The 143127-nt window shown below is 46.3% G+C and overlaps 2 protein-coding genes and 1 non-coding gene across 11 annotated transcripts; 1 reads left to right on the plus strand and 2 right to left on the minus strand.

The window, feature by feature from the left end:
• Positions 1-2589: 2589 nt before the first annotated feature.
• SLC25A1 (solute carrier family 25 member 1) lies at positions 2590-6433 on the minus strand. 2 transcript variants are annotated; one of them, XM_010356351.2, is made up of 9 exons: positions 5632-6433; positions 5188-5295; positions 4997-5096; positions 4781-4919; positions 4159-4243; positions 3890-3994; positions 3623-3738; positions 3468-3541; positions 2590-3284 (listed from the first exon to the last, which is right to left on the minus strand). In XM_010356351.2, exons 1-9 carry the CDS (start codon positions 6161-6163, stop codon positions 3170-3172), a joined length of 1374 nt encoding a protein of 457 aa, XP_010354653.2. In that variant the 5' UTR covers positions 6164-6433; the 3' UTR covers positions 2590-3169. The 2 variants fall into 2 exon arrangements, with proteins under 2 accessions (XP_010354653.2, XP_010354652.2); XM_010356350.2 differs by having other exon boundaries at positions 3468-3738.
• A 91-nt stretch (positions 6434-6524) lies between these two features.
• CLTCL1 (clathrin heavy chain like 1) lies at positions 6525-112660 on the minus strand. Of its 8 annotated transcripts, XM_010356352.2 has the most exons (33): positions 112518-112660; positions 97119-97326; positions 75747-76015; positions 67608-67769; positions 63780-63893; positions 60153-60326; positions 58340-58537; positions 57254-57454; positions 57008-57160; positions 56335-56457; positions 53614-53751; positions 49663-49827; positions 48898-49078; positions 47472-47635; positions 46241-46366; positions 45505-45647; positions 44932-45166; positions 43441-43563; positions 39836-39981; positions 33804-33987; positions 32415-32607; positions 31647-31804; positions 25841-26005; positions 23499-23606; positions 20264-20431; positions 20041-20190; positions 15361-15492; positions 13615-13725; positions 13190-13360; positions 10421-10642; positions 7789-7864; positions 7257-7296; positions 6937-7028 (listed from the first exon to the last, which is right to left on the minus strand). In XM_010356352.2, exons 1-32 carry the CDS (start codon positions 112557-112559, stop codon positions 7277-7279), a joined length of 4923 nt encoding a protein of 1640 aa, XP_010354654.2. In that variant the 5' UTR covers positions 112560-112660; the 3' UTR covers positions 6937-7028; positions 7257-7276. The 8 variants fall into 8 exon arrangements, with proteins under 8 accessions (XP_030771003.1, XP_030771004.1, XP_030771006.1 ...); XM_030915143.1 differs by lacking the exon at positions 7257-7296 and having other exon boundaries at positions 6525-7028; XM_030915144.1 differs by lacking the exons at positions 7257-7296; positions 25841-26005 and having other exon boundaries at positions 6525-7028.
• On the plus strand, positions 72288-72419 carry LOC115893051. The gene has a single exon (XR_004053007.1). It is a non-coding gene; the product is annotated as a small nucleolar RNA SNORA15 (small nucleolar RNA).
• Positions 112661-143127: the final 30467 nt, after the last annotated feature.

Genomic DNA, 143127 nt, shown 5'->3' on the forward strand with positions numbered 1-143127 from the left:
CACTGTGGCTCTGGCTGGAGCAGGACATGTGACCTGGAGTCTCCACCCAGTCCTCCGATGTGCACTTAGCCACCTCCTGGGGCTCTCCCCAGCACTAGCCGAGTGTCCTAGTTAGTGGGGAGACGTGGAGCACCACGCTAGAAATCAAGACCCTTCTGCCTGCAGGCTAGCTTGGAGACCCATCCACATGTCTCTGCCCCTAAGGGCCCCAGTGTTCTTAGTCTATGCTACTCCCTGCTGCAAGCCTCCTCTCTGCAGTCTGGTTAAATGCAACTTGGCAGGCCGGGTGCGGTGGCTCACGAGGTCAGGAGATCGAGACCATCCTGCCTAACACAGTGAAACCGCTTCTCTACTAAAAATACAAAAAAAAAAAAAAAAAAAAAATTATCTGGGCGTGGTGGTGGGCACCTGTAGTCCCAGCTACTCAGGAGGCTGAGGCAGGAGAATGGCGTGAACCCGGGAGGTGGAGCTTCCAGTGAGCTGAGATCACGTCACTGCACTCCAGCCTGGACAACAGAGCGAGACTCTGTCTCAAAAAAAAAAAAAAAAAAAAAAAATGCAACTTGGCTCCCTCCAGGCCCCTGCCTGCCTCTCCAGCCTCCAGCTCTTTCCTGCACAGACACCTTTCCCCTTGGGTCTCAGCCCCAAGACTGGAGGCTGCTTACTTCTTGAGGGAATGTGTGAAGCAGCCTACAGTGTGGGTTCTATCTACCAGAGTAGGTAGCTCCTCCATGCTCGTGGCCCCAAGGGACTCAGACCCAGCTCGATCAACATTTCTGGCTGTGCTACCTGATGTCTGTCCTGTGATTCAAAGCATAAACAAGGTGACCCTGAGAATGGCAGGGGTCCAAGGAGGAGGGAGACCCATGACATCCTACACCCTGCTCTCAGCTAGTGCAGCCTCAGCCCCTTCCTTTGGAGAGGGACAGGGACAGGACTCGGTGCAGGTGTGCAGTGAGTGGCTGGCATCTCTGGAGGTCAGGATGTGGGGGCTGGGGTCCCCTTCAGGCAGCTGCGAGGCTTTGGCTGCTCCCAGAACTGCCTGGAACCTGGGGAGACTGTAAACAGCCTCCTGCAACCCCAAGAAAAAAAGCTGCCATGTGTGAGGGCTTGCTCTGCGCTAAGCATGATTCTCAGCACCTGTGGGGAGTACAGCACGTGGATGCTGAGGCCTGGAGGGCAGGCCCCAGAGAGTTGAGTGCCCCTCCAGGTTTCAGGGCTGGCACTGTGGACCAGTGCGGCCCACTGCCGGCTTGCCAGCCCACAACAAAGCTTCTGAGGTGCAGAACCAGTGGCCTGAGCTCCAGGGACAGGAAGCATCTTGGTGTGGGGTTCTTGTGGTAGCACTTGCATGCCCTAGTGCACAGGGGCAGGAGGGGAGGCTCTGTTGCCTGGGCCTTTTCTCTTCTGTGGCAACAGATTGGGAAGTCTGCCATGAGCATGGAGAGTGCATGGCCATCCCGTCACAGCACAGGTTGAGTGCTGAGCCACCCCCAGCCCTCCTCAGCCCGGCGGCTCTCCCCAAGGAGGCTTCAAAACCCTTTGCTCCCTTTTTACCCCCAAACCCATGCTTGGCTCTCACCTCTGGCCCTTTGCACCCCAGACTCCTCCCCAGCTGCACATTCCCGGGATTCCAGGGATCCGGTGCTGTGTGAGGTCACTAGGACAGGGCAGTCTCCCCAGGGACGGGACCTGTTCACACGGAGTTTCTGGCTGGCAAAAGCTTATTCTCCAGTCTGAGCCAAATGCTTGCATGACTTTTCCCCCACGGAGGCACTTGGACAGGAAGCTGACTTCTCTGCACAGCCAGGGGCACTGACTGATCCCATCCTGCCTGAGTGTCCTCTATGTGGCTCATAGACTGTGGAAAGAGGAGCTGGGCCCCATGGGGACATGCCAGTTCAGAGCTCTGGCCTCCAGCCAGAGGGACACCTTCCTCTGAGGCTCATGGCTGTGGCATGAGGTGCCCAGAGAGCCCTGGCCAGGCAGCCCCACTTCCTGCTGCCCCAGGACAGCTGCCTCCCAGCCTGGGTGAAGGAACAAGGAAGGGCCCCTGCCCAGAGCCTTTGGGCAGCAGAGGCCAGACACCCCCACCAGGAGTTCAGAGGCCCCAGCATGCCCCCATCTCCTCCTCCCCACAAGCAGCGCATTTTACTCACTCAGGAGCTGGGCATGCCCCGGAAGGGCCCTGGGCAACCCAACCCTTCCCTAAGCTTCCCCATGGGTGAGGGGCAGGCAGTCGTCCTAGGGACTCCATCTCCTGGGCCCAGCCCCCTGCTCTGAACACTCTGCTCTCTGCCAGGCCACCCTGAGGCCTTGTGAACACACACTTTTACCCATGTCATGGGATCTTGCCCACAGGCCACAGAGAAGGCCAGGGTGCAGCCCAGATCCTTCTTGGCCTGGCACTGGGCTTCTCAGGGAGCCAACACTGTGGCCACAGCTGCCCTGCCCTGGGTGGACACTAGGCTTTCCCTGTACCCCTACTGCAGTGTCCTCAGATGAAGGTGGCCTAGTCCCCTGCAGAGGCACAGCCACCAATTGCATGCACAGATGGGCCCATACAGGGACGAACACAGGACAGGAGACTGCAACAGGATCCGGTTTATTCTGCCTTGGCAGGGTGGTCCTGAGAGTGGTGGGTGCCACCCTGTCCCGGGCGGAGGGAGGGCCCGAGGGCCGGTTAAGGCCAATGGCGGGAGAAGCGAGGGGCTGCAGCCCCTGGAATGCGGTGAAGCCAGGCCGAGGCCCGGAGGCAGCTGTGGTAGGCCGGGGCAGGGTGGAAGGCACCGGACTGGGACCGGGCCAGGGCTACAGGGCCGAGGACCCAGGCCACACGGGCACCCCGGGAGGCGGGGCACAGGTCACATGACACAGAACATGAAACACAGGCACAGGGCTCACAGTAAGCACATGGACAAGTGGGCACGGGGTCACAGGCCAGATGCACACCCAGCCATGGCTGGGCCAGACACCAGGACACAGTGGTGGTGTCACACAGACCACAGGGGGGACACATGGACTTGACAGCCACAATGCACAGACCAGGCTACAGAGCTCAAGGGACGTGGGAAGGGCCTTTTGGCACTACTGCACTGGAATCATGTGAGACAAAGGTGGCGGGCACTCTGGAGGTGCCTGGGGCGGTCCCCTTGCAGCCTCTCTAGGCTTAGTCTGTCTTCCACACTTTGTTGAGCAGCTTCACCACTTCATCATAGATGATAAACACTATGGCCACATCCAGGCAGACCCGGCCCAGGCGGGGGACAGTGCCCTTGTAGAATCTGGGTGGGAGGAGGGGTGGGGAGAGGAAGGCAGGTCAGTGCAGTGTCCCTGCACAGGGCAATCGCCAGATGCTGAAAGGGGAGGCACAGAGGCCTGAAGGGGACGGCATAGGGCGTGGGAAGGCCAGGTAGGCCCGGAAAGGTCTGAGGTGGGGACAGTAGCCCTGCCCCTCCCCCACTCACGCCTTGAGCCCCTCCTTCCTCAGGATCTGCAAGCCGCAGTCCCACGTGTTCCGGTATTTGTGTGCCTCCAGGCCCTGCGGGACATCAGCAGGCAGGGGCTCAGCAGCTAGCTCTGGCCCAGTGCCCCCTTCCCATCGCCTTCCCGGTCCCTGCACCTGCATCCGGGTCTTAATCACATCCAGAGGAGTGTTTCCAAAGACACTGGCTGCGCCCGCAATAGCTCCGAAGACCCCAGTGATCAGAGGGTTCATGGGCTTGTTGGGGTTGTCCCCTGGATATGAGGGGTAAGGTGTGGTCAGAAGGTTCCGGGAGGAGCCTGGATCAGCACCTCAAAAGGTGGGTGCCCGCCGCCCAGGGGTGGTCTCAAGGAGAGGAGAGCAGTTGGCCCTGTGCAGAGACAGGGCCCTGTGGTGCAGACACACCTCGGTACCAGTTGCGCAGGGAGGTCATGACAAAGAAGCGGATGGCCTGGTTCGAGCCCTGCTTCAGGACGGTGGCCGTGAGGCCCTGGTACGTCCCCTTCAGCCCTGGGGGAAGGCAGGCACGGTTTGCCCTGCAGCCTCTCAGGCCCTGGGAATTGGTGTGTGTGGAGGGTGGGTGCTGCACAGAGCCCAAGGCAGGATGGGAGGTGCAGGCCCTTCCCACCCTGGCCCAGGTCCCTGAGCCCTAGCTGGAAGGTCCAGTGGCGCACCTTGTTCCCGCACAATCTCCCTAACCCCGTGGAAGAAGCCTCTGTACTTGGGGTTTGGAGAGGTCTGGTCGTGGATGAACTTCACCTGAGAGAGAGAAGCAAGAGCGCAGGTTCTCGGCTGCCACCTGAGTGGGTCCTGGTTAGCAGGCAGGCCCAGGGCCCATCCAGGGTGGAGGAAACTGGGGCTGCAGCTCTTCCCCGAGAAGCAGTGTACCATGGGCCGCCCACACGTACCATGCCCCGGGACACAGGGCAGCCCGCACAGACCATGCCCCGGGACACAGGGCAGCCCACACAGACCATCCTCCCGGACACAGGGCAGCCCTGGTGAGCGGCCTCTACCTTTATGTTTGCCACTCTTTTCCAGTTTTCGCAGTGAATGTGTCATTTTGTTTTCTGCTTTATAAAAGCATTTTGTAAATACTTTAAGGCTGCCTTTAGCATAGATTCAGCCTCCACAGATGGCCTTTGGTGGCAGGCGTCCTGCTCCAAGGCCCCGCGGTCACCTCGCGTCCAGGAGACCCTCCCCAGCTTGCCGGTTGCCTCTGGAGCACCGGGTCAGCGCGGCTGCCAGTCTCTGTACTCCCTGAGTGTCCAGGGTCCTCGCCAGGACCTTCCCCACCTTGATGGTCTCCATGGGGCACACGACCACCACGGCCTCGGCCACGCCGGCGCCTAGGCCGCACAGCAGCCCGCGCGTGCTGTCCAGCCGTCCCTGGGCATCCCGCATGTGGTTGCTGAGGAACTCGAACATTCCGAACCTGGAGGCGGGAGGCGGGTGAGAGGGGCTGCCGCGGCCAAGACCCTCCTCCCGCAGCAGCCCCAGGCCGGGCCTCACCTGACGGCCGCCTTGGGGATGGAGCCGTAGAGCAGGGAGCTGAGGCCGCGGTACAGACCCAGGACGCCATGGCTGCGAACCGTCTGCCGCACGCAGTCCCCTGGGGGAGGGGGCCGTCAGGACCCCACTGCCCTCGGTGCCGCCGCCCTGGGTACCCGCCCCCGGTGGCGCCGCGGCCTCCCCCTCCTCACCGATGCCCCGGTACCGCGGCGGGTGCGAGCGCTCGTCCAGCTGCAGCTGCGTCTTCACGTACTCAGTGGGGAAGGTGATGCAGATCTCGATGCCACCCGCCAGGCCGCCTGCGGGGACCGGGCACCGGCTCCTGAGACCTCCGCCCGGCCGCTGGCGCTCGGGCCCCTCCCCCGTCCCGGACTTTGCCCGGCGCAGCCGCCGCGCCAGTGTCGCGGGAACCTGGGCTGGGGCCCCACGACCGCATGCCCCCACCCCGTTGTCCCGGCGAGGCGCGGGGGTGACAGGCGGCAGGCGGGCGAGCCCCAGCGCGCGGGGTGGGGACCAGGACCGCGCCCCCACGACTCCCAACCCAGGGCCCAACCCGGAAGTGGGGCGGGGCCTCAGTGTCCCGGGCCCACCCGGAAGCGCGGCGGGAGTGGGGTCCGCGTCCCGGAGGGGCCCACCTGCCAGGATCGCCTTCCCCGGGTGCGTCAGCTTGGCCTTCCCGGACGCAGGCGCGGCTGCCGCCAGAGCGCGCGGGGCGCGGGGCGCGGCCATGGCGGGCGGGAGGCCGGGCGCCCAGTAGCGGCTTCGGGTCCGAGCCTCCTGAACTCCGCGCTCGGTCCGCGGTGGCGGCAGCGGCCGGTTATGGTCCCGGGGGCAGGGCGGCCGCGTCAGCTCCAGGTCCCGCCCCGCGTGGTCCGAGTCGGGCCCCGCCCCCAGCCCGCCCCGAGCGGGCCGGGAAACTGAGGCCGGGGCGGGGCGCGCCGAGGCAGGCGTAGGGGCGGGGCCAAAGCGCAGCCAATGGCCGAGGCCGAGTCTCTGGGCGACCGCGAGCGGCGGGGCGGGGGCGGGGCTGCGGGAGGCGGAGCCGTGGCCCAGCCCCGAGCTATGGGTCAAGGTGCACAGTATGCCGCTCCGCAGGGAAGCGGGCCTCGGGTCTGCGCGACTGCCGAGAGCGGCGGGATCCCCGGGGATCCCGGAGGCCAGGGGCATACCCTCCCCGAAAACACGTGGGGCTAGCCCAGTCCCTGAGGAACTCTAACGTTTCGAAGCTGGAGGAGGAAGGCGGGTGGCGGGTGAGAAGGGGCTACGCCGCCGGGTCCCCCTCCCGTAGCGGCCACGGGCTGGGACTCACCTGCCAGTTTCCACCCACACCTTTCCCGGATTTAGAGTTCCTGCGTTCAGCGAACACGGTCCGGAAAGACCCCAAATGCAAGCGGCTGTATTCTCCTAGGCAGCTTCTCTGGGCGCAGGTCCCACACCCCCAGAGGACCCAGCAAATCTTTAACGGACTGCGGGGCCTAGGAAACTGGCCCCTGTCCCTCCTACCCACACCAGCACCAAGCAGAGCACCTTTGCCTGGATAAACCGACTTTAATATTTAAGATTGCCAGGAGGCTCAGAGTCGTGTTATGAGGTCCGGTACCTCCAAACAAGACGTGTTCATGTAGTCTTCAAACTGGCCTGGAGGGGTCAGCTCCAGCCAGTCGGGGGCGCCCAGGAGGAAAGCCTGGCTCCAGCAGGAGGGCCCAGAGTCCAGACCCCGCTGGCAGCTGAAGATGGTCTTGCGCTGTCAGCCTCTACCCTGGCCTCCCCAGGCTCTAGGATGGCTCAGAGGTTGCCATCATTGGGTTTCACCAAAAATAAATATTGTCCAGGTGTTCCTGCTTCCCACTGCGGTCCCCTGTGCTGCTGGAGTGACACACTCCTTGGAGAAGTTAGTAACTCTGCAGGTAGAGTGGGTGGAGACAGCACCCACTACACGCAGAAGTTGTACATTGGAAGCTGGTGAAGTTGGGAGCAGAGGCATATCCATAGGGGAAGCTGGCAGGGCCTGCTGTCAACCTCAGCTGCTGGCCTGCAGAGGGAGAAAGCCCACAATGAGCAGAGCTCTTCCTGCCCATGGGGGTCCTCTCCTGTCGGCCCTGAGTAGCCGGGGCCCAGGGAGCAGAGTCTATAGGACCAGCCCTTACCACCCAGAAGCTGAGGCACCAAGAGAGTAGGCACCCAGAGGCAAGGAGTGTGTGGTCAGCCAGAGAAGCTGGCCTGGCTAGAGGATAAGCTAGTCCCCAAATGGGACACTTACTTAGTGCAATCAGCTGGGTCTCATTCATGCCCATCAAAATCTAAAAAAACCAGAATGGCATTAATGGTGGAGGGACACACTCGGCAGGAGGCTCGAGACCCACAGGAGTGCTGCACACTCACACCACACCCTCAGGCCTGTGTTGGCCCGGCAGTGTCCCAGCACCCCACAGTCTCTCCAGTCGGCTCGACAGCCAGGCTGCCCTGGGCAGGTTCTCAGGTGCAAAGTTCCTCCCAGCACACACCAGCAACAGCCTTGCTGCCCAGAGGCCAGGCCCAGCAGGACACAGCAGCAGTTCATAGCTAGGCAGGCAGCCCCATCAGAAGGCAGGCACACTTACAGCAGGGAGGACAGTGGTCATGCCAACATTCCTGGACGTACACTTCTCCACACCCAGCAGCCAGTGGGATCCTTCCGGCTCCCACCCATCTATTCCCATCCCCATCCAAAGCCCAGCCAGGAAAGGGCAGTGGGACTTTGACACCCTCCCTGCTCCCTCCCCAGGGGGTTGGGGGCTACAGGTGCCACCTACCAAACATGAGAGGGGCTGGCTCGGTCACATGCTCCTCTTGCTTGTGCAGACTCTCCAAGGCATCCAGTCTGTCCACCTGCAAGGAGGTGAGAGCATGTGAGCACTCGCTTGACAGAGTGCAGTCCCGGCCTCTACGTGAAAGTGGAGTGGAAGGGACTCCAGGAGAATGACAGTGGAGGAGGTGCACATGGGCAGAAGTGGAGTGGCTCAGTCCATACCCCATGCACTTTTAGAATGCAGCAAGGCATGGAGAGGTGAAGCCTCAGTAGCTGGGCTGAGACGGAGCACCAGGTGGGGCCCCCAGAGCTTCCCAGTGGGCACTGGGACAGTCAGTTGTTACAGGCTGTGAGTGTGGCCTGCTCATGGGGGGCCAAGTCCTCCTCTGGATACAGGAACACTGCCATTTACTGACTTGCAGGGCTGGGGCCATGTGCAGGGAACACTGCCTGCTTCTGAATCCAGTCAGTCTAGTCTGCCTGCCCCTCCAAACCAGCAGAGAGATCATGTGGCTCTCAGAGACAAGTCACCTGGCACCTAGACACTTCACCTGAGAAGTACTGAGGACAAATTCACTCTTCCCTGAGGCTTCACCAGACCCCACCCATGGCCAGAGAGTGCGGCGGCAGCACTGCACTAGAGAGGCGGCAGCAACTGTGCAGCTAGGATCCCCTCACAAACGCACTAAGAAAGAGAAACAAGAACGTGCCCCCATGAGCTGGAGTCTGGGGGGCTGAGAAGTGAGGAGGGAGCAGGGGGCACACTCGCTGACACCTAGGGTGAGGGGTGAGCTAGGCCTGTACCCTCCCTAAACTGGGAGAGTGCTGGGGGCATCTCAGAGGGATGGCCCTTGAGCTTCCCAGATGAGCCACAAGGCCCTGGGCCCAGCTGTCCACCAGGAAGGGACTGTGCTTCTTGTCTGTGCCCTCATTCTCCCAGCACTGCCGTGTGGAGTCAGCTGGGCCCCAGCTCAAGCTGACAATCAGCTCACAACCCCATGCCACTGACTGGGAAACCCCTTGCCAGCCCCCTCCTCTCCTTGAACTCTCCCCATGACAGGCATCTCATCTGCCCCGGCAGAAATAGGTGGGCAGCAGCAGGGCAGGTGCTGCAGCAGCCACCACTTCCCAGGGCCAGTGGAGTCTGGGAACCCTGGGCCAAGGCAGGGCAGCCACAGTGCTGACCAAGGTGATAGTGGCTGCTAACTCTATCATCCACAACAGAAAGGGAATGTGCTCCTCAAAGTCCTGGGGGATCCCCACAGCAGTACTTTGACCCCCACAGCAATGACATCCCTGAGGCCTGGTGAGCCTGAGTTCCTCTGACACTAACCCACGGACTTCTACCGCCAGGAAGAGATTCAAGCACATTCTTCTTTCCTTGTGCTGGTTCTCAGAACACAGACTACTGTCAGGAAAGACACCCGAGGGATGGGAAAACCCGCTCATCATGGTGAGAACAGCTTCCACAGGCACACACCAGACACTGCACAACGCACACCACACACTGCATACCACAAACCACATACTACACATGCTGCCTGTAGGGAGCTGCCATCCACTGTGGTGGGGGAACCAGGGCCCTTGTCAATCCAACCAGTCCATGTCCCCTGGCAGCCCACACATCTCAGGCCATGTGGCCAGGGCTGTCCCTTCCTCTCCACCCCTTGAGAGTCATCAGGGAGTCTCTCACTCAGGCGTGCTATGCAGATGGAATGGGGTCACACTGTCCTACAGAAGGGCGATGGCCTCGAATGGCCTCTGGGATGGCCTTCACTAGGGGTTGGGCAGCCGCCTAGAGGCTCTGCAGGTGGCAGGCAGCCCTCCAGGCACTTCCAGGCTAAAGCTGGCAGCATGAGCCCGCCTTCCTGTTTCCCTCCTACCTCCCACTCACCTGGGAGCCCCCCTCCCTTCCCTTGCTCCACTGAGTGATGCTTCAGCATGAGTGCCTTCCAAGGGTCTCCATCTGGCTTGAAGGAGGTTAGATGGGCAAGTAGATGCTACTGAAGGTGATTTTTCCAGTGTTAGAAACAACAAACTGTACCAGATGACACTGCTGACACAGGTCTCTGGACAGTGGCTAAAGCTAGGTCCCAGCAGGGACTCCTAGGACTTCAACACCCAGGGAGAGTTTTACAATCAGGTACTGTCACTTCAGTGAGGCAGAGAGTCATCTTCCCTATGGCTGTTAGAAAGATTCAGTGCGTCTGTGAATACTCCTACTATGTGTTCAGCAAAACGCAGCTACCACTAACAGGTATGCTAACAGCTGCACCCCCAGATGCCACTGGGAGCTCCATGGGGAGCTGGGATTGTCAGCCACCTTACTGTCACCCTGATGAAGTCCAGGGCTGGGGACGAGCATGCCTGTTGTGCTCCCAGCAGTGTGCCCACTAGGACAGCTGGAGTCTGCAGGAGGGCTGCTGCCAGGATGATTTTCTGGAGGGGCTTAATGTGGGGCAGAAAACCACTTGAGCATCAAGGAAAGCAGCCACTCCTGAAGGCAGGCCAGGGCTACCTGGGGAATCTGGGTTGGCCTCAAAGGGGCCCACCCTTAAGACTTGGGGCCAGAGTCACTGCTAGGGGTGGGCTGTGCCACACAGGGGCCAGGGAGCTGCAGCCGGCCCAACACCTACCTTGCTCAGGTACTCCCTCATCACCTGGATGAAGTAGGGCATGGCCAAGTCCACGAGGTTGTGCCTCCAAGCCAGCTCGAGCACCATGTCTGGGCGAAGCAGGTCATAGCAGGTGAAGAGAGAGGCTGCGAAGCACTCCCTCTTGCCTTCCTCCAGGAACCACTGCAGCAACTTCTGGGTTAGCTCAGCATCTCGCGACTCTGCGGCATGCTGCATGGCATCCTGCAGCCAAGGCAAATGCTTGCTTGGGCGTCCTGCAGGCACAGGCCTTGTGCCTGTAGCAGGTGGGCCGGAGGGCAGTGAGTGGCATCAGGCTATGATTTCTCTTGCATTAAAATATATTATTATTTCTTTGTTTCGACCCTTTGTTTATGAACAGCTTGCAAGGCCTTGAGCCCTTGCCACCTTCCTAACCTGAAAACCATGCCCAGGGAGCTTAGCTGGGGACTCAGGCCCCAGGTTCCTGTGTAGGGTGCCTGGACAAACCCCCAGGGTCCCAGGACAGGCCTAATTTATCCCTGGGCTTAGGGCTTTGTCCTCTGGACTCTCTTCTGGGCCCACGTGGCTCAGAGTGGGTGGCTGGCAAGGCCAGTAGGCCTCTGGCAGCACTGACAGTCCTGCTCACTCATCACTGCCAGAGTGTTGAGAAGGCTGTGTGTTTAAGCCCCTGGCAGGGACCACATGGGTAGGACAGAGTGGCTGTGATCAGCCAGCCAAAGGCAGCCTTTCCTCAGGTGTGTCTGAACCCAGCTGTCTCCTCCCAGCAGCCAGGTCCAGAGACCTCCAGGTGCTGTCTCAGAGCCTCAGCAGCTTTTCCTCTCCATTCCCTCTGCAGGGGCTCTTTGGGCACCTCAGGAAGGACCACAAGCACTGTCACCAAGGGCTAGATGTCACAGAACAGTCCAAAACACTGGAGGTGACAACTTAGGGTGAAACTCAATGCAACACTGATTTCAGGGAACACAGGCCTCCATGGAGTCCCAGCCAACAGGCACAGCCCAGGAGCCATGAGAATGAGGCTCCTGTGCTAGACAAGAGGTGGCAGGTGTCCATGTGTCCTGGGAAGATACTCAGGAATGCCCAAGGCCAACTCCACAGGTAACACCCTCAGGTCAAGTCCAGAGTCTCTGGGCACAAGGGGCCCTTGGGAATTGGCTCAGCTGCATAACACAGCACAGACAGGGCCCTCTTGTACAACTCCACCTCACCCCCAGGGAGATGTTCAGGCCAAGCAGAGGATGTTAATGCCTTTGGGGTCTTGGTGGTTCTTCCAGGCAGCCCAACCTGTCAAGCAGATGCCCAGATCCTGGTCTGAGAACCGGTCTGAGAATGATACTAAGAAACCTCTCACCAGCAGAAAAACACACTGTTTGTTTTTCCTCTCAAGTGGTCCTCCCACCTCAGCCTCTAAAGCAGCTGGGACTACAGGTGCACATGACTATACCCAGCTTTGAAACAAATGTTTTGAATGTGATTTTACTTATTTATTTTTTTCCTTTTTTTTTTTCAGGGACAGTTTCACTCTGTCACCCAGGATGGAGTGGAGTGGCGCGATCTCTGCTCACTGCAACCTCTGCCTCCTGGGTTCAAGCGACTCTCCTGCTTCAGCCTCCCAAGTAGCTGGGATTACAGGAGTGCACCACTACACCTGGCTAGCTTTTGTATTTTCAGTAGAGATGGGGTTTCACCACATTGGCCAGGCTGGTCTTGAACTCCTGACCTCAAATGATCTGCCCACCTTGGCCTCCCAAAGTGCTGGGATTGCAGGCATGAGCCACCACGCTCGGCCTTTAAATGTGATTTTATTTATTTATTTATTTATTTTTGAGACGGAGTCTCGCTCTGTTGCCCAGGCTGGAGTGCAGTGGCCGGATCTCAGCTCACTGCAAGCTCCGCCTCCCGGGTTTACGCCATTCTCCTGCCTCAGCCTCCCGAGTAGCTGGAACTACAGGTGCCTGCCACCTCGCCCAGCTAGGTTTTTGTATTTTTTAGTAGAGACGGGGTTTCACTGTGTTAGCCAGGATGGTCTCAATCTCCTGACCTCGTGATCCGCCCGTCTCGGCCTCCCAAAGTGCTGGGATTACAGGCTTGAGCCACCGCGCCCGGCAAATGTGATTTTAATTTAGGCTTTAAATTCCTCAAATCTTTTTTTTTTTTTTTTTTTGGAGACACGGTCTCACTCTGTTGCCTGCGGAGCAGTGGTGTGATCATAGCTCACTGCAGCCTCTGACTCCAGAGCTCCAGTGATCCTCCCTTCTTAGCCTCCCGAGTGGCTGGTACCACAGATGTTCATCATTACACCTGGCTAATTTTTTGTAAAGACGGGGTCTTGCCATGTCACCTAGGCTGGTCTCAAACTCCTGGGTTCAAGCACTCCGCCCACCTCAACCTCCCAAAGTGCTGAGATTACAGGTAAGTTTCCAAATCTTTATAGGAAGTAAAGTAGGTGCCAAGAAGTGAATCTTGCCACACTGTGTTTTGGTAGAGTGAAACTCACACATAACTGTCGTGAAAAGAATCAACTGCATAAGACTCTGTAAGTCTTTCAATGCAAACAGTTTTTGAGGGGTTCTAACTCACTCCCAATTCTTACCCTATGTTCTAAATATGGTCTCCCCTTAATGCCAATCCCCCCACCCACCATGAGGATCCCCTGGTGAAGCTCAGAGCCAGGTCTCAGGAACAAGAGGGAAGGGGTGTGACCCCCAAAACATCAGGAAGTATACTAAGGCAGGAAGGTGGGAGGAAACAGGGGCCCGGGCCACCAACCTTGTAGAGATGATCCTTCTTGCAGAGCTCCACACTCTGGGCCCACCAGTTATTGCCCTTGTACAGATAGGCTGCAATGCGCCTGAACTCCATCAGCTGATGCTTCTCCAGACGCTGAGCCAGGCTGATGTTGTCAAAGTTGTCATAGGCATCGATAGATGCCCTTAAGCCCTAGGAAGATAGCCTTTCTGTGAGGGATGGGACACTGTGACATGGGCTGCCTACACATGGAGCAGGCACCTTGTGTTACTTGATGGCTACTGCTATCACCATGGCCTTAGAAAGGTCCCTACCCATATATCCACTGGTGTCCTGTGGGGCCTGCACACTCTCCTGTGCAAAGGCAGCCTGCTTTGAGAACAGAATGGCAGTTGCAGGGGAGGAGCCCAGCCCACCCAGGACAGGGCTCCCTCCTGCACACCCACCTGATAGTCCTCCTCCTCTGTCAGCAGGTGGTTGAGTGCCTCATTCACACTCTTGTTGTTGTGGCTCTGGACTGACCGCAGGTAAGGCTTCACCAGGGGCAGCTGACCTGCCTAACAAGTTGGGGCAACTGTCAAGGCACTTGGCCAAGCTTGTTATGGGGACACTAGGCAGGGGTACAGGTGGGCATGTGCGTGCCATCCACTTGAATGGTCCAGCTCTGGAGCCAAGGGCACCTTCTGGACACCTAGAACCAAAAGACCTATACTCACACAAAGAGAACTGTCTGAGTGATTCAGTGGACGCCAATGTCACCAGAGACATTCACACCTCACAGACACTAGGGTTTGGTTCCAGACCACCACAATAAAGTGAATGTTGCAATAAACAGAGTCATATTAATGTGTTTTTGTTTTTGTTTTGAGACGGAGTCTCGATCTGTCGCCCAAGCTGGAGTGCAGTGGTGCAATCTCGGCTCCCTGCAAACTCCGCCTCCTGGGTTCAAGCGATTCTCCTGCCTCAGCCTCCCAAGTAGCTGGGACTACAGGTGCCTGTCACCACGCCTGGCTAATTTTTGTATTTTTAGTAGAGACGGGGTTTCACCATGTTGGCCAGGCTACTCTTGAACTCCTGACCTCGGGTGATCCATCTGTCTTGGTCATCCACCCACCTCAGCCTCCCAAAGTGTTGGGATTACAGGCGTAAGCGACCATGCCCGGCCATTAATTAGCCTAATTTCAATGTTGTTTGTCTCAGGGAATAGGGAGGCCCAAGGAAAGGAAGAGGGACCAGGGCACGGCCAGTCAGTGGAGCAGTTAGAACACATACAACATTTATCCATTAAGTTCCCCTTCTTATAGGGGCATGGTTTGTGGCATCCCAAAACAATTACCATAGTAACATCAAAGATTGCTGGTTGTGTGCACTGGCTCAAGTCTATAATCCCAGCACTGCAGGAGGCCAAGGTGGGAAGACTGCTTGAGGCCAGGAGTTCAAGGTTGCAGTGAGTTATGATCATGCCACTGCACTCCCACCTGGGCAACAGTGCAAGACTGTCTCAAAAAAAAAAAGATCACTGATCATAGATCACCACAACATATATAATGAGAAAATTTGAGGTATTGTACGAAATCCTAAACTGTGACACAGAGACACGAAGTGAGCACATGCTGTTGGAAGAATGGCTGACAGACTTGATCAATGAGGGTTACAAACCTCCAATCTTTTTTTTTTTTTTTTGAGACAGAGTCTTGCTCTGTTGCCCAGGCTGAAGTGCAGTGGCACAATCTTGGCTCACTGCAAGCCCTGCCTCCCGGGTTCACACCATTCTCCTGCCTCAGCCTCCCGAGTAGCTGGGACTACGGGCGCCTGCCACCACACCCGGCTAATTTTTGTAGTTTTAGTAGAGACGGGGTTTCACAGTGTTAGCCAGGATGGTCTCGATCTCCTGACCTCGTGATCCGCCCACTTCGGCCTCCCAAAGTGCTGGGATTACAGGCATGAGCCACCACACCCGGCCACAAACCTCTAATCTTTTAAAAAAACACAGAATTTGAGAAGCACAATAAAGTGAAGCATGATACAGGAGGTATTCCTGTATCTGAAACCTAAAACAGTTTGATACACTGGTGAATCTTCAAGTTAGCTGCAGGTCATTTCAAAAGCTCTTTATCAAGGTGCTATCATTCAGATGACTTTGTTAGAGCTAGCCCAATACACTCTTCTACCTGGGGTTTTCGCTGACTCACCTTTGAAAAGAAACTGACTGTCCGGGTGTGGTCCAGCCGGGGTGACAGCACCAGTAGCAAGTCATTGATGAGCAGTGGTTTGTAATCCAAATAGAACTGCAGGGCTCTGTAACAGAGCTCGACATTGGCAACCTGCGCGGAGCAAAGCTGAGGGTCAGTTCCTGTCCCTGTCTCCAGATACCCCAGGGCTCCTTCCAGTTTTTGCTCAAATGGCACTTTACTACTGAAGCCTGCCACGACTACCCTCTATAAGACTCAATGGCCCATGAAGGTGCCTCCTCCCATCCCTGAGGTATTTTGTCCCCCAGCACTGACACATCGACCGTTTTTCTTAAGAGGCCAGTCTCAGGGTTTCCTGCCTCAACCCAGCACCCACACCAGTATCTGATGCAGGGTCCACGCTCAACCAGTATCTGCTGAATGAATGAATGAAGTGTAATCAGCCAGAATGAAGCCCAACAGCAAAACCGAACAACACAGTATGCTTCCACCCAAGCAAGATTACCCCAGCCTTCCTTTGAAGCCTCAGCCTGAGCCATAACCAATCGGACAGCACATCCTGTGACATCCCCAAAGCTTCTGAGCTGAAATACTGTGGTGCTCAGACCCTGGGTGAGACATGAAGGTCAGCCCATGCAGAGAGTGGACCACTCTGGGTGGACCCTGTGCCTGTGCTCCTGGGTCTCGAGATCTAGCCAGGCTGCTGTTCTCTCAGCACTTTCTCCACTGGTCTGCCACCATTCTCTTGCTGGGCGGTCATTTTTTTTTTTTTTTTTTGAGGCGGAGTCTTGCTCTGTCACCCAGGCTGGAGTGCAGTGGCGCGATCTTGGCTCACTGCAAGCTCCGCCTCCCGGGTTCACACCATTCTCCTGCCTCAGTCTCCCGAGTAGCTGGAACTACAGGCTCCTGCCACCATGCCTGGCTAATTTTTGTATTTTTAGTAGAGACGGGGTTTCACCATATTAGCCAGGATGGTCTCGATCTCCTGACCTCGTGATCCGCCCACCTCAGCCTCCCAAAGTGCTGGCATTACAGGCGTGAGCCACCACGCCCAGCCCCGGCAATGTCATTTGGTGGCCTGATGACTGTGGCATTGATGTCCAGGTCCTGGACACAGCTCTGTTCAGGGAGCATGTGAGTCAGATGGGCACGAACTAAGCCAGTGGTGATGAATGTGTCCGCATGAGTGTGGGGGGTCCTGGGGTGTGCACAGGGCACAGCTGGAGCTAAAGCTATGCTGGGAGCCCAGGGTGGTCACCATTGGAGCCTCCAGCACTGCTGGGTTTGGGTGACCTGGCAAAAATGTGGGGCCTGATGGGGTCTACTGACTAAAAGGGTTCTAATGACCCCTCTATGGCTTATCATTTCAGGGTATCTTCTTTCTCCTTCTCTTTCCCTTTTGTGCTAGAGCACTCACTGTCACCAGAGATTCTGACCCAGACAGGAAGCAAGGTCCCTAGTACCTGCCACCATGGATGCAGAGCAGAATGGTGACCTGGCCCCATCACAAAGCTCCACCTACGGCACTGGTGGGCCCCCAGACTCTGCCACAGGCCACTGTGGGTCCACTCGTATTGGAGCTGTAGGACCTGGCAGCCTTCCAGGTTGGCCCTTTACTCAGCAACAGCAGGGCTAGGTCGGGGGGATCTCAACTAGACACTGCAAAAGCAGAGGGTGGTCAGGATGTGATGTGGGGCTGAGGTGGAGGGTAGGGGCTCAAGTTCATCTTCTGTGGCAAATCACCTCCTCAAAGCCCCACCTGGTTCCCCGCCAGCCACAAGGCTCCTCGGGCCTCCCATGAAGGAGATGAACCATCTAAGGACAAGCCCATTTCACTGAGGTTCTTGCAGGGCACCATGCGAGTGGGCAAACTTGAAGTGGGGCACCAGCAGTCCTAGCTTCCCTTGCAGGACACCTGGTACCATGTGCGCTCTTGGCCCTTTCTGGCAGGCCCGTACCCACTAGCACGGTCAGCAAGGACAGCCAGAGCCCCAGAAGACATGGTAGTATCCCTGCTTCATAGAAGAGAAAACGGAAGGCTGGGCCTGGTGGCTTATGCCTGTAATCTCAGAACTTTGGGAGGCTGAGGCGGGCAGATTGTGCCGGAATTTATTCCTTCTGGTGGGTTCTTGGTCTCACTGACTTCAAAAATAAAGCCATGGACCCTCACGGTGAGGGTTACAGGTCTTAAAGATGGTGTGTCTGGAGTTTGTTCCTTCAGATGCTCAGATGTGTCCACAGTTTCTTCCTTCCAGTAGGTTTGTGGTCTCACTGACTTCAGAAGTGAAGTCCCAGACCTTCATGAGTGTTACAGCTCTTAAAGGTAGTGCAGACCAAAAGAGTGACCAGCAGCAATATTTATTGTGAAGAGCAAAAGACCAAAGCTTCCACACATGGGAAAAGCACCCGAGCGCGGTTGCCTGTGGCCTCGGGTGGCCAGCTTTTATTATTATTTGGCCCCGCCCACATCCTGCTGATTGGTCCACTTTACAGAGTGTGATTGGTCCATTTTACAGAGTGCTGATTGGTGCGTTTTTACAGAGTGCTGATTGGTGTGTTTACAATCCTTTAGCTAGACACAGAGTGCTGATTGGTGTACTTACAGTCATTTAGCTAGGCACAAAAGGTCTTCAAGTCCCCACCCGACCCAGGAAGTCCAGCTGGCTTCACTTCTCAGGATCACCCGAGGTCAGGAGTTTGAGACCAGCCTGGCCAACATGGCAAAACCCTGTCTCTGTTAAAAATACAAAAATTAGCCGGGAGTGGTGGCGGGCACCTATAATCCCAGCTACTTGGGAGGCTGAGGCAGAAGAATCACTTGAACCTGGGAGGTGGAGGTTGCAGTGAGCAGAGATGGCGCCACTGCACTCCAGCCTGAGTGACAGAGCGAGACTCTGTTTCAAAAAATAATAATAATAAAACAAAAGAAGAGAAAACTGAAGCTCAGATTCCATCACAAACTCCGGGGTAGCTGGCTGGCGTGCTGTGCTGCACGACCTGAAAGAAACGCCCACTGGATGCCAGGCACCTGCCATGGACCACCTGGTCAGGGGGAAACATGATGCCCATTGTATCAATGGGATAACCAGGTTCACAGCGGTGACACCCCTAACCCACATGGACAGAGACAGTGAACGGCTGAGCTGGGGTGCCCCCTGTCTGAGTTAGCAAGCACCCCTGCTCAGGCTGCTGCTGGCCCAGCCCTATGGCTAAGTGGATTCCTGCTATCGTATGCCCCAAATATAGATTGGATGTCATCCATCTGATTGGGCCCCTGCACTGGCGAGTATCCTCCTGCCCCTTCACACCTGAGCTGACAGTGTCTATCTCCTTCACAGCAGGTTGTAGTACATGAGTCACACAAGGAACTGGACTCGGCCATCAGCCCTGCAGGCACCAGATGAGAGATGCTGCTCTCCCACACAGCGAGTCTCAGCTGTCCTGCTATTATTTTATATGCCACTAAGAAACAAAAGCATGGCCACTTCCACCACGGCTCAGCAATTTTTAAAAACACCCTTATATCAGAGGAGTTAAAATGTGAATAAAGTACACACAGGAATGATCAAGTATGGATTTTCCAGCACACAGACAAATCTACAAGGCACCAGCCATGTGTGCCAGGCCACAGTAAGGTATGGCCTGGCCGCACTCCCTCCAGCAACTTGCAGACTCTGCTCAGGGTGGGACGCCCCATCAAAGGCCTCCACCTTCATGTACCACCATGCCCAGTAACATGGATGTCCTCCAACAAGAAGTTCAGGTGTGCGGCCTGGTGTTCAACACTGAGGTCCTTCAAATAGTTCCCAGGAAAGGCAGAGGCTGAAGGCCTCACCCAGCAGCCCATCTGCCGCTCATGCCCACCCTCAGTAGCTGCATGCAGAAAAGAAGGTGCATGAGCAAGGCCACAGCTCACTGCTGTGCCACTCCAGTCATAGCGGACTGTGACAGGTTACCCAAGGACTGTGGCACAAAGTGCAGACACCCAACGCAAAGGGATGGGGGCCGAGGATAAAGAATTCCAGCCCCTTCACCAAACTCACATACAGAGCTAGAGAGGGGTGAGTCCTGATGCTGAACTCTCTAAGAGACCAAGAAATAAAATAACAAGGGCTCATTTGACCATGGCACCCAAACCCGACACCACCCAACACTGTGGCTCCTGGCAGAGGAACTCGGGTCCCGGTTTAGCCCAGTGAGGCTACAGGATGGAGGCCCACTCCCAGACAGGTAAGGCTGCTGGTGCTGGGGAGAGACATGAATTAAAAAAAAAAAAAAATGGTCCGATGGTGAAAAACAACCACAGGAAGTGGGGGTGGGAGCCCTGAGCTGACAGGGCAGAAGGAAGAGCAAACTGAGGCCTGGCCACGAGGGCGTGATGTGGTGGGAGGGGCAGGCAGGGTCACAGGGCCATACGGACATGGCTGCATGCTGGCCTGACCCTGCCCACAGCTCAGCTGTGCATCGTTAGACAGGTCACCTGTCCTTCTTAAGTGTCAGTTCCCTTCAAAGATGGAATTACCACCACCTGCCCAGAGGGTGGTGGACTCAAACAAGTGAACGCACACACAGCATGGGGGCATGCTGGCACTCATTCCACTCCCACCTGCCCGTTCCCCCGCACCCAGAATAGGGCCTGGCAGAGGCTGGCAGGAGCTGGCGCTCTGTATCCCCTCTTACCTTGGTAATGATGTCCTTGAACTGACCCTCCTTCCAGGCTTCAGTGGGGTGGCTCATCATGGTGAGCACGGCATTGTCGTACTCCTCGTACTTGTCGTAGAGGAACACCAGCTCAGCCCACAAGTGTGCCTGCTCTGCAGCCCTCAGAACCTGGACAAGGAGGCCAGGGTCGGCTTGTGCCGCACGTGGCCACGGCTGCCAGACTGTAAGGAGCACACGGTACCTTTGGGATGTTGACACGGGACCAGAAAAGCTCCAGGTGCTCCAGCGTCTTCTGTGGCTTGAATTTGGAGTAGAGGATGGCCAGCTCTGTGAACATGCCCATGTGGGCCCGCTCCAGGCCCAGGGCCGCCTCCAACATTGAGATCAGCTCCTCAAAGTAGCCGCGATCCTAGCAGACCAACAGGCACACGTGGGGCAGCGCAATTGCATGCCTCCAGCAGCCACCCTCCAGCCCACGCCCATGCCGCAGGGGCCGTGCTGGTGACTGGGAATGATGCGGAGGAGGCGCGTGTGAAGAAAGCGTGTGTACATACTGTGCTACAGATCATGCCATTTACTTAGCAACTTATTGGATCATCTGACAATTACCAGTGGCACACTGCACTACAATTTTCAAGTTTAGTAAGTGCAAATTAGTATTGCCAATTTTATGAAAGAATTAGAAAAAAAGTAGGAAGTGGTTGGTAACAGGGTCTGGGAATGATTTATTTTAATCCCTTGCCACAGCTCATTACTGAGATCCTGGCTCCAACAAGCCTTCAACTCCACTCACGATGCCATGTGGCTATTGTTTCACTGTGTCCCTAATTATGATGGCCAGCCCCTTGCATTCAGCCCCACACCCCTCTGACATGCTCCCTGGACAAGACCAGATGTCTGGTTACAGCCTGCTCAGCATGCAGAAACACCCAGCCATGTGACCCTTTCCCTTTACTCTAACCACCACAGCCCTGGGAGGGCCCAACCTAGAGGATCACCTTACACCTCGTTTTCCTAAGGAGGACACCTTCTGTGCCCCCTCCACTCTCAGACTAACCTCATTTCCCAGTGGCACACTTGTCTGCCAGCAGCATCTACACCCCCCAATCAGCTGCAGACATGCCACCTGTGCTCCTGTCTGGAATCTGCCCAGCCTGTAGCTCCATCCCACCTGCTTGCCTACCAAGGCCACTGCTCTGGTGACTCCTCATTTCTCTCCTGCCTTATCTTCGCTCTCCACAGCTGGGTTCAGCAAGCATCCCACTTATCCTCCTGTCCTAAACACCTCCTCTCGACCCAATGTGCCTGCTAGTTACCATCCCATTTTTTTCTACTTTCCTTTGCAGCAAACACTCCTCACAACAATCATTCCCATTCCTCTCCCTATTCTCTCCAGCCACCATCAGGCTGAGTCTCCCCCAAGCTTCAGGTCACGAGCATCCCCCTGGCCCTGCCATCCTGCTGTCTGCTCAGCAGCAGGCCCTGGCCCTGCTGACCGCTCCCTCTTCCCCAATGCATCCAGGAGCCAGCACACTCTCTGGGTTTTCTTCCCATTGTCCTGGCTGCTCCTGCTCTCCTCCTCAGCCCATCCCTGTTGGGCAGTCTGGTCTTTTCACCTACACTCATCCCCAGGGGACTGCAGGCAAACATAGATGGACATGGATCACCTGTATGTCAGCAACTCTGGGTTCACTGCTCTAGCTAGGCTCCTCCTCTGTGGAGCTCCAGATCTGTCTCCAGCTGCCTACCTAATGCTCCCACCTGAACATGCAGCGGGCAGCTCAAGACTTAGCACCACGTGTCCAAAAAGTAATTCCTGTCCTTCCCTCCCACGCTGCCCCTTCAGTCTTCCCCTCATCCACTGGTGATAACTCCGTATTTCTACTTGTTCAAGCCAAAACCAAATGGAGTTCTCCCGGGCTTTTCTCTCTCACTCCACATCAGCGCATTAGCATATCAGGGTGGCTGCTCGTATAAAGCACATACCCAGTCCTGATGGCCTGATCACCTCTCACCCTGTCACCACCACCCTAGTCAGAGTCACTGTCCCTTCTCGCCTAGACCACTGCAACAGCCTCTAGCTGCTCTCCTGGCTCCTGTCCCTACTTCTCAAGTATGTGGTCTCAGCACATGAGCCACCATGATCCTTTTACCCCCTGTCAGCCCTGCACCCATCCCAAGTACAGTCCATGGCCTTCCTAACAGCCTGAGATCTGGCCCTCCATCAGCCTCCCTGCCCCATCTCTGGTTCCAGCCCCTTCCTTGAATACACAGCACACTCCTGCCCCAGGACTTTGCCTGGCCACTGACCCTTCCCTCAAATGTCCTCATGACCAAATCCTTCTATTTCTTCAGGTCTTTGCTCAAATGTCACCCCATCAATTGCTGCTACCTTGACCGCCCCTTCATGAAACTCCATCCAGGCACTCCCATGCCCTCAAACCGGCTCCACTTTCCTCTATAACTCATCACCTTCAAACACACTATAAAATTATTCACTAGGTTTGTTGCTTGCCTGCCAACCTTGCTGAATGCCAATTCAATTAAATAGAGGCTTTTCTGTTTTGTTCACTTATACAATTATTGAGAATAATGCCCAGCACATAGTAGGTACTCAAATATTTGCTGACTAAATTGTTCTTTTGTCAGCCCTGTACTGGTTGATTACCCTCCCTGTTGGCTTTCCAGTTCATTTCTCAGGCGCCTCTCTGGGGGTGGGAAAGCATTTCTCATTGAAAAGTCATCATACCCAGCCTGATATCTAGACACTCTGGCGCTGGTGCGAGCCCCTCCAGACGACGTCTCATGTAGTGAGGGGTTTGGGGCTCAAGTTCCATGGCTATGGTAACACTGCTGAGCAGAGTCACATCCCATCTTCATCTGCCTTGACTAACCATACCTGGAGTGTCATGCGGCTCTAGGAATCCCACAAGTGGAAGCCCAGGTCCCTAAACACAAAAATCACTGTCTACCAACCACTCGAGAGAGCCCACCTACAGCATGAACACAAAGGGCCCCGCCCTTCCAAAGGGTCCATGTGGGGTTCCCTCTCTTGCCCCTGCTTTGTCCCTATGGTAATTGATAAACAGACTCCTGGGGCTACACACTGGGGAACTAGGCTATGGACCAGAGCTCCATCAACACCAGCCCAGTATTCTCAGCAACCCTCCAAGGGTTGTTCCTGGCATGCAAGCCACTGACTGAGTTTCTGAAGGCCCAATAACACGAAAGGATGGAGAGAACTTTAAAAACACAAAATTCCAGCCAGCCACGAGGTCGAGGATCGCTAACAAGGCTCAAATTGAATTTAGTTTATAAATGACCATCTAACACATGAATCCTCCCCTCGGGGCCATGCTTCAAATCTGCAGATGCAGCACTGTGACGGTCACATGCTAAGGGGATGACCGTGCCTCTGTGTGGCGTATTTAGGCATCACTTGTCATCTGCATTACCAGCAGAGATCATCTGGTCACCTGGTAATAGCACATCAGCTCCTCCAGCTCATCTGCATGAATGACGATGTGAAGACCACACAGCTGTGCGAGGCGGAACTCCTGTCCAGCCACGCAGGCAAAGCACACCTAGGGGATGGAGGGCAAGCGTGAGGGTCCCCAAGACAGGACACAGCACCACAGCAGCTGACTTACAAGGGACACAGTTGCAAATGCAGAAATACCAGCCAGTGGGGTGTTTTAAGTTGGATTCTGAACAAGTAGCTAACTCTAGGATGAACTGTACAAGACTGGGAGGAAAAAATATGACATTTATAATCTGCAGGCCAAGGAGGTGCTTGAGACCACAGAAAGAAGAAAGTTCGTGCATTACTTCTTAGGCCCTGAGTTTTGTTCAGGTGGCGGGAAAGTCATACTGGAATTCCAGGTTTGGGGTTTGAAAAGGAAGGCTAAAAAATAATGACCATCGGAGTACATCTCATCTGAGTGTTGTTTTCACGGGGGAGTTTGCTTTAATAATTTTTTTTTTTTGAGACGGAGTCTCGCTCTGTCACCCAGGCTGGAGTGCAGTGGCACGATCTTGGCTCACTGCAACCTCTGCCTCCCGGGATCACACCAGTCTCCTGCCTCAGGCTCCCGAGTAGCTGGGTCTACAGGCGCCCACCACCACGCCCGGCTAATTTTTGTATTTTTAGTAGAGACGGGGTTTCACCATGTTAGTCAGGATGGTCTTGATCTCCTGACCTCGTGATCTGCCTGCCTCGGCCTCCCAAAGTGCTGGGATTATAGGCGTGAGCCACTGTGCCCGGGCTGCTTTAATAATTTTTTAGACTACTTTTGTTTTCTGCACTGTACAGTATGTATACTTAATGATAACAAGCCTTGAGAAGTACAGGATTCTCCTGTGCAGAGAGGCCCTTCAGCTGCGCTTTCTGAGAGAACTGACAGGACCAACCCTGCACCACAGAGCTGGGTGTGCCATGCAGTTTCCCTGCTTCTCCCACCTTCTATACACAGCACATGTTCCCAAGGTAGAGAAAGCAGAACATGAAGATAAACAAAAATAATCACATAAGCCAGTGTCATTAACTTGAGATACAATCTTTGGCCCACTGTTTCCTATGTGTGATACGTACACCAGCCCCCTGACAAATCTCTCACATATGTACAGTGGAATCACATCATACATTCTGCATGATGACATATTCCTCGCATAATACTGGCAACATCTTTTCCTGCAACTCTGCCTATTCATCTTAAACAACAGGGTAGAGTTGTAATGCATACATTAACAAAGGCCTTGGCCGGGCGCGGTGGCTCATGCCTGTAATACCAGCAATTTGAGAGGCCGAGGCGGGCGGACAACTTGAGGTCAGGAGTTCGAGACTAGCCTAGCCAACATGGTGAAACACTGTTTCTACTAAAAATAACAAAAATTAGCCGGGCTTGGTGGCATGCGCCTGTAATCCCAGCTACTCAGGAGGCTGAGGCAGGAGAATTGCTTGAACCCGGGAGGCAGAGGTTGCAGTAAGCTGAGATCACACCACTGCACTCCAGCCTAGGCAACAGAGCAAGACTCCATCTCAAAAAAAAAAAGAAAGCCAGGCACGGTGGCTCACACCCCTGAACGCCAGCACTTTGGGAGGCCAAGGCAGGCAGATCATGAGGTCAGGAGATCAAGAAACCTCGTCTCTACTAAAAAATACAAAAAAATTAGCCAGGCGTGGTGGCGGACGCCTGTAGTCCCAGCTACTCGGGAGGCTGAGGCAGGAGAATAGTGTGAAGCCGGGAGGTGTGGCTTGCAGTGAGCCGAGATGGCGCCACTGCACTCCAGCCTAGGCGACAGAGCTAGACTCCATCTCAAAAACAAAAACAAAACAAACAAAAAGGCCTTGACATTGGACCTTTAGGCTAATTTTAGTCTTTCATTAAACAATGCTGTTTTGGATATTTTTTCACAGATTTTTCTACTTAAAGATGATTCTGATATTATCAGAGAGCCTCGAGACAATTTACCAATTTGCCACAAAGGACCAATAATGTAAATTTACAATGATTATACAAATAAGGTGACATGATTAAAAAGGGTTATGAAAATACTTATAATATGGATAATTCCATGCTATTGAGGCTGCCTCTGGGGGCCAACTGGTCAGAGATCAGATTCTCTGGGGCCTCTGTTCCAACTACGAACACTAGCTTAGAGACTCTGAGAATCCCAAGGGTTCAGACCCCTGCCTGGGCAAAAGACCAGCACCCAGGCTCATCCCATATGGCAGAAGAGTACCAAGCAGAACACAAAGGACACGGAGAGCACTCCTGTCCAGAGCACACTCTGCTGTCTGCAGTTGCCCGCAGCTCACCTCCTTCCACGTCCGGGTGCTGCTGGCTTTGTGGCTGTTGTCCACTGCTGCCTGATACTCACCGAGGTGAACCAAGGTGGAAGCCAGGCAGGCAAAGTTAGAAACATTGCTATAGAGCAGCTTGGCAGCCTCGTACATTCCCTTCTCGTAACAGCGGTCTCCAACCTATGGATAATAGGGTAGCTCGACTGAGACACCCTTCAATGGGAAGATTTCTCCAGGGTTGCTTTCAAGTGCCTAGATGGCAGAGGTATTACTCTGTTTGCTAGGGTGGTAAGCATCTTTCTGATCGCACCAGTGACCAGATGAAGTTGGCCTTGGCTTTCCAGTCCCTGGACACCCTCCTCCACCTCAGGGGTCGCTTCTACTTGCCTGCTCCTACATAACCCTGCGTTCGGGCATCTCTCAGGCCCCAGCTGTCACCTACTACATTTGCACCCTACTGGGCCTGGGCTGAGGAGCTGTGCTCCTTGCTGCTTCCAAGCTGTTCCCCTTCCTCCTCAATAAAAACTGCTGACAACCAATCTTGTGTCAGGTATCACGCACCAGCTCTAGTTCCTGATGCCATTTACAAATCCTTCTCCTTCTCTGGCAATTTACTTGACTTCCTATGATCTGGGAACCTTGTTCTGCTCACAAGAACAAGTCACTGCTATAGCCATACCTTACACCTCAGAAGAGAGCTGCCAGCCCTGGGAACCTGCCACAAGTACCTCCTCTACCTAGCACCGCCTAGCTCACCATCCTGAGCACCTCAACTCCACCAGTCCAGTGACCGGACTGAATTCCTGCAGCCCTGTCCATGCCCAAATTGCACTGCACTTGCCCCAGCTGGTGGCCCCAGCTCATGCTGCCCAGCTCCTGGCACTCACCTTTGATTCTCCTGATAGTTCTCAGTCCTGCTCAGAACTAGTTCTCTGCCCATTCCCTACCTGTGGCTGCAGAGCTAAATGCAGACAGCAGAACCCTTGACTCTCCTGACTGTTCTCAGTCCTGCTCAGAACTAGTTCTCTGCCCATTCCATACCTGTGGCTGCAGAGCTAAACACTGACAGCAGAACCCCAAAGTGCTGATGGGTCTCTCTAAATTCATGAAGGCTAACATAAAATGCGCTGGCAACACTACCCATCCTACTTCTGTCATCCACGGCACCTCCCGCACCACCCCACCTTCCATTATCCATGGCATCTCTCATGTCAACTCTTTCATATCTCCTTCTCCTCTCAAAGCTCTAACGATTCCTCAAGCTGAGTATTTGGCTTCCCTTTTCCTGAGAAAACAACCAGGAGAGCCTTTCACAGCACAGTGTCCGTGGATGTCCTTCCCATGCCACCAAGGTCTGCTCCATGGATGCCCCGACCCCCTCTCCACATGCTCCATGTCAGGGTTTCAGCAAATCCCTGCATCAGCATCACCTTCTGCACTCATTCACTCTGACAAGCTTAAAGAACCACTGTTCTTTTCTCTAGTTTAAAATAAAACAAAACTGGCCAGGCACGGTGGCTCACACCTGTAATCTCAGCACTTTGAGAGGCTGAGGCAGGTGGATCACCTGAGGTCAGGAGTTCGAGACCAGCCTGGCCAATATGGTGAAACCTTGTCTCTACTACAAATAGAAAAATTAGCTGAGCATGATGGCGGGCACCTGTAATCCCAGCTACTCGGGGGGCTGAGGCAGGAGAATGGCTTGAACCTGGGAGGCAGAGGTTGCAGTGAGCTGAGATTATACCATTGCACTCTAGCTTGGGAGACAAGAGCAAAGCTCCACCTCAAAAAAATAAATAATAAAATAAAAAATAAAATAAAATAAATAAAAAATAAAATAAAATAAAATAAAATAAATAAAATAAAATAAACAAAACAAAACGAATCCAACTTGCTCTGCCCTCAACTTACCTGGGGGCTGTCAGCCTGTTTCCATGCTTCTCATCAGAGCACAGTTCTCAGGGAGTATCCGTGTGTCTATAACAGCTGTCCCCTGTCTTCCTATTCTCTCTGCAATCCACTCCAATCAGGCTTCTGTCAGCCCCTCTGCCAGGGTCACTGCTCCTCCACAGACGCAGACATGGTTTTCTGGACAACCCTGCCTGCTTTTTTCCCACCTCGCTGGCCACTCTCCATCTCCCCCTCTCCCTGCTGTGGGGCTTTGGGGTGCTCTGATTTCTTTGGCCCATCCCCTCCCCAGCGCCACATCCCCACTCCCATGCTCCCCTACACGGGTGGCGGCTGTGGGTGCTGCCTGTCCCTGGAGGCTGCCCATGCACATCTCTAGTCTGGGCTTCTCCTCTAAAACCTAACTCCTACTTCCAGCAGGACAGATTCACATGGCATCTACTAGAGGTCTGACTTGTCCAAATGAGTCCTGATGCCCCCAGGCAGTCCTCACACAGTGTCCCCACACTGGTGAGTGTGACCCCCACACCCCCAAACTTAACCCACCCTCACTGCTTCTCTTCTCACACCCCTCTTGGCAGCACACACTGTTAGCTCTGCCTTCAACACACATCCAGAAGCTGACTACGCTTTGCACTTGCCTTGCTCACTTTATCTGCTGTCGCTGCCCCTTGTGACATCACTGCACCATCCTCCTCTACGCACTCCCTGCTCTACCCTTGTCCTTTGCTCTGTTTGTAGCATAGCAGCCAGAGGGGTTCTGCTGACCCCTATACCAGATCACTTTCCTCCTCTGCTCAAAATGTCCAGTCTCACCCAGAGCAGAAGCCAGAGTCCTGATGATGGCCCCTGAAGTCCTGACCCGCAGAGATCAATAGCTGCCTCTCCTATCGCCCCCCAAGCCTCTCTTGCTGGATGGCTGTGTTCCAGCCATGGGCTCCTGCACCCCACAATGCTCCTCACAGGACCCTTGCACTTGCCCTGCTGTCTTGTTCTAAGAGCTCCTCCCCAGAGGTATACAGACTCAGCACCTACCCAGGGGCCCTTTCTAAAACCAGAATGTCCACTGTCACACCCACACCGTTTAAACACTTCCTATCCCTGCCCCGCTTCACTTAGCTCCTTATACTCACCATTTAAAAGACCACAGTATTTTTAAGAATCTTATGATCCATGGGGCAGAAATCTGATTACTATTTTCCCTGCTACATCCATAGCCCCTACCCTGGCACACAGCTGATATTTAATAAAAGGTGACGAATGTATAAATTAAGTATTCTATCAAAGGGATAACCATGTAAGACTTGTTACTGCCAATTTACAGGAAACACAGAGAAAATGAGTTAAATGACATTATGTAGGTGCAGTCAGCTGATGCCAGACTGTGGGAAACGTACACAAACCAGGCAATGGGCTGGATCTGGCCCCCAGGCTGAAGGTTACTGGCCCCTGTCTCAGGGGACAGCAGAAGGCAGAGAGCTTGCTAGGCCTGGGGCCACTATGAACATAGGTAAAGAGCCAGGTGCACCTCTGCCCCACCCAGCCAGCCCTATATGAGGGAGCTTCTGCTCTGGCCCGCAGCGCCTCTGACTCAGGAGAATCCTGTTACTAACCCAGAGGGGGATTGGGGCAAGGCTTTGTTTTCTATTATTTTAACTACTTTTTGGATTATAAGAGCAATTTCTAAAGTTGCACGATCACTGATTTAAAAAAAAAAAAAAACTTTGCAAACACAGGCAAGTAAAAGAAAAGTAATATGATATTGCCAATTCCAAATCCCAGAGTTGTTCACTGTTCTCATTTGTATTATACTTCATTGATGGATGTTGTTATTTAACTATTTTTTGGCCGGGTGCGGTGGCTCATGCCTATAATCCCAGCACTTTGGGAGGCTGAGGCAGGCAGACGGTTTGAGCACAGGAGTTCGAGACCAGCCTGGGCAACATGGTGAAACCCCATCTCTACCAAAAATACAAAAATTAGCTGGGAGTGGTAGCGTGCACCTGTGGTCCCAGCTGCTCGGGGAGGCTGAGGTGGGAGGATGGCTTGAGCTCAGGAAGTTCAGGATGCAGTCAGCTGAGATCGTGCCACTGCACTCCAGCCTGGGTAACAGAGGAGACCCTGTTTCAAAGCAAAACAAAAGTACTATTTCCTTTTGCCAGACATTGGCTTTTAATTTTTATTTGCATAATCATGCTGCAATGATTAAATATTTATAGGTAAAGCTATGTGGATTTTTTCTACTTTCTTGGGATAGATTTTTACATCTAGACTTACTAGGTCCATGTTTAGAAATAATAAAACTCTACAGGTATATTTCAAATATTCATGTATTAGCTGAACTGATATTTTCCTTTATGCTTTCTTCCACTGGTTACATGCTTAAAAATTCCTTTCTCATGCAAAAATTCAAATACATATTAAAAAAATTTTAAGTAAAGCTCAATTTTACCTTTTATCCTTTCATCTGGCATTTTACTTGGTTACAGAATTACATGATGAACTTTTAACACCTTTCAAAACTTTAACCTAATTTCCAACCCTTTTTTCTTTTTTTTTTGACACAGGGTTCTCACTGTGTCACCCAGGTTGGAGTGCAGTAGCATGATTACAGCTCATTGCAGCCTTGACTTCCCCAGGCTCCAGTGATTCTCCCATCTCAGCCTCCCAAATAGCTGGGACTACAGGATGTGCCACAATGCCTGGTTAATTTTTGAATTTTTGGTAGAGAGTGGGTTTCTCCATTTTGCCTGGGCTGGTCTTGAACTCCTGACCTCAAGTGATCCACCTGCCTTGGCCTCCCAAAGTGCTGGGATTACAGACTCTTCACCCCTTTGTTTTCTTCTTGTTGTTTGTTTGTATTTTAAAGACAGGGTCTCGCTCTGTTGCCTAGGCTGGAGTGCAGTGCCCCGATCACAGCTCACTGCAGCCTTGACCTCCTGGACTCAAGCGATCTTCCCACTTCAGCCTTCCAAGTAGCTGTGACTACAAACGCATGCCACACACTCGGCTAATATTTTTTAGTTTTTTGTAGAGATGGGGGTCTCACTACGTTGTCCAGGCTGGTCTTGAACTCCTGGGCTCAAGTGATCTTCCCACCTCTATCTCCCAGAGTTAGGATTACAGGTGTGACCCACCGGGCCCAGCCCCAACAACTACTTGGAACTAATTTTGAAATAGAAAGCTCAAAGTTCATTTTGTTGTTTTTTTTCTTTTTCCTTTTTAGAGATGGGGGTCTCATTATGTTGCCCAGTTGGTCTTGAACTCCCATGCCCAAGCGATCCTCCCAGCTCGGCCTCCCAAAGTGCTGGGATTACAGGCATGAGCCACTGTGCCCAGCCCACTTTGTTGTTATTCATTTCAATAAATTATGTGCATTCCTCCAAGAAGAGTGTACTTGTAATTAATATAGAGTTATAATACATTCCATTATCTCTTCATGTCTCTTTATCACATTTTCCAGGGGTAACATTTTATCTACATGGCAGGCTCCACAATTATTTAAAACTTTTATTTATGGTTAAGGTTTAAACGTTCTGGCCTTATTCCTATTAAAAAAGGAACGTTTTCTTCCCCATTATGTTATCTGATTATTGGTGACACAAGCTATTAATTTTCTTTTTCTTTCTCTTTTTTTTTTTTTTGAGATGGAGTCTCGCTCTGTCACTCAGGCTGGAGCGTAGTGGTGCTATCTTGGCTCACTGCAACCTCCACCTCCTGGGTTCAAGCGATTCTCCTGCCTCAGCCTTCAGAGTAGCTGGGACTATAGGCATGCGCCACCAGGCCTGGATAATTTTGGTATTTTTAGTAGAGACGGGGTTTTGCCATGTTGACCAGGTTGGCTGCAAATTCCTGACCTCAGGAGGGGGCTGTGCACTGCCAGTCAGATTTAGGCCCAGGGGGCATGGCCTACCTGCTGGATGTGGGCATTGTTGGGTCCATTAATAAAATCTTCTAGCTCAGAAAGACGGCTGGTTTTAGCCAAGGCAAATATAAGTTCAGTCTCTATATAGGACTCACGGCCCTTTTTCCTGGCCATCTGCAGAAATTTAACTAGATCCTCCCAGTTGTCTAAAGACAGAAAACAAAGATAGGTTAACCCAGAGCTGATAATTTTAAACAAGGGCTCAATTCCTCCATTCTGTCCTCAGCCAGACACATTTACCCTCTCGTTAGGTCTCCCTGGGAACTCAGACTCCAGATAATGTCTAGGAGGTCTTGATTATGCTCACTAAGCAGATCTGTAGCTCAGAAGGGAGGAAGGGAGGGGCAGAGCCACACTCAGGCCACCTCCCTGAGAAAAGACTTTGCCAGGAGACAGAACGCTTGTTCTGGACATCAGAGAGGTGGGTGCCACAATCAACTTGAAACACCAGAAGATCCCTGGGAATCTGTGGGCCTGTCACTGACTTTAAAATTACTACAGTGGCGATACTGAGATATCTAGTGTGCTTAAATGACCTCATCTTATAAAGGAGGGCAACAGTCAACTAAAGAGCTGGTGTCAATAACAGAATAACGTTTATCTCAGACCCTTGTGGGAAACTTTCACGTAGATGTGCCCTCTGGTATCTCTGGATACATTATACGTAGAGATTTGTGAGAATCTCTTCAACTTCTTGCTTCAGCCAGGTTTTGCATCAGTGAGACACAGAGCCCCAGGGAGAGGGGATTCACTTACTGCTCCTGCTGGCTGCCTGAACAACTTCCAGGTAAGAGGAAGGGTTGTCCCCTCTGATATAGGAGTTGATGGCTTCCTTCACCAAGTCTTTCTGGAGCTGGGCTTGGGCCAGCTGACTCCACACCGCAGGCTCACTGCATCTCTCCGCAAACTCATATGCCCGGTCCAGGTTTCCAATGTGCTCGATCAGGACCTAGGGGTTATGAGAGGACTTCCACTCTCTGCAACACCTAGTCAGCTCCAAAAGACAGACACATTTTTGCTTGGTTCCCTGTTCTGCCTAAAGCTTCATGACCACTTCAATTCTGTCGGAAGCAATCAGGTACTAAGCATTTCTCAGATGGACAGGTTGAGGGGAGAGACAAGAGCCATTATATGAGAAGGCGGATGCTGAACAAAGAAGAGACACTCCAACAAAGAGGCACAGAGATGGAGATATCCAGGTTAAGCTTTCTGGGCTGGGTGTAGGACATGGTACTTGCTCCTGACCTTGGGAAGAAAGACAGTGCAACAGAGCATAGAAACTGTAGAAGAGTTCACAAGAATTGCTGTGGGGAATAAGATTGCTCACCAGGCAGAAACAGGCTTGCTGAGCAGCCTGGCAGACTGCATGGCAGTGAGGACCACCACTATATAGTAGTGGAGGTGGTGGCAGCATCAGCCGCCCCCTAATATGATGAGCTGGTCTGTCTCAAAGCAAGGCCAGAGCCCATGAGGGGGCACAAAAGAAGGGCTCCTGGATTGGGGGTTTCACAGCAGGTATAGAAACAAGGTAAAGGAAGAGGCAATAACATAAAGATAATTGGTAGGAGAGCAGTTCAGAAGATGTCCTGTGGTTTACAACTGATTTGGAAATAAAACCAGAAAAGGTTCATAGACTGGGAAGAAAGGGCTGCAGTTTAAAGAAGAAGAGTTCTTGGGGAGGTGGAGGGGCAGGCAGGGAGGGCTGGAGGGCCTGCTCTGGGAACCTGACCTTGGATCCTGAAAAGCTCCTGCTGAGGAGATGGGGGAATGGGGAGTATGAGGGTGAGCAGCATAGTGCAGAGGGCTGGAATGGTTGTCATTGAGGGTAAGGTGTGAGTGCCTCTGAAAATCAAACGTTTGCGTCACCAGGGCTGACCGATGACACTGGGTCGGTACCCAAGTCCAGGGGAGTGATCGGGCAGGGGCAGACTAACAGCCAATGGAAGGAGCACCCGCAGAGAAGGTCAAGACAAGGGTCTAGCAGGCTGGGAAGATGGGTTGCTGGTGAGGAGCAGAGAAGAGCACAAAGAGATGCACTAGACAACCAGAGTGTCTGACACCCTTGGAGAGGACAAGGGCTTGCAGGGCACACTCATGGTGTGGCAGAGGGTGCTAGGTCCAACATGCTTGCACTCAGCAGCCCACCTGGATTGCTGAAGCATTCATATCAAACTTGTGGAAGATGGCGAAGGCCTCCTCATACAGAGCGCTGCTGACAGCGATGCTCGCAATGTCCAGTGCGTCATAGTTGTCCAGGCGGCTGATGTACTCCATGACCCGTGTGCGGTCTGCCTTGATGGCAGTCAGGATCAGCAGATTCTGCAGATTCCTGAGGGAAGAGGGTGGTCAGCATGGCATCCCAGGAAGGAAGGCTGCATAAACCATTTTTCGGAAGGTCATGCATCCCCAGACCCCCTTTTTTTTTTTTTTTAAACTCATTAATATACACATACATAACTGATAAGCAAATATAACAGAGTATTTGTGAAGTAGTTGAGATCTAAAAAGAAACAATATAGCAAAGTCTTGGGAAAGCACAGGTAAGAGAATCAGAATGTGCCAATCAAATCACTGGGAGGGTTGTTGTGTCTTTTCAGAGCCCAGCCTCTGGCTCCTGCTGTAGAAGTACCTATTTTCCTACCTGTGCTTTCTTTGTGATTCATTACAGCTTTATCACATCTACTGTATTTCTAAGCAATATAGGCAGCTTTGCATTTTTTTTAACTTTTAAAAAATTTTGAGATGGGTCTTGCTATGTTGCCCAGGCTGGTCTCAAACTCCTGGCCTCAAGTGATCCTCCCACCTTGCCCCCTCAAAGTGCTGGGATTACAGGTGTGAGCCACCACACTGGGTTGCTTTGCATTTCTTGAACTTTCCTTTGCTTTAATTATAGTAGATGAATTTTTGCAAAACTTTTATACAATTCAAAAATGTGGAAAAAAAATCAATGTAACACACCACATATCAAGAATCTAAAAAAGAAATACTACATCATTATCAAATGATTCAGAAAAAGCATCTGATAAAATCTAACACCTATTAATGAGAAAAACTATCAACTAGAAATAGAAGGAAACTTCCTCAATCTGAGAAAGTACATTTACAAAAAGCCCACTGCTAACATCATAAGTAACAGAGTCTGGACACTTTCCCTGAGGATCAGGAACAAGGCAGGGATGTCCACTCTCAACACTTCTATCTGTGATGGAGGTTCTGGTTAAGGCATTTAGGACACAAGAGAAACAAAAAGTTTCTTTTCTATAATGAATCGCAAAGAAAGCACAGGTAGCACTAGATTAGGAAGAAATAAAACTGTTCCCGGTGGCTCACACCTGTAATCCCAGCACTTTGGGAGGCTGAGATGGGCGGATCATGAGGTCAGGAGATCGAGACCATCCTGGCTAACGAGGTGAAATCCCGTCTCTACCAAAAACGTAAAAAATTAGCTGGGCGAGGTGGTGGGCGCCTGTAGTCCCATTTACTCGGGAGATTGAGGCAGGAGAATGGCATGAACCCGGGAGGCGGAGCTTGCAGTGAGCCGAGACTGCGCCACTGCACTCCAGCCTGGGCGACAGAGCAAGACTCTGTCTCAAACAAACAAAACAAAACAAAACAAAACAAAACAAAACAAAACAAAACAAAACAAAACTGTCCCAATTTGCAGCCAACATGATTGATTAAAAAAACTCAAGAAATCTACAAAAATAAAAAATAAAAATTCCTGTAATAAATGAGTTTAGCAAGGTTGTAGAATACAAGGTCAACATACAAAAATCAGTTGTATTTCTATATACTGACAATGTTTTTCAATGAACAACTGTAAACAAAAAAATCTATTTAAAATACTTCCAAAAACATGAAATAAGTATAAATCTAATAAAATCTACATATGACCTATATGCCAAAAAACTATAAATTGCTGATGAAAGAAATCAAAGATCTAAATAAATGGAGAGACATATCACTTTCATAGAATCAACATAGTAAAGATATCAATTCTCCCTAAATTGGTCCACAGATTTCATGCAATTCCAGTTCCAGTAGATTTTCTTGTACATATAGACAAGCTAATTCTGAAATTTATATAGATAGGCAGGGAAATTAGAATAGTTAAAACAATTTTGAAAAAGAATAAAGTGAGCCCAGGCATAGTGGCTGACACCTGTCATCCCAGCACTTTGGGAGGCCAAGGTGGGAGGACTGCTTGAGCCTAAGGGTTTGAGACTAGCCTGGGCAATATGGCAAGACCCTGTCTCTACCAAAAAAAAAAAAAAAAAAAAAAAAAAAAAAAATTAGCCAGGTCTGGTGGTGCACACCTGCAGCTGCTCAGGAGGCTGAGATGGGAGGATTGCTTGGGCCTAGGAGGTTGGGGCTGCAGTGAGCCATGTTCATGCCACTGCACTCCAGCCTAGGTGACAGAGGGAGACCCTATTTAAAAAAAAGAAAGAAAGAAAGAAAAAAGGAATAAAGGTGGAAGAATTACACTACCTGGTCAATTGATTTTTGACAGAGATGCAAAAGCAATTCCATGGAGAAACAGTATTTTTAACAAATAATGCTGGAATAAACTGGACATTCATATGCAAAAAGATGAATCTCACCCTAAACTTCACACTTTATTGGATAATGAATCTAAATATAAAATGAAAAAATATGAAACTTTCAGAAGGAATAACAGAAAATCTCTGTGACCTAGGAGTGTTCACAGAGTTCTTGATTTAACACTAAAGCACAATCTACAAAAGAAAAGTTTATGAATTGGACTTTATCAAAATTATAACTCTTGTTCTGTTAATGACACTATTAAGAAAATAAAAGAAAATCTACAGAATGAGAAAAAATATGGAAATCACATATCTAAAAAAGGACTTGTATCCAGAATATACAAAGAACTCTGAAAACCCAACAAAAAAACCAAACAACCCAATTGAAAAACAGGCAACAGATTTCAAGAGACGCTTCACCAAAGAAGATCTACGGATGGTAACTAAGCACATAAAAAGTTGTTCATCATCATTAGCCATTAGGGCAATGCAAATTGAAACCACAATGGCATATTGCTATACATTTATGAGACTGGCTAAGATAAAAAATACCAATATACCAAGTGCTGGTAAAGATGAAGAGTGACCGGAACTCTCACATATTGCTGGTGGGAATGCAAAATGACACAGCCATTTTGGAAAACAATAGTTAGGCAGTTTCTTAAACAGTACATATACCATGTGATTGGGTAGGTTTAAACACAAATCTGGACACAAATGTTCACAGCACATGTATTCATAATCACCTCAAACTGAAAACTACCCAAACGTACTTTGATGGGTGAAGAGATAAAACTGTGGTACATTCGTACAACAGAGTAAGATTCAGTGATAAAAAAGAATGTCAGGCTAATGCACTCACCAACTTGGATGAATCTCAAAGGCATCATCACGCTGGGTGAAAGAAGCCTGTCACGCCGGGCGCGGTGGCTCAAGCCTGTAATCCCAGCACTTTGGGAGGCCGAGACGGGTGGATCATGAGGTCAGGAGATCGAGACCATCCTGGCTAATACGGTGAAACCCCGTCTCTACTAAAAAATACAAAAAACTAGCCGGGCGACGAGGCGTGCGCCTGTAGTCCCAGCTACTCGGGAGGCTGAGACAGGAGAATGGCGTGAACCCAGGAGGCGGAGCTTGCAGTGAGCTGAGAGCCGGCCACTGCACTCCAGCCTGGGCGGCAGAGCAAAGACTCCGTCTCAAAAAAAAAAAAAAAAAAAAAAAAGAAAGAAGCCTGTCACAAAAGTCTATACCACATGATTCCATTTACAAGACCTTCTTGAAAATGCAAAACTAGTATGGCCGGTGGTAGCCAGGTTTGGGGGAATGTATACTATACTGGGTAGCTAGCACAAGGGAATGTTATAGGGTGATGGAATTGTTTGTACCCCGACTGTGGTGATTCTACAAATCTATACATGTGTTAAAATTCCTAGCATTGCATTCCCCATCCCCTTCCAGAAGGTCATTTTTACTGTATGGTGATTTTTATAAAAAAGAATTTTAAAGTTAGGTGCTAAGAGTCATCCATGCAGCTGTACAGTGTTCATTTCTAGGGCTATCTGGTATTCAACTGTACAACTGTACTACAACCTACTTATTGATGGTTATCTGGATCGCTCTTAGAGCTTTGCTATTGCAAACGGTGCTGCCTTGAGTATTCCTGCACACATTTCCTCATACAAATGAGCTGAGATCCTTTAGGGCTCATAAGGAAGAGAGGAAATTGCTGGCTGTGTGCATCTTTTTTCACCAAACTGTTTTCCAAATGTAATGCGCATTCCCACCAGGGGCACATAAGAGACCCAGCTGCTCAACATCCTCATCAGCTTTGATTAGGAGAATGGGGTTCCTGCTGCTCTGGCAGGAGTAACAAAGCATCAGATGGTGCACCATGGCCTCACTCTGTGCCTCCTTGGTGGCTGATGAGGCTGAATTCTTACCTTAGGTTCACAGGCTGTCCTTCCTCTCACCGGAGGGCCTGTTTAAGTACTCTGCTTGGTTTCTCATTGGGTTGCTTGTGTTTTTCTTTTATTACATCTTTTCTCTACTAATTTTTTGTTGGTTGTGTTGCAAATATCTTCTCCCCATTTGTAGCTTCTCATTTGTCCATCTTCTTTATGATAAAATGCTTAAGTTTAATACAGTCTTACTGGTTTTTCACTAAAGGTTTATGGTTTCTGTGACTGGTTTAAGAATTTATTAGGTCATAAATATATTCTTCCAAGCACATACTCTAAAAATAATATATTTTGCCTTTTTTTTTTTTTTTTTTTTCTGAGACGGAGTCTCGCTCTGTCGCCCCGGCTGGAGTGTAGTGGCAACATCTCAGCTCACTGCAACCTCCACCTCCCAGGCTCAAGCGATTCTCCTGCCTCAGCCTCCCGAGTAGCTGGGATTACAGGCACCTGCCATCATGCCTGGCTAAATTTTTGTTATTTTTAGTAGAGACAGGGTTTCACCCATGCTGGCCAGGCTGGTCTCGAACTCCTGACCTCAAGTGATCTACCAGCCTTGGCCTCCCAAAGTGCTGGGATTACAGGCATGAGCCACTAGGCCCAGCCAAGGCTATTTTTACCTACACATAAAACTGTCTGGTGAAATCATCACAGGAAGAGCACAAACTTGAGGTTACCTGCATGTTTGAGAAGCAAGTGTTTAAGAAGACAGCAGAGCCACAGCCACCTGTAAGTGCCTGGAAGTACCCACAAGCTAACAACTATCAAAGGAGGTTGATCAGACAGCAAAACAGAATATCCTACCCACCTCAGGCACCTTAATCCTGGCATCCTGTCATTAGTCAGGGTTTATGATTCCATTAAAATATAATTTCACATTCCATATACCATTATCATATAGCATCTCCAAGTTTAAAAACACACACACAAATTCCTCTCTATAATACTACAGCCCTTGATAGCCTTTCTGGCCTACAAAATAGATCTCATAATTAAACCTTTATAGCTGCACTTATGATGTGAGTAGATTAAAATCTGACACAGAATCTCTGATGGTGAATTTTGAAGTGGAGAGGAACCCAAGGTGGCTGGCCCATGCGGAAGCACACACTCTTACCTCTATGGTGCCTGCCCATGCAAAAGAAGCATGCACTCCCACCTCTATAGTGCCAGTCCATGTGGAAGCACGCACTCCCACCTCTATGATGCCGGCCTGTGCTGCTGTCCCTGCCACAGCTCCTGCTCATCTGGCTTCTACATTATACTTCTGGCAAGTCTTCCCTGATACATGCCCAGATCTGGTTCTCCCACCATCTTTCTCCAAGCTTTGTTCACTATGATTTGAAGAGTTCAACACATCCTTAGGCCACATGAGACCTTCATAAAATGCCAGCTTCCCTTCTCTGAGCATTGTGTTAAAGGACAGTGTGGGCCAGAGCCGTAAGAGGAGTGCAGCCTCCTGGAAAATGTGAAACTGAGGCTGGGCTCTGAGACAGGCAGGAGCTAATAAGGGAAGGGCTACATTGAAATAGAGGAAGTGGTAGGAAGATTGGCATGTCTGGGGAGCAACCAGTGGGCAGGCTGGATGGGTGAAGTGGTATGAGATTGTAACAGAAGATAAGTATCAAACAGATGTTTGAATCTGCCTGTGTCCACAGCTACCCCGGCATGGCCTCACCTGTGCTCACTGAAGACAGAGTTATCCAGAACTATCTTCTCCAGCAGTTCAATCAGTTCCTTAGGCAGGTCGGCTGTCATAAAGGCTTTGACAGTGACCGAAATCTCTTCAGGATCCCGTGTTTCTGACAATGCTGTCTGTACTACCTGGTTTTAAAAAGCATTTGAAAGAACTTGATTAGTCAATTCAAGACTGAATCTTTGAAGCTAAACAGAAGGGAAGGACTCCTCCAAGATGGTGTGGAACAGATAGAGAAAATGGGAGACTTCTTAAGGTAACAAAGGAAGGGTTTTCAAAGTCAATTTCAGGAAATTCTCAGTTTGCTCTATTTTGACAATTAGTTTTTCTCTCATATCAAATGAGCTACAGACTCTTACTCTGCTCCAATGACCAGTGCACTAGGCATTTTGAAATGAATGTCTCCTTTTAGATTTGTCTTTTAAAGCCACTAATAGCAAATATGGCTCCACTTCTCTATTGAAGACACTGCAGGGGCTTCCAGCAGCCTCTTACGAGCAAAGAGCATTGCCACTGCTGTGGCACAGTCCATAGCCAGAGCTGTGGAGTCAGGTGCCTTCACACTGGATGCCACTCAGAACCACAATCTGAAGGAAAGACCAACAGAAGACTGGCTGTGCCACCCTTCATTCAATTATAGGTGTCTCACATACAAAAACACCTACAAATAGGGTGGAAAGTCAGTTTTCCAAAGAGTACATTTTCCATGTGACAGCAGTTTGGAATGCCAGCACTGCTCTCTTTGCACTTTGGACCAGGCACCTTCAGTGACTTCGAGGATCTAATATTTTTGCCAAGTTTCTGGTTCTCCTCAGGGGTGGTCAACAGCCATGTATCAATGAGAGGGAAGAGACAGCTCTGGAAGGTCTTTCATGGCTAACACAGCCCTCTGACCATGAACTGTCACCTAGCAATCTTGAGGGGCCTTAAAGGAACCTAGGGTCAAGGTCAGTCCAGTCCACCTTTCTGGTGGCCTTTGTGAACTCAATGGTACCATAAGACGCAAAAGTACTACCTCTGTGGAGTTTGTAATATCCACAACAAGGAGGCTGAAGAGTTTGAGAACAGGAGCTCTCCCAGCAGCTGAGGAACCAAAAGGGTATGCCTGAGGGAAAGGGGCACCAGGACACAGCACAAGTCCATCCAAAGGAGAAGGTACACTTTCTAGAGTGACATCTGTCAGTTCTTAAAAAACTTGGAGGCCAGGTGTGGTGGCTCATGTCTATAATTCCAGCACTTTGGGAGACCGAGGCAGGCAGATCACCCGAGGTCAAGAGTCTGAGACCAGCCTGGACAACAGTTAAACCTCATCTCTACTAAAAATACAAAAATTAGCCGGGCATGGTGGCAGGTGCCTGTAATCCCAGCTACTCAGGAGGCCGAGGCAGGAGAATCACTTGAACCTGGGAGGCGGAGGTTGCAATAAGCCGAGATCATGCCATTGCACTCCAGCCTGGGTAACAAGAGCAAAACTCCATCTCATAAAAACAAAAACAAAAAAAAGAAAGAAAACCTTGGAGCAACTTAAGTAAATACAGACAGGTTGTTTTAAGGGCAAAAATAAATTTCTACCATCTGTTTGAGTCAATACCGGATGCCCCACCTAAGGTTGCCTCAGGACACTGCTCTCAGTAAACATTTCATAATGAGGTTCCACTCCAGACACTAAAAGCAGCCTCCCTCTGTTATTATGTGCTCTGGATTAGAGGAGCATTGCAGTTGAATTTCCCACCGGGAGGTGGCTACAGATATTCAATTACAGCAGAGATAACGAAAGACCAGCAGCTCCACCTAGAAACAGGAAGACAAGAGGCCCCCGCTGGCTCTGGTATGGTGCAATGTTAAAGTTGCCCTTCCCCAGTGCCAACATGAAGTCACCTTCAAGCTGTACCAGGTGGCTGGACTACACCTGGAGAAAAGTCTGATGTCTAGGAACTTGGATGTAAACCCCTAGTAGCATATTGTGTTGTTTAGTATTTTTATTAGATTTGGGTGGGTAAGTTCAAAGTTGAAACAGAGATTCAAAACAACATGACCTTCCATAAATCTCAAAGTATTTCAAAATGAAAAGTTTATTTAAAAAAGTAGAGGCACAGGCTTGAGAAACAGTGGACAGAAAATGAGAGGATAAAATTCAGTAGAGATAAAGATCAAATCCAGCCCTCAAGACTTTCGAAAGCGCCGGTCCAGCAGGTTGGCAATGTGTACGACAAAGGTGGGAGTTTTAACTGGTCTTATTCTCAGGGCTGAAGCCACTTGTTGGATGAGGGTTTTGTTCCAACATTGGTCTTGTCCCACCCCTAAACAGTATGCCCAGCACCTAGGGACAGTGCTGAGGGCAGCAGAGGCACTATCTGTGAGTGTCTGTGAGGCTGTGACTGGAGGGGAGGCTCTTCCACAGGGCTGGGGGAAGTCCTCCCAGAGGCCAAGGCAGACTCCCACCTGCCAGGCCACACCCAATAATGACCCCTGGCCCCAGCACTCTGCCCCGTCTCCAAGGAGGTGCTGGATAGTCACAGGGGCATAAAGAGTTCTTCACACAGGAAAGTCAGCTGAGACAACCTTGAAAGCTACTTCACCTCTGTCCACGGGGGCTGAGCTGGGCCCAGCATGCAGGCATGCCACCAGGTACTCTCTTCCTGGGCTGCATATCCCTGCTTTGGATCCAAGGGCCAACTCTATGTCCTCAGCCAGTAAACAATTCCAAGTCAGCTCACCTGGGGAATCAAGCTAATTTTAGGCAAGCTATTTCTGCAGGGGAGAAGGTTCATAAGGGCTAAGATGTTTTATTTATTTATTTATTTATTTATTTATTAGGCAAGCTATTTCTGCAGGGGAGAAGGTTCATAAGGGCTAAGATGTTTTATTTATTTATTTATTTATTTATTTATTTATTTATTTATTTATTGAGACGAAGTCTCACCCAGTTGCCCAGGCTGTAGTGCGGTGGCGTGCGATCTCGGCTTCCTGCAACCTCCACCTCCTGGGTTCAAGCGATTCTCCTGCCTCAGCCTCCTGAGTAACTGGGATTACAGGCATGCACCACACAGTGTGTTTTTGTATTTTTAGTAGAGATGGGGTTTCACTATGTTGACCAGGCTGGTGTTGAACTCCTGACCACAAGTGATCCACCTGCCTAGGCCTCCCAAAGTGCTAGGATTACAGGCGTAAGCCACCATGCCTGGCCTATTTATTTATTTTTTTGAGACGGAGTCTCTCTCTGTCGCCCAGGCTGGAGTGCAGTGGTATGATGTCGGCTCACTGCAACTTCCACCTCCTGGGTTCAAGCGATTCTCCTGCCTCAGCCTCCCCAGTAACTGGGATTACAGGCGTGTGCCACCACGCCTAGCTAATTTTTGTATTTTTAGTAGAGACAGGGTTTCACCTTGCTGGCCAGGCTGGTCTTGAACTCCTGAGACCTTAAGGAATCCACCTGCCTCGGCCTCCCAAAGTGCTGGGATTACAGGCGTGAGCGACTGCACTAGGTCAAGATGTTTTAAATGAAAAATGAAACCAGTCACTTGAGCCACAAAGATGATTAGACGGCAAAATGCAGGTGCATAGACATACCCATCTCTGTGCCTCACCTGGTCAATTAGCTGTCTCCTGGATGGGTTGGTCTCCTCAAGGACGTGAGCCCAAAGCTCTGGATCCTTTCTGCGTACCAGGTAGCGGGCCTCGCTTTTGAACAGAGAATTCTCATTGCACACCTGAAATGAGCATACTCATGTGTGTAACACAGCAGCCAATCAATGGAAGCTGCTTGGGAGGACACACCCCAATTCGTTCCCTGTGTGCCTGATACCAGTTTGGTGAACAGTCAGGGCCCAGGCAAGGCGCTGTGCTTTGACACGGGATGAGCAGCATCCTACAGGATTAGCAATGGACTCAAACTACCTCAAAATGCCCTTTCCAAGTTTACAACTCCTGGGGATGTGCCACATCTCTGGCCAATAGGACCTCTTGCATTCAGGGACACGCTCTGTCTCCCATTCTGTCTGATACAGCCACTAGCCACGGGAGGCTACTGAGCACTTGAAATGTGGTGCATGACAGGAACTAAACTGGTAATTTTTAATTTAGTTAAATTTAAGTACTCATATGTAGCTAGCTCTAAACCATCTGTAAAATGTTATCAGAACAGCCTAGAACTGGTATAAAACAGCACAAACACTGCAATGTTTCAAGACCTAAAAACTGCAAACTGTGCTTTCACTGGCAGATTTGGAGACCCTTTATGGAATGTTATAACAGATCTCCAAAACACCATCAGTCCACTGGAATGTGCCAGAGTTTGCAGCACTTGCTAAATCCTGGTGAGGATTGGATCTGTTGAGTGCCAGATGCCAGGCACAAAGGCTGAGTGGCATGCAAAGGTGTCTGCGGATGCAGCGCAAGCTGCCTGTGTATCATGGGAAAAGCCCGAGTAGGCTGGTGCGGTACCAACCTCATAGGTGCTCTGTTCATGTCTGGATTTTTAGATCAAATGGTTAGGTAGGAACAGTTCATACAATTCAACCTAAACATGTAATTATATGTGGATCCAAACCTGGGCAGATGTAGGCAAAAGAGCTGGGCAGATGTCTCAAGGAGGGGCCAGCAAGAGCTCACCGGTCAGGTGATGGGGAAAGGCTTGCGTAGAGGGTTATCCCAAAAAAGGGGCATGAAGTACAAGGGCAGTCGGGACATGAGGCACCCAGGAAACTGCAGGCCCCTCCAGGTGGGGTGGCAAGATGGGTGGCTGATCAAGTTGGGGAGTTGGGGGAAGGTGGCAGTCCACAGAGGAGCTCATGAGTCAGGCCAAGGAGTTCAATTCTGCCCTCAAATTACCAGGCAACGGTAAGGACCATAAGCAGAGGGATGATAAGTCAGGTTCATGGCCACTTGGTCTACAGGTACAATGCATACAAATCGCATGAGCAAGTTCCCAAAAGCTGCGAGAATCACAAGGAAATAATCTCATGACCTGCCATCTCCAGGTGCTCAGAAAGCCCTAATCAGCTCCCCACGGGCACACCTTTGAAAGCTTCCCTGGGAGGCCAGGGTTGCATGGGCAGCTCAGCACATCTGCTACCCACCTGGATGAGCTCAAGGTCACACTGCCCCCGCTCATAGGCGACACAGGCCAGATGGGGGTCTCGCTTTTCACAGTAGCGGCCCACCACGCTGCTGTCATAGTAGGCATTCTCTCTCAGGAAGCACTCGGGGCTGCTGTTACTGTCGATGTAGATTTTAGCCAGTGCATTGTGAGTGGCAGGCTCCTCGCAGCCTTCCTGAATCCGGGACTCCAGCCAGGGAAGCAGCAGCTTGAGCCTTTGAAAGAAGGAAGGCACCGTAAAGTCTCAAGGCTACCACTGGAAATCTTGAGGGCAACTCCAGGGCTCTGACAGATGTTTCCTGAAACAAAAAATCTTGGAGTACATTAACTTCAGGTTGCTCTAGGGACGAAGACGGACCTGATTCCAAACTGATTTCTACTGTTAGGTTTTCCCCCAAGGTATTCACAGTACCAATAGCAAGTAACTCACTGCTACATCTAAGATATGCACATGAATGATCAGCTACAGAGACAGTCCTGGAGAATTAGACAGAAACAACAACAGACACTAGAATCCAGGGGTAAGACAAAACACCAAGTAAGGACACCTTACCTATTTCTTTTTTCTACTTCAGCCACCAACTCGTCAGTAGAGAACTGTCCTCTCACTGCCATGATTAAATGTTTAATCACTTCCTCAGAACAATCCACATCAAGCAGCCCTCCAACCACAGCTGGGGTCCGGCTAGGGTTGACCTACGGTAGTCAAGGTGAAGTAACTTCAGTGTTGCAGACACAAGTTATTGTTAGAAGCCTCCTACAACTTGGACTGTCTGGGCAAAACCCTGAAAGGGCTCCTGTTTAGCACTGCGCTGTGTCCCACCAAAATTCACTTGCTGATGTCCTAACTCCTAGTGGGACTCTATTTGGAAAGAGGGTATTTAAGGAGGTAATCAATGCCAGGGGTGGGGCCCTAATGCAACGGGACTGGTGTCCTTCTAAGAAGAGGAAGAGACACCAGGAATGTATATGCACAGAGGAAAGGCCCTGTGGGGGCACAGCCAGGAGGCCGTCTGCAAGCCTGGAAGACGGCCTTCACCAGAAACCAGCCCTGCCAGCACATTGATCGTGGACTTCCAGCCTCCAAAACTGTGAGAAATAAATGTGTGTTGTTTTAGTCGCCTGGACTGTGTTCTTCTACTCTGGCAGTCTGAGCACACTAACCCACCACCCTTCAAAATGATAGTCTCTGAAATGCCAGATGTTAGAGGCAGCCTCTGAGGCGAAGACTACTGTCACTGACTGGGGTCCAGAGGCAGCCAGGTGTCACTCCAGGGAGCCAGCAGTACCTTCTGCACGTAGATCTCAATGTACCTCTGCAGGTTGTTGTGGTATAAATACAGGACAAGGTCATGGACAAAGCCAAAACGATCGCACACGACGATGAGGGGAAGCTGGTCTGTGAGCTTGGCCTCCTGAGGATTAGAATGCACATAACAAGTCAGGGAGTGGAGAAACCAGACAGCCAGACCTCGGACTCATTGCCCATATGGGACAGCACTGTCTCTGCAGCAGAGTGACATGTAGGAGACTCAGAATGAGACTGCTCTAGATAGGCTGTCGTTTTGTGGTATGGTGTTTGCTTTGGAAATAAGTGAAAAAGATAATAGTATTTGGTTAAAGACCATTAAATGTGGCATTAACATTCCAAATCTGGACAAAAATATCTTTTAAGACAAGCAGCAAACCCAACAGAAACCAGGCCATTCTCAAGAACAGCACACCTGCAGTAAAGGCTGCCTTTTCAGACATGCAGCCACAGGCCATGGAAACACACCTGGGCACCATTCCCAGATGATGATGGCACTTGGGTAGGACAGCCACAGGTCACCACAATCATGCCTCCCCCTTGTGTGGTCCCATGCCTAGATCACATTTCCTGGTTTCCCTTGAAGTTTTAAGTGTGGCCACATGACCTCATTTCCTCCAAGGGGACATGAATCCAAGTCTCATCTGCCACTTGCAGGCCTCGCCCATAAAAACCACCCATGCTGGTTCCTCTGTGCTCTTCCCATCTTCTAGCTGACTGGGAAGACGACATCCACGTGAGGTGCTGAACACCGCAAAGCAGCCATGAGCCTGGTCCTTGAAGGACAGTGGGAAGGAAAGCCACCCCACTGACCTCCAGCCCACCCAGGACTGCCACATAAGGAAGTAGGCTTCCTGTTCTTTATGACACTAGTGCTGAGTGGTCTACTTGTTTCTGCAGCTTTGCCTGCCTAATTGACAATGGCACTAATGGGATGTTGATGAATTACAATGCAGCAATAAACTAACTCCCTCCACTCACGTGCCAGATACTTAGAGCACAGCCTCAAGCTGCGTTCCATGTTCTTAAAACGATAGAAGGGTTCCTCTAGAACTTTAAGCCATAAGGCGGAGCTCTGTCCCTGGGACTAAGGGGTCCCTGGCAAGACAGATCCAGCTTCCTGCCTCCTGGGACATCCTGCGGATGGTCTGCCCCGCCTGCCATCAGCAAGGTCAGCTGCTGGAACACAAGGAGGCAGTGCTGGAACACACCTTCAGGAAGTTCTTCACATGCTCTGGGTTGTAGCAGCTGCTCTCTCGGCATATCCTCTCCACCTCCTTGATCTGCCCTGTCTTACAGGCAGCCTGAATGTATTTCAGCTGCACGTCTGGGTCTTGGCTGAAGTTCACGATTGAGCCCAGGAAGTAGAAGAGGCCTATGAAGACAGACCGTTTCATTTTCGTCCTTGCAACACCCACCTGTCTCCTCCGTAGCTGCTGCCCACCTTCCCTTGATGACCCTGCTCCACTCTCCAGGGACCCACAGCCCACTCAGAACTCATAATCAATATGCCATCTGTCTGTTTTGGCAGCTCCCAAAAATAGCTAGTCAGATTTCCATCAAATTTGGCAGGCATACCTGGCATGTTTTGATGTAAAATACTAGATATTTGGTACATGTGAAATTCCTTTTGGGGGCCCAGGTATACCTAGATAGTCGTCGTCAAGAGTAATTCCCACTGAGGTAATCTGAGAGGGCTGTGGGACTGATGCCAAGGGAGAGAGAAATAAGCCACGGCCTCCAGGAGGAGGCCTGCAACTCTGGACAGTAACAACAAGATAGGATACATCCGAGAAGGCCCCTCCCGGTCAAGGTCTTTCACTGTAACTGTGAGACTCTGATGCTAGGAAAGGAATGGGCAGCCCCTAGGCCGATGGTTCCCCGCCAACCTACTCTACTCTCTCTCCCAGCCCAGCTCCACTCAATCGTCTGCCATGGTCTTTCCTACAGTGGTGTCTTCTGAAGAGAAGGCCAGTTCCCTGAGGGCAGGGTCCTGTCCCACCCTCCACCGATGCCCCAACATCACCGGACACGTGGCAGTGGCTTGATGCCTAGACAAATGCTTAGTCTCTATCCTGGGTGGGCCAGACAGCCCCTACCTGTCCCTAACGAAGCTACTTCCACCCCCATTGCCCTAGAACACTCTTTTGGGGTGATGTCCAAAAAGGGGAAAGGAAGACAACCAAGTTGCCTCGTCAGCCACTGCAATCAACTGGGTTAGCAGACACCACAAAGCAATGTACCCTCTATCGTGGGCTCTCACTTAGGAGAGGCCCAAAGAGCCTCCCTCCTGGGGCTGTGAAGACCAGACATCAGGCCCTTTCACGGTACCCACGACACAGGCTTTTAGATGAATTCTTGCCAGACTGTGCTGCACAGACACACCGGGCTCCATAAGTTTCTCCACTCCATCACCAACCAACCTGATTTCTTCCTTTGGAAATACCAAAAAGGACACTGAAGCTGAGGGTGCACATGAGATGGCAGCTGCATTCTGCCACCGACTGAGCACCCAAGGCAGCGAGTGCTGCATCCTGCCTGGCTTTGCAGGAAGGCCGTTTTAAGTCGGGCAGGTAGACCGCAACACCTGAGAAAGGAAACAACGTGGCGGGGTCGGCGAAAGGCTGCACGGTTTACCTTCATAACTCTTGAAGGATTCAAAGAGCTCCACCAGGGCCTGCGTGCCCAGCTGCTCATGGTACTTAGAGGCCACCTGAACACACAGCTGAAGGTTCTGTCTGATGTTAGCAGACAGCATCGCATGCAGACATTCCACAGAATCCTCCACCGACAAGGAGCCGAAGAAATTGACAAGCCACTGGGAACAAGGAAGAGTCTGTCCACAACGATGCACCACTATAAAGATTGCTAACACTTGGAAAATAACTAGGTCATTCTCCTGTTCCCCTGAGTGTCAAAAATAGAGAGAATTTCCATATAAAGGGATTGAAAAGCAACTATCCATCATGGGAAAAAGTAGGAGCAAGGAGTAAAGCTGGGAAAAGACACTGATGTAAACTGTTCACCTGCAATATTCCACAGACGATGCTAAAACTTATTCCATAAGTTGGAACACAATAGCTAGTTCAGCTTTGCTAATGGTTTCAGACAGCCCTGTTAGGTTGTCAGTGTTAAAAGGTGACCAGTATTCCTGCTATTAGACTAAGTCAAAGGTGGACATCAGAAAGAAAGGTACTACAGGGCCCAGACATGCTGCTGAGCAGATAAACGTTGTGCGTATGCTGAACCAGAACTGCTTTTGGTAGTAAAGTATGGTAGATTAGGGTAGTGACAGGCTCAGGCCATGGTTCCACAATCATCAACAGGTGAACATTGGGGAGCATGTGACATTAATGGCATAGACAACAGCCATAATAGGAGTGCCCCAGGGGTACACAATACCTCGGGATTGAGGAGGTGAGTGTGGACCACAGCCCTCTTGATGTCATAGAGGTCGGTGTAGTGCTCCAGTGCTTGCTGCAGGAGGCCTGCCTTCTCACAGAGCTGGGCGATGTGGGCCCGGTCGTAATGAGTAAACATCTTATTTCCAAGGATGGCATCTGCAACCTATGAAACAGGGAGTTTGGTGGGAAAGCCTGATCAATGGCAATAACTTTTTAAGACCAGCTGCTCAGCCTTGCCCCAGGGTAGGGTATAGCCTGGCAACCCGAACTCACAGGCCCCTGTCCACACCCACAACTCTGGTGGCAGCAGTGCTTGTGGGTCCCAAGATCCCCAGCTGTCCTTCAAGTCATCTTAGGCCCTTTGCACAAGGCTCCATCCTCCCATATTGTAGAGTTGGGCCTACCCCATGTGGCCACAGAGTTGGGCCTATGAGAAACGCTGAGGCTCCATAAAGCCCTATTACTGGGATGAGTCCAAGTCGCTGTTGCAGCTTTTAAGTAATCGCATTCTTTTTTTTTTTTTTCTTTTTTTTTTTGGAGACAGAGTCTCAATCCATCACTTAGGCTGGAGTACAGTGGCAGAATCTTGGCTCACTGCAACCTCCATCTCCCGGGTTCAAGCGATTCTCATGTCTCAGCCTCCCAAGTAGCTGGGATTATAGATGCGCACCATCATGCCTGGCTAATTTTTGTATTTTTAGTAGAGACGGAGCTTCAACACGTTGGCCAGGCTGGTCTTGAACTCTGGACCTCAAATGATCTGCCCACCTTGGCCTCCTAAAGTGCTGAGATTATAGCCGTGAGCCACAGCGCCCAGCCAGCAATCACATTCTTATAGGGTTTCTATGGCAAGATCAACGTGAGGGCTCTAGTCTACCGATTCTCCTTGAATGAGCTCAAGCCTTAGACTAGCAATGGCCAGAAGGAGACATGAACATAACAAATCCGATCTGTGCTTACTAGACTGCTCTACTAGGCTGAATACAGACTTAGGAATTGGGGATTGCATTTAAAAAACAATGAACACTTCTGAAAACAATTTTTATGAGGCATAAAATAAATAAATAAATAAATATATATATATATTTGAGACAGGGTCTCACTCTGTTGCCCAGGCTGAATGGAGTGTAGTGGTGCAATCTCGGCTCACTGCAGCCTTGACCTCCCAGGCTCAAGCAATCCTCCCACTTCAGCCTCCCAAGCAGCTGGGATTACAGGCGCATGCTGCCACAGCTGGCTACTTGTTTTTTTTTTTTTTTTTTTTTTGAGACGGAGTCTCATTCTGTTGCCAGGCTGGAGTGCAGTGGCACGATCCCACCCAGCTCACTGCAACCTCTACCTCCTGGGTTCACCCCATTCTCCTGCCTCAGCCTCCTGAGTAGCTGTGACTGCAGGCACGTGCCACCATGCCCAGCTAATTTTTGTATTTTTAGTAAAGACAGGGTTTCACCACGCTGGCCTCCATCTCTTGACCACGTGATCCTCCCGCCTTGGCCTCCCAAAGTGCTTGGATTACAGGTGTGAGCCACCATGCCTGGCCCACCTGACTAATTTTTGTATTTTTTTGTAGAGATGGGATTTGGCGATGTTGTCCATGCTGGTCTCAAACTCCTGGGCTCTGTTCACCTTGGCCTTCAAAAATGCTGGGGTTACAGGTGCGAGCCACTGCACCCAGCCACTAAATATTCTCTTTAAGTAAGTACTTTTTGGGCTAAGACTGGATAGGTCAACACAGAAGCCTTGCAGCATGGCTGAATGGGTGCTCCCTCAGTATCTAATGCTGGTCTTGACTAGCTACGCTCCTGGGTGCCTTCCCTGCCACCCAGCACACTCTTTCTTATTCCTTCAAGGATCTGCATCACCAACCAGGTATAGCCAAACTGAGTGACCACAGCCCCTGTCACACACCAGACCACTTCAGAGTGATGCGCACTTCTGGTTCCCCATAGAGTTGACGATCCAAACCAAGTACTAAGAGTAGGGCTTTAGAACACCTGGCACTTACCTGAGTCTCCTATCCTTTGTTTCCTTCAGGTTTATCTTTACTTCTTGTTTTTAAACATTTTCTCATCATAGCAACAGTGTATTTTAGAGAACTTAGAAACCATCATGCAGTCCCACTGCCCAGAGAAGACTGCCAGCATCCTGGGGCACTAAGCCAGAGCCTGCTGGCACCTCACCCAACTACTTGCTTGTCCTGCAGCCCTTAGGGTCTGGGCATTCCTTTGGGTGTCTGCCAAGTTTCTGAGTGGCGCTTGGTGTGTTTCAAATCTCATTCACCAAAAACTATTACATACACTCACAAAGTCATGAGAGTCCAATAGACCCCAAGCAGCAAATTAACAGCACTTTTATTTCCTATAGTTGGAATATGACCCACTTCTTAGCAGCTAACCTGTGGATTTGAATAAATTGAGGTAACAGAACAATATACTTAATATGTTGTTTCATAATTATAAAAACAATAAGTGATTATTAAAGAAAAAACAAATCAGAAGAGAGAAGTTTTTTTTTTTTTTAAAGACGGAGTCTTGCTCATCACCCAGGCTGGAGTGCAGTGGCGCGATCTCGGCTCACTGCAAGCTCCGCCTCCCGGGTACACGCCATTCTCCTGTCTCAGCCTCCCGAGTAGCTGGGACTACAGGCGCCTGCCACCGCGCCCGGCTAATTTTTTGCATTTTTAGCAGAGATGGGGTTTCACTGTGTTAGCCAAGATGGTCTCGATCTCCTGACCTTGTGATCCGCCCGCCTCAGCCTCCCAAAGTGCTGGGATTACAGGCGTGAGCTACCGCACCCGGCCAGAAGAGAGAAGTAAAGAACAAAGTGAACTTGTACAATCTTATCCACTTAGTACCGTGAACAGCTTGATATAAACTCCTCTAAATCTCTTTCTTGTATATATATCTAAATTTAACCCAAAATAGCACAGACATGTGATTTGATTATACCTGCCTCCCACAAGTTTCAGGCCAACAAATGATGCCTCACCACAATACCACTGCACACCCATTAAGATGATTGCTATTATTATTTTAGACAGGGAAAATGCGTTGGCAAGGATATACGGAAGTTGGAACTGCTGAGCACTACTGGGAAGAATATAAAATGGTGCAGCCTCCTGGAATACACTATGGTGGTTCCTCAAAAAGGTAAGCATAGAATTACTGTACAATATGATCCAGCAAATCCACTTCTAGGTATATGCTCCAAAGAATGAAAGCACGGTCTCAAAGAAATCTTTGTATACCCATGTGAACAGCAGCATTATTCACAATAGCCTAAAGGTAGAAGCAACCCAAATGTTCATCAATGGATGAATGGATAAACACATGTCATATATACACACGGTGGACAATTATTCAGTTTTTAAAATGAAGGTGTTTCTAACACATGCTACAACGTGGATGAACCTTAAAAATAATATGCCAAGTGAAAAAAGCCAGGTAAAAGGACAAATATTTTGTGGTTCCATGTATATGAAATATCTTGAAAAGGCAAATTAATAGAGACAGATTAGAATGGCAGTTGTCAGGGGCTGGGAAATGAGGAGTCATTGCTTGACAGTTACATAGTTACTCTGGGATAATAAAAAGTTCGGGAACCATATAGTGGTAATGGTTGCATAGTATTGTGAATGTTCTTAATGCCACTGTATCAGATACTTAAAAGTTGTTAAAATGGTAAATTTGGTTATGTATATTTTACCACAATGAAAAACAAGAAAGAAAGAAATGATGCCCCAATTATAACTGTTTCCATGAAAGTCCTGTACCATGATTTCTGGAAAATCCTTTTAAGGGGAGTCATGGAGAATGTTCACTGAGAAGTACAAGATAAACATCTGGCACAAGCCCAGCCCAGTCCAAAGCCACTGTGCTCAAGTCTGCAAACCCACAGAGGGGTGCCACAGGTGCTCTGCAGCTCGGTGTTAGCCTACAATGTCACTGACCTGGGGTGCATGAACAAGGTTCATCTCCAACAGCCATGTCTGGAGGAATCCCTCAGCAGGGCGATTATTCTTCAAGGCATCCAATAAGAAGGAAGTACACTGCTGAATTAAACTGTTTTCCATGAAAATGTCCACAATCTGAAACACATCCAAGCCACATTTTCACTCAGTGTGTTTTCATTCACAGTGTTTCATTTTCGTATTGAAATAGTTCCTGAAATATTATCTCATTATCTCATTTAGAAATTCAACAATTAGTTCCTTCGTTTTTTTGGGTTTTTTTTTTTTTTTTTTTGAGATGGAGTCTCACTCTGTCACCCAGGCTGGAGTGCAAAGGCACAATCTCAGCTCACTCCATCCTCCGTCCTCCACCTCCTGGGTTCAAGCAATTCTCCTGCCTCAGCCTCCCAAGTGGTTGAGATTACAGGGTTCAAGCGATTCTCCTGCCTCAGCCTCCCAAGTGGTTGAGATTTCAGGCACCCGTCACCACACCCAGCTAATTTTTGTATTTTTAGTAGAGACAGGGTTTCACCATGTTGGTCAGGCTGGTCTCGAACTCCTGACCTCAGGCGATCCGCCCGCCTCGGCCTCCCAAAGTGCTGAGACTACAGGCGTGAGCCACTGCTCCTGGCCCCTTTGCATTTTCTTATGTCATCACAATTCACATAGAGCCAGGTGTGGTGGCGTGTGCCTATAGTCCCAGCTACTCAGGAGGCTAAGGTGGATGCATGCATTCCTTGAGCCCAGGAGTTAAGACTATTCTGGGTAACACAGAGACCTCATCTCAACAACAACAACAACACAATACACGTAATTTATGACCATTAATTTATTGATAATCTTGTGAAATCATATCACCTACATCATACCTACCAGTGAGGTATTTTACCAAAGTATATGAAAGGGAGTGACTTTTATAACATATGAACCCCCAGAATCCTCTCAAGTGATCCAAGCAGTAATCATACATTACTTAATCACATCCTAGAGGCAGCTGTGATGCTTAGCTTTAGGTGTCAGCTTGACTGGATTAAGGAACACATAGAGACCAGGTAAAGCATTCCTTCTGGGTGTGTTTGTGAGGGCGTTCCCAGAGGAGACTGGCATGTGAGTTGGGGGACCACATGAGTAGGAAAGATCCACTCTCAATGTCAGGGAGCACCATCCAATCAGCTGGGGGCACAAAAAAGTAAAGAATAGATTTCTTCTTTCTCCTGGAGCTGGGACTTTCTCCCCCTCCTACCTCTGGACATCAGAACTCCAGGCTCCCCAGCCTTTGGACTCCAGGACTTACCCCAAAGGCCCCCCAGGGTTCTCAGGCCATTGGCCTCAGACTGAGAGTTACGCCATCAGCTTCCCTGGTTCTGAGACTTTCAAACTTAGATTGAGCCATGCTACCGGAATCCAACGTCTCCTCTAGCTTGCAGACAGTCTATCACAGGACTTCTCAGTCTCCATAATCACGAGCCAATTCTCCCTCTCATATATCTGAGATGGGGTCTCACTCTATTGCCTAGGCTGAAGCAGTGACAAGGTCACCACTCACTGCAGCCTCAGCCTTCAGGGCTCAAGTGATCCTCCCATCTCGGCCTCCTGAGTAGCTGGGACCACAGGTGTGCACCACCACGCCTGGCTAATTTTTAAAAATTTTTTGGTAGAGATGGGGTCTCACTATGTTGCTCAGGCTCCCTCTCGTATAGCTAGAGCTACGCTATTGATTCTGTCTCTGCAGAATCTTGACTAACAAAGCAGCTGATACTTGATATCTAACCCATATATATCATTATATTATTGGGGCACAACTGGGAAAATGCAAACATTTACTTAGACAATTATTAAAGCTAAATTGATGTTAATTTAAATAATTAATATGCCTCACTAAGATGTGAAATATAGGAATAAATTTAGTAATTGTTTTTGAAGGACAGCTTTACAGGAAAATAAAAAAGAACTTACTAATTGTGGAACTTCTCATAAAGTATGAGAAGTTTATATTTTAAACAACTTTAAAATATGAACTATAAACAAGATGTGAACTGGAAATTTCTTTCCTATTGAAAGCTAAGTAAATTTGTCTCAAATCTCTTATTCTATGTTCTCCAAAATATCTGCAAATTCCCAGACATATAAACACATATAACTGCACTTATTATTTCTAAACAGTTGTTGGCTCTGATGCCTTGCTTCAAGCTTTGTTACACATCTGTATATCATCAGAGCTCCTTGTACCAATTGACTGAAAGTGACTTGTCATGTGTTTACATCTAAATTCTAAGTAGGTTTACACTAAAAAATAGGCTGATGCTCACGTAGATCCAGGTCAGTTAGACATCCACAGGATGAACATCTGGGGGATGCAACAGCACTAGCTCCTGGTGCTCAGGCCAATGGTCAGGGAGAGACAATGATGTGGTAACTGGGGTGGGGAGAGGGATGGAGGGCTGGACCCTAAATGACATACTCACACCCTACACCATCACCACCCAAAGACACAAACCCACGCAAACATTCTCTAAAGTACTTCAAAACAAAGGAAGCAATGAGTACTCACATAGTAAAGACTAGAAGACAAACTCCCCAAGTACACTAGATTTTTTAAAACTGGAAGATTAATAGCAGATGAAGAAAAGCACTAAGACAAGTTAACAGGAAATGAATAAAGGAATCTTCTAGATGGCTCTAAAAAGCCACAAAAAGTTGTCCAAAACTGCCTACGCTCACCTGGTTAATGTCAGCCAGTGGCTCCTCATCCTGCACTAGCATTTGAGAAAACTGCAGGCCCTGTTCCGGACTGATCTTCATTACACACCTCAGCAGAAAGATCCAGTCTGGGGTGTACCCAACCTAGAAGCAAGGGAGCACCAATCAGGAAAATCAATGAAAAACCCTGGGCATTAGAAAAGGAAGTTATCCATCCTTTGTTTTAAACTCATGTTAACAAAGAAATGAGCAGCAACACTGTCATTTGTAGGTACCACCTTCTGCCAAACACAATATCCAATTAAATAAATTGATTTCATGTCCATGGAAGGCATAATTAACTACAGCCCAGACCACAAATAAGTTCCCTGATCTGTGTGCAAACACAGCCTGCCTGTGAGCACACAGGGACAAGATCTGGAAGTCTGCCAAAATATCAAATTAACATACAGAAGGAAGAGAGGGAGAGAAAAAACAAGATAAAGCTCCCAAATAAAAAGAAGATGGAAGGACTGGAAAACTAAGGATAATAAAAAACTGAAGAGAATGCAATATGATCATTATGAATAAAGATCCTAATAGCAACACTGTCAACTCTCACACCAGAAGACTTATAAAGAAGGGTATTTTATGAACTTTAAAATCAGCAACCACTCAACCACATGTGAGATGCAGATGGTTCAACACACGTTACCTTTTTGGCATAGAGCACAATTTTTTGGAATTGGCCTGTTTCTGCAAAACACTGGATCACTTTGCTTGGCACGTTTGCCCGAAGGTACACACTCAGAGCGAGCATGGGGTCAGTGGTTTTGACCAAGTCTCCGAGCTCCTCTGAGCACTCCAGCTGTGGTATGCCAAGGGACAAGGCAAAGTTAGGAGGTGGGCAGGGAGCCTGGACCAAGCTGTGCGGGGGCTACCATCTCACAAGTGTTTCTACCTTATCTTCTTTCAGCCACTTCTCTAGGAGTTGCTTACGCCCCTGCTGAAGAACCAGATGGCAAAGTTCTAGGGATTCAAGTTTATTGAGCTGACCCTGGTCGAGCAGGATTCCAAAGTACTGCAGCAATGGAGAAGCCTGGCCAGGCTGAGTAGGTATACTCTGGAATTTCTGGACCGTCTCTCTGGTACGCAGGATTCCCTAGTAATAAATGGAAAAATAGGTCACTGTGTTGTAATCATGGGGGATCCCTTCACTCAACTTGCTTCTATGTAAAAACAAAAATCTGCCAGTGGAAATTCCACACTGCTCTGTCATGGACAAAATGTCCTCTACCAAGGCAACTGCTTCTATCTTCAATAAGAACCATAAGTATGGGGTAATCTAGGTCCTCCAGGTGGCTTCACACTTAGGGTCTTACTTCTCCCCCAGCATGCTGCAGTGAGAATTCAGCCTCTCAATCAGTCTTGTAGTAGTGAAGTTCTGCTATCGTTATATTCTAATTCAAAATACTCACATTCACAGATGACGGCTAGAAATGGTTTGTTCATAACCACCCCTTGAAAGACAAGAAAAATTCTTTCAAGGACCAGCAACTTGAAAGTCTTTATCTACTCAGGAGCAGATCCGGTCTCTGAACAATTTATCCAAATGAAATAAACTAAAGAAAAAGCCTTATGCAGAAATGCTATATTCTGAAAGAGTGGAGGAAGTCCAGAGCAGGACTACTGCTAAATAAAACAGGGAACAACCACTTGGTGTATTGTGCGTTGCATATTTGACAACCAGGCAGCAAGAGTGGAAAATTCTAAGTTGCGAAAATGTGAAACTGTATCTAAGCCATTGGGTGAGAGGTATGTATGCACACAAAGTGGGAGATAGGAAGAAGTGCTGGTGCAGCAAGAGCGTGCTTTTTGTTTACTTCCCTTACTGTTAAGCCATTGGTGCAAAAATTTTAAACTAAAAACTCCTAATATAACACTAATAGACTGCAATACCAGTAGTGAAATGCTTTTATGACTTATTTTCCTCTCAAGGTTGGTTCTTAACATCCAGAACACCTGAACAGTATTCAAGGTTTATCACCTTTGGTGCAGACGCTGCAACTTTGGCGGCTTCAGCATAGCTGCCCTGTGCAAAGAGGGTACTGAATTTTCTTGCAAACAACTTCTCTGCCCCAGCCAGGTTACTACGAATGGCCAAACGCAGACCAAGGTCTGGATTCTGAAGCACGTTGGTTGCATAATTCACAATATTATCTTCCTCAACACAAACTGACAGCACCTGTAAGGACCCAACAAGTGAGAGCAGCCCGGCCTAGAAGAGTGCTCTACCATTCCTCAGCCATGTTCCCTCTACCATCCCTCTGCCATGTTTCCTCTACCATCCCTCGGCCATGTTCCCTCTACCATCCCTCTGCCATGTTCCCTCTACCATCCCTCGGCCATGTTTCCTCTACCATCCCTCGGCCATGTTCCCTCTACCATCCCTCTGCCATGTTCCCTCTACCATCCCTCTGCCATGTTCCCCTCTACCATCCCTCGGCCATGTTCCCCTCTACCATCCCTCGGCCATGTTCCGCCCTCTACCATCCCTCCGCCATGTTTCCTCTACCATCCCTCTGCCATGTTCCCCTCTACCATCCCTCTGCCATGTTTCCTCTACCATCCCTCGGCCATGTTCCCCTCTACCATCCCTCGGCCATGTTCCCCTCTACCATCCATCGGTCATGTCCTCTCTACCATCCCTCTGCCATTTTCCCTCTACCATCCCTCAGCCATGTTCCCTCTACCATCCCTCGGCCATGTTCCCTCCCGATGCTGGAGGGTAGCCACATTCTCAGGCGACTGTTGAGCACACCTGTGATGGTGGCCCTCATAGTGAAAGGATGCAAAGCAGCCGAAAGCCGAATGGTAACAAAACAGAACAGCACAGGAGTCTATGTAGTTGCTAAAGTCACACAGATAAGCACCCCAGTGATGCGTTCTGCACTACAGCAAAATGGCCTATGTGGAAGGAACTGACAATTTTTCTTCTTAAAGTTTTTATTTTTAAAGTACAGAGTTTCTTTTCTTTCTTTTTTAAAAAATATTTTTCTGTAGTCACAGCTATTCGGGAGGCTGAGGCAGGAGAATGGCGTGAATCCGGGAGGCGGAGCTTGCAGTGAGCCAAGATCACTCCACTGCATTCCAGCCTGGGCGACAGAGCGAGACCCTATCTCTACAAATATGGGTGACAGAGCGAGACCCTATCTCTACAATTATAGGGTCTCGCTCTGTCACCCAGGCTGGATTCAAACTCCTAGCCTCAAGCAATCCTCCTGCCTCAGCCTTCCAAAGTGCTGGGATTATAGGCATCAGCCACTGTTCCTGATTTTTTTTTTTCCCCGAGACAGGCTCTCACTCTGTCACCCAGGCTGGAGTGCAATGGTGTGATCATAGCTCACTGCAGCCTCAAACTCCTGGGCTCAAGCCATCCTCCTGCCTCGATCTCCCATGCAGTTGAGATTACAGGCATAAACTACTGTGCCCAGCCAAGAGTTTCTTCTTTTAACTATCTTTTTCAACTATGGTTGGGAAAAGTAACTTAAATACCATAGTATCTGCTTTTTCAACCCTCCCCAATTAGGGTGTGCATGGTATGAAGATGATGTGCATGAGAACTGCTGTTCCATACACAGGAAGGAGCTGCTCTCCTCCTGGAATCAATCCTGTGTAAGGAATGGTGCTGTCTGAAGAGAGGAAGTGCCAATATGAAGGAGAAGGAGACACGGGTTTAAGTTTAATAACAGCAACTAATAATAGCTACACCCAGCCGCTTTCCTAGAGAAGGGGGAAAGTTTAAATGCCAGTCCCTAATGAATGGAAAAGGTGGAAAACGAAATGTCAGAGTTACACACCTGTCCCTTTTTGTTGACACCAATAATTCCAGAGGTCGGTTTGTGTGGAGCAGTGACAAATATTGTGTCAGCACTAATACGGTTCATGTAGATGCACACGCCAGACTCTAGGTCGTACAGATGAAGATAGCCATACTTTGTGATCAAGTAAATAACACCGTGTTTAGCTCCAATCTATAAGAAGACAGACAGCAAGAGGTTGCGAAGTAAGGAGGAGAAGCCATGTGGGTAAAAAGAGCTCACAAATGATAAAGAGGATTCTTTTTGTTTGTTTGTTTGTTTTTTGAGATAGGGTCTTGGCTGTGTCGCCAAGGCTGGAGTGTAGTGGTACTACCATAGCTCACTGCAATTTCCAACCTCTGGGCTCAGGTGATCCTCCCATCTTTGCCTCCAGTGTAGCTGGGACTACAAGTGTGAGCTGCCACACCCAGTTATTACAAGGATTCTTCAGTCTCTCAGGCCAAGAGATTACTGGTGGGAGCAATGCTTCCATGAGACATGGATTATAAGTTGTACTTGATTGAGAATTAGTTTTAAAGCCAGTACTTTGTCCAACCACTCTCAAATGCAGGTCCAATAAACTCAGGCTACTCCATTTATCTTTCAGGTAGGGCGATCCTTTCACAGTTTATCAAACCCATTTAAGCAAGCTGTGAGTTCATAAGGGGAAAGTTCTGGACAAAGACCTCAAACGCCAGGTTGATGTTCCAGAATGCCTTCCACCACCACTTACTAACCTTTGAGTTTTGCCAAATGCTATTAACTTTTACAGAAAAATATTTAACACACAAGAAAACCTGAAGGGGCTTGAGGGAAAAAAAACAGATGCATTTGCCCAACAGATTATTAAACATATATATTAAACATACAGTAATTTTTGTAGCATGATTTTACCATTGGAAGAGAGAGAGAGAGAAACGAACTTAATTGAGAGCCCGGAAAGAGAATGGATCATACATGAGAATTTATTAAGAATGAGTGTGTGGTGGCTAATGACTATAGTCACAGCTACTTGGGAAGCCAAGGCAGGAAGATCACTTGAGCTCAGGAGTTTTTGAGTCTAACCTGAGCAATGTAGCAAGACTCTAACTCCAAAATAATAAATAATTAGTAGGTAACATATTAGTGGAAAATAGGCACTTTAATCAATATATAACATATATTATTAATATAGTCAGCTAGCTCTCTGGAGATGGAGGTAAGAGTAAAGAACTGAATTTCCATCTTACTTTTTAGATCAAAGTAAATTCCAGATGGGTCAAAGATTTTAAATAAAAAACACAATTAGGACAGCAACGAAAGAAAATATAGGTAAATGTTGTGGCCATGTTGAGGTGCAGAATTAGTCTCAAAACATGATACCATTGCCACACAAAAATGCAACACTTCCATAAGGTGGCACGTATCACAAATTATGACTGGGAAAAACATTCAAAACACATCAGACATGTAGTATTCTATAAGTACAAAAAGCTCTTACGAATAAGGTAAAAATCCTGGAGTTGGGCATACTGGCACATGCCTGTAACCCCAGCTACTTGGGAGGCTGAGGCAGGAAGATCTCTAGAGGCCAGGAGTTCAAGACTGGCCTAGGCAACACAGCAAGACCCCATCTCTATTTTTTAAAAAAAGATCCTCACAGAAAAAAAAATGCAAAGATTAGGAAAAGGCAATTAGCCAGATACATATGAGTGGCTGATACATCAATTCTACCTTGATGGTAACCAACAGAAAGACATCACAACATGGGATGCTGTCCAGCTACCAAGGGCAGCATCAGTAGGAATGTGAATCGGTCAGCATGGTCAGGAGAGTCTGTGATGGGAATGTGCCTCTGACTCAACGGTTTAATTTCTAGGAATTTATCCTCGGACTTTTAGACTAACATACAAAGACGTACAGAGCACAATGTTCCTTAGAGTATTTCTTGTAAATGTAAATACCAATCAACAGGAGATGTTTAAATGAGTTGTGGCACATCCACAGAACAGATGATACAGACAACAAAATACATACATTATGTTATTGGCACAGGATGATCTACAACACAGCTAGAGGAGTTTATACAGCAGCAAGGCTAGTGGAGAGCCATTTTCATAAGAGTCCATCTGTATAAATCTGCATAAATGTATGGGTGTTAAGTTACTTCCAAAGGGGCAGCCAAATTATCAGCAGTGCTAGGATTTCAGGTGATATGTAATTCTGCTGTTACATTTATTGATACTATTAGAAATGTATCGATAACATATATTTTATGAGAACAAAAGAGTAAAAAGGAGAATAAATTATATAATCTTACATATATAATGTGATGCCAATTTTGTTCAGAAAAGGTATAGATCTAAATTTTTAATAAAACAAGTTGTAAGATTTTTTATTTTTATTTATTTATTTTTTTGGAGATGAAGTCTCGCTCCAGGCTGGAGTGCAGTGGCATGCAGTGGTGTGATCTTGCCTCACTGCAATCTCTGCCTCCCGGGTTCTAGAAATTCTCCTGCCTCAGCCTCCCAAGTAGCTGGGATTACAGGTGCACACTGCCACGCCCAGCTAATTTTTTGTATTTTAGTAGGGACAGAGTTTCACCATGTTGCCTAGGCTGGTGTCGAACTCCTGAGCTCAGGCAATCCACCCACCTCGGCCTCCCAAAGTGCTGAGAATACAGGTGTGAGCCACAGTGCCCGGCCAAGATTTTTTATGTATTTTACATCCAACTGGTTCACTTACAGAGGAATGTTTTCTTTTTAAAAAAATCTTTCAATTTTTATTACTCAAAAAAGCTTCATTTTTTATTTAGCTTTCTGACTGTGCCTTTGACACTTCCACAACAATATTCTGCTCCTCAATAAGGAAAGCACACTTGGTCCTGTCACGAGCACACTCAGCACACATGGAACCACCACAGGCCTTGCTAACACGGGTTTCAGTTTTAGAGAAACTTCACTTCAGGTCTCACAGCACCAAGTCTTCGAAGTCTGGCTGGACACAGGCCACATGCAGGTTCAGGTGTCTTCCCAATCTTCTTGATGTAAAGGTGAACAATTCTACTACCAGGGGCTCGGGACTGCCTAGTTTCATTAGAAGCTGCATGTCAAACACTGGGTCATTCTGAATGAAAGCTCAAAGGACTGTCCCCAGGAGCTCTAGGCCCCCTCAACGGCAGCCAGTTGTAAAGGAAATAAGTGTTTTATTCTTTTTTTTAATTATTATACTTTGAGTTCTGGGTTACATGTGCAGAATGTGCAGTTTTGTTACATAGGTATACACATGCCCTGGTGGTTTATTGCACCCATCAACCCGTCACCTACATTAGGTATTTTATTCTTTAAATATTCTCATACCACAGTGAACATCTAATGTCTTATAATAAGGGAAAGGGCTGAGGACTTCAGTGTGTGACTTGGCAAAGTCTTCCTGCTGCCCTAACTCACCCTCATGCAGGACATTCCTTTCTATGAACAGGGCTTTCCCAGCTCACACACCAAAGCCTTAGGCCTCTAAATGGGTTTGAAAGCATCACAGTGGGAGGAGACAGCAGAAGAGGACTAAAAATGGCAGCCTCTTGTATCTTGGGAGGTGCTAGAGTAGATTTTAGGACACGAAGATGTTTAGAGAGCAGCACATTCATACCTGCATAGCCACTGGAAAATCAGTCTGTGCCTCTGGAGGGAAAAACACATCTACTGCTTTCTTTACAAAAGGTTGGTTTCCCGCTGCAGGCTGTCCAACTTCAATGATGTGCAACTAGAAGAGAGATTTTAGGTCAATCGAGGGGACCGCGTGTGGTGGTGGACGAGTACTAGCCAAAGGCACAGAGGCAAGTGGAGCCTCAGCTCCACACACTGGATGATTAACACTAAAAGTCACATTCAACCAAAGCAGAACAACTCCCTTGTCGGAGTGCCTGTGATTATCCAATAACCTGCTGCCCACCACCAAGCACAGCACAAAGGGCCAATGCCAGGCAGCCTTGGAGCCTCAGTTCCAGCACGGTGGCAGTCACTTCCCATCCCTGGGCCTGGATGCTGATAAAACAAAAAGCTCCAGTCAGAACTTCCAGCTCTGCTCTCTGCTGCCCTCCTAGGTATGGCCCAGACTCACACAAGCCTGTTAGTGCAAGATCTCATCACTGGAGGCCAAACTCACGAGACACCCTCACCATGGCACAGGTCTGAGGTTTTCAAGGTTGTGCTGGGTGGGGGTAAGAATCTGATGAGGGAGCCCATCCCTGCCTTTAGGAGAACAGCTCCAAGTTCTGACCTACGCCAGTGCCTTCCCTATACCTTTCTTTCTTTCTTTCTTCTTTCTTTTCTTTCTTTCCCCTTCCTTCCTCCCTCCCTCCCTCCCTCCCTCCCTCCCTCCCTCCCTCCCTCCCTCCCTCCCTCCCTCCTTCCTTCCTTCCTTCCTTCCTTCGAGATGTGAGTCTCACTCTGTTGCTCAGGCTGGAGTACAGCGGCGCGATCTCAGCTCATTGAAACCTCTGCCTCCCAGGTTCAAGCGATTCTTGTGCCTCAGCCTCCCCAGTAGCTGAGATTACAGATGCATGCCACCATACCCGGCTAATTTTTGTATTTTTAGTAGAGATGGGGTTTCTTCTATGTTGGCCAGGCTGGTCTCAAACTCCCGACCTCAGGTAATCCACCCCCACTCGCCTCCCAAAATGCTGGGATTACAGGCATGAGCCACCACGCCCAGCCCCCATAACTTTCATCTAAAGAAAAAATACTATAACTAACACAAGTCCACAAAAAAATCCAAAATGGACAGTAAGAGACATGAAACAAGGACAGGAGGCTGGGCTTAGAGGACACAGACGACAGTGTCTATCCGGGGCAGTCTGGGTTGGCAGTCTGGGTTTGGCCAGGCAGAGAGAGGAGGGAAACACCAAAAGGGCTCAGATAAAGAGGGGAGCAGCACTGAGAGCAGGGCTAGTGGGGGAGCTGAGTGGCAAGCATGTGAGCACTCCTGTGGGTACAGACATGGGGGAATAGAAGTCTTGTACTGGGAGCTTTAAGGTAGACAAAAGGTAGTTTAGGAAAATTATCTGGCTAGGCCTATTGGTAAGAAAGCGTGAAGCAGGTCTGAGGACCTAATAAATGGCTATTCTGTAACCCAAATGTGAGGTGAGAAGGGCTTAGTGTACCACAAAAGGGTAAGTCAGATGTAAGACTTGTTAAAGGTCAGATAGTGACAAATGAATGGAATGGGGCTTGACAGCTATGGGTTCTTGCTTGGGAGCTGAGAAGGGTGACACTGCCAGCAGAAGCAGAGGTACAGAAAGGACACCAGGCTCTCAGGGCGGCAGCAGGAGGAGGTCGGCAGAAAAGAACTGTGTCCAGGCAAGTTCCGACCCACATGTGGAGACAGCTGGCCAGTCCCAAAAGGACAGGTGAGTCCTGAACGGAAGGTGCATGCCAGGGCACAGGCGGGGCGGGGGCCCTCCCAGGACTCCACACACACCCTGCAGCAGGGAGGCCCAAGTCTGCCACAAGACACAGGGCCACTCCAGGACAGGTACTGTCAGGAAACCACATTTCCCAGGTTCTCTGGGTCACAGAAGACCTCCTGGTACAACTCCAGCTCAGCTGGAGGGGCATGCCCACCAGAGAGCGGGGTGTAGAGAGAACCCCCAGCCCTTTCTCTTCTCGGGGCTGCCATCTGTGGAAAGTGCTCTTCTCCACAGGGCACTCCGCGAGGCGGGCTCTGCTCCTGAGAGGGAGGCCTGTGGCTGCCCTGCTGCATCTGTGAAGGAGAGGTGTGCCTCACTCTGAGGGAATATAGGAGCGAGCTCTTTGAGCCACATAACTAAAGTCAGTGTCCTTCATCAGCAACAAGGCTAACATTCGACCCGACCCCTTTTTCTTCTGGCTGTCAAATGAGGAGGGCATGAAGTATGTTACTCAACAGGAGGCCAAAGTATTCAAAGTGTATTTCAGATGACAAAGTTTGTAAAGCCACATTCTAATTGAGATCTCCTCTGCCTTGGGGAATATTTCAGGGCTAACGAACAACCCAAAATTATGGTTTCAGGAAGTGTTTTTCACAAGACGACTGTCTTGAAGCAGCTCTCCAAGTGGCTGAGACCACGCTGGTGGAAACCAAGGTCTCCCTGACATCACAAGTTCTTCTGTCTCCTCACCTCTGCCCATGGCAGCCCTGCTGAGCAGCCGCTGGCCATGTCCCTGAGCCTGATAAAACCCAACTGGCTCCTGGGCACAGTCTCATCTCTCTGGAGCCCCTGAGATTCCCACCAACCACCTGGGCAGAACCATGCTGATGGCAAGGATGGACCCACACTGGGGATTTCACAGTCATCTCCCCAAGAGCAGAAACTGTGCCTAACTTACCATTTTTTTTTTTTTTGGATATGGAGTCTCTCTCTGTCACCCAGGCTAGAGGGCAGTGGCACGATCTCGGCTCAGTGCAACCTCCGCCTCCCAGGTTCAAGTAATTCTCCTCCCGAGTAGCTGGGACTACCGGTGCACATGGCCATGCTCGGCTAATTTTTGTATTTTTATTAGAGACGGGGTTTTGCCATGTTGCCCAGGCTGGTGTAGAACTCCTGAGCTCAGGCAATCCGCCCGCCTCGGCCTCCCAAACTGCTAGGATTACAGGTGTGAACTACTGCACCTGGCCGCCTCACTTACCTTTATAGTGCATTTCAGTCTAGTCTGTGTGGAAAGATTTTTTTTTTTTTTTGAGACGGAGTCTCACTGTGTAGCCCAGGCAGGAGTGCTGTGGTGTGATCTTGGCTCACTGCAACCTCTGCCTTGCAGGTCGCAGTTCAAGCAATTCTCCTGCCTCAGCCTCCCGAGTAGCTGGGTTTACGGGAATGCGCCACCGTGCCCGGGTAATTTTTTTTTTTTTTGAGACGGAGTCTGGCTCTGTCGCCCAGGCTGGAGTGCAGTGGCGCAATCTTGGCTCACTGCAAGCTCCTTCTCCCAGGTTCACACCATTCTCCTGCCTCAGCCTCCCGAGTAGCTGGGAATACAGGCACCCACCACCGCGCCTGGCTAATTTTTTGTATTTTTAGTAGAGACGGGGTTTCACTGTGGTCTCCATCTCCTGACCTTGTGATCCGCCCGCCTCGGCCTCCCAAAGTGCTGGGATTACAGGCGTGAGCCACGGCGCCCAGCAACCAGGTAATTTTTGTATTTTTAGTAGAGACGGGGTTTCACCATGTTGGCCAGGCTGATTTTGAATTCCTGACCTCGTGATCCACCCACCTTCGCCTCCCAAAGTGTTGGGATTACAGGCGTGAGTTATTGCGCCCAGCCTAAGAGCATTTTTTAGGGGAATGGAGCCACTTAATCATGTGCATCATGGTGCACAGTTCTCACCACCACGAACTTTTTCTCACACAGACATCTGCAGGCCATGCCCAGCCACACACACGCATACCCCTAACACCAGCTCATGACACTTTTCTCAGGGAGAAGACAATAGAGTGGATCTTACCTTGCCTCCTGTAGGATTACGTACAGCAAAGCAGAAAAGGGTGGCAGGCTTGGCATTTCCCTCCATCTTGAGCTCTGCAAAAGCAGCGGCATGGCCTTCTATGGGTTGTGAAACCTTCCTATCCACAGAGTAGAGCTGCATTGCCCCAACCACACGGTTTTGCTAAGAAAAGATATTATACAATGAAAGGGAGAGAAAAGGGAGGAATATAAAGAAAGAATTCTTAAAATATATTTCTAAAATGAAAGTCTCATACATTAGAGGTATACTTCCTCTAATAAAAATTAAATGCATTAGCTATTAAAAGCATGATATCACTCTGAATTTGATGTGGAAAGATGGCAAACACTATGGAAAAAAATAAGACCACAAAAAGTAAGATGGATGATCCTAATTTGTTAAATATAATAAGCATGAAAGCATTTTTTCATGGAAAGTAACTCGTGCACTTTGGAGGAAAAACTCCAGAGCATTAATAGTAGTTAAATCAGTGGGATGCAATCACAGGTAATTTTGAAAATAGTGTTTTCTGAAATTTCTACGTAGCAAAAATTGTATTTAATAAAAACTAATAAGGCCAACACAGTGGCTCACACCTGCAACCCTAGCACCTTGGTAGAATCACTTAAGGCCAAGAGTTCAAGACTAGTCTGGGCAACACAGCAAGACACCATCTCTACAAAAAAATAAGAAAATTAGCTGGTCACGGTGGCACACGCCTGTTGTCTTAGCTACTCAGGAGGCCAAGGCAGGGGGATTGCTTAAGCCAAGAAGTTCGAGGTTGCAGTGAGCTATGACTATAGCACTGCACTGCAGCCTGTGTGGCAGAGCAAGACGCTGTCTCTAAAAAAACCAAAACCCCCAACCAGTAACACTTACATCTTTTATAAAACTTAGAATTTATATTTTCTCTTTTTTTTTTTTTTTTTTGAGGCAGAGTTCTTGCTCTGTCACCCAGGCTGGAGTGCAGTGGCGTGATCTCGGCTCACTGCAAGCTCCGCCTTCCAGGTTCACGCCATTCTCCTGCCTCAGCCTCCCGAGTGCTGGGACTACAGGCGCCCGCCACCTCACCCGGCTAATTTTTTGTAGAGACAGGGTTTCACTGTGTTAGCTAGGATGGTCTCGATCTCCTGACCTCGTGATCCACCCGCCTTGGCCTCCTAAAGTGCTGGGATTACAGGCATGAGCCACTGCGCCCGGCCTTACGTTTAACTTTTTGAGGAACCGCCAAACTGCTTTCCACAGCATCTGAACAATTTTATATTCCTACCACTAATGTAGGAGGGTTCCAATTTCTCCACATCATTGCCAACACTTCTTTTCTTTTTTTGAGACGGAGTTTCGCCCTTGTTGCCCAGGCTGGAGTGCAATGGTGTGATCTTGGCTCACCGCAACCTCTGCCCCCTGGGTTCAAGCAATTCTGCCTCAGCTTCCCGAGTAGCTGGGATTACAGGCATGCACCACCACACCCAGCTAATTTTGTATTTTTAGCAGAGACGGGGTTTCTCCATGTTGGTCAGGCTGGTCTCGAACTCCTGACTTCAGGGCCAACACTTATTTTCTACTTTGTAAAAATTATAACCACCCGAGTAGGTGTAAAGTAGTACTTTATTGTGGTTTCGAGGGGGGATTGTTTTTCCTAATGGCTAATGATATCAAGCAAGTCCTTTGCCCATTTTTTAACTGGGTTGACTTTTTGTTGCTGAGTTGTAAGTGTTCTTTGTATATTCTGGATACTAGAACCTTATCAGATATATGATTTTCAAATATTATATCCCAGGTTGTCTTTTCACTTTATTGACAATATCCTTTTATGCAAAAAGTTTTAAATTCTGAAGTCCAAATTATCAGTTGTTTAATTTTGTTGTTCAGTCTTTTGGTGCTATGATATATCTAAGAATCCATGCCAAACCCAAAGTCACAAAGCTTTCTCCTTACGTTTTCTTCTAAGAGTTTTGTAGTTTTAGCTTCTACATTGAGGTTTCAGATCTATTTTGAGTTTATTTTTGTACACGGTGAGAGGCAGGTGACCAAATCCATTCTTTTGCATGTGGATATTTAGTTGTCCCAGCACCATTTCCTGAAGAGACTACTGTTTCCCCATTGAACAGTCTTGACACTTTCATCAAAAATCAATTGGCTACAGATGTAGGGGTGTACTCCTGGACTTTACATTTTTTCCCATTAGTCTACATGTCTATTCTCATGCCCATGAGGCGTTTTGTTGTTGGTAAATGCATGGGATTTTTTAATTTGTTGGTTTTTAGTTTGTCAGTAAAGCATATACAAGTAACTATGATTTATAATTTTTGTTTTATATTCCTCAAACATGATGGTTTCTTTGTAAAGAGGCATAATTCCCAAGAGTTTGTTGTTGTTGTTGTTGTTTGTTTTGTTTTGTTTTTGAGAGTTTCACTCTTGTCGCCCAGGCTGGAGTGCAATGGTGCGATCTTGGCTCACTGCAACCTCTGCATACCAGGTTCAGGCGATTGTCCTGCCTCAGCCTCCCAAGTAACTGGGATTACAGGTACATGCCACCACTGTCGGTTAATTTTTATATTTTTAGTAAAGATGGGGTTTCACCACTTTGGCCAGGCTGGTCTCAAATTCCTTCCTGACTTCAGGTGATCCGCCTGCCTCGGCCTCCCACAGTGCTAGGATTACAGGCGTGAACCACCATGCCTGGCCCCCAAGGGTATTTTTGAAAGCTTAATTGAGATATAATTCACATACCATAGAACTTATCTGTTTAAAGCAAGCTTGTCCAACATGTGGCCCATTACAGCCTTGTATGCGGCCCAAACACAAATTCATAAACTTTCTTAAAACATAATGAATTTTTGGCTAGGTGTGGTAGCTCATGCCTATAATCCCAGCACTTTGGGAGGCCGAGGCGGGCAGATCATTTGAGGTCAGGAATTCGAGACCAGCCTGACAAACATGGAAAAACCCCATCTCTACTAAAAATACAAAATTAGCCAGCTGTGGTGATGCATTCCTGTAATCCCAGCTACTCAGGAAGGCTGAGGCAGTAGAATCACTTGAACCCCGGAGGCAGAAGTTGCGGTGAGCCAAGATCACGCCATTGCACTCCAGCCTGGGCAACAAGAGCGAAACTCGGTCTCAAAATATATATATATATATATATATATATTATGATTTTTTTTGCAATTTTTGTTTTTAGCTCATCAGCTATTGCTAGTGTATTTTATGTGTGCCCCAAGACAATTCTTCTTCCAATGTGGCCCGGGTGAGCCAAAAGATTGGACACCCCTGGTTTAAAGTATACCATCCAATGTCTCTTCATATACTCAGAGGGTTGTGCAATCATCACTACAATGTAGTTTTAGAACACTTTCATCCTTTAAAAGAAACCCTATTAGCATTCAATCCTCATTCCCATCTCCCACACTCCACCTCCAGTCATAGGCAACTACTTATCTATTTTCTGTGTCTATAGATCAGACTATCCTGAACATTTCAAATAAATGGAATCATATAATATGTGGTCTTTTGTGAATGGCATCTTTCACTTAGTTTAATATTTCCAAGGTTCATTCATGATATATTTTTAGTAGAGATGGGGTTTCACTATGTTGGCCAGGCTGGTCTCGAAATTCTGACCTCAGGGTGATCTGCCTGCCTTAGCCTCCCAAAGTGCTGGGATTACAGACATGAGCCACTGTGCTTGGCCCTTCTAAGAGTTTTATAGGTTCAGTTCTTACATTAGGTCTGATCGATTTTGAGTTTTTAGTATTATGAGACAGAGGTCCCATTTAATGCTTCTGCATACAGATGTCCAGTGCCCAAAAACCTTGTATTGAACAACTACTCTTTCCTTCACTGAACTGTCTTGGCATCCTTGTCAAAAATCAATTGACTGTAAGGGATACAACATTTTGATTAGACTGGAGGCATAAGTTTCAAGTGATCACACCTATAATCCCAGCACTTTGGGAGGCCGAAGCGGGCGGATCACTTGAGGTCAGGAGTTTGAGACCAGCCTGACCAACATGGTGAAACCCCACCTCTACTAAAAATACAAAAATTAGCTGGTCGTGGTGGCGCATGCCTATAATCCCAGCTGCACGGGAAGCTAAGGCAGGAGGATTGCTTGAACCCGGGAGGTGGAGGTTGCAGTGAGCCGAGATTGTGCCACTGCACTCCAACCTGGGCGACAGAGCGAGACCCTGTCTCAAAAAATAAAAAAATTACAATTAAAATTAACGAATTTTTAAAAAATGTATTTGCACTCTACTGATACTATTTTAATTCAGAGAAATATGTTCATAACTTATTAGAAATAATCTTGAGTAGTTTGAGACCAGCCTGGCCAACATAGTGAAACCCTGTCTCTACTAAAAATACAAAAAAAAATTAGCCAGGCGTGGTGGTATACGTCTGTAATCCCACCTACTCGGGAGGCTGTGACAGAGGAATCGCTTGAACCCAGGAGGTGGAGGTTGCAGTGAGCTGAGATCGAGCCATTGCACTCCAGCCTAGGCAACAGAGCAAGGCTCCATCTCAAATAAAAAAAAAAAGAAAAAAAAAAAAAAAAGAAATAACCTTGAGTAAGTTTAAATTTATTTCTAAGTTGATGCTATGGCTAGGTTTTGATAATTTTTATTTGGTTTCCCTTCCCTTTAATCAGAAAATTAACTTTCATACCCTATTTACAAAACATTAAAGCTGATTTTGAATATTAAAAAAAAAAAATTACGAGATACCATGCAAAAGCAATCTTCCCTTCAGAATGACTGATGGTATGCTCAGGTTTTTCACAGCATATCATCATTAAAGGTGAATAAAATAAATGGGCCGGGCGTGGTAGCTTACACCTGTAATCCCAGAACTTTGGGAGACTGAGGTGGGCGGATCACTTGAGGACAGGAGTTCGAGACCAGCCTGGCCAACATGGTAAAACACTGTCTCTACTAAAAACGCAAAAATTAACTGGGCATGGTGGCACATGCCTGTAGTCCCAGCTACCCGGAGGCTGAGGCAGGAGAATCACTTGAACCTGGAAAGTGGAGGTTGTAGTGAGCCGAATTTGTGCCACTGCACTCCAGCCTGGGTGACAGAGCGAGACTCCGTCTCAGAAGAAAAAGAAAGGCAAGAAAACCTGGCTTTTGGGGACATCACTTTTCTGGGACTCATCTATTCCCTTTTTTTTTTTTTTTTTTTTTTTTTTAAATTCTAGAGACAGGGTCTTGTTTCTATGGCCCAGGCTGGAATGCAAAGATATCATCATGGCTCACTATAACCTTGAACTCCTGGGCTCAAGCAAATTCTCCTGCCTGAGCCTCCCAGGTAGCCAGGACTACAGGTGCATGTCACCACACCAAGCTAATTTGTTTGTCATCTATTCTTAAGTTAGTACCACATTTCTTTTTTAAACTTTATTTTTTTTGAGACAAGGTCTCACTCTGTCACTCAGGCTGGAGTGTAGTGGTGCAATCTCAGTTCACTGCAACCTCCGCCTCCCAGGCTCAAGCAATTCTCCCACCTCAGCCTCCAGAGTAGTTGGAACTACAGGTGCATGTCCTTATGCTTGGCTAGTCTTTGCATTTTTTGTAAAAAAACAGGTTTTACCGTGTTGCCTAGGCTGGTCTCAAACTCCTGGGCTCAAGATATCCACCTTCCTCAGCCTCCCAAAGTGCTGGGATTACACGCATGAGTCACTGAGGCCAGCCAGTATCACATTCTTGATCACTGTAGGTTTGTGGCAAGTTTTAAAATTGGGAAGTATAAGTACTCCAATTTTTTGTTTATTTGTTTTAGGGTTGTTTTGGCTATTCTGGGTTCCTTGCAATTCCACATAAAGTTTAGGATCATCTTGTCAATTTCTACAAAGAAGCTCACTGGTATTCCAATAGAGATTATGTTGAATTTGTAGACCAATTTGAGGAGTACTTCCATCCTAAAAGTATTAAATCTTCCAATCCATGAACATGGGACATTTTTTGATTTAGATCTTCTTTAATTACTTCCAAACATGTTTTGTAGTTTTCAGAATGTAACTTTTGCATTTTTTAAATTAAATTTACCTCTAAATATTTTATTCTTTTTCATGTTGTTATGAATGGGATTGCTTTCCTGATTTCATTTTTTGACTGTTCATTGCAAATATCTAGGAACACAACTGATGTTTGCATACTGATACTGTATTCTGTAACCTTGCTCAATTTGTTTATTAGTTCTAATAGTTTTCTACTAGATTCCTTAGGAATTCCATATACAAGTTTATGTCATCTGCAAATAGAGACAGCTTTAATTCTTCCATTTAAATCTAGGTGCCTTTTATGTTTTTCTCACCTAATTGCCCTGGCTAGAATCTCTAGTCCAAAGTTGAACAGAAGTAGCAAGAGAAGACATCCTTGTTCCTGATCCTTGGGAGAAAGCTTTCAGTTTTTCAACATGAAGTAAGATGTTAGTTGTATTTGTTGTAGATACCCTTTATCAGGATGACTGAGCCGAAGTCTTAGGTCTTGTTTCCCCTGTATATCCGCAATGCCACTGCCTTCATCTGGTCACACATGCCTCATTTCTTCTGGGGGTTGCAGAAATGGAAGACATCCTCAAGTGGAAAGAAGTACTCCTTGCCTCTTTGCATATTCTTAACCTTTCTCATACATGTCTCTACTCTAGAACAGACTACATAGTTTTGTTCCTGTATCTGCCTTTCAACTAGTCTCCTGGCCTCCAGTCTTCATGGCTGTCCATCTCCGACATCAAAGATAGCATTTTTTCCATTCCACTATGCTGCTAAGAAGGAAAATTAATTATATCACGCTCACTCAAAACCTGCTACATAATTCCCATTGCCTGCAGTCTGGCCCCCCACTCATCTCTCTAAGTCTTGCCCCTCTAGCTACCTAATATCCTTACCTATAGGTATCATCCACGGTGGACGACCCTAGACTCCCAGAAAGAGCCATTCCCCTCCATTGCATGCCTTTGCATACACTGTTTCCTTCCCAAGTGCACTTTAATAGCTAGCAAAATGCAGCTTAGATCCCCTGTGTTGTGGGCTCTCTTGACTTAAGCTGCTCTCTCATGGCTCCCATAGTATTCTCTTCAAAGATGTGACAGTTCCTTAATTACTAGAATTGTGCAGATACACCTTCCCCACTAGGCTATAGACAGATCATTCACTGGTCATCAGGATTGAATGATTAAAATCTGTGTCCCAAGTGCAACTATCCTATAGTCCTCAAGTATCTGGTGACTGAATTAGCCACCACGAATGAAAAAAGGGAGGACAGAAAGACACTGCTTTCATTATAAAAGAATATGAGTTAGTAACATTCCAGTAAGTTCTTGAAATACAGTCTAAGAACTACTATTTTTTCCCCATAAAATTAAACACTTCTTAGTGTTTAAAATAAGCAGCATTTACACAGAAGCAGCTCTATGTTAACCATCTAGATGCTGGGACTTTGATACAATATCTACAGTGCAGACACAGTGGGGCCAGAGATGCCAGGAAGGCCGTGCTGTGCGCAGGCTGCTGTGTGTGTGGGCAGTGTGTGCACTCACCAAGGACAGGCCAGTTGACTGCCCATTTCCCCAAGACCTCCCTCACTGCAGCAGCTGTGCACATCAGGGCCCCTTGACCCCATGGGCCACGGTCCCTCCTTGCCCCGGCTGTGACGCAGCGGGCAGGATGTCTCGTCCTCTCTCGTCTTCCTGAAGGACTTCTTATAAATCTATGTGTTCCAAATTACTCTACAAAATTCCTCAACAACCTCTCAAAACAGTGCTAGAAATAGTTTATACAATGAACATCAGTAACCTGATGGAATGCAGTAGTAGTTAATGGGCCAAAGGTAAAAAATTAAGATTATTTGATCCAAGTTCAGATTTCTTTGTAATCTCTATTTCTCTCAGTTCCAGGCCTACTTTTGCCTTATACCTATTGCCCAGGCCAGAGTGCAGTGGCACAGTCTCAGCTCACTGCAACCTCGAACCCCTGACCTCAAGAGATCCGCCCGCTTCGGCCTCCCAAAGTGCTGGGATTACAGGCATGAGCCACCGCACCTGGCCCTATAACCAACTTCTAATGACTTAACCATTCCATTCTAATATTGGGCTTTGAAGTTACATCAGACCAGCCCCTAAAGGCAGCTCAAGGTTTACCTGAGCCGAGATGCCTATGAGGAGCAGCCACTTCTGGTACTCATCAGTCCGGTAGTGAATCACCTGGCAGCCTGCCAGACTGGTATGTCTATCAAACATCTTCATGGGCTGGGAGTCACCTTCCATGCTCCAGTGGTAGACTGCGGTCTCAGTCACCAAGGCAACAGTGTTCACAGAAACCCATTTCCAGAAAATCACCTCTTCTGCCATAGAATGAGCCTTCATTTTACTCTTCATCTCAATATTAAAGATCTGAAGTGTCTTCCCAGCTAGTATTTGATATAACAGAGATTAGAGAAAGATAAATTAAAAATCTGAAAGACAAATTCGTATACTCTTAATTCTGAATTCTTTTAATATTACTTTAGGTTGTACTGCTAATCTGATTAACAGGGTCTGAAAGATGCTGCCAGAGTAGTAATTAACCATACCTTAATGTCTAAATATTGAGAAGAGCCTGTATGCATTAAATTCTTCAGAAGAAGAATATAAAAGCGTATAAATATTCATAGAAATATGTGAATAACAATGAGAAATTAGTTCTACTGAAGCAAACCTCTCTTTTAGATTGGTTTCTTTTTGTTTCAAAATACTTTTCTGGATAAGTCAGCAAAAACATAAGACACCCCTTCTCTGTGCGGTCTCCAATTTTCAAGAAAGACTACAACTATCCCTTCACATTAAACCAACTTCTCCAAATTTGTCTTAAATTCTAGACCAATGCTGACAAATGGAACTTTCTACAATGTTGGATATATTCTATATTTGCATCCATCACAGCAGATAATAGTTATATGTGGCTATTAAACACTTAAGATGTATCTAGCAAGATATTTCAGGAACTGAATTTATACTTTTATTTAACTTTAATTAATTTAAATGTTAAACAGTCCCATGCAGCTAATGTCCAATAGGACAGTACAGTTCTAGACAAAATATTTGGCATCCATTCTCTGCCAAGAGACCCATATTGTTTCTACCTGTAGCAATGAACTAAATTTTGATTTTGGAATCTATACAAAATTTAGAGCTAACATAAAATATTAAAATATTGCTTCCCACAAAGATTGGGAACAAGGAAAGGATTATTTCTCTGACCATTTGTTTTGACACTGAGAATAACATAGCTAGTGTGATAAGGCAAAAAAATAAAAGGCATAAAGATCAAAAAAGGAAGTAAACCTGTCTTAACTCACAGACAACATAATTCTTTACAACGAAAATCCTGCGGAATCTACAAATCTACAAAACAACTATTAGAATTAATAGGTGACTACAGGAGTGCAGCAAGATGTGAAGTCAACCTACAAAAATTTGAATTGGGCTGGCCACAGTGGCTTACACCTATAATCCCAGCACTTTGGGAGGCTGAGGCAGGTGAATCTCTCATGGTCAGGAGTTTGAGTCCAGCCTGGTCAACATGGTGAAACACCATCTCTACCAAAAATACAAAAATTAGGTGGGCATGGTGGCAGGTGCCTATAATTCCAGCTACTTGAGAGGCTGAGGCAGGAGAATTGCTTGAACCCAGGAGGCGGAGGTTGCAATGAGTCAAGATGATGCCACTGCACTCCAGCCTGGGTGACAAAGTAAAAACGGGTCTCAAAAAAAAAAAAAAAAAAATCAACTGAATTTTGAGATACTAGCAGCAAACAATTTGGAAATATAAAAAAGAATTCAGGCCAGGTACGGTGGCTCATGCCTGTAATCCCAGCACTTTGGGAGGCCGAGGTGGGTGGATTACCTGAGGTCAGGAGTTCAAGACCAGCCTGGCCAACATGGTGAAACCCCATCTCTGCTAAAAATACAAAAATTAGGTGGGTACAGTGGCATGTGCCCATAATCCCAGCTAGTCGGGAGGCTGAGACGGGAGAATTGCTTGAGCCTGGGAGGCGGAGGTTGCAGCGAGCTGAGATTGTGCCACTGCACTCCAGCCTGGCTGACAGAGTGAGACTCTGTCTCAAAAAAAAAAAAAAAAAAAAAAAAAAAAAAAAAAAAAAAAGTTTTTCATAACACCACCCAAAACATAGCATTTTGGAGTAAATTTAACAAAGGGTAAGCAAAGCCTCTACACTATAAAATATTCCTGAAAGAAAGTAAAGGCTTAAATCAAAGAAGGGGCATACCATGTTCATGGATCAAAACACTTAAAATTGCTAAGATGTCATTTCCCCCTAAATTATCTACAGGTTCAATGCAATCCCAATCAAAATACCAGCATACTTTTCCTTCTTTCTTTTTCATAGAGACAGGGTCTCACTTTGTTACCCAGGCTGGAGTACAGTGGAGCAATCATAGCTCATTGCAACCTCAAATTCCTGGGCCCAAGTGATCCTCCTGCCTCAGCCTCCCAAGTAGTTGGGACTATAGGCATGCACCATCACACTCAGCTAATTTTTCTGTTTTTTTTTTTTTTTTGAGACACAGTCTCTCTCTGTTGCCCAGGCAGGAGTGCAGTGGCATGATCTCAGCTCAATGAAGCCTCCACCTCTCAGGTTCAAGTGGTTCTCCTGCCTCAGCCCCCCGAGTAGCTGAGATTACAGGTACATGCCACCACACCCACCTAATATTTGTATTTTTTGTAGAGATGCGGTTTTGCCATGTTGGCCAAGCTGGTCTCAAACTCTTGACCTCAAGTGATTTGCCTGCCTCAGCCTCCCAAAGTGCCAGGATTATAGGTGTGAGCCACCATACCCAGTCTAATTTTTTTTTTTTAGAGACTAGGTCTTGCTATGCTGCCCAGGCTGGTCTCAAATTTCTGGCCTCCTGCAATCCTTCCATCTTAGCCTGCTGAAGTGCTGGGATAACAGGTGTGAGCCGCCACCCTGGCCCAGCATCTTTTGTTTGTTTGGTGGAAAATAAAATGATGCTATAATGAATATGGAAATGCAAAGGACAAAGAATAGACATAACAATTTTGGAAAAGAGCAAAGCTGTAAGATTTATGATACCTAATGCTAAGACATTCTATAAAGCTATTAATAAAATCTATGTTATTCTCATAAGACACACAGATCAATGAAACAGAAGAAAGTCTAGAAACAACTGCATGCACTGATTTGATAAAAGTGCCTCAAAAAACTCAACAGGCCCAAACACACTTTTTATAAAAATAGAAAAATCCATCCTAAAATGTATATGGAATCTCAAAGGACCTCAAATAGCCAAAATAATCTTGATAAAGATGAACAAGTTTGGATGATCTCACACTTCCTGAATTTAAATCTCATTACAAAGTTAAAGTAACCAAATGTATGGTAACAGCATAGAAACATAGACACCAATGCAATATAAGAGAGAACCCAAAAATGAACCTTCACATATATGATCAAATGATCTTTGACAAAGGTTACTAAGACCATTCAATAGGAAAAAAGAATACTCTTTCCAACAAATAATACTAGGGAAACTGGGTCCACAAAAGAATAAAATTGGACCCTTACCTTATACCATATACAAAAAGTAACTCAAAATGGATTAAAGACCTAAACATAAAAACTAAAATCATAGGCAGAACCTGAGTCCTATTCTCTCATTTTCCTCCCCAGACAGCATGAGTTTCACCACTCACTCTACCACCTTCTCTGCCAACTACCAGTCCCTGGGATCCGTCCAGCCGCCCAGCTACAGTACCTGGTCGATCAGAAACCTAGCCAGCACCTATGCAGATGTAAGGGGTTTGGGCTCTCAGATCTCTGTGTCCTACTCCACTAGTTTCCAGGGTGACCTGGGGTCCAGGGCCCCGGCCACTGGAATGGCCAGCGGTCTGGCGGGAATAGGAGGCATCTAGAATGAGAAGGAGACCATGCGAAGCCTGAACGACCACCTGGCCTCCTACCTGGACAGAGTGAGGAGCCTGGAGACTAAGAATCAGAGGCTGGAGAGCAAAAACCGGGAGAACCTGGAGAAGAAGGAACCCCAGGGCAGACACTGGGCCATTACTTCAAGACCATTGAGAAGCTGATGGCTCAGATCTTTGCAAATTCTGTGGACAATACTTTCATCGTTCTGCACACTGACAATGCCCATCTTGCTGCTGTTGACTTTAGAATCAAGTATGAGACAGAGCTGGCCATGCGTCAGTCTGTGGGGAGCAACATCGATGGGCTCTGCAAGGTCAATGATGACATCAATGTCATTGGGCTGCAGCTGGAGACAAAGATCGAGACTCTCAAGGAGAAGCTGCTCTTCATGAAGAACCATGAAGAGGGAGTAAAAGGCCTACAAGCCCAGATTGCTAGCTTTGGGTTGACTGTGGAGGCAGATGTCCAAATATCAGGACCTTGGCAAGATCATGGCAGATATCTGGGCCCAATATGACAAGCTGGCTCAGAAGAACCTAGAGAAGCTGGACAAGTACTAGTCCCAGCAGATTGAGGAGAGCACCACAGTGGTCACCACGCAATCCGCTGAGATCAGAGCTGCTGAGCTGACACTCATGGAGCTGAGATGTCCAGTCTAGTCCTTGGAGATTGGCCTGGACTTGATGAGAAATCTGAAGACCAGCTTGGAGAACAGCCTGAGGGAGGTGGAGGCCTGCTACACCATGCAGATGGAGCAGCTCAACAGGGTCCTACTGTACCTGGAGTCGGAGCTGGCATAGACCTGGGCAGAGGGACAGTGCCAGGCCCAGGAGTATGAGGCCTGGAACATCCAGGTCAATCTGGAGGCTGAGATCACCACCTATCGCAGCCTGCTGGAAGATGGGGAGGACTTCAGTCTTGGTGACGCCCTAGATAGCAGCAACTCCACGCAAACCATCCAAAAGACCACCACCTGCAGGATAGCGGACGGCAAAGTGGTGTTTGAGACCAATGACACCAAAGTTCTGAGGAACTGAGCCAGCAGAAGCAGGGTACCCTTTGGGGAGGGGAGCAGGAGGCCAATAAAAATTTCACAGATTAAAAAAAAATCCCAACAATTAAAATCATAAAACATTTAGAGAAAACATAGGGGAAAAGCTTGATGACGTTGGATCTTGCAATGATTTTTTTTGATATGACCATAAAAGAAAAAAATGAATTGGACAGCATCAGAGGTCACAAAAGAGAGAAAAGGCAACCCATAGAATGAGAGAAAATATAGGCATACCTCGTTTTATTATACTTTGCTTTACTGTATCTTGCAGATATTGCATTTGTGTTGTTGTTTTGTTTTGAGACAGTGTTTCACTCTTGTTGCCCAGGCTGGAGTGCAATGGCACGATCTCAGCTCACTGCCACCTCTGCTTCCCAGGTTCAAGAGATTCTCCTGCCTCAGCCTCCCAAGTAGTTGGGCTTACAGGCACCCACCACCATGCCCAACTAATTTTTGTATTTTTAGTAGAGATTGGGTTTCACCATGTTGGCCAGGCTGGTCTTGAACTCCTGACCTCAGGTGATCCGCCCGCCTCAGCCTCCCAAAGTGCTGAGATTACAGGCATTTCTTTTGTTTTGTGGAAAAAAAAATCAAAGGTTTGCGGCAATCTTCCATCAAGCAAGTCTATTGGTATCATTTGTCCAATAACATGTGCTCACTTCCTGTCTCTGTCACACTTTGGTAATTCTTGTGATATTTCAAACTTTTTCATTATTATATTTGCTATGCTGCTCTGTGATCAGTGATCTTTCATGCTTTTACAGTAATTGTTTTGTGGTACCATGAACCACACACATATAAGACAGTGGACTTAATAAATGTGTGTGTTCTAACTGCTGCACTTACTGGCCATGCCCTAGTCCCTCTTCCTCTCCTCAGGCCTCCTTATTCCCTGAGACACAACAATATTGAAATAAGGCCATTTAACAACCTTAACAATCTTCCTTGCTAAAGGAAAGTGAAAGTGAAAGGAAGAATCCCACGTCTCTCACTTTAAGTCAAAAGTTAGAAATGATTTGGCTTGGTGAGGAAGGCATGTCAAAACCCGAGACAGACTGAAGGTTAGGTCTCTTGCAACAGTTAGCCAAGTTGTGAACTCAAAGGAAAAGTTATTTAAGGAAATTAAGTGTTATTTCAGTGAACACATTAATGATAAGAAAACAAACAGCCTTATTGCTGATATGGAGAAAGTTGTAGTGGCCTGGATAGAAGATCAAAGCAGCCAGAACAATCCATTAAACCAGAGCCTAATCCACAGCAAGGTCCTAACTCTCTGCAATTCTATGAAGCCTAAGAGAGGTAAAGAAGTTGCAGAAGAAGTCTGAAGCTAGCAGAGGTTGATTCATGAGGTTTAATGAAAGAAGCCATCTCTATAGCATAAAACTGCAAAGTGAAGCAGCAAGTTCTGATACAGAAGCTGTGCCAAGTTCTCCAGAAAACCTAGCTAAGATCATTGATGAACACATTTTCAATGGAGAAGAAACAACCTCCCACTGGAAAAGGATGCCATTTAGGACTCAAGTGAGAGAGAAGTCAATGCCTGGCTTCAAAGCTTCAGAAGACAGGCTAACTCTCTTGTTAGGGGATAATGCAGCTGGTAACTTTAAGTGGAAACCAAAGCTCACTGACCATTCCAAAAATCCCAAGGCCCTTAAGAATTATGCTAAATCTCCTCTGCCTGTGCTCTATGAATGGAACAACAAGAGTCGTGATGATAGTACACCTGTTTACAGCATGGTTTACTGAATATTTAAAACTCACTGTTCAGATCTACTTCTCAGAAAAAAAAAAATATTTTAAAAAGATTACTGCTCATTGATAATGCACCTGGTCACCTCAGGGCTCTGATGGAGATATACAAGGAGATGAAAGCTGCTTTCACACCTGCTAACATACCAATTCTGCAATCCATGGATCAAAGAGTAGTTTCAACTTTCAAGTCTTACTACTTAAGAAATACATTTTTTTTTTTTTTTTTTTTTTTTTCTTTTTGAGACGGAGTCTCGCTCTGTCGCCCGGGCTGGAGTGCAGTGGCCGGATCTCAGCTCACTGCAAGCTCCACCTCCCAGGTTCACGCCATTCTCCTGCCTCAGCCTCCCGAGTAGCTGGGACTACAGGCGCCCGCCACCTCGCCCGGCTAGTTTTTTGTATTTTTTAGTAGAGACGGGGTTTCACCATGTTAGCCAGGATGGTCTCGATCTCCTGACCTCGTGATCCGCCCGTCTCGGCCTCCCAAAGTGCTGGGATTACAGGCTTGAGCCACCGCGCCCGGCCAAGAAATACATTTTTAAAGGCTACAGCTGCCATAAATAGTGTCTCCTTTGATGGATCTAGGCAAAGTACATTGATAAACTCCTGGAAAGGATTCACCATTCTAGATGCAACTAAGAACATTCATGATTCAAAGGAGGAGGTCAAAATATCAATATTAACAGGAATTTGGAAGAAGTGTTTTCCAAACCCCATGAATGACTTTGTGAGGTTCAGGACTTCAGTGGAGGAAGTCATTGCAGAGGTGGTAGGAACAGCAAGAGAATCAGAAGTGGAGCCTGAATATGGGACTGCACTGTTGCAATCTCAGGATCAAACTTGAACAGATGAGCAAAGAAAGTGGTTTCTTCCGATAGAATCTACTCCCAGTGAAGATGCTGTGAACATTGTTGAAATGACTACAGGAATTTAGAATAGTACATAAACTTAGCTGATAAAGCAGCACCAGAGTTTGACAGGACTGACTCCAATTCTGAAAGAAGTCTACTGTGGGTAAAATGTTAGCAAACAGCATTGCACACTACAGAGCAATTTTTCATTAAAGGAAGAGTCAATCCTGCAGAAACTTCATTAATTTTTTTTATTATTTTTTATTTATTTACTTATTTATTTTTTCAGATGGAGTCTCTCTCTGTTGCCAGGCTGGAGTGCAGTGGTGCGATCTTGGCTCACTACAACCTCCAACTCCTGGGTTCAAATGATTCTCCTGCCTCAGCCTCCCAAGTAGCTGGGACTACAGGCGCCCGCCACCACGCCCAGCTAATTTTTTTTTTATTTTTAGTAGAGACAGGGTTTCACCATACTGGCCAGAATAGTCTCGATCTCTTGACCTCATGATCTGCCTGCCTCAGCCTCCCACAGTGCTGAGATTATAGGTGTTAGCCACCGCACCCGGCCTGATGTCTTATTTTAAGAAATTGCCACAGCCACTCTGGTCTTCAGCAACCACCACTGTGATCAATCAGCAGCCACTGGCATCAAGGCAAGACCCTCCACCAGTAAAAAGATTACAACTCACGGCTGGGTGCAGTGGCTCACGCCTGTAATCCCAGCACTTTGGGAGGCCGAGGCCAGCAGATCACTTGAGGTGAGGAGTTCGAGACCAGCCTGGCCAACATGGTGAAACCCCATCTCTACTAAAAATACGAAAATTAGCTGGGAATGGTGGCACATGCCTGTAATCCCAGTTACTCGGAAGGCTGAGGCAGGAGGATCCCTTAAACCGGTGGACAGAAGTTGCAGAGAGCCAAGATCACGCCATTGCACTCCAGCCTAGGCGACAGAGAGAGACTCCGTCTTAAAAAATAAAAATAAAAAAAAAAGATTACAACTCAGTGAAGGCTAATAACGGTAAGCAATTTTTAGGAATAAATAGATTATTTATTTATTTATTTTGAGACAGAGTCTCTCTCTGTCACCCAGGCTGACGTGCAGTCCTCAGACTCCTGGGCTCAAGCTATCCTCCCATCTCAGCCTCCTTGAGTAGGTGAGACTACAGGCATGCACCACCACCCCCAGCATTTTTTTTTTTTTTTGAGATAAGGTCTCACTGTATTGTTTCCCATGCTGCTCTTGAACTCTTAGGCTCAAGCGTTCTTCCCACCTTGGCCTCTGAAAGTGCTGGGATTAGAGTTATGTGCCATCACACCTGGCCAGAAATTATTAATTTTTTATTTTTATTTTTATTTATTTATTTTTGAGATGGAGTCTCGCTCTGTCATCCAGGCTAGAGTTCAGTGGCGCAATATCAGCTCACTGCAACCTCCGCCTCCCGGGTTCTTGCCATTCTCCCACCTCAGCCTCCCAAGTAGCTGGGACTACAGGTGCCCACCACCACACCTGGCTAATTTTTCATTTTCATACTTTTAGTAGAGACGGGGTTTCACCGTGTTAGCCAGGATGGTCTTGATCTCCCGACCTCATGATCCACCTGCCTTACCCTCCCAAAGTGCTGGGATTACAGGCATAAGTCACCGTGCCTGGCCAAATTATTTCTTAATTAAGGTAATCCATTTTTTTAGACATAATGCTATTTTGCGCTTAATAGATTACAGCATAGTATAAATATAACTTTTATACACACTGGGAAACCAAAAAATTCATATGACTCACTACTGTAATATTCTTTTTATTGTCGTAGTTTGAAACTGAACTCAAAATATCTTCAAGGTATGCCTGTATATGGAAATCATATATCTGACAAGGGGTTAATATCCAGAGTATATAAAGAATGCCTACAACTCAACAACAAAAAATACAAATACTCCAATTAAAAGATGACCTGCGTGAGACGGTTCACACCTGTAATCCCAGCACTTTGGGAAGCTGAGATGGGATGATCACGTGAGACCAGCAGTTTAAGATCAGCCTGGGCAATATGGCAAGACCCTGTCTCTACAAAGAAAAAATGCTTTTAATTAGCTGGGTGTGGTGATGCATGCCTATAGTCCTAGCTACTTGGGAGGCTAAGGTGGGAGGATAGCTTGAGTCCAGGAGTTCAAAGTTACAGTCTCTTAAAAAAAAAAAAAAAAAAAAAAAAAAAAAAAAGACTATTATTAGAAAGGAAACAACACAAATAGCAAGTGTTAGCAAGAATGTGAAAAAATTAGAACCCTGTGCGCTACTGAGAATGTAAAATAGTGCAACCACTATAGAAAAGGGATGGCAGTTCCTCAAAAAATTAAAAATGAATAATGATATGACCCAGTCAATTACTTGTGGGTAGAGAATCAAAAGGATTAAAAACAGGTTCCCGGCCGGGCGCGGTGGCTCAAGCCTGTAATCCCAGCACTTTGGGAGGCTGAGACAGGCGGATCACGAGGTCAGGAGATCGAGACCATCCTGGCTAACACGGTGAAACCCCGTCTCTACTAAAAAAATACAAAAAATTAGCCGGGCGAGATGGCGGGCGCCTGTAGTCCCAGCTACTCGGGAGGCTGAGGCGAGAGAATGGCGTAAACCCGGGAGGCGGAGCTTGCAGTGAGCTGAGATCTGGCCACTGCACTCCAGCCTAGGCGACAGAGCGAGACTCCGTCTCAAAAAAAAAAAAAAAAAAAAAAAAAAAAAAAAAAAAAAAAAAAAAACAGGTTCCCAAAAAGACATCTGTACACTCGTGTTAATAGCGGAATTACTCACAGATTTAGCTTTTTACCTCAAAAAAAGCTAAATCTAGCTGAGCTACATAGCTAGAAAAAAAAGAGAATCTGACTACCCAGTTAGTTAGCCAAGCTACGCAACAACTCATATTATTACAATATTATCATCAATCAGCAAAACTGGTTTTTAACCACAATTTGAGAAATAAGGCTACTGTTGCTAAAAGAAAGTCTTTAATGATGTCATGTTACACCCAGGCAATAATTAAGATGACTTCTTGAATCCACGAAAAGGAACAACCAAATGTGATGCAATTTTATTTATTTATTTTTTGAGATGGAGTTTCGCTTTTGGGGCCCACGCTGGAGTGCAATGGGGCGATCTAGGCTCACTGCAACCTCTGCCTCCCGGGTTCAAGCGATTCTCCTCCTTCAGCATCCCAAGTAGCTGGGATTATACGCATACACCAACATGTCCAGCAAATTTTTGTATTTTTAGTAGAGACGGGGTTTCACCTCGTTGGCCAGGCTGGTCTCAAACTCCTGACCTCAGGTGATCCACCTGCCTTGTGCTACCAAAGTGCTGGGATTACAGGTGCGAGCCACTGCGCCTGGCCACAATTTGATGCAATTTATATCCAAAACACATGATCAGTAAGATAAAGGTTTGCTGCCTTAAAACAGTTCTAAAGTTAGCTATAACTATATTATAAACTTAAGTTTAAACTATATAAATTTATAAAACAACTGCTTTTGGACATAATTTAGGTGTGATATAGTTTTGCTGTCTAGTTAAAATGGTAAATGTTAGACCCTCACTGTCTTCAGGCACTAACAGCTTATGGTAAACGACTTCTAATGAGACTGAACTAAGATGGGAGCTCAAATCCACAAAAAGAAATAAAGAGCATTGGATATGATAAATGTTGGTTAGTATAAAGATTTATCTTAATTGCATTAAATAATATCATATAAAACCATAATAAAACTATAGGTTATTGGGTTTATAACATATAGAGATGCATCTTATTTTCTCTTTTTTCATATATTTTATATATTCATATATATGAAAGATAAAAATAGCGCAACAGAGGGACAACGAAATGAAGCTATGCTGGAGTGAAATTTCTGCATTTTAATAGAAGTTAATATCAATGATCTGAAATCATTTGTAGTAAGTTAGGATGCATTTTATAAACCCTACAGCAACCACTATACACACACACAGACACACACACAAAATAGCAAAAAGAAAAATTCAGAAGAATTAAAATGGTATGCTACATTTTAACAAAAAAGGCACATGGTAAGCAGCTGTGCACATGTTCCTGCAGCAGCCTATATACACCTTGCCAGAAGTAGGGTTTTTCAAAACAATCAAGAAAACTAACAAATCTTATTTATTTATTTTTAGAGACACGTCTCACTCTGTTACCTAGGCTGGAGTGCAACAGCACAATCCCAGCTCACTATAGCCTTGACCTCCTGGGCTCAGGGGATCCTCCAGCCTTAGACTTCTGAGTAGCTGGAACCACAGACGCATACTACCACACTGGCTAGTTTTTTGTTTTTTGTTTGTTTGTTTTTAATTTGTAGAGAGGGGGTCTCCCTATGTTGCCCAGGCTGGTCTTGAACTGCTGGTCTCAAGTAATCCTGTCGCCTCAGCCTCCCAAAGTGCTGGGATTACAGGCATGAGCCACCAGGCCCGACCCAAACCTTAGTTAATGATCAAGAAAAAAAGAGAAGACACAAATTATCAAAATTAAGAATGAAAGAGGACATCACTGCCAACCCCAAAGAAATTAAAAGGAGGGAATATTATGAACAATTTTATGTCAACATACTAGAAGACTTAGATAACCTGGATAAATTCCTAGAAAGACACAAATTACCAAAACTGACACAAGAAAACAGAAAATCTGAACAGATTCACAGCAAGTAAGGAAGGTGAATTTGAAATTTAAAATCTTCCCACAAAGAAAACCCCAGGACCAGAAGGCTTTCACTGTTGAATTCTATCAGATACTCAAAGAAGACAGAAATAAGTCCTTCACAGATTCTTTCAGAATATAGAGGAAGAAGGACCTCATTCTCTAAGGCCAACATTTGCCTAATTACAAAGTCACAAAAGGACATCACAAGAAAAGAAAACTACAGACCAATGATAAAAATAACAGAAAACCCTTAGAATATTAGTGAACAAAATCCAACATTAAAAAAACCACCACACACCATGACCAAAAGAGATTTACCACAGGAATGCAAGGTTGGCTTAATATCCAATAATTAATTTACATAATACACCACATGAATAAAGGACACAAACCATGTGATCATCTTATTAGACACAGAAAACAGAAGGGAACTTCTCCAACTTGATAAAGGATTTATCTACCCCAAATCCACAGGCAACATCATATTTAATTGTAAAAGGCTAAAAACTCCCCCCTAAGGTCAGAAATAATTCAGCAATGTCTGTTCTTGTCACTTCTGTTTAATACTGTACTGGGTATTCTAGCCAATGCAATATTGAAACCAACAGAATCTGGATTAGAAAGGAAGATATAAAACTGTCTATTCACAGATAACATGACACAGTATGTAGAAAATGCCAAGGAATCCACTAAAAACTACAAGAATAAGTTTAATAAGTATATGGGATACAGAAAAATATACAAAAATTATTTTATTTCTATATACTAGTAAGAAACAATCCAAAAATAAAACTAAGAAAACAAGTCTGTATAGAATAACATCAAAAAACAATAAAATACTTGGGAATAAATTTAACAAAGTAGTACAGGATTTGCTCACTGAATATGCAAAACATCACTGAAAGAAATTAAAGATCTAAATAAACAGAGACATTAAATGACTAGAAGACTTAATACCGTCAAGATAGTAGTTCTTACCAAATTGATAAATTCAATGTAATCTCTATCAAAGCCCCAGAAGGATTTTTGTAGGAATTCACAAACTAAACCCAAAATTGATGTGGCAATTCAAGGGATCTCGTTTCAAAGAGTTTAAAAAACTATTCTGAAAAATGCTAAATTGGAGTACCAACACTATCTGACTTCAAACTTACCATAAAGCTACAATTATCAAGTAATCAGTACAAGAATGGACATAGATCTGGGCTGGGCGCAGTGACTCATGCCTGTAATCCCAACACTTTGAGAGGCTGAGGTGGGTGGATCACCTGAGGTCAGGAGTTCTAGACCAGCCTGGCCAACATGGTGAAACCCCCATCTCTACTAAGCATATAAAAAATTAGCCAGGCATGGTGGCAGGCACCTGTAATCCCAGCTACTCGGGAGACTGAGGCAGGATAATCACTTGAACCCAGGAGGCAGAGGGTGCAGTGAGCTGAGATTGCGCCCCTGCACTCCAGGCTGGGCAAGAAGAGCAAGACTCTGTCTCAAAAAAAAAAAAAGAATTAAAACTACAAAACCATAGGCTAAGCACTCTTTGCTATGACTCCAAAAGCACGATCCATTAAAGAAAAAAAGAATAGGCAAGCTGGACTTCATCAAAATTAGTAAGTTTTGCCCTTCAAAACATATCCTATGGTTTGAATGTTTTTTGTTCTCTCCAAAATGCATGCTGAAACTTAATCCCCAAGTGTTGGGAGATGGATCCTTTTGGGAGGCAAGCCCCCAGGTTCTTATAAAAGAGCTTGATAGAGGGAGTTAGGTTTCTTTTTGCCCTTCTGTCACAGTGTTCCTCTCCTCCAGAGGATGGAGCAACAGGGGCCATCTTGGAAGTGGAGAGGGAGCCCTTAACAGACACACTATCTGGTAGCACCTTAATCTTGGATTTCCCAGCATCCGGAACTATGAGAAATAAATTTATCTTCTTTATAGATTTCCCAGCATCAGGCACTTCATTATAGCAGCACAAACAGACTAAGACAAGATGTCATTAGGAGAATGAAAAGACAAGGTACAGACTGGGAGAAAATATATGTAAATTACATAGCTGATAAATGTATATTCAGAATATATAAAGAACTCTTATAATTCAATAATAAGACAGATAACCCAATTAAGAACTGGGCAAAAGATTTAAATAGACACTTCTCAGAAAATACATATAAATGGTTAATAATCATATTTAAAAATAAAAGATATTTAATATAATTAGGCATTAGAGAAATAAAAATTAAAACTGCAAAATGCTAGTACACAACCACTGGAATTACTATAATAAAAAAGATAGTATCAAGTGTTGGCATGGATGTGTGAAGAAACTGGCATCCTCATACATTGCTGATGGGTATATAAAATGAGACAGTCACTTTGGAAAACAGTTGGGCAGTTTCTTAAAAAGCTAAACAGGGCTGGGTGCAGTGGCTCACGCCTGCAATTCCAGCACTTTGGGAGGCCAACACGGGCAGCTCACAAGGTCAGGAGATCAAGACCATCCTGGCCAACATGGTGAAACCCCATCTCTACTAAAAATACAAAAATTAGCTGGGCGTGGCAGCACACACCTGTAGTCCCAACTACTTAGGAGGCTGAGGCATTATTACTTGAACCTGGGAGGTGGAGGCTGCAGTGAGCCAAGATAGCGCCACTGCACTCCAGCCTGGGCAACAGAGCGAGACTCCTTCTCCAAAAAAAAAAAGAAGGAAAGAAAGAAAAAAGCTAAACAGGCCGGTAGTGGTGGCTCACGCCTGTAATCCCAGCACTTTGGGAGGTCAAGGGGGTGGATCACGAGGTCAGGAGTTCAAGACCAGCGTGGCCGAGATGGTGAAACCCCGTCTCTACTGAAAACACAAAAATTAGCCAGGTGCAATGGCAGGTGCCTGTAATCCCAGCTACTCGGGAGGCTGAGGCACTTGAGAATCACTTGAACCCAGGCAGCAGAGGTTACAGTGAGCCAAGATCACACCACTGCACTCCAGCCTGGGTGGGTGATAGAGTGAGACTCCATCTCAAAAAAAAAAAAAAAAAAAAGAAAGCTAAACAAATTTATCATATGATACAGCAATTCTACTCCACCCAAGAGAAATGAAAATATATGTCCACATGCACACATATGTTTATGGCAGCACTATTTATAATAGCAAAGACATGGAACCAACCCAAATGCCCATCAGTGATAGACTGGAAAATGTGGTACATATACACCATGGAATACTATGCAGCCACAAAAAGGAATGAAATCATGTCCTTTGCAGGGACATGGATGAAGCTGGAAGCCATCATCCTCAGCAAACTAACACAGGAACAGAAAACCAAACACCACATGTTCTCACTCATAAGTGGGAGCTGAACAAGAGAACATGGACACAGTGAGGGGAATAACACACACCAGGCCTGTCAGGGGAGTGGGGGGCGAGGAGAGGGAGAGCATCAGGACAAAGTTAATGTATGCAGGGCTTAAAACCTAGATGATGGGTTGATACGGGAGGCAAACCACCATGACACATGCATACCTATGTAATAAACCTGCACGTTCTACACATGTATCCTGGAACTTAAAGTAAAATTAAAAAAAAAAAAAAAGAAATTGCAGAACAATAACAACAAAGAAAATATGTTCTCACAAAGATTTGTCAGTGAATGTTCATAGCAGCAATATTCTTAATAGCTAAAAAATGGAAACAATCCAAATGTCCATCAACTAGTGAATGGGAAAACAAAATGTGGCGTATCCATATAATGAAACACTATTAGACAATAAAAAGGAACGCACTACTGATACATGTTACAACATGGATGGACCTCAAAAACACTATGCTAGGTAAAGGAAGCCAGATGTAAAAGACTACATATTGTATGATTCCATTTATTTGAATTATCTACAAAAAAATCTGGGGAGGAAGAAAGCAGATGAGTTGCTGCCTAGGGCCAGGAGTAGGAGTGGGAATGGTTCTAAACAGGCATGAGGAAACTTTCTGGGGTGGTAGACATGTTCCAAAACTATATTGTAGTGATGATTCCACAACTCTATGAATTTAAAAATCACTTCGAAGGAGTGAATGTTATGGTATGTAAATTATACTTGAAAAAAGCAAAGAAAGATTAAAAAAAAAAAATCTGGACCAAAAATTCTTGGAGGGACACTGCCAGGATGGGGGTACCTTTTAGTGTCAAGCAGCCTTAGATCACAGAGGAAATTTCCTCTAGCTTGAAAACTTGTCAAGCTGTCCTTAGCCTGGTTTAAATGAGCATGTGTTTAAGAGGCACAAAATATTCAGCATCACAAAAAGGACCAAAAAAGGACCAGTCTTCTTTGGGAACTACTTCAGGTCAGACTTAAGTACTCAAGGTGAGGAGGGGGCCTTCGGGGGGTGCCATTCCCCCTCCTCTATCTGCTCACTGAGCTCAGTGCCTACTCTCCACACAGGCACTAGATTAGCCTATACTCCATCTACCTCTAAAAATTAAAAGAAAAAAGGTAAAGTTTGTAAAAAGAAATACATATACATACTGAAAAGGTAATGTGATATGGTTTGGCTCTGTGTCCCCACTCAAATCGCATCTCCAGTTATAGTTCCCAGTGTTGGAGATGGACCTGGTAGGAAGTGATTAGATCATGGAGGCAGATGTCCCCCTTGCTATTCTGGTGATGGTGAGTGAGTTCTCAGATCTGATGGGTAAAAGTGTGTCTGTGGCTACTGTGGACACCCTGCCTATGGGTTAGCCCTGCTCTGCAAGGAGCAGTTTAAAAAAAAGTGTGTGGGTATGGCACTCCCCCTTTTGCTCTCTCTCTACTGCTCCACTAAGGTGAGACATGCTTGCTTCCCCTTCACCTTCTGCCATGATTGTAAGTTTCCTGAGGCCTCCTAGCCTAGCCATGCTTCCTATATAACCTGTGGAACTGTTAGTCAATTCAACTTCTTTTCTTCATAAATTAACCAGTCTCACGTAGTTCTTTATAGCAGTGTGAGAATGGACTACCACACAATGTTTCATAATAAAATTGAGAATATCACAACTGGATCAGTAATGCATGGTATCTGCCAACTTTCCCTATAAAAAGACATATAAGACCTCTGTCACGTATTTGTCTGTTTTGTTTTGTTTTTACAACTCCTCATAAAAACCATTCTTGGCCAAGTGAGGTGGCTCACATTAGTAGTCTCAGGACTTTGCAAGGCTGAGGTAAGAGGATCATTTTAGGCCAGGAGTTTGAGATCAGTCTGGGCAACATAGGCAGATACCATCTCTACAAAAAATGTTTAAACATTAGCCGGGCATGGTGGCATGTGCCTGTAGTCCTAGCTACCTGGGAGGCTGAGGCAGGAGGATCTTTTGAGCCCAGGAGTTCAAGGCTGCAGTGAGCCATGATCGCATCACTGCATTCCTACCTGGATGACAGAAAGAGACCTGGTCTTAAACAAATAAAAAACATTCCTAGTCCAGGAACAAAAAGCAACTGTTTTGTTTGCCAATCCCTCAGTTAAAGTGTTCCACTAAAATCATAAACAACATATGAAGAATTCTGCCACCACTTCACGCTCTTTAAGTCAAGGGCAAAATGTATCTGGTTTTAAGGAATTCACCACAAATCCATCAGCAAAGAAAGTATGAACAGATACTGGGTAAGTGAATCTGCTCCAGGCTTCTCCAGAAAGCCTGGCAATGATGTGGGCTGAGTATCTCTGAGCACCTTGAGAGTTCATGGCCAGGCATGAGGACAGGCTGCAATGCTGTCCCTTTTACTTTTTTTTTTGAGACAAAGTTTCCCTATTTTTTTTTGTTTGTTTGTTTGAGACAGAGTTTCGCTCTTGTTGCCCAGGCTAGAGTGCAATGGCACGATCTCAGCTCACTGCAACCTCTGCCTCCCGCGTTCAAGTGATTCTCCCACCTCAGCCTCCAGAGTAGCTGGGATTACAGGTGCACGCCACCACGCCCAGCTAATTTTTGTATTTTTAGTAGAGAGGAGGTTGCTACACATTGGTCAGGCTAGTCTCGAACTCCCAACCTCCAGGTGATCTGCCTGCCTCGGCCTCCCAAAGTGTTGGGATTACAGGCGTGAGCCACTGCACCCGGCCTTAATTTAATTTAATATTATTTTTAGGGACAGGGTCTTGCTCTGTCACCCAGGCTGGAATGCAGTGGCGCAATAATAGCTCACTACAGCTTTGAACTCCTGGGCTCAAGTAATTCTCCCGCCTTGGCCTCCCAAACCACTGGGATTACAGACATGAGCCACCTGGCCTAGCCCTTTTTGTAAAAGGAGGTCTGAGAGCTGCTTCATGAGCCCCTTTCCAATCACAAAACTTCACCAGCCAAAATGGGAAAAATCTGTGAGATACAAGGTGAGGCCCCCCCCCCACACCCTGTATTTCTGCATTGGATCCTAGGAGCTAGTCAAGGTGTGTGATACCGCAGAGGACTCTGAGGAGCTCACCTGCAAATCAATCATCTCCAGCAACCAATCACTACACAAACAACTCTTTCTTCAAAGACCGTTTGCTCATTTTGACATAGGGCCTTGAAAACACACTGTACATCCTCCACTTGTCTACGATTTGTACTACAATGATCCGAGATTTGACTGCTACAGAATTAGCAGTAAAAATAAGATAAAGCTGGTCAGGCGCAGTGGCTCACACCTGTAATCCCAGCACTTCGGGAGGACGAGGTGGGCGGATCACAAGGTCAGGAGATCGAGACCATCCTGGCTAACACGGTGAAATCCCATTTCTACTAAAAATAAAAAAATTAGCCAGGCGTGATGGCAGGCACCTGTAGTCCCAGCTACTTGGGAGGCTGAGGCAGGAGAATGGCGTGAACCCGGGAGGCAGAGCTTGCAGTGAGCCGAGATCACGCCACTGCACTCCAGCCAGGGTGACAGAGCCAGACTCCATCTCAAAAAATAAATAAATAAATAAATAAGACAAACCTTAAAATTATGTCTCTTTTTGGTTCTACAGCCTTACACTTCCCTACACAAAAGAAAACAGGACTCAACATGTTATAGCTGAAGTGATTTATATGACCATTAAGAATAAAAATAAAAAGGAGCAGCCCCTGCCACCTGGAAGCTGGCCTGGCAATCACGGCAAGGCCACGCTGCTCTCCTGATGGACATAAACCACCTCGGAGAACAGCAGCCTCAGGCAAGAGCCCTCTGAGACCATGATCAAGTGAGACAGAGCAAGCACAGAAACAACAAGGTTACTGCGCAACTCACAAAATACCAACACCCCTCTCTTTCAGCTAAAATAAGTGACTGCTATTTCTTTACCCATTAGAGCGTTAATCTCACTCTAGTCTTCCCTGCCTAATAGATAAGATTTATTGAGATACACAATCATAAAAATTACCCCCACTTGCTACCAGCATCCAATCCACAGCAAACCCCTGCTTCCTTAGATTACTCCCCACATCATCCAACCAAAGCCCAAATCCTATAAAAGGCTCTAACACCTTCTTACCGAGACACTCCCCAGTTCCCCATGGCGTGTGTTCTCTCCCACTGCAACAATAAACCCATCTTGTTCAACTGCAAGTGTGTTCCTGGTGGTCTTTGGCTGGAAGGGATTGACAATATCTAACCACTGCGTTCTCTCTACTCCCCAACTCCACACCAGAACACACACACACACCCTAGGAGCTCCGCACTGCACATTGTTAAAAAGAACTGTACCAGAAAACCAGGAAGACTAAAATGCAGACCATTTTCGAGACCTACTGAGACCACTAAACAGCAAACAACATGCTAAATAAGGTCTCTCAAAAGTACTACAACAAGGCTGGGCACAGTGGCTCATGCCTATAATCCAAGCACTCTGAGAGGCCAAGGCAAGAGGATCACTTGAGGCCAGGAGCTCAAGACTAGCCTGAACAACACGGTGAGACCCCCTTCTCTACAAATATTTTTTTTAAGTACTACAACAACATAAAATGCAGAAAAGGGCAACACTACAAGGCAAATATTCCATCAAAAACAGCCAAGGGATAAGTGACAAACTAAGATAAAGATAAAAGAAACATTAATATTCCAGAATAGCAATAATTTCTAACTAAAATAGTTTATACTGCTTATACTATATGTTCAAATAATTACTTTGACAAGATGACAAGGGAAAAGGTAGGGTTGGTAATAGACCAAAGATCCTTTCAAATAAAAGAATTTCAGTTATTTCTTTTTAAATAGAAAGGTCTTAACTTCCAGATGTCCTTCTATCTACTGAAATGACCAAGTAGACAGTACTTCTGTAACAAAACAGAAGCCTAGGTAAAGCTAATATTTGGCATTCACAAATTTTAGGTCCAGAAACAGTTTTTGCTTATCTTTTTTTTTTTTTGAAATTGAGTTTGGCTCTTGTTGCCCAGGCTGGAGTGCAATGGCGCGATCTCAGCTCACTGCAACCTCCGCCTCCCGGGTTCAAGCTATTCCCCTGCCTCAGCCTTCCTGAGTAGCTGGGATTACAGACATGCACCACCACGCCCGGCTAATTTTTTGTATTTTTAGTAGAGATGGGGTTTCTCCATGTTGGTCAGGCTAGTCTTTGAACTCCCGACCTCAGGTGATCCACCCGCCTCGGCCTCCCCAAGTGCGGCAATTATAGGCGTGAGCCACCGCGGCTGGCCCAGTTTTTGCTTTTTAAAGTAAGTGATAATGCATTTCACATAAAACATTAAGTCTACTGCATACATAATCCTTTTATTTCCCAAATGAAGGCAATATAAGACAATTCTATATTTTTCGAGATAACTAGAAGGCTTTAAGCACCCAAGACGCCCTGATTTCAAGGTAGTGAAATTTTATTAATTATCAGCTCCTCTACCATTGATGTGTTTCACAGGAGGAAAACCCCCAAGCCTGTGTCGTCGGATTACTGGAAGCACCACTGCAGCAGGCCCTCGGGCAAGGGGGCCACAAAGCCTTCCTGGGAAACATGCACAGTGCTGTTGTGAGTTCTTAGTCGCATGAAGACAAAGGCCTGGGCATTTTCTTCCTCTCGGTGTATCTGGCACTGTGGGTGATGTTACCAAGAAGCTCTGGTGCTCAGGGGCCTCTTAGTAGGGCACACTAAACATAACTTTTGCTAAAACTTTTGGAATTAAGTTGAATACTACTGATGACACTTTGCCATGAGCTTAGTGACACTTGTTCAATATTTAAGGTAACACAGCAGTTAAAGTGAGATAAGATTCCTTTCTAACAATCCCATCGGGTTTACCTTTCAGAGCTATCACCTTAGAGGCTGGATTCATGATGGCACTCTCTGCAGAGATAGGCCGTCGGATCGGAGCCATTGGGTCACTCATGTCAATGATCGTGACCTGTGCCTGCCCACCAGCTTTCTCTCGGATACATATGAACTTGTCAGATTCCATGGTCAGTGTGCTGAACCCAATGTTAGCTGGATTAATTCCAAGGTTTTGGAGCTAAACAGAAAAAAAAGCATTTGATTAAATTTTTTTCCTCTGAAATGGATTGACCCTAGCCAAAAGCAAAGGAGGAGGAGAAGTTGAATAAAATTTAGAAAAAAGTTAACATTAGGTAAACACTTGAAGCAAACATTAGCTTGCTTTTCTACACCTGTGAGAGATCCACCCAAGCCTGTGAATCAACTCTCAAGGGGATTACCAACCCACAGTGGAGATAAGACATGTGTAGGATGACACTAGGCAGTGTCAAGGATGCCACAAGTGATACAGACAGGAAGGGATGAGTTGGGGGTGAACTCTCAAAGAACACCATCAGATAAGGTGTCACGGATAAGCCCACCACTGAGGAGAGCTTTGGAAGGAAGGAGGTCTTGGAGAGGTGAAGGCAAGGGAAGCAGAAGGGAAAAGGGGAGGAAACACAAAACCTGGTTTCTCCAAAAGGCAAGAAAAAAGAATTGGCCAAAGGTTTTTGCTTAAATATTTCCCTACATATCATCAAATCTGTCTAAATCTGATTTGAAGGAATTTCTAAGTCAGTGTGAATACTTCCTGGAGAGTCTGAGGTTAATAAGAAAGTCAGCAGGTTTGGCACATCTTCCAAGGCTGATGGACTGCTTCTACTGTGTAAATTGAAACCAGGCACCTTTCTCCAAAGGCCATCTTATACGCAGTGACTGGGCTAAATCAAGACCTGTTAATGGGATAAGCTTCAATGAAAAACTCTGGGAAAACACACACTCAAGAAATGTTTATCACTCCCATAAAGCACCAAGCTTATTTCTATAAATTTCCCTGCTCTGACCTACCTATAAGACACCTTTATTTTTAAACACTGTTCTGTTCAGCTCCAATTCTACTGCTACTGATTTGACCATTTAACATCTGTTACCTTGTGAAACCTTGAAGAGGCTCACACTAGCAACAAAGATCATGGACCACTGTGTTAAAATCACCACCACCCTTTGGAAGGAACACAAGTGAGACCGTTCATACTGCGAGTATAACTCAGGACGGTGCCTTGTTTGTCTTTTGTAGCAGAGTCTAGCACATACTGGATGTTCCAGCTGCTGAGTGGAGCAGGCTACAGGACAACAGGTCACCTCATCTCATCCTCCTGTTAATCCACTGAGACAAGCATCTCACACACACTTTACACTTGGGGAAAACAAAGTGTTGGGGTTCAGAAATCTTTCAGAAGTTACAAAGCTGATTAATAATGGAGCCAGGTATAATAAAGCCCGTATTTGGACCACACTACTGAGTTGTTTGAAATTCGTATTCCATTTTAACACAGAAAAGATAAACTAAGTGGTGATTATGTTCCCAAATGAGTCCACCAAAACAAACAAAACACAGATATAACAGCAAAAAACAAAACATTACTTCATAGCTGCAGTGAAATAAATTTTTTAAAAATAGAACTTGCCAATTGATATTGCCATTATTACAAGAAAGTCCCTTCATGTTCCAACCTTGGGTTATAGCAAAGAAAATAATGCTAGCAGTGGTTTATTAAGGATAAGAAAAACCAAAGTATTTTTCCTGGTCTCACACATCCCTCAACACAAGATTTCTAACACCAGATGTATGGGGGTTTCTCCAGCAGACACCACCTGGATACCCTACAATTTAATTCAATTCTGACAATATATACCTGGAGATAGTATCAGATCCCATAGGCTGAGGGCTCAGTCCCATAAGACTGACTCCACTTCAGACACTAATCGCAAGCTCCACGCTGCAGCCTGTACTTCTGACCATCCAGCTATAAACCAGGGTTCCCATGACCTTCTTCCTGGGTTTGACTAATTTGTTGGAGTGGCTAACACAACTCAAGGGACACATTTCTCATTTATTACAAAGGATATTACAAAGGATACTGATGAACCGCCAGATGGAAGAGGCGCTTAGAGAAAGGCGCAAGGGGTGTCCTTGCCTTTTCCAGCACACGGCTCTTCAGGAACCTCCGTGTGTTCAGCTATCATGGAACTCCCGAAATCTATCTATACATCAGCACCACACTATTTTATTTATGGAGGTTTTGTAACATCTGGTAGGGCCTGCTGTCCTTTGCACTTGTTACTTTTGAAATTTTCTTAGGTATTATATTGCTTAACTTTTTTGTAAGTCTGAAAAAAAATTTCAAGCCCCCAAATAAGAATATGGGGGTCATCTGTGGCAGGCGGAAGTCATGAGACTGGATGGTAGCACCAAGAGAGACCGTGAAGAGTGAGAGAATGGCTTGGGAGCCCAGGGCACAGAGCCCCAGGACACACCAAGGCTTAGAAGGGAAGCAGAGGAGCAGCCCATGAAGATGGACATAATTTACTCACGTAAAGTTAACATACTTAAGTAAACCAAGAATAAAAAATAACAGAAGTCCCACAAGTGCAACCACTGATACTTAGTAAACCAGGAAACCACATTATCACAACCAAAGAAAACCTCCCAGTCTCACCAACTTTCTCACAAATCAGCCATGTTCAAATTCCATCATCCTCTCCTAGTGTAGTTCCCTGCTGGATTACACAACAACATCCAAGGTCATAAATTCCTGGAGGGCACAGATCAGATTAGTGGGGTTTTTGTTTTGTTTTGTTTTGTTTTTGAGATGGAGTCTAGCTCTGTCCCCCAGACTAGAATGCAGTGGCGTGATCTCAGCTCACTGCAACCTCCACCTCCCGGGTTCAAGCGATTCTCCAGCCTCAGTGTTCTGGGTAGCTGGGATTACAGGCAGTCACCACCACGCCCAGCTACTTTTTGTATTTTTAGTAGAGATCGGGTTTGGCCATGTTGGTCAGGCTGCTCTCGAACTCCTGACCTGTGGTGATCCGCCTGCCACAGCCTCCCAAAGTGCCAGGATTGCAGGCTTGAGCCACCACTGGCCAGATTAGTATTATTTACTCTGTCTGCAAGTAATAGAAAAATCCTGAAAAATAGAATAATACAAATGCCCTAGAAGTTACTTTGTTTGTTCGTTTATTTATTTATTTGATACAGTCTTGCTGCGACGCCTGTGCTGGAGTGCAATGGCACAATCTTGGCTCACTGCAACCTCCGCCCGAGTCCAAGCAATTATCCTGCCTCACCCTCCCGAGTAGCTGGGACTACAGGCATGCACCACCACACCCGGCTAATTTTTGTAATTTTTAGTAGAGATGGGGTTTCACCATATTGGCCAGACTGGTCTAGAACTCCTGACCTCAAGTAATTTGCCTGCCTCGGCCTCCCAAAGTGCTAGGATTTACAATATTTATTAAAAAAAACAGAGGACAGTGGGATTCCAGAAGATAAGACTGCTGCATTTGAGGTTCCCCCTCCAGATTCTACAACATTATCCATCAGATTTGTGAGCCCTTTGAAAAGAAAAACACGAATACCTGCAGCCAATGTGGGCTCACTAAGAAGTCACACCAAATCAATCTAATTTTCTTGAAGTCAAGTAAATGTGGTAGAATAAATCTTCATTTCAGCAAAGCATCTAGCTTACCTCTGCTGAGGTAGCCAAAGTAACTTTCATGGGTAATCAGTCCCCTACCCCAAGCCTTATCTGTGGCATGCTTATAGAATAGAGAGCTTTGCTTTGTATTTTCATATTTACTTAATCTCTTCTTTATTCTCAGGGTCAAATTCAGGTTCTCCTCATTTTGAGTCCATCAAAACACAGAGCACATAAAAGCCCAAACAATGTATGAAACAAAAGACTCTTGGAATGAGATGGAAAAGCATGAAGTGAGCTTGTGTCCACAGCTGAACCGCACCTCAGTGGTGCTGGCCACATGGATCTCCGTCTGCTGCTAGGGCCCAGAGCTCCCACCTTAATCATCTGCTGGTCAGTATTCTGAATAATGACTTTACCCAAAGTCATACACAGGGACTGTTTCATCTGCTAAGGGTGTGCTTTGAGACTGTCAATATACTAGAGTAACAACCAGAATCTTAACAGATTTGAAAGGACTATGAAATTAAAAAGATAAATGTACACAAATAAAATACTACATTTGTGTTAAGTATTTAAAAAAAAAAAGGTCAAAGCTTGCTTCAAAAAGCAGCTCTAATACACAAAATCTCAACCAAATGCAATGCACAGGCCTTCCTTGGATGCTGATTCAAATAAACCAAATGAGCCGGGCGCAGTGGCTCAAGCCTGTAATCCCAGCACTTTGGGAGGCCGAGACGGGCGGATCACGAGGTCAGGAGATCGAGACCATCCTGGCTAACACGGTGAAACCCCGTCTCTACTAAAAATACAAAAAACTAGCCAGGCGAGGTGGCGGGCGCCTGTAGTCCCAGCTACTCGGGAGGCTGAGGCAGGAGAATGGTGTGAACCCGGGAGGCGGAGCTTGCAGTGAGCTGAGATCCGGCCACTGCACTCCAGCCTGGGCGGCAGAGCGAGACTCCGCCTGAAAAAAAATAAAAAATAAAAATAAAAAATAAACCAAATGTACAAAGCATTCGAGACAAATAGAGAAACAACACTGACAAGATACTGGATGATAATGAGAAATTACTGATTTTTTTTTTTAGGTGTGATGTTATTAGAGTTAAAAAATAAAGAATTCTTGGCCGGGCGCGGTGGCTCATGCCTATAATCCCAGCACTTTGGGAGCCCAAGGCAGGCGGATCACGAGGTCAGGAGATCGAGACCATCCTGGCTAATACGGTGAAACCCTGTCTCTACTAAAAAATACAAAAAAGTTAGCCGGGCATGGTGGCGGGCGCCTGTAGTCCCAGCAACTCGGGAGGCTAAGGCAGGAGAATGGCGTGAACCCAAAAGTTGGAGCTTGCAGTGAGCCAAGATCAGGCCACCGCACTCCAGCCTGGGCGATAGAACAAGACTCCGTCTCAAAAAAAAAAAAAAAAAAAAAAAAAAAAAAAAAAAAAAAAAGATTTCTTAGTATATATCAACGGATGAATAGATAAAATACAAAAATTAGCCAGGCATAGTGGTGGGCGCCTATAATCCCAGCTACTTGAGAGGCAGAGATAGGAGAATCACCTGAACCCAGGAAGCAGAGCTTACAGTGAGCTGAGATTGTGCCACTGCACTCCAGCCTGGGCAACAGAGCGAGACTCCATCTCAAAAAAAAAAAAAAAAAGTCACACAAAAAGACAAATATTGTATGATTCCATTGATATCCAGTATGTAGAACAGTCAAATCTACAGAAACAGAAACAAAAAGTAGATGGTTTTAGGGGGAGAAGTGTGAATGGGGGAGTCATTTCTTAAGAAGTATGGAGCATCTGTTTTACAAGATGAAAAGAGTTTTGGAGATGGATGGTGGTGTTGGCTGCACAACAATTTGAATGTACTTAATATCGTTAAAGTGTACACCTAAAAATGGTTAAGATGATAAATTGCATGTTATATGTATTTTACCACAATTTTAAAACTTGGAAAAAAATAACAAAGAGTTCTCTCTTGGAGATACATCCTAAAGTGTTTAAGGATAAAACAAGATGTCAGGAATTAGCCTCGATATAATTTGGTAGTGATTGGAGACATTAAGTAAAACAAAGTTGGCCACGTATTGGTAAGCAACCCATTCTTGGTCTTGTCGACCCATCCGGATTTTCCAGCTTTAGCAGAATAGAACTGGATGCTCTCCAGACAGAGCAGTGCATGTAAGTGGGCCTGAGTTTTCTAAATTGTCATTTTGTTCTCAGTTTGGGGATCAATGTTGGGTTAATATGGTGACATTCTGATTTCAACTCCAAATATCAAGAATTTGTAACCCTGAATAATCTGTATTCAACCTCTTGAGCATAGTGGGTTTTTATATAATAGTAGTTGAGTCAAGTTCCTTATCTAAGAGCATATATACACATGTATGGCATTTGAAAAAGGTAAAAGGACCTCACAAATATAAGACAGTGTTTTAACATCTGAGAAGAGTGGATCCAAAAATAAGATAAATACTATTAGATGAAATTAAGACAGTAGTTCTCAACCAGGAGTGCTATCCTGCAGTCTTCAGAAATGGGAAAGGGGCAGCCAGGCACAGTGGCTCACACTTATAATCCTAGCACTTTGGGAGGCCAAGGTGGGCAGATCATAAGGTCAAGAGATGGAGACCATCCTGGCCAACATGGTGAAACCCTGTCTCTACTAAAAATACAAAAATTACCTGGGCATGGTGGCGTGCACCTGTAGTCTCAGCGACTTGGGAGGCTGAGGTAGGAGAATCGCTTGAACCCAGGAGGCAGAGGCTGCAGTGAGCCGAGATCGTACCACTGCACTCCAGCCTGGCGACAGAGCAAGACTGCGTCTCAAAAAAAAAAAAAAAAAAGAAGGAAAAAGAAAAGAAATAGGCAAGGGGATCGGGCGCAGTGGCTCACACCTGTAATCCCAGCACTTTAGGAGGCCAAGGCGGGTGGATCACTTGAGATCAGTTCAAGACCAGCCTGGCCAACATGGTAAAACCCCGTCTCCACTAAAAATACAAAAATTAGCCGGGCCTGGTGGCATATGCCTGTAATCCCAGCTACTCAGGAGGCTGAGGCAGGAGAACCCAGGAGGTGGAGGCTGCAGCAAGTCAGGATCACGCCACTCCACTCCAGCCTGGGCGACAGAGCAAGACTCTGTCTCAAACAAAGAAGAAAACAGAAATGGGCAAGGGTAGTTTTAATGGTATAACGAGTGGAGAACTCATTCTCTATTCATTTAGCCAGGAACGCTCAATACAATACAATCCCACAAAAATAACTTTTCCATTTAAGATGCCAGATACTACTGTGAGTTTTTCTCCATATGCAGAAACTAAGTCCCAGAAAAGTGATGTGCCAAAAAGCCAGGTTTTCTTTTTTTCTTTTCTTTTTTTTTTTTCTTTTTTCAGACAGAGTCTCACTCTGTCACCCAGGCTGGAGGGCAGTGGCACGATTTCGGCTCACTGCAACCTCCGCCTCCCGGGTTCAAGTGATTCTCCAGCCTCAGGCTCCTGAATAGCTGGGACTACAGGCGCCAGCTACCATGCCTGGCTAATTTTCATATTTTCAGTAGAGTTTTGCCACATTGGTCAGGCTGATCTCAAACTCCTGACCTCAGGTGATCCATCCGCCTCAGCCTCCCAAAGTGCTGGGATTATAGGTGTGAGCCACAGCACCCGGCCCAGGTTTTTTTTTTTCACTAGTTAACAGAAATAACCAAGGAATCCTGATCCCTAGTACATTATTCTGATAGGTGACCTAGCTACACATTTTTTTAAAAATTTTTTCTTTCTTTCTTTTGAGACAGAGTCTCGCTCTGTTGCCAAGGCTGGAGTGTAGTGGTGCAATCTTGGCTCACTGCAAAGTCTGCCTCCCACATTCAAGCTATTCTCATGACTCAGCCTCCCAAGCAGCTGGGACTACAGGTGTCCACCACTGCACTGGCTAATCTCTAGTAGAGACAGGGTTTTGCCACGTTGGCCAGGCTGGTCTTGAACTCCTGGTCTCAAGTGATCCACCTTCCTCGGCCTCCCAAAGTGCTGGGATTACAGGCATGCACCACTGCACTGGACCTTTGCTACACATTTTAAATGGCATATATAAGAGTTAACTAAAGAAAGGTAAAGAAGATGCTGTTTAATGATCCTTTTCAGTTCTCAAAGCCTGCAATTAAATCAATCAAAATTCAAATCTGACACTGGGGGCCAGGCATGGTGGTTCATGCCTGTAATCCCAGCACTTTGGGAGGCCAAGGTGGGTAGATCACTGGAGGTCAGGAATTCGAGACCAGCCTGGCCAACATGGTGAAGCCAGGTCTCTACTAAAAATACAAAACTTAGCTGAGCATGGTGACACACACCTGTGGTCCCAGCTACTCAGGAGGCTGAGGCACAAGAATCGCTTGAACTCAGGAGGCAGAGGCTGCAGTGAGCCAAGATTGTACCACTGCACTCCAGCCTGGGTGACAGACAGAGACCCTATCTAAAATTAAAAAAAAAAAAATCTGATTCTGGGGAATATGCGAAAAGAAATTACTCATCTGATAGTCCTGTGGTTTCTATGTATAAGGGGCTTAAGGAAGAGGTGCAACTGGGAGGACTACAACTGTGTTTATACAAGAGTATTAGTGAGAACATCAACTGCCTACATCAGTGAAGCCGGAATGCTTAAGTTGAACCAAACATTCCCATGTTTTCACACCTCTGCAGACAGCAATATTTTTTCCTTCTGTATCTGTCTCCTTCCCAGTCTCACTCACTGCTTTATCCTTGTGCCTAGCACATGGATGGTAGACAAGTAGTAAAACAAATTACTTTTTTCAGGGCAGTACAATTTAGTTCATCTACAGTTTTTAAAACATATTTTGAGGGCTGGGCGCGGTGGGTCATACCTGTAATCCCAGCACTTTGGGAGACCAAGGCGGGTGGATCACCTGAGGTCAGGAGTTCGAGACCAGCCTGGCCAACATAATGAAACCCCATCTCTACAAAAACACAAAAATCAGCCGGGCGTGGTGGCGGGCACCTATAATCCCAGCTACTTGGGAGGCTGAAACAGGAGAACTGCTTGAACACGGGAGGCAGAGGCTGCAGTGAGCCATGCAAGACCATGCCATTGCATTCCAGCCTGGGCAACAAGAGCGAAACTCTGTTTCAAAAAAATAAATGGGCCGGGTGCGGAGGCTCACACCTGTAATCCCAGCACTTTGGGAGGCTGAGGTGGGCAGATTACGAAGTCAGGAGATCAAGACCATCCTGGCCAACATGGTGAAACCCCATCTCTACTAAAAATACAAAAATTAGCCACACATAGTGGCATGCACCTGTAGTCCCAGCTACTCAGGAGGCTGAAGCCAGGAGAATCGCTCGAAGCTGGGAGGTGGAGGCTGCAGTGAGCTGAGATCGCGCCACTGCACTCCAGCATGGTGGACAGAGCGAGACTCTGTCTCGAGAAAATAAAACAAAAATTTCATATTTGAAACTTATCAACAAGCCTTTCCTAGCCTAAAGAGGGAGCTTTGTAAATGAGGGCCTATGAAGAATGTTGACACTAAGGTCTTTTCCAGAACTTACATTCTAGGAGTAGGTTAGTTCAGGGATAGTTAACTACATTTATATAATGCTTTACAGAACTTCTCTCAAGTTATACCATTACAGGTTTTCTGTATTTTAACACCAGTGCACAAGACTCTATATTTATCCCAGTTAAATGTCAACTAGTTGGATTCTGGCCTGTCAAGATCCATCCGACTCTAATTTTGTTGCTGAACTTTGCTATCCCAGCTTTGTGGCATCCTCCTTCAGCCTGCCAAGAGTGATGGTCATCTCCCTGGCATGGAGGCCAGCAGCAGGCCTCAAGAGAAGCGGAAGAAATGCGGGAGAAGAGCCTACAAACTCAGTAAAGTCTCAGTGAAGAAGCAAAGGAAGGAAAAATCAGAAAGATTCCCCCTTAGAGAAGGGAGTGACAGGGTGCCAGCAGCTACTACCCTAGGGAATACTGATAAACAACATGTCAGATAGATACAGTGATCTGTCTGTGATCTTCAGTGTGTTACGTTACAAAAGCAAAGGGCAGAAGCATATTTAAAGCAGGATTCTTTTCATCATTTTTGGAAAGATATAGTGGCTTCATTAACAGTGGTTTCCCCTGAGGAGAGACAGTCAGAGGTTGAACTGAAAGATTTTAATTCCCATCAGACTTGCCCCTGCAACAGAAATATCTGAGTGGAGAGGAACCTGAACTCAGACCCTCCTAGGACTTAATTCTTTCAACCCAATCAACTAAAAAAGCACTGGTTTATGCAGCTTAGGCTTCTGAACATTTAAATGTTCTATGGTGAAGATTTGTTTTTCCAAAGAGTCTCCATTCAAATTCATTTACCATCTGGTCACTCACAATGTCACAGTGGTAGGCACTCCCACTAGGCTCACCCTCCCAGACACCCTGGCTGAGGCAGGTTACCCTCCTTGCTTTGTAAATAAACAAGTCAGAAGGCAACTAACTGGCCAGTATGTATTTCCAATACCAGGAGCAGTGGTAGGCCAATAGGCAAAATTTAACAGCTTACATGGTATCTTAAAAAGACATTTTACACTGGAATGCAATCATTTTAGCCGTCTTAGTACATTTGTCTTAGTACTATGGTCTTCACAAACCACTTCACAAAATGACATAGCTATGTAATGGCAACATAAACCAAATATGAACTGGACTACTATGGGTACATGTCCCCTTTTGGAGCATGAGCCCCAGGAGCCTCTCCAGACACACACGGGTGTGTGTGGATGGGAACTGTTTTCAGTTCAAGCTCAATCTACACCTTCACAGTTTTACTTTCCTCCCTCTTTCCTGAATGATTAATACTGACTAACATGCAGAAGACGGGTTCACCCGGGCTGGGTGTGAGACTCACCTGGGAAGGGATACCAAAGCTCCATCTCCACCACTCAGAGCTTTGGATTTAACATCCAGCAGAGATATGTTTAAAGCTGCAGGCCATTCTCACATGCAGCCTAGGTAGAGAAGCTCTGGTTAAGATCTTGACCATTTTTCTCCTACAATTCTAACGCTCAAGGTCTCTACACCTGTTTCGAACATCGCCTCAGAGACACTTTGAGGGAACATGTTTATGTCTTCTGTATATTGAGCTATGACACATTTCACAGCTTACAAACTTGCAGCTGCTTTTTTGATATAGCTGGGGGGAATTACTTAGGGCTCAAGAAAATTTTTATATCACCAAACTATTCAACCATTCCCCTTCTGAACCAAGATGTCCTAAATTCTCAGCCCATCCTCAGATAGTACAAACAGCAATACCCTTCCAACTCTGATATTTGAATAGTTCTAAAAAGTTCAAATAGTAGCTCCTGAGCTCACAATCCAGTAGAGAAAATGAACAGCTACAGTACCCTGGGAAGAGGGTCATTATAAGAGGAACCCCAAAGAGGCACAGAGGAAGAACTCCTAACTGACAAATCAGGGAGAGCTTCCAGAGACAGCGTCATTTCCACAGATACCAGAAGGCACAGTAGGAGTCAGTGAGTAAAGAGGGGTGAGGGGAGAATGTGTTCTGGCAAGAACACAAAGGGAGTGGCAGCAGAGCTGAGCAGGTGTCAGGCTAGGAAGAACAGGAAAGAGCACGTGGGGATCAGCCTTTTCATGCCAGAGGAAACACAAAACCACTCCCTGAAGGACTTTATGCAGATGCTCATCCTTGGAGAAGATCACGTTGCCTGTGTGCTGGAGAATGGCCCGCAGGAGGGCCAAACTGGAAGCAGAAGGACAAAGCTAGCATGACCATCAAGGTGGGGAAGGATGGCATAGTTTAGGGAAATGGTAGTCATGATGACAGTGGCAGAACAATGCCAAAAGTAAACAGGAGAAAGGGACAACAGGATGGGGAAAACACATCCTAGGCTCCTTGCTAGACACTGGACAAGATACACATCTGGGGAGAAAGGGAACCCCATTTCTGAATACTGTGTTTGAGGAACCTGCTGACCATTCCCTGGCCTTCTTCTGTGGGCAGCTGTCACAATGGCAGCTACAGCTCATAAGGACACAGTGCTTTACAGTAGTCCCCTCTTATCCATGGTTTTTTCACACTTTGTTACCTGCAGTCTGAAAACATTAAATGTAAGACCCCAGAAATAAACAATTCTTAAGTTTTAAATTGCATGCCATTCTGCAAAGAGTGATGAAATCTTGCACCGGCCCACCCGGGACGTGAATTATCCCTCTGCCCAGCATATCCACGCAGTATACACTTGGCAGCCCATTAGTCACTTAGTAGCGGTCTGTTACCAGGTTGACTGTTGCAGCATTACAGAGCTTGTGTTCAAGTAACCCTTAATTTACTTAATAATAGCCCCAAAGGCCAACAGTAGTGATGCTGGCATATTGTTATTATTGTTCTGTTTTATTATTAGTTATCATTGTTAATCTCTTACTGTGCTTCATATAAATTCACCTTTATCATACACATGTATGCATAGGAAAAAAAAAGTGTATAAAGGGTTCAGAACAATCTGCAGTTTCAAGCATCCTCTGGGGGGTCTTAGAACATATTCCCCATGGGTAAAGGGGACTACTGTATTATGTCATTGTTTAATGCTTTACATTTATTACCTCAAAACCTCACAACTACCTTGTGAGATAAGAAGTATGCCTTTTATTCTTATTTTATAGATGAAGATATAGAAGCACAAAAAAGCTACAAACATTGCCCTAAATCACACAGCCAGTAAGTGTCTAAGTCCAGATTCAATGCCTTCAGTTTGGCCTCAGTTTGGGCTCTTAACCAGGACCTGCTACTGCCTCTCAGGCACACAGCAGTGAAACTCCGAAAACACTCAGATGGCTTGGGAACACCAAGTTTATGGGAACACATAAAATCACCAGCAGCATGTCCTGAATGAAAAAATTAGAGGGGCTCAAGACAGATTCCAAGCTCATGCACAAGAGGCACCCACAGGGCAGTGGGTGTGGGCAGAGAGGAAGGAGACATCCTGGGAAACCGTGGGACCAAAAACAGTAGAGAAAGGACCTTCAGGAGACAGTAAAGTGCAGCATCAGATGCGGCTGGACATCACAGAAGACACGTGTGCTGTGATGGGCTTTATCTCATCTGTCTCATCTCATCTTATTTTTTGAGACGGAGTCTCGGTCTGCTACCCAGGATAGAGAGCAGTGACATGATTTCGGCTCACTGCAACCTTCACCTCCTGGGTTCAAGAGATTCTCCCGCTTCAGCCTCCTGAGTAGCTAGGACTACAGGCGCGTACCAACACGCCTGGCCAATATTGTCTTTTTAGTAGAGACGGGTTTCACCATGTTGGCCAGGCTGGTCTCGAACTCCTGACCTCAGGTGATCCACCTGCCTCGGCCTCCCAAAGTGCTGGGATTACCGGTGTGAGCCACCACGCTCGGCCTGATTTTATTTTTTATAGCAAAGATTCGCCAACTGCAGCCTGCTTTTGTATGGCTAAACTAAAAATCATTTTCATATTTTTAGAAGGTTAAAAAATGTAAGAATATGGGACAAAGACAGAATGTGACCCTTATAAAAAAGCCTGCAGGATGACTTGTAACCTTGGCAAAAACAGATTCAGGGGAAAAAATGGAGACAAAAACCAGACTGCAGGTTACTGGGGAACATAAAAATAATGAAGCGCTAAAGCAGCTCTTTCATGACATCCGGCTATAAGAGTTTCATGGGGACAAGAGCGGGGGAAGAAGTTTGAGGGTTGTACAGATGGAAGAGTGGTGAGCATTGCCCAACACAAACAGGAAGAAACCATGAGAGGGAAAGGATGAAAATACAGCAAAGAGAGGCTATGACTGAACAAGGCTCCCTTTTAGGGAGGAAGGATACCAGATCCAGAGCATAGACAAGAAAGGACACCTACTTTTGAGGCAACAGGAAAGCAGGAAAGGGTGGCTGCAGACAAGCGTCTAAGTCTGCAGCCATAAAGGTGAGAAACATCCCAGTTATGGCTTTAGTTTTCTCCAAGTCATCTGCTGGTTGCAAGGTAGGAGTGGCAGGATCAGGGATTTAAGGAACAGGCTGAAGTTTTGAAACGTCTGTAGTGAAGGCAGTGTGTGCTGACTCAGTGTGTGCTCTACAGAATGCAGAGCAGCCTTGAAGACCCAGTCAGTGCTGGAGACCACAAACCACAGACTTTCATTCACGTGGCTGCCCACAAGCCACAAGCATTTTCCAGATAATGGAACGTATCAACTCTGACGGACATTACAAATCCTGATGGACATTAGAAACGCTGATGGACACCTAAAATGCCTTATTGCTTTCTTGCTCTTTGAAAAGAACATATTTAGACAGTGGTTAAGCACAGGCATTGGAGTCAGAGACCTGGGTTAGAACTCAAGCTTTGTCACTTACTAGCCGTGTAACTTTAGCTGAATGAATTATAATATTAACCTCAGTGACTCATGGTAGAAAACAGGATATCACTACCTGCCTCAGTTATCATGAGAATTAAATTAAACGAGATTTATAAAATACAATAGTCTAGTGAGTGGCAAGAGAAATGGCTCAATAAATGATAACTACATCATCTCATTATTATGAGCAGCAGCAGTATTTTGCTACCTCAACATGACTGACGCTGGCTCAGCTTAGTGGCAGAATGAAGTCCAGGGGGACGGATGTCGGGGCACTTCCACCTCCACACAACTTCCACTGTGTCACTAACCAAGTGACCCTGGCAGGATCCTCTGGATATCAAGTTTCCAGTCTGCAGAATGAGGGGACTGGACTGGTCACTACACAGCTCCCAAGGCCTTTCCCGTCTGCATCTAGGGCTAACAGTGCTCTGCACTGTGAAAACAGGAACTTTCAATCAAGCACGTTCCTCGATGTACTACTTTGTGGTCAAAAAGACTGGAGTCTGAATCCTGTTCTTATTGAATGAAGATGAGTTCAACACTTTTGAGACTCGTTTTCCTCATCTAGAAAAAAGTAAGCGAATCGCAAAGAATGGGAGTGTGATGATTTAACACGGAGCATTCAGGGAGGAGCCGCTGGAGACCCCTCCTCTGCCGCACCTCCCCAGGTAAACGAGGGGACCAGCACCGTTCCCAGGCAGACCCGTGAGCGACCCGCAAGGCGCCCGACCCGAGCCTTTGCTCAAAGCAGGCGACCAGTCCTTACGTTCCTGAGCACAAACAAACGGAGAACAAACTGGGACCTTATTAAAAAGGCAGGCTTTGGAGGTGTTACTGCCTTGAAAAGCCCTACTTAGGCTTAGCCCTGATAAATTTTTCTCTTGGGTCACGCATGTTCACGGTCCTCCCAGGCGAAGCCGCCCTGGGAACGAAAACACAGCACAGAGGCAAACTCAGGGGCGAATAAGGACCGGAGAACACCAAGGGGGGCTTGGAGCTGTGGGATCTGCGCGGCCCTCGGGTTGCCCCGCCTGAAGCGGGAATCTGTGTGCGTCCTCGCGGGCACTGAGCGGGGCGTCCCAGGGGGCGTTCGCTTCCACCACCAGCGTTCCCAGCTGGCGCCCGCCAGTAACGGGCTTCGGCGACTGCACCCAAGCGGGTCCTCACGAGCGGCCGCCGCGCCCGGGACCCCGCAGCTCCAACCCAGGTGGGAGGTTGGAAGTCGGCGCGGCCAGCTTGGCAGCGGCTCAGCGGGGCTAGGGGCGCGGGGTCAAGCCTGAGAGGCCGGCCGGCGGAGGCGCGGCTGACAGGACGGAGCGCGGGGCGCAGCTCCCGGGCCCTCCGGGCCTCACCTGGAAGTGCTCCTGAAAGCGAATAGGGAGGATCTGCGCCATGGCTGGTGCGGGACCTAGGCGGCTGCGACGGCGGCGGCGGTGGAAGCGGCAGGGATGACCGCCGACCCCTCGCGCGGGCTGACCGGTGGCGATGGCGCAGGCGCAGTTGTTCCGACTCCCGGTCCCGGCCCCCGCCCTCCTCCCTGACCGCGCCCTGGCCCCCACCCCCTCCGCTGCCCCTCCCCCGTCCCTCTTCTCTCCCCTGCCCCTCCCCCGCGCCCCTTCCTCCCGACTCCGCCCCGCACCCTCCCGCCCCCACCTGCGCGGATCCCTCCGCTCGCTCCGAGGGTCCGCGGAAAGTAGTCCCGCGCGCCGTCTGCCCTGACGCGGTGTGCGCGTGCTCCCCGAGTGAAAGGTTTTCAGGAGATAACCCTGACGGAGTCTGCGGCGGCCCTTGCCCAGCGCCTTCCACATGTGGAGCGGGGCAGTGGTGCTAGTTCTGCCTCCAACTCTGGACGGTTGAGTTCAGGGCCACTTTTTACTCAGGCACGGATGTGACAGAAACATGGAAAAGGGTCTTGGAAGAACCACATGTGCCGTATAACGAACGACCTTTTGGTCTGAGGAGGACCGTGTGTATGACGGTGGTCCCATAAGATGATAACGGAGCTGGAAACTTCCTGTCCTCTGGTGAGGGCTTAGCCAAGGACATTTCCTTCCCTGTATTTGGAGATACGCGGTACAGGTGTGTCATTACGGGTGCCGGCGGAGTTCTGCACCTCACACGCGGTGCGGGTTTACAGCCTAGCAGCAGCGGACCGCATCAGCTGCCTAGTTGTGTAGTGGCTGTGCCATCTGAGTTTGTATAAGTTCCCTTGTGATGATCCCACAGCCCAGACGCATGTCTCAGAACGCATGGATGCATGGGACGCGTGACTGTACCTGTTACAGACGTGTTTCGGCATGAGGCTCGGCCCCTGCTCCTTTAAGAAACATCTTTCCTGGATCATGCGGTTTCTAGAGGACACTGTGTTGGAATATCAATGCTGAGAGTCAGCGAAGCTCATCTAGCAGCAGATGACCAGCCCTAGGCCAGTGAGGATCACCCAGAGTGCCCGTGGCTGCACGACAGTAGTAGCAGGTGGAAGCTGGAGCCCACACTTGGTTTGCCCAGCAGCCAGTTGTTTTTCCGAAGCACCGTTGGCTGAGGTGTTTTGCATACAGACGATTCAGCTGCATAAAAGATGTCTGTCAGGAAAGGGAAGCCCTTGGCATTCAGCACAGGCACTCCTACGGTGTCATTGATAGTCGTCTCTGCTGCTTTCCTTGTTGCTCACTGGTAATTTTAAGATATGAACAGCCCACCTTGAATAAGACAAGGATGGTGCAATTATTTGCGCAACGGCTTGACCATCTAGAAGCCAAAAATATATTAAGGAATAGAACAGACTGTTCACTTTCAAGTTAAATCTCTTTTCCACTATTAGCCAAGACCTCTGCAGCCTGCCATTTCTAAAATCCGTGTGGCCTCATCAGCTAAATATAGAGCTGGATTTTGCTGTGGTTAGTACTACATTTCCCAAATCTCTTTATTTTGGCGGTGATGCCTGTGACTCCAAGTACCCTTTGCCCCAAACATTATATAAATCTTTTAGTAATTAATACCATCACTCCCTAAATCACCTTCCCCAGGGCTTTTAGAGGACTAAAACTAAAAATTTATACCCAAAAGAAAGAATGTAAGAAAACTGTAGTTAAGCAAAGTGACAGGATTGTTAATAAGTCGGGACCTCAAGTGAGGATTAAGTTTCAACATTAATTTTAGAGGAGACACAAATCTTTCTGTCTCTTCAAACCATAGAAGAGACAGAAAGCACATCAGTTATTTGACTAGACAGAAGTGAATATAAGTGATAGTTATAGTTAACAGGAAATAAAGTTGTTAATATACTTGTAAAAAAACTAAATGTTCTGACTTGAAAGGGACTTTACTATTCTCACCACTTGTAGGTAACTTGCTAAGTAACCCTAAAAAAAACCTTTCAATTTTTTTTGGTTTTTTTTTTTTTTTTTTTTTTTTTTTGAGACAGAGTCTGGCTCTGTCTCTCAGGCTGGTGTGCAGTGGCACAATCTCTGCTTACTGCAATCTCTGCCTCTCAGGTTCAAGCCATTCTCCTGCCTCAGCCTCCCAAGTAGCTGGGACTACAGGTGCCCACCACCACGCCTGGCTAATTTTTGCATTTTTAGTAGAGACAGGGTCTCACCATGTTGACCAGGCTGGTCTCAAACTCCTGGCCTCAGGTGATCCATCCACCTCGGCCTCCCAAAGTGCTGGGATTACAGGCGTGTGCCACCGCGCCTGGCCCGCGATTAAGTTTCAACATTAATTTTGGAGGGGACACAAACCTTCAAACCACAGTAGAGAAAGTGCATCAGTTATTTAAACAGAGGGGACTGAATATAAACAATAGTTAACAGGAAGTAAAATTAACTCAATAAAAGGAAAATCCCAAGATATGGAGGTACAAACATAGGACACAGCTACCACCTCTAGAACTCAAAGATGAAAAAGAAGCTGGAATTATTATAGCTTAAAGGAAGGGCTTGCAAAGTTGGAATTCAGATCTCTGAGGAGGTGTGTTGACCAGCTGGGACTGGGCTTTTTGAGCCCAGAGGAGAGATCCCATGGGGATGGGACTTAGACACATACTGTGGATGAGGGGTGGCTGTGGAACTGGGAGTAAGCCCTCTAAAGAGGGCGCTGGGAGACTGTCACCCAGACCTCTAAGGAGAAGGCATATTGAGGCTGGTCCTGCAAGTCCTGGAAAAACTTCAAACTGGATTCAGCTTCTTCTGTGGGAAGAGTGTGCTGCTTCCTTGTTGAAGAAGTCTAGCTGGGGTGATGCTCACAGGAAGCAGCCCTGTGGTCTCCCTCTATCAACCTATCAGCTTAGTCTAATAGGGAATATTAGATCAGATCTTCTTTGTTTGCCAATGAGAAATACGTGTTTTAGAGTTTCAGCCCTGGCATCAGAAGCAGTTTCTAGAGGTGGGAAGGGAGAATAGAGCTTAAAGACATTATTTAATAACTGGTACAAGAAACAACATGGTAGAGCTAAATTCCGATTCCCATGGGACTTTCCTATAGGTGGAATTGAAAAGTCTGTGGAGGCCTATAATCCCAGTGCTTTGGGAGGCTGAGGTAAGAGGATTGCTTGAGCCCAGGAGTTCAAGACCAGCCTGGTCAACATAGTGAGACCCCCCTCTCTTCAAAAAAAATTTAAAACTTAACAGGGCATGGTGATGCATGTCTATTGGCCTAGTTGGGAAGCTGCAACAGGAGGATCACTTGAGCCCATGAGCTCAAGGTTACCGTAAGCTATGATCGTACCACTATACTCCAGCCAGGGCAACAGAGAAAGACCCTGTCTTAAAAAAAGGAAAAGTCAATGGAGGACTTTAGTTTTCAGACAGCTTCAGAGAGCTAACAAGGCAGTGAATAATTATGAGACCAATATCAGAGAGAAAGGACATGAGAGAGGTGAGCTGGTTTGTGGCTGCTTTTTCTTGAAAGGCATCTGCCAATTCCAGATGAATATTTGAGACACTAGGACTCTGAGCAGCACTTTTAGCACTCTCATTGCCCTAGGACGACAAAATTTGGATTCTTGGTACCACCGAGGAGATATCCCACTGTACTGTTTTGGGACCACAAGTTGTTTGGGACTCCATTCAAATCATGTCAGTCCTTGCCAGCAGCAAATGTAAATTTTCTCTGGGAATGATAACCTCATCCATAGTCTCAAATTACTTCTACAATTGTTCACATGCAGTGTTCAACACTGAATCAAAACTAGCCGGGCGAGGTGGCGGGCGCCTGTAGTCCCAGCTACTCCGGAGGCTGAGGCAGGAGAATGGCGTGAACCCGGGAGGCAGAGCTTGCAGTGAGCTGAGATCCGGCCACTGCACTCCAGCCCGGGAGACAGAGCAAGACTCCGTCTCAAAAAAAAAAAAACAAAAAAACAAAAAAACACTGAATCAAAAATAAGTAGACATCCAAGGAGAAAAGGCAAAATGACTGCAAAAAACAAGAGCAAGCCTGGACAACATAGTGACACCCTGTTTCTAAAAAATTAATAATAATAATAATAATAGTAATTAGCTGAGCATGCACCTCGAGTCTGAGGCAGGAGGATGGCTTAAGCCCAGGAGGTCAAGGCTGCAGTGAGCCAAGATCACACCACTGCACTCTAGCCTCAGTGACAGAAAGAGACCCTGTCTCTAAAACAAAAACAAAAACAAGAGCAGTAACAGACAAGTGAGCTCTAGGGGATCAAAAAATGGAGTTTTCACAAAGACTTTTAAATAGTTACGCTTAACACGGTTAAGAGGATAAAAGACAAGATTAACAATTTTATCACAAGCCTGTAAATTATAAAGAACCAAATGGAAATTCTAGAACTGAAATATATAACTGAAATTGTGAAAATTCAACAGATAGTGTTAGCATATCATACACCCCTGTAAAGAGAAAGCTAGTGATGGTAGACTGAAGTCAGAAGAGTATATCTAAATTCAAGCCCAGAGATAAAAGGACAGAAAATACAGCATATGAATAAATTAGATATAGAGGACACAGTTAGAGGTCTAACATACAGGTAACTTGAGTCCTAGAAGTATAGAGAAAGAGACAGAAGCAATATCTGAAGAGATAATGGCTTAGGGTTTGAAAATTGATGAAGGATATCAATCTTCACTTTTCAGAAGCATTACAGATTTTAATTAGAATGTTTAAAAAGCAAAATACACTTGGACATATCATAATAAAATAGCTCAAAACCAGGGGGAAAAAACCTTAAAAGAAGCCAGAGGGAAAACAACGGATTACTTTATAGGGAGAGATAATTAAGCTTAACTACTGACTTCTCAAACAGTGAAGCAGAATACAGAATAATCGTATCTTCAAAGTCGTCAAAAAAAATAATGAGGTTGAAACTGAAAAAGTTGCCTTGTCTCCCTTGCAGGGCATGCGATGGGGATGCAGCTCGCTTCTTCAGTGCCCCACTGCTATAGAGCTCCAACCCCACAGCAGTGTCTAGGGGTGAATGTTTACAGCTCCTGAAGCCCCAGTGGGCATGTGTTAACAGGGTGCTCTTTTAGTTCTGCCTTCTATAGGCGGCTTGTGTCAGCCAGCTCAATCAGACCCTCTACTTGTCGCGTGGACAGAGGGCTTTCTGTATCCCGGGTTCTCGCCTTGGTGTACCAGAAGAATCAGATCACACCGGGGCTTGGAGAATGAGTGCAAGGTTTTATTGAGTGAAGTAGCTCTTAGCAGAAGCTGAAGGGGAAGTCAGAAGGGGATGGAGTGGGAAGGATTTTCCCTGGAGTTGGGCTGCTCACCAGCCCTGGGCTCTCCTCCAACTGCCCCAGCCAAACTCCACCACCTTATTCAGCTTCACCAGCGTGCTGGTGCCTGTCAGTGCCTTCCTCTGGATGTCCAGCTACCTGGGTATTGCTCCCTTCCCCTCTAAATCCAGCGACCTGTGTGTCTACCAGCTAGGGTCTCTGGGGGTTTTTATAGGCACAGGATGGGGGTGTGGCAGGCCAGGGTGGCCTTGGGAAATACATGTGGGCAGAAAATACCTGTCCTCACCTAGATCCGTGGGGGTGGAGCCCTAGCCAGGGACCACACCCTCCTCTACCCAGCATTTCCCTTTCCCTCTTCCATAGCATTTAAAGGGACCACATCCTTCTCTACCCAGCACTTCCACCTCGACATTAGGCTGGGCACGGTGACTCACGCCTATAAATCCCAGCGCTCTGGGAGGCCAAGGCGGGCAGATCGCTTGAGGTCAGGAGTTCGAGACCAGCCTAGCTAACATGGCGAAACTCCATCTCTGCTAAAACCCTGTCTCTACTAAAAATACAAAAATTAGCTGGGCATGGTGGCGCATGCCTGCAGCCCCAGCTACTCAGGAGGCTGAGGCAGGAGAATTGCTTGAACCCGGGAGGTGGAGGTTGCAGTGAGCTGAATGGCACTACTTCACTCCAGCCTGGTCAACACAGAGTGAGACTGTCTCAAAAAAGAAGGGAAGGGAAAGGAAGGGAGAAGGGAAGGGAGGAAGGAAAGGGAAGAAGGGAAAGGAAGGGAAGAAGAGAAGAAGGGAAGGGAAGGGAAAAGAAAGAGAAAATAATGACATTGGCAGACAAACAAGATCTGAGAAAATTTGTTGCCAAAAGATCTAAACTAAAGGAAATACTAATGGGTTTTTATCAGGTAAAAATAAAATGTTCTCAAGTGGAAGCTCAGAGATAGAGAATGGATGAAATTCAACAAAAAGGATATATTGGTAAATCTAAATGAAAGTTAACTATATGACACAAAAATAATAAAGCTTTCTGGGATTACAAATATGTCAGAATTTAAATATATAAAATCTATAGTAAGTCAGAAGTGGGGTAATCCAGGCATCATCTGAGAAAGGGGTATAAAAAAGGTTAGATTTGGAGTGGATTGAATAGTTGGTCTCGAGTCTTAAGGCCTTGTGAGAATTCTATTCCTCTACACTCTTGCTATGGCTTTGTGGTGGATTGCGGGTGCTTCTTCACCCTTTGGTTCCAGGTTTCACCCTGTGCCTTGCTTCAGCTCATTGGATGTTAGAAGTGCGATACGAGCAGAAATTTAACTGTCCTGCATTGTTTGGATTGCACTCTCGCACTTTTGTTGTATCTGTGAGGAGAATTTGTGCCCCCTAGCTATTGCCTTTTGAGCTTGGAGCTCAGGATGGCATGTGTAAAGTAGATCTCAGCCCAGTCTGCATCTTGGATGCAAGATAAGCTAAGATTGGCCAAACTCCAACTGAACCACTGACCTGTGAGTGAGAAAAAATAAGTGAATGAGATTATAAACCACAGAGATGTGGAGGTTGTTTGTTATGTGAAAATAAGAAATTAAAAATCAAAGTGGTTGGAACTTTAAATTATTTTGAGCCTTAAAAAAATGTGGTTATGAGACCTAAGTCACATGACAGGCAGCTGTAACCTTTGTTCCTCTAATTATGGATTAGCTTTTTCTTTACCTACATTGTTTTATAAAATGCTATAAAAGACTAAAGGATGCCGGAGAAGACCCTTTCCCTCTTAACTGTTGATCTTCATTATAGATTAGCTTCCTTCTTTCTTCTCTTACACAATGACCTCACAACTATCACACTGTCTAAAATAAAATGTTAAATATACTGTTATACTTGTTTGAATTGGGAAAGAAAACAAGTTATAACTAATAAAATTGCATTAACTCATAAGCGACCCTTGTATGAAAAATGTAATTCTGTTAAATTTGTTTGCTGCTTATATAAGTAAGACCATAACTTTTAGCTTTGGAGCACTGATCCCATTCCTTTGGGGTCTGTATTTCTGGATATTCATCCTCAACTTTGTGCTTGAATAAACTCTTAAACTGGATTCTGATGCTTTAAATCATTTCAGGCTGACATACTGGTGACCCAGATGTGACCTGAAGTTAGCTTCTGCCACTGACTCCTGCTGTTTTGCTAACAGATAGGCGGTACCAGTACAAACTGTTGCTGGAGTTTATGGGAGCCCTAAGCAAGACCCCTCTTGCATTTTGAATCTCCTTGGCTTAGGTGAGATTCATACAGTGTTCAAATGACCTGATTTCATACTCAATGGGGCTGGAATTGAAGTTCTACTTTAAAGCTTTAAGTAGGAGTTTCATTTCTTACCTCTCTAGAGTTTCTGTTGTTTGCAGGTTTATGGCTTCCCTCTTTTTTTAAGGTTAAGGTTTTGTTTGCCTTATTTGCTAAAGTTTGCTTTTCTCTCATGCAAAATCTGGTTAAAGGAAAAGCAGTTTCCCTTTAATAAGAAGATGTGAATTTCTGTGGCTTAAGCAAAATTGTGACCTTAAACTAGCCAGGTTTTGAAGCTCAGTTCAATTTGGCACAATTAAATTCTTTTTTGAGTGACCAAAATTTATAAAAGACCTTGCTTGGCAGGGCACAGTGGCTCACTCCTGTAATCTTAGCACTTTGGGAGACCAACGCTGGAGGATCACCTGAGACCAGGAGTTCAAGACCAGCATGGGCAACATAGTGAGACCCTGTCTCTGAAAAAAAAAAAAATTAATTAAAAAAAAATCTTTATGAGAATGTGATAAGTCCTGAAGCCCTGAAGGCAAGGGATACTATTCATCCTGGCCAAAAGGCACCTTAGGTGACTGAGGTCTTGTAGGAGTATCAGAGCTTATCATTTGTGATGAGAAATGGTCGCATAGGGGATCCCCAAAGAAGAACAAGCAGGGAAATTTGCTTAAATACAGTAAACACATATAAGGTACTGATGTCCCAGTGCCTTAAGCTCCCAAAATTTCTGGGTTTCACTGAGACATATAAGAGGAAAGAACTGATCCAACGGTAACACATTGGGGAGCTATTCCCATAAATAATACGTTTGATCAAAAATATCTTTCCCTTTCAGCTTTTGGTCACTTAAGAGGAGAATACAAATTATAGGTGATCAGCCATCTAAAACAGAGACCTCCTTGCAGAGAGGTCCATCTTTAGAGACTCCAGCTGGATTCATGTACAATATTATGGTTCTACTTCTTGTCACTATTTAGAAAAAACTGTCTCTTGAAGAACTCACAAAGAACCAAAATTGCAATGGCCAAAGTGGGGTACTTTGAAATGCCTAAACTAATTTATTTGTGTGCTCAATTAGAAAAATCCGGTTCCAGCCGGGCGCAGTGGCTCAGGCCTGTAATCCCAGCACTTTGGGAGGCCGAGGCGGGCGGATCACAAGGTCAGGAGATCCACACCATCCTGGCTAACATGGTGAAACCCCGTCTCTACTAAAAAGAAAATACAAAAAATTAGCCGGGCGTGGTGGCGGGCGCCTGTAGTCCCAGCTACTCAGGAGGCGGAGGTAGAAGAATGGCGTGAACCCAGCAGGCGGAGCTTGCAGTGAGATGAGATCGCACCACTGCACTCCAGCGTGGGCGACAGAGCAGGACTCCGTCTCAAAAAAAAGAAAAATCCGGTTCTAGGATAAAATAGGATAATCGGGAGATTTATTTTTAGAGGTATTTAGAAGCATCCAGAGAGGTTCTGATAAAGTTACTTCACTGCAGGAGGAAAATAAAAGATTGCCTAAAACAATTTCTGAATTAAAAAGGCTGCTGGCCGGGCGCGGTGGCTCAAGCCTGTAATCCCAGCACTTTGGGAGGCTGAGACGGGTGGATCACGAGGTCAGGAGATCGAGACCATCCTGGCGAACACGGTGAAACCCCGTCTCTACTAAAAAAAAAAAAAAATACAAAAAACTAGACGGGTGAGGTGGCGGGCGCCTTTAGTCCCAGCTACTCAGGAGGCTGAGGCAGGAGAATGGTGTGAACCTGGGAGGCGGAGCTTGCAGTGGGCTGAGATCGTGCCACTGCACTCCAGCCTGGGCGACAGAGCGAGACTCCGTCTCAAAGAAAAAAAAAAAAAAAAAAAAAAAAAAAAGGCTGCCAAGGCTTCTCTTTCTCCCTCAGCTCCTTTTTATTCTTACTGATCTGCCTTCTTTTCCTCCACTTCCCACCCCTGCTGTTCTGGCTCTGTTTCACAAACAGCCAGTGTCTGGTAGCGGGGGACCTGCCTTGGTTTATCAACCATAGTCAAAGGTAGAACTTATAGACGTAAGGATTGTCCTGACCCCCATCAGGACCCTATTTGCTTTGCCAGGGAATTTAAACTAAATATTCAAACTTATGACTCTGGCTTTTCTGATTTACATCAACTAGTTCACATGTTAGTATCAGAAAGTAAAGCTAAAGAAGGGTGGGTAAAGTCCAACGGGTAAGTCCCCTGGAAGATTTCCATAAATGTTCAGGAGAAGGCCACAGGAATGCCCATTAAACTACAAAGGCTCTGTTTACAGCCATTCCTTTAGTCTTCCAAAAGATAGTCAACTGGCATAAAATATAACCATATGTACAAAATCCAGATGCATCAGTTATGTTATACTTTGAAAGATGTGAAAAGACTTTTAGGCAATATTCAGGCTTATCTGAGATGAGTTATGCTAATAATAAAAATGATACTTTCTTGGGCTGGGCATGGTGGCTCACATCTGTAATCCCAGCACTTTGCAAGGCGGAGGCAGATGGATCACCTGAGGTCAGGAGTTCGAGACCAGCCTGACCAACACGGTAAAACCCTGTCTCTACTAAAAATACAAAAATTAGCCAGGCGTGGTGACATGCGCCTGTAATCCCAGCTCCTTGGGAGGCTGAGGCAGAAGAATCGCTTGAACCTGGGAGGTGGAGGTTGCAACGAGCCAAGTCACACCATTGCACTCCAGCCTGCGTGACAGAGGGAGACTCCATCTCAAAAACAAAAACAAAAAAAGATACTTTCCTCCACTCCAATTTTATAAATGTTCTAGATGAAGAATTCACTGTGATAGTAAAGAGACAGTCCTTAGTTGGGCCACTTCTTAAACCCATGATTTAGTTAATCTTGCTGACCAGTTGTTGTGTACTTTATTTTGTTTTTTTTGAGGCGGAGTCTCGCTCTGTCGCCCGGACTGGAGTGCAGTGGCCAGATCTCAGCTCACTGCAAGCTCCGCCTCCCGGGTTTACGCCATTCTCCTGCCTCAGCCTCCCGAGTAGCTGGGACTACAGGCGCCCGCCACCTCGCCCGGCTAGTTTTTGTATTTTTAGTAGAGATGGGGTTTCACCGTGTTAGCCAGGATGGTCTCCATCTCCTGACCTCATGATCCGCCCGTCTCGGCCTCCCAAAGTGCTGGGATTACAGGCTTGAGCCACCGCGCCTGGCCTGTTGTGTCCTTTAAAGAAGAAAAAGATAAAGAGGCCAGACAAAATAATAAAGCAAGTAAAGTTACGAATTTGCAACTAAAACAAGTATCCACCAAGTGTAGATGGTCAAAATACCCCAATAAACCTTTGAACAGGTCTAACCCTTCAATTTGTAATAACTGCAATAAAACTGGCCACTTTAAAAAAAAGATTACTGAAAACTAAAACAGAAGGAATGACAACAGATGAAGGAGGAAAATATGGAATAGAGGTGCTCCAAGAAATTTAAAGGGAACTTTCCTTTTCTGCTTACTAATATTCTGGGAGAAATAGAATTTATTTATTTATTTATTTGGGATGGAGTCTCGCTCTGTCTCCCAGGCTGGAGTGCAGTGGTGCAATCTCGGCGTCCTGCAACCCCCACCTCCCGGGTTCAAGTGATTCTCCTGACTCAGCCTCCTGAGTAGCTGGGATTATAGGCGTGTGCCACCATGTCCAGCTAATTTTTGTATTTTTAGTAGAGACGGGGTTTCACCATGTTGGTCAGGCTGATCTCAAACTCCTGGCCTTGTGATCTGTTTGCCTTAGCCTCTCAAAGTGCTGTGATTACAGGTGTGAGCCACCATGCCCGGCCTAAACAGAGATTATTTTAAGTAAAGAACAACCCCAAGTCCTTGTTGATACTGAGCAACATTATCTGTAATAAATCCCACCTTATCACAAAGTCCCATTCCTCAGGGTAAACACTCAGTCCAAATGCTAGGTGTCCTTCCATATCAGCACACAAGTCTCACCCTGCAACTGCTCAACTAGGTATCTCACAAGGAAATCATGTTTTCCTTTTGATTCCATCAGCCCCCATCCATCTGATAGGAAGAGACTTCTTAGAAGTATATAATACCTTTATTTTTTTCTCCCAGAAGCAGGAAATATATTCAGAATTAGATGGTATGTATGATACCACAGAATTAACAGACACAAGCAAAAAATTTTTCAAAATTTAATCCAGTTACTATCCATCTTGCCATTGAGGACACTGAATTATTAATCAATAAAGAATTAGAAAATCTAATAAAGGTGGTACTTGATTGATTGTGGTGTGGTCAAAGTCCTTCACTGATACAGAAACTATTGTTTCAGCTACTTCAATAATATCTCAAAAAATTTCACCGAAACCCCTTCCAAATATCAGGTATTATCCCACGATAATTGAAGCCTTAGAAGGGATAAAACCTATAATTTCAGATTATATAAAAAGAGGACTGATCAGGCTGTGCACGATGGCTCACACCTGCAATCCAAACACTTTGGGAGGCTGAGGCAGGCAGATTGTGTGAGGTCAGGAGTTTGAGACCAGCCTGGCCAATGTGGCAAAACCCCATCTCTACTAAAAATACACACACACACACACACACACACACACACACAAATTAGCCAGGTGTGGTGGTACACACCCGTAGTCCCAGCTACTCAGGAGGCTAAGGCAGGAGAATCACTTGAACCCGGGATGCAGAGGTTGCAGTGAGCCGAGATTGTGCCACTGTACTCCAGCCTAGTGACAGAGTGAGATTCCACCTCAAAAAAAAAAAAAAAAAAAAAAGGAAAAGAAAAGAAAGAAAGAAAGATAGATAGATCTCTGATCATTCTCTATACAAGCCCTTGTAATACACCAGCTCCCCTGGTAAGCAAACCAAATGGTAAAGGATGGGGGTTTGTACAGAATTTGATAGCAATAAACAAAATAATTCCACAGCATCCAGTAGTGCCTAATCCTCACACATTGCTCATATCTATTCCATTGAATGCAGCATTTATTTTATTATTTTTGTGTGTGTGTGATGGAGTCTCGCTCTGTTGCCAGGCTGGAGGGCAGTGGCGTGATCTCTGCTCACTGCAACCTCTGTTAAGAGGGTTCAAGCGATTCTCCTGACTCAGCCTCCCGAGTAGCTAGGACTACAGGCATGCGCCACCACGCCCCCCTACAATAAAATTATTGTATTTTTAGTAGAGATGGGGTTTCAGTATGTTGGCCAGGATGGTCTTGATCTCTTGACCTCGTGATCTGCCTGCCTTGGCCTCCTGAAGTACTGGGATTACAGGTGTGAGCCACCGTGAATGCAGAATTTTTTAGTCATAGATGTATGCAGTGCATTCTTTAGCATTCCTATAGATAAAACTAGCCAATTTCTCTTTGCCTTTACTTGGGAAGACAGACAATATACTTGGACATTCATGCTCCAGGATACACTGAAAGCCTCACTTACTTACTTTTCACAAACATTAATAAAAGACCTCTCAGATGATAACTTCATTGGGAAGCCTGTCTTTTTTTTTTTTCTTTTTTTTGAGATAGTTTTGCTCTGTTGCCCAGGCTGGATTGCAGTGCCACAATCATAGCTCACCATAGCCTTGAACTCCCAGGCTCAAGTGATCCTCCCACCTCAGAGTGCCTGGGACTACAATACAAGCCACCATGCCTGGCTAATTTCTGTTTGTTTGTTTTTTTTTTTTGTTGTTGTTGTTGTTGTTGTTTATAGAGACAGGGTTTGCCATGTTGCCCAGACTGGTCTCAAGTAAACTCACAGGCTCAAGTAATCTGCCTGCCTTGGCCTCCCAAAGTTCTGGGATTACAGGCATACCACAGCTTTTCCTCTTTCTTTTTTTTGAGACAGGGTCTCACTCTGTTGCCTAGACTGGAGTGCAGTGGCACTGTCACATATCACTGTAGCCTCAGCCTCCTGGGCTCAAGTGATCCTCCCACTCAGGCTCCCAAGTAGCTAGGGCCAGAGGCATGCACCCCCATACATGGCTGCTTTTTAAAACTTTTTGTAGAGATGGGCTCTCGCTATGTTGCCAAGGCTGGTCTTGAACTCCTGACTGATCCTGAGTGATCCTCCTGCCTTGGCCTCCCAAAGTCAAAGTGTTGGACTTACAGGTATGAGCCACCATGCCTGGCTGAGAAGCCTGTCTTAATACAATACATAGATGATTTACATCTTTGCTTAGATAACAAATAGGCTTCCTCAGTAGATGGAATACACCTGTTACAATTGGCCCTAATGGATCATAAGGTGTCTAAAGAAAAACTTCAATTTTGTAAAAACGAAACAAAACAAAAAACCCAAAACAACTACTTATGCCACCTAATATCCAAGGAAGGATTTTCTATTAATCCAGATAGATTGAATGCAATGGCAGCTGTTCTGACACTGAGAACCAAGAAACAGTTAAGGTTTTAGGGACTAGCAGAATTTTGTAGAAATTATATTCTAAACTTTTCCTTAAAAGCTCGGCCCTTATATGCTCTCTTTTTTTTTGTTTGTTTTTGAGACGGAGTCTTGCTCTGTCGCCCAGGCTGGAGTGCAGTGGCCGGATCTCAGCTCACTGCAAGCTCCGCCTCCCGGGTTCACGCCATTCTCCTGCCTCAGCCTCCTGAGTAGCTGGGAGTACAGGCGCCTGCCACCATGCCGGCTAATTTTTTGTATTTTTAGTAGAGACGGCGTTTCACCGTGTTAGCCAGGATGGTCTCGATCTCCTGACCTCGTGATCCACCCGTCTCGGCCTCCCAAAGTGCTGGGATTACAGGCTTTATGCTCTCTTAAAATAAGACACGCCAGACTCTCTAGATTGGACAGAAGAAATTCAACTAATATTAGAAATGGTCAAAAATAGGTTGGGCGTGGTGGTTCACTCCTGTAATCACAGCACTTTGGGAGGCCGACGTGGGTGAATCACTTGAGGTCAGGAGTTTGAGACCAGCCTGGCCAATGTGATGAAACCCCATCTCTACTAAAAAGTACAAAAATTAGCAGGGTGTGGTGGTGCACTCCTGAAGTCCCAACTACTCGGGAGGCTGAGGCATAAGAATCACTTGAACCTGGAAGGTGGAGGTTGCAGTGAGCCAAGATCATGCCACTGTACTCCAGCCTGGGCAACAGAGTGAGACTCTGTCTTAAGAAAGAAAGGAGAGAAAGTAAACGAAAAGAAAAGAAAAAGAAAGAAGAAAGAAAGGAGGGAAGGAAGGAAGGAAGGAAGGAAGGAAGGAAGGAAGGAAGGAAGGAAGATCAAAAATGATCTTGCGAACACTCCAGCTTTGGGACATCCAAATGATAACATTTCATTATTTGTGTATGAAAGTGGTGGAAACACTTTAGGGGTCCTAACTCAAAAACAGAGCTCAAAATAGACCTATAGGGTATTAGAGCCAACAATTATAGCAAAAGGGACTCCCACCTTGTATGAGAGCCATAACAGCCACCACTTTGTTCATTAGGGCAACTGAAGAAATTGTCATGGGAACATCCCTTACTATCTTCGTCCCTCATTCTGTGGAGGTATTGCCATACTCACACCATACTCAACATTATTCATTTAGTAGACTGACTTCATATGAGGTCTTGCTTATGTTAGCTTCTCCTATCATCTCTAGTGTAACGATGTGAGCCCTGCATTCTTTTGCCTTCATTTTTACATGAAATACCACACAACTGCATAGCTCTAAGTAATCAACATTTTTCTTCTAGATCAGACCTCCAAGAGACTCCCTTTACAAATATTGATGCTGTTTAGTTCACAGATGGATGTTATTGAAGGATGAATCTTGAATCTACCAAGCAGGTTGCACTATCGTGTCTTTAATTGAAGAAAATAGAAAGTGCCTATTTTCTGAAAGCCATCTCAGCTCAACAAACAGAATTAATAGCATTGATTAAGCCTGTCAATTGGCAAAAAGAATATCCGCTAATATTTATACAGACAGTAGACACACTTTTGGAGTAGCCCATGATTTGGAAATGTTATAGAGGCAAGGAGTGTTCTTAACCTCTTAAGGTCAATCCATAAAAAGCGAACTTCTTATTTCATAACTACTGCAAAAAAATCCCTGGCCATTATTAAAATTTTGGGTCATTCCAAATCAGATACTCCAGAAAGCAGAGAATATCACCTAGCTGATAAGTAGCAAGTAGAGCTGCTCTAAACACATCTAAACAAGAAAACCAACCTGCGTTAATTTTTAAGGAAGCACCTGAATTTGACATAAAATTAGCTTAATTCAGAGCCCTAAAATCAGAACAAAAAGATTGGGAAACAAAAGGGGGGATAGATTCCCCGAAAGATGAGGTATGGTATGGGCCAAACAAGTTGCCCATACTTTCTGCTGAATTTTAGTTGTCATTTTTTTTCTTTTTTTGAGACAGAGTTTCACTCTTTTTGCCCAGGCTGGAGTGCAATGGTACGATCTTGGCTCACTACAACCTCTCCCTCCTGATTCTTGTGCCTCAGCCTCCCAAGTAGCTGGGACTACAGGCACATGCCACCACATCTGGCCAGTTTTTTTGAATTTTTGTAGAGATGGGGTTTCACCATGTTGGCCGGGCTGGTCTTGAACTCCTGACCTCCTGCTGTGGCCTCCCAAAGTGCTGGGATTACAGGCGTGAGCCACCGCACATGGCCTACAGTTGTCATTCTTATGTGCATGATCTCACTCACTGGAGTCCTGACAAAATGGTTGCTTGGGGAAAAATATTACTTACTTATTTATTTTTTTCAAGACAGAGTTTTGCTCTGTCACCTAGTCTGGGGTGCAGTGGTGCAATCTTGGTTCACTGCAACCTCCACCTCTCAGGTTCAAGCGATTCTCCTGCGTCAGCCTCCTGAGTAGCTGGGATTACAGGCGCACACCACCATGCCTGGTTAATTTTTGTATTTTTAGTGAAGATGGGGCTTCACCATGTTGGCCAGGCTAGTCTCAAACTCCTGACCTCAGGTTATCCACCTCCCTCGACCTCCCAAAGTTCTAGGATTACAGGCATTTACAGGCATAAGCCACCGTGCCCAGACTTTTTGTTTTGTTTTGTTTTGTTTTATTTTGAGATGGAGTCTTGCTCTGTTGCCCAGGCTGGAGTGCACTGACACAATCTTTGCTCACTGCAACCTCCGCCTCCTAGGTTCAAGTGATTCTCCTGCCTCAACCTCCCGACTAGCTGGGATTACAGGCACCCACCACCATACCCAGCTAATTTTTGTATTTTGAGTACAGATGGGGTTTCACCATGTTGACCAGGCTGGTCTCGAACTCCTGACTTCAAGTAATCCACCCACCTCAGCCTCACAAAGTGTTGGGATTATAGGCGTGAGCCATGGCGGTCTGCCAAAAAATATTACTGGAAACCTTCTCCAACAATAGCTCATAAGATACATAACCACTGTCATATTTTCTGAAAGTGTAATCCAGGAAAACCATTACATGGTTCTCAAGGACACTTTCCTTTACTTGGGGCCCCCTTTGAAATATGGCAACTGGAGTTTATCCAGCCACCACTCTCGCAAGGCTACATACATGTTCTGGTAGTGATTTGCATATTTTCTCATTGTATAGAGGCATTTCCATGCAAAAGAGCAATGGCTTTAGCAGTCATTAAATTATTTTAGAGAAATTATTCCAACCTGGGAAGTTCCTCTGGAACTTTATAGTGACAGAGGCACCCACTTCACTGGACAAACAATTCAATCAGTATGTAGAATCTACCCTATTCTTTTTATTTATTTATTTATTTTTGAGAAGTAGTCTCACTCTGTCACCCAAGCTGGAGTGCAGTGGCACGATCCTGGCTCACTGCAACCTCCGCCTCAGCCTCAGCCTCGGGTTCAAGTGATTCTCCTCAGCCTCCCGAATAGCTGGGATTACAGGTGTGCACCACCACACCCAGCTAATTTTTTTTTTTTTTTGAGATGGAGTCTCGCTCTGTCGCCCAGGCTGGAGTGCCGTGGCACCATCTCAGCTCACTGCAAGCTCCGCCTCCCGGGTTCACGCCATTCTCCTGCTTCAGCCTCCCAAGTAGCTGGGACTACAGGCGCCTACCACCATGACCGGCTAATTTTTTGTATTTTTAGTAGAGACGGGGTTTCACCCTGTTAGCCAGGATGGTCTCAATCTCCTGACCTCGTGATCTACCTGCCTTGGCCTCCGAAAGTGCTGGGATTACAGGCGTGAGCCACTGCGCCTGGCCATTTTTGTATTTTTAGTAGAGAAGGGATTTCACCATATTGGTCAGGCTGGCCTTGAACTCCTGACCTCGTGATCCACCTGCCTTGGCCTCCCAAAGTGCTGGGATTACGGACATGAACCATTGCACCCGGCCTAGCCTATTCTTTAATATTTCCATTGTGCCTATCACCCCATCATCTGGATTAGTAGATTGCACAAACAGAATAATCAAAACCCAGTTGGGAAAATTAACAGAGGCTTTTCAAATTCCTTGGCCAGAAGCTCTTCCATTGGTCTTGCTGAACCTATGATTGACCCTTGTTGGTAAATACCAGTTATCTCCATTTGAAATTGTAACAGGCAGATGTATGAAATTATTTCCTGGAAATTGTGTCTCCTTAATAGTAAAAGGGAATCTAGTCACCTACTGTAATGGTCTTATGAAACAATTACAAAGTATGAATTGATAAAAGAATATTTTTACAGTGAGCTCCCAGGAGACAAAAATTTCAAGAAACATAGACTTCAACTTGGGCTTTTTTCTTTTTCTTTTTCTTTTTTTGAGAAGAGTCTCACTCTGTCACCCAGTCTGGCATGAAGTGATCTCGGCTCACTGCAACCTCTGCCTCCCAGGTTTAAGCAATTCTTGTGCCTCAGGCAGGCACCACCATGCTGAGATAATTTTTCTTTTTTCTTTACTTTTTTTTTTTTTTTTTTTTTTTTTTGAGACGGAGTCTCACTCTGTCACCCAGGCTGGAGTGCAGTGGCCGGATCTCAGCTCACTGCAAGCTCCACCTCCCAGGTTTATGCCATTCTCCTGCCTCAGCCTCCCGAGTAGCTGGGACTACAGGTGCCCGCCACCTCGCCTGGCTAGTTTTTTGTGTTTTTTAGTAGAGACGGGGTTTCACCATGTTAGCCAGGATGGTCTCGATCTCCTGACCTTGTGATCTGCCCGTCTCGGCCTCCCAAAGTGCTGGGATTACAGGCTTGAGCCACTGCGCCCGGCCTTTTTTTTTTTTTTCTTTTGAGATGGAGCCTTGCTTTGTTGCCCAGGCTGGAGTGCAGTGGTACAATTTTGGCTCACTGCAACCTCCACCTCCTGGGTTCTAATGATTCTCCCATCTCAGCCTTCCTAGTAGCTGTGATTACAGGCGGGTGCCACCATGCCCTGCTAATATTTTTGCATTTTTAGTAGAGTAGGTCATGAGACATGCCTGAGCAGGCATAATGAAACTGTCATAGTGTGATTAACTGCCTTTGTTCTGCTTCTGTACACTTGCTTTCACACCACTACACTTCACGCCACTGTAAGCTTGTTTCAAACTAGCCAATCCCTCTTCAGAAGTGTGTGTAAAAGTCAAGTTCTGTCTTTGTTCTAGACCCAGTCTTTGATGTTAATCCACTAGGCCTGAGTGCACTGGATAAAATCTTCCTGTTCCACCTATTGGTCTCTCTAGTCTCCTGATTCCCACAACAGTTCCACTGGATCTTTCATGGTCTTTGTAGTTTTACCTTTTATAGAATGTCACTTAGGTGGGGCATGGTGGCTCATGCCTGTAATCACAGCACTTTGGGAGGCTGAGGCGGGTGCATCATTTGAGGTCAGGAGTTCGAGACCATCCTGGCCAACATGGTGAAACCCTGTCTCTACTAAAAATACAAAAATTAGCCCGGCGTGGTGGTATGCACCTATAATCCCAGCTATTCAGAAGGCTGAGGCAGGAGAATCACTTGAGCCTGGGAGGCGGACGTTGCGATAAGCGGAGATCATGCCACTGTACTCTAGTCTGGGTGACAGAGTGAGATCCTGTCTCAAAAAAAAAAAAAAAAAAGTCGCTTAGTTGGAATCATAGTTTTCAAACTGGCTTCTTTCACTTAGTAATATCCATCTAAGGTCTTCCATGTCTTTTCATGGCTTGGTAGCTCATTTCTTTTCTTTTTTTTCTTTGAGATGGAGTCTTGGTCTGTCACCCAGGCTGGAGTATATAGTGGTGCGATCTCAGCTCACTGCAACCTCAACCTCCCGGGTTCAGGCAATTCTCTTACCTCAGCCTCACAAGTAGCTGGGATTACAGGTGCGCACCACCACACCCAGCTGATTTTTGTATTTTTAGTAGAGAAGGGATTTTGCCCTGTTGGCCAGGCTGGTCTTGAACTCCTGACCTCAGGTGATCCGCCTGTCTGGACCTCCCACAGTGCTGGGATTACAGGCATGAGCCACCATGCCCAGCCTGAGCCACCGCCCCCGGCCGGCTCATTTCTTATCATTGAATAATATTCTGATGTACGAATGTGTCAGTTTGTTCATTCACCTATTGAGGGGATATCTTGATTGCTTCCAGTTTTTGCAGTTTTAAATAAAGCTGCTATAAACATTCATGTGTAGGTTTTTGTGTGTATATAATTTTTCAACTAATTTTGGTATATACCTAGGAGTGAAATTGCTGGGCCATATGGTTAGGCTATGTTTAGCTTGGAAGGCACTACCAGATCATCTTCCAAAGTGGCTGTATTCTCAAGAGCAATGAATTAGAATTCCTGCTTTTCTATATCCACATCCTTGTCAGCATTTGATACTGTCAGGTTTTTGGATTTTAGCCTATCTAATAGGTGTATAGTGGTTTCTCATTGTTGTTTTTGTTATTTATTTATTTATTTATTTTAGAGATGGGGTCTTACTCTGTTGCCCAGGCTGGAGTACTGTGGTATGATCATGGCTCACTGCAGTCTCAAATTGCTGGGTTCAAGAGGTCCTCCTGCTTCTGCCTCCTAAGTAGCTGGACTACAGGCACATGCCACCATACCCAGCTAATTCTCATTGTGTTCTGAATTTGTAATTCCCTAATGACATATGATGTAGAGTGTCTTTTCATATGGTTATAGCCATATGTATATCTTCTTTGGTGAAGGCTCTGTTCAGATATTTTGTCCATTTTTAAACGGGGGTGTTTATTTTCTTATTTTTGCATTTTAAGAGTTATTCATATATATTGGATACAAGTCCTTTATCAGAAAAGTTATTTGCAAATATTTTTCTCCAAGTCTGTGGGCTTTCATTTTCTTAATAATGATGTTCTCAGAGCAGCAGTTAAAAATTTCTGTCTAGATTGTTTTTTTTTAATTTTTGCACGTGTAAAATGCAAAACTTCCTGAGTAGCAGGGACTACAGGTACATTTATTAAAGCAGTATTTATTGAAAAGACTACTATTTTTCTATTGAATTGCTTTTGCTCCTTCATCAAAGATCAGCTAATTTCATTTGTTTGGGTTTATTTATGGGTTCTCTACTCTGTTCGTTCACCAATGTCACACTGTCTTGATTACTGTAGCTTCATAATAAGTCTCAAAGTTGAGTAGTGTGAGTACTCTGGCCCTGCTTGTCTTCAATATTGAGTTGGCTATTCTGCATCTTGTGACTTTCCATAGAAACTTTAGAATTTGTTTGCCAATATCTGCAAAATAACTTGCTGGAATCATTATTGGGATTAAATTGAATCTATAGACTGGGAAGAGCTAACACATTAATGGTGAGTCTTCCTACCCACTAACATGGAATTTATCTCCATTTATTAATTTAGATTTTTGATTTATTTCATCAGAGTTTTGTAGTTTCCCTCACATAAAGCTTGTATATATTTTGTTAGATTTATACCTAAGTATTTTGATTATTTGGTGTTTATGTAAGAGGTATTAAATTTTCAATTTCAAATTCCAGTTGTTCAGTGTTGGTTTACATAAAAGCAATCAACTTTTGTATCTTAACTTTATATCCTGCAACATAACTATAATAACTTACCAGTTCTCAGAGTTTTTTGTTGATTCTTTTGGATTGTGTACATAGATAGTCATGTTATCTGCTTTTTTATATACTTTATTTCCTTCTTCCTAATTTTTATACTTTTATTTCCTTCTTTGTCTTATTGTATTAGCTAAGACTTCTAGTACAATATTGAACAGGAATGGTGACAAGAGACATCCTTGCCTTTTTCCTGATGTTAGGGGAAAAGCATCTACTTTTTCACCATTAAGTATTGTATGATGTTAGCTGTGGAATTATTGTAGATGTTCTTCATCAGTTGAGAAAGTTCCCTTCTATTCCTAGTTTTCTGAGAGTTTTCATCACAAATAGGTGTTAGATTTGTCAAATGCTTCTTCTAAATGTATTGATATAATCATGATTTTCTTTTTTAACTTAATTGATGTAATTGATTACACTAATTTATATTTAATCATTAAACAAGTATGCATATCTGGAATAAATCCCATTTGGTCATGTTTTTTTTCATACAATGTTGGATTTGATTTGCTAATATTTTTATCATGGATAAAATGGGGATTACATCACAGTGGAAAGTGAGATAGTAAAGGAATATTATGAACTACTGTATGCTCAAAGGGGGCATGATCCCTATGACAAAGAGATCCATTCTTCAAGAAGACATAAAAGGCTGGGCATGGTGGCTCATGCCTGTAATCCCAACATTTGGGTAGGCTGAGGCAGGAGGATCACTTGAGCTCAGGGGTTTGAGACCAGCCTAGGCAACGTAGTGAGATCCTGTCTACAAAAAAGTTTAAATTGGCCAGGCATGGTTGTACCTGCCTGTAGTCCCAGTACTTACGAGGCTGAGCTGGGAAGATCACTTGAGCTCGGAAAGTCAAGGCTGCAGTGAGCTGTGGTCACACCACTGCACTCCAGCCTGGGCGACAGAGTAAGACTGTCTCAAAAAAAAGGGGGAAAAGACGTGACAATTATTATGTTTCACTGAAGATTTATGGGTTGCAAATAAGCACATGAAAAGACATTGAACATTATTAGGTATTACGGAAATGCAAACTAAAATTACACCTGTCAACATGGCTAAAATTAATAGTGACAACAAATGCTGACGAGCGTGTGAAAAACATGATCACTCATCCATTGTTGGAATGTAAATGGTACAGCTTTGTGGAAAATACTTTGTCATCTTGAAAAAAACTGCACATGCAGCTACCATAAGACCCAGTAGTTGCCCTCTTGGGAATTTATTCCACAAAATCAAATGCTTATGTTCACACAAAAAATTAATTTCAGGGTTTAACTGTAATCACCAAAAACTGAAATTAGCCCTGATGTCCTGAGCAGATGAATGGTTAAATTAACAGCACAGCAAAACCATAAAATACTCATTAGCAATAAATAAAAAATAATGAAGTAATGCTATATACAACAACTTGAATTAACTCCAGATAATTATCCTGAGTGAAAAAGAAAATTCCAGTAGGTTAGGTAGGCATGACATTGACAATTGTTGAAATCAGGAAATTACAGAAGTGGAAAACAGATTGGTGGTTAGCATGGGTTAAGAAAGTGGAATGGTGAAAGGGAAGCGGCGTGGCCATACATGAGCAACATAACCCCACTTAGGTAGAATATACATCTTCTCAAGTGGACATGGAACATTCTCCAGGGTACAGCATATGCTAGGTTGTGAATCAAACGTCAGTAAATATAAAGGATAGAAATAATACAAAGTATTTTTAAAAACACAATGGAATACAATTAGATCAATAACAGAAAGTTGGGAAGTTGGGAAACTCACATAGGTGTGGAAATTTAGCAGCACACTCTAAATTACCAGTGGGTCAAAGAAGAAATCAAGAAGGAAATTAGAAAATACTTTGTGCTTCCAGGCCGGGTGCAGTGGCTCACACCTGTAATCCCAGCACTTTGGGAGGCTGAGGCGGGTGAATCACCTGAGGTCAGGAGTTCAAGACCAGTCTGGCCACATAGAGAAACCCCGTCTCTACCAAAAATACAAAAATTAGCCAGACACATGCCTGTAATTAGTGGCTCATGCCTGTAATCCCAGCTACTTGGGAGGCTGAGGCAGGAAAATCGCTTGAACCCAGGAGGTGGAGGTTGCAGTGAGCTGAGATCACTCCATTGCACTCCAGAAGCCTGGGCAACAAGACAGAAACTATGTCTTAAAGAAAAAAATAAGGAAAGAAAAAAGAAAAAGAAAAAGATAAGAAAAAAGAAAGAAAATACTTTGCATTTCCCATGGCCTGGGTAATATTTTAAAAAATAAAAAAAGAAAATACTTTCAGGGCTGGGGGTGGCTCATGCCTGTAATCCCAGCACTTTGGGAGGCCAAGTCAGGGGGATTGCTTGAGTCTAGGAGTTTGAGTCCAGCATGGGCAATATGGTGAAACCCCACTTCTACAAAACATACAAAAATTAACTGGGTATAGTGGTGTGCTCTATAGTTCCAGCTACTCAGGAGGCTGAGGTGGGAGGATTGCTCGAGCCTGGGAGGCGGAGCTTGCAGTGAGCCAAGATTGTGCCATTGCACTCCAGCCTGGGCAATACAGTGAGACCCTGTCTCAAAAAACAAATAAGGCTGGGAGCGGTAGCTCACGCCTGTAATCCCAACACTTTGGGAGGCCGAGGTGGGAAGATGATTTGAGGTCAGGAGCTCCAGACCAGCCTGGCCAACATGGTGAAACCCTGTCTCTACTAAATAGTAAATACAAAATTAGCTGGGTGTGGTGGTGTGTGCCTGTAATCCCAGTTACTCAGGAGGCTGAAGCAGGAGAACTGCTTGAACCTGGGAGGCAGAGGTTGCAGTGAGCCGAGATCATGCCATTGCACTCCAGCCTGGGCAACAGAGCAAGACTCTGTCTCGAAAAAAAAAAAAAATCAATAAAAATAAAAAATAAAACACATTCATGAAATAGAAAATAGGAAAACAATACAGAAAGGAAATAAAAAACTGGCTATTTGAAAAGATCAACAAAATTGACAAACCTTTAGCTATACTAACCAAGCAAACAAGAGAGAAAACTCAAACTACTAGATCAGGTGTGAAAGAGAGGACATTACTATTCACCTTACAGAAATAAAAAGGGTTATAGCTGGGTGTGGTGGAGCACGCCTGTAGTTCCAGCTACTTGGGAGGCTGAGGTGACAGGATTGCCTGAGCCCAGGAGTTAAAGGCCAGCCTGGGCAACAGATCTTTAAAAAAAAAAAAGAAAGGATTATAAAGAAATATTATGAAAAAAATTTTTAGTTAAAAAAATTGAAGAAATACTATTATATATAGACAAGAAGGGTTAAAATAAAAAAAGAAATACTATAAAAAATTGTAGCGGCCGGGCGCGGTGGCTCAAGCCTGTAATCCCAGCACTTTGGGAGGCCGAGACGGGCGGATCACGAGGTCAGGAGATCGAGACCATCCTGGCTAACACGGTGAAACCCCGTCTCTACTAAAAATACAAAAAAAAAAAAACTAGCCGGGCGAGGTGGTGGGCGCCTGTAGTCCCAGCTACTAGGGAGGCTGAGGCAGGAGAGTGGCGTAAACCCGGGAGGCGGAGCTTGCAGTGAGCTGAGATCCGGCCACTGCACTCCAGCCCGGGCGACAGAGCAAGACTCCGTCTCAAAAAAAAAAAAAAAAAAAAAAAAAAAATTGTAGCTTAGATGAAGTGAACAAGACCAGGTGTGGAGGCTCACACCTATAATCCCAACACTTTGGAAGGCTGAGGCGGGTGGATTACCTGAGGTTGGGAGTTCGAGACCAGCCTGGCCAACATGATGAAACCCCATCTCTACTAAAAAAAAAAAAACCCAAAAAATTAGCCGGGTGCGGTGGCAGGTGCCTGTAATTCTAGGTACTTGAGAGGCTGAGACAGGAGAATCACTTGAACCCAGGAGGCAGAGGTTGCAGTGAGCCGAGATTGCACCACTGCACTCCAGCCTGGGCAACAAGAGCAAAACTCTGTCAAAAAAAAAAAAAAAAAAAAAAAGAGAGAGAGAAATAAATGAATGAACAAATTTCTAGACAGACATAAGCTTCCATAAGTGACTAAGAAGAAACAGACAATCCAAATATGCCTATAATAACACATAATGAGATTGCTTTAGTAATCAAAAAACTACCCACAAAAAACTGTGGGCCCAAATGGCTTTACTATTGAATTCCACCAAATATATATATATATTTTTACATACCAATCCTTCACAAACTCCTCAAAGAAAAATAGAAAAGGAGGGAATACTTCCCAACTCATTCACGGACTACAAGACAATATCACCCTGACATCAAAACCAAAGACCTAACAAGAAAATAACTCTTTAGACAATATATTTTATAAATATGGACCCCCAAAAACCCTGAAAAATACAATGACATGTAAAAAGTATTGTATACCATAGCCAAGTGGAATTTATCTCAGGAATGAACAGATGGTTCAACATAAAAAGTCAATTAAGCTGGGTGCAGTGGTCACGCCTGTAATTCCAGCCCTTTGGGAGGCCATGGCAGGAGGATCACTTGAGCCCAGGAGTTCGAGACCAGCCTGGGCAACATGGTGAGACCTCACCTCTACAAAAAAAAAATCATATTAGCTTGATGTGGTGGCACAAGCCTGTAGTCCCAGCTGCTTGAGAGGTTGAGCGGGAGGATCATATGAGCCCAGGAGGTCGAGGCGGCAACTGAGCCATGGTTGCACCATTGCACTCCAGCCCAGGTGATACAGCAAGACCCTGTCTTAAAAAAAAAAAAAACAAAAAAATCAGCCAGCCACAGTGGCTCATACCTGTATTCCCAAAACTTTGGGAGACCGAGACAGGTGGATCACCTGAGGTTAGGAGTTTGAGACCAGCCTGGTCAACATGGTGAAACCCCGTTTCCACTAAAATAAATGCAAAATTCAGCCGGTCATGGTGATGTGTACCTGTAGTCCTGGTTGCTCGGGAGGCTGAGGCAGGAGAACTGCTTGAACCCAAGAGGCAGAGGATGCAGTGAGCCGAGATGGCATCACTGCACTCCAGCCTGAGTGACAGCAAGACTCCATCTCAAAAAAAAAAAAAAAAAAATCAAGTAGAATTAGAAGAGAACTTCCTCAGCCTGATAAAGGGCATCTGTGAAAAGCACACAATTAAATATAATACTTAATGGTGAAAGACTGGATGCTTTCCTCCTGAAATCAGTATTCAGACAAGGATGCCTAATCTTGGCACTCCTATTCAACATTGTACTAAAGGTGTTGGCCACAGCAATTAGGCAAGAAAAAAAAAGGCATCCAGGTAGGAGAAGAAGTAATACTGTCTCTATTCACAGATAACACGATCTTGTATAAAGAAAATTCTAAAGAGTCTAGGAAAAAACTATTAGAACTAATAAATGAGTTCAGCAAGATTGCAGGATACAAAATCAATATACAAAAATGAATATATTTTTATACACTTGTAATGAACAATCTGGAAGTGAAATTTTAAAAACACTTCCTTAGCCAGGCGTGATGTGTGGACCTGCAGTCCCAGCTACTTGGGAGGCTGAAGTAGGAGGATTGCTGGAGTTCAGGAGTTCAAGACCAACCTGGGCAACATAGCAAGATTCCATCTTTTGAAAAAACCAAACACCTCCACTTACAATAGCCTCAAAAAGAATAAAATACTTGGGAATGAATTTTACAAAAGAACTATAAAACTTGTATTCTGGAAACTTCAAAACATTGTTGAAAGAAATGAAAGAAAACCTAACTAAATGGATAGATGTTTATGTTCATCGATTGGAAGACCTGATATTGTTAAGATAGCAATCTCCCCAGATTAATCTATAGATCATCACAATCCCTAGAACTGCAGCTGATTTCTTTCTAGAAATTGACAAATTGATCCTAACATTTATAAGGAGACTCAGAGGCCCCAGAATAGCAAAAACAACCTTGAAAAGAACAATTAGATCAGAAGACTCACACTTCCTTACTTCAAAACTTTCTATAAAGCAACAGTAATCAAGACAGTGTGGCACAGACATATGTTTCAACAGAATATAACTGAGAGTCCAGAAACAACCCATTGTGTCTGTAGTTTTCTGATTTTCAACAAGGGTGCCAAGACCATTCAATGGGGTAAAAATAGTCTTTCAACAAATGATGCTGGGACATCTGGATTGCCACACGCAAAATAATGACGTTGAATTCTTCACATAACATACAAAACTTTACTCAAAATGGATCAGACTATTAAATGTAAAACCTAACATTATAAAACTGTTTTTTTTTTTTTGAGATGGAGTCTCGCTCTGTCGCCCAGGCTGGAGGGCAGTGGGGCAATCTCGGCTCACTGCAACCTCTACCTCCCGGGCTCACACCATTCTCCTGCCTCAGCCTCCCGAGTAGCTGGGACTACAGGCACCCTCCACCGTGCCTGGCTAATTTTTTGTATTTTTAGTAGAGATGGGGTTTCACCGTGTTAGCCAGGATGGTCTCTATCTCCTGACCTCGTGATCTGGCCGCCTCGGCCTCCCAAAGTGCTGGGATTACAGGCGTGAGCCACCGTGCCCGGCTACTGTTTTTTTTTTTTAAGTAAAATATGAGTCATCCTTTTTTTTTTTTTGAGAAAGAGTCTCGCTCTGTTGCCCAGGCTGGAATGCAATGGCATGGTCTCGGTGCACTGCAACCTCCGCCTCCCTGGTTCAAGTGATTCTCCTGCCTCAGCCCCACGCGCTACCATGCCTGGCTAATTTTTTGTATTTTTAGTATAGACAGGGTTTCACCATGTTGGCCAGGCTGGTCTCAACTCCTGATTTCAAGTAATCCGCCTGTCTTGGCCTCCCAAAGTGCTGAGATTACAGGCGTGAGCCACCGTGCCTAGCCATAATCTTTTTTTCTGAGATGGAATCTTGCTCTGTCACCCAGGCTGGAGTCCAGTGGTGCAATCTCAGCTCACTGCAACCTCCGCCTCCCAGGTTCAAGCGATTCTTCTGCCTCAGCCTCCTAAGTAGCTAGGACTATAGGCACCTGCCACCACGCTTGGCTTTTTTTTTTTTATTTTTTTGTATTTTTAGTACAGGCAAGGTTTCACCATGTTGGCCAGGCTGGTCTCGAACTCCTGGTCTCAAGTGATCTGTCCGCCTCAGCCTCCTAAAAGTGCTGGGATTACAGGCGTGAGCCATTGTGCCTGTCCTGAGCCATTCTTCACCTGAAGAAAACGTACTCTATCTTGAGAAAAACCAACAGACTTAGGAATAGAGTATCTGGGAAAAACCAACAGACCTAGGAATAGAGCAAGTATATGTTTAATTCTATGAGGAACAATCACGCTGTTTATCAAAGTAACTATTCTTCCTACCAGCAATGCGTGAGAGTTCTAGTTGCTCCACATCCTTACTAATACTCATTATTCTTTTTAAAAAATGTAAGCCATTCTGATAGATATGTGTTGTTACTGTTATTTCTTTTGCTGTACAGAAGCTTTTTAGCTTGTCTAATTTGTCTACTTTTTTGTTCTATTTGCTTTTGAGTTCTTAGTCATAATTTTTTTTTTTTTTTTTTGAGACAATCTCGCACTGTCACCCAGGCTGAAGTGCAGTGACACGATCTCGGCTCACTACAACCTGTCTCCTGGGTTCAAGCGATTCTCATGCCTCAGCCTCCTGAGTAGCTGGAATTACAGGTGTGTGCCACCATGACTGGCTAATTTTTTTTTTTTTTTTTTTTTTTGTGGCGGAGTTTCACTCTCATTGCCCAGGCTGGAGTGCAGTGGTGCAATCTCGGCTCACTGCAACCTCCACCTCCTGGGTTCAAGTGATTCTCCTACCTCAGCCTCCCAAGTATCTAGGATTACAGGCATGCACCACCATGCCTGGCTAATTTTGTATTTTAGTAGAGAGGGGGTTTTACTATGTTGGTCAGGCTGGTCTCGAACTTCGACCTCAAGTGATCCACCCGCCTTGGCCTTCCAAAGTGCTGGGAATACAAGTGTGAGCCACTGTGCCCAGCTGTAGTGATAAATTCTTTGCCTAGGTATTTTTGTATTCTTATACATCACGTCAAACTTCGCTTTGCAAAGTAATTAAGTCACTTGGAAACAGTGTGATCACTTTAGGTCTTGCTTTTATTTTTTGTTAGGTGGATCTGAAGCAGTGCTGCCTTAGTCTCCTTGGACTCTCAGCTCCATTTCCGCAGCTCAAGTAGTCCACTGGGCTCTACCTCAGTTCTGCCTCCTCTTGCTGTGGTCTAGAAATTCTCTCCAGATATCAGAAAACAAAGGACAGTAATCCCTGCCAAGATGGGATACAAACAAGGCGAGCCCCACGATTGCCCAAGCGTACTACCTGGAATGTCTTTTTTTTTTTTTCCTTTTTCTTTTTTTTCTTCAAGATGGGGGTCTTCCTGTGTTGCCCAGGCTGGAATGCAGTGGCGTGATCATAGCTAATTGCAGCCTTGAACTCCTGGCCTCAAGTGGTCCTCCCACCTCAGCCTCCCATGTAGCTGGGTCTCCAAGTGCATGCTACTGTGCCCAGCATGGTATTCAGTGTCTTGAAACCACCATTGCATGTATTTTGACTGGCTCCTTTGGTTGTTTCAGGTAGAAGGGTCAACCTGGTCCCTGTTACTCCATCTTGTCTGTAAGTTGAAGGCCTTGATGTTTTTCTGCTTATCTCTTCATCATCTCCAGTGGTGGTAAAGTCACTCACGACTGCCATTTCCTTCAAGGGAGGAAACGTGCCAAGACTTTGCCCACACAATCCCAATTTGTCCTCATAACGATGCAGATTTTTTTTTTTGAGACGGAGTCTTGCTCTGTTTCCCAGGCTGGAGTGCAGTGGCGTGATCTCGGCTCACTGCAACCTCTGCCTCCCGGGTTCAAGCAATTCTCCTGCCTCAGCCTCCCAAGCAGCTGGGATTACACAGGTGTGTGCCATCACGTCTGGCTAATTTTTGTATTTTTAGTAGAGACGGGGGTTTCACCATATTGGCCAGGCTGGCTCGAATTCCTGACCTTGTGAGATTAGAGGTGTGAGCCACCGTGCCCAACCCTAGTGCAGATTTTTTTAGTC

Source organism: Rhinopithecus roxellana, chromosome 13, assembly GCF_007565055.1.
Source record: "Rhinopithecus roxellana isolate Shanxi Qingling chromosome 13, ASM756505v1, whole genome shotgun sequence".
Classification (NCBI taxonomy): Eukaryota; Metazoa; Chordata; class Mammalia; order Primates; family Cercopithecidae; genus Rhinopithecus; species Rhinopithecus roxellana.

Coding starts and splice junctions, on each gene's coding strand:
- SLC25A1 (XM_010356350.2), bottom strand. CDS start 6,163: ATGCCCCTGGCCTCCGGGATCCCCGGGGATCCCGCCGCTCTCGGCAGT. Junction 4,244..4,780: donor GCCCCATGGAGACCATCAAG/GTGGGGAAGGTC, acceptor TCTCTCTCTCAG/GTGAAGTTCATCCACGACCA. Junction 3,739..3,889: donor CCTGCGCAACTGGTACCGAG/GTGTGTCTGCAC, acceptor CCTCATATCCAG/GGGACAACCCCAACAAGCCC.
- CLTCL1 (XM_030915143.1), bottom strand. CDS start 112,559: ATGGCGCAGATCCTCCCTATTCGCTTTCAGGAGCACTTCCAG. Junction 58,538..60,152: donor GTGTCAACAAAAAGGGACAG/GTGTGTAACTCT, acceptor GGGTCCTTACAG/GTGCTGTCAGTTTGTGTTGA. Junction 53,752..56,334: donor CACTGGCTGACATTAACCAG/GTGAGCGTAGGC, acceptor GATGTGTTTCAG/ATTGTGGACATTTTCATGGA.